We start from the raw sequence: 142,764 nt of genomic DNA, 5'->3' as shown, positions 1-142,764 counted from the left end.
TGACGGCCCAAACCGACCGGATTTATTCATGGGCCCAGGTCAAGGGGTTGCAAACCGGACGGACCTGGGGTCTCATCCTTCCTTCAATTCAATTAGTAAAGTATATCGATTTCACATCCCAGTCAATACATTTGAACATTAATTTGAAGCACTAAGAATTTAGCTTGTACAAGTCAGTTAGCTAGCTAGAGTGGCTTTCCTATAGTAATTGCACTTCAATGGATTCTATATCGATTCTATGAACTAAGCAGCGTACCATGATGCCGTAAGCGAGCCCCTGGATGCCGACGCTGGCGATGGACGCGCCAGCCAACTCAACCTCGCCCAGGTGGCCGGCGAACATCTGAGACACGAAGCTGAGCATGTAATTGAAGACCATGATAACGATGGCCGGAGCAGAGAGCAACCACAGGCTTTTGGACTCCGCCGCCGCCGCTGCACCGAGCTGGCGGCACCGGAGCCGCTTGCGCGACAGGAGGAGCTCGAGGTCCTCTGGTTCGGCATCGTCGGGGAAGGAGAGAAGCAGCGGCTCCTGGGACTCTGCTGTTCCATTGCTCGACATTGTGTCGCTTCCTTGAACTATGCAGTATGGTTTACTGGGGAGGGAAAGAAAGCCGCCATTAATAGAAATCTAGTAACGGTAATGAAGATCCACATCTACTTCAACTACTCAAGCACGTGGACGCGGATACACCGACCCTTCAACCAACCCGTCTTTTGGGGTCGCGAGTCATTTGTGAACCTCTGGTTCGCCCAGGCTGACATTAAAGTATGCATATGGGAGAATTTTATGCGTATCGACCCATGCTGACATTAAAATATGAATACGTGAGAGTTTAAAATATTCCTTATATCAGGGTCCATTGTTCTTGTTAAAGAATAATAAAGGAAAAGTATCGCAGGGAAAGACAGTCTGCCTTCCCTCTGCGAGGGAAGGGGGAGGAGTCGGCCTCCCCCGGACGGCGACCCTTGCCGGTGATAGGCCTGCCTGCTGGCGGGGAGGGCGGGGGAGGCAGATGTGTTCCCTTCCCTAAAGAAATTTAGATGCAAATCTTTTTTAGGGTGAAAATTGTGTAGGGTTCCTCCCGCCGGCGAGAGGTATGTACGGCGGAGAGAGGCTACCGGCAGGAGGCGGCGCACCTCCCCTCCATTACCAAAAAAGGAAAAATTGCATTAGGGGAAGCAGATGTAAGGGTAGGCGATGGACCTACCCTTGTACACGTTGAGAGGTTGAGAGGACTATACAACAAGTTGAGCCAACTTGTACACGACTCAAATTCACTGGAAAAAACTTGTCTTGAGCTCAAATTATTTATAAGCAGGTCGAGTTTGAGTTTAAATTTATACTTCAAAATGTTAAACAAGTTGAGAGTTACAAGAACACAGCTTGTTTAAGTTACGTTTAATTCGACTTAATTCGACTTAAGTAATTAAACTAGTTCTTAATTTAAACGAGCTAACGAGTTAAAACAAGTTGATGAGTTAAAGCGAGTTAAAAGAAACCATGTGCAGCCTTCCATGTGAGTTAAGCGAGTTAAAAGAAACAATGTGCAGCCTTACATGTGAATACTCGATATGCGCCCTTTTTGCATGATCAAAAGCTCCAGGACAAAAGGTTAAAATGCCCCTCACTGAAAGAGCAGAAAACAAAAGGAAGATGCCCTTATACGGACAAAGTAGAAAAACTTTTGAAAGGGCAAAAATACCATGGAAAAGAAATCCAGAGGATTAGTCAGACCCTCGTATGGTATATGTTTGCACGATGGCCGGCGACAAATGGGTTTCCGGCGAGGCGCCATCGCCGGTGACGGCCATGTCCAGGCGCCTCTCAAAGCCCTCTTTTCCCGGCAACCACATTGCCTTGGGCTTCAAACGAGCCGGCGAGGACATCACTCACCGGCCGTTTGTGTCTTTCCTTACAAGCCTCGGCAATGGCCGAGGCTTGTGTTTTTTTGAAACCCTCGGCAATGGCTGAGGGTTATGTCTAGCAATGTCAACCAACTGATCGGATTTGGATCGAATATATCATTAATCATATTCATTTTGGATTTAAATTCGGATTCGAATTTGAATAAAGAAAAGATATATCTGAATTTGAATCCGAAATCCAATTTTACAATCCAAATTTGATCCGAATCTGATTTTTATATTTACATCTGAATCCGAATCCGAATTTTGAACCGGATTTTGCCAATTTTTAAAATTTAATATCATTAGATACATGATATTGGTTTAAAAATGAATCTGATCCGAATCCGTATCCAAATCCGATAGAATATTTATTTGCATAGATATTAAAGAAGCTTGGAGGATTTAAACAAACATGGTCCAAAATCATTAAAACTCCAATAACAACTTGCTGAAACTTCATTTGCCTAAGTCTTCTCATTCATCATTGTGCACCAACGTCATACCCAGCAAATATACGCAGTAACTCAACTATACAACTATAATTATAAAGCCTTCAACACCATGTAGAATTAAACCTTACTTGTGAGTTATGATATTCCTTGGGGGCAATGATTGATTCAGCTTTCCATTTGATTGTAAAATTTTGGTATGAAAATTCTAATTCAATTGTCTTACTTTGAAATTTCATCATGTCATTCATTTGATTTATCTACTCGGCGAGGCCACCATTACGTGCTCATAGCTCATTTTGAGTTGGACTTTGACCCAATACTTAATGAGTTTTTTATGGCTCCCCAAATGTGCGGGCATTCGCTTAAATCCATAGTTTAAATCCATAGTTGGTAAGCCTGTGACTCGGACTCAGATGATTGGGTGGTCAGGGTTGACTGTCAACTCGGTTGGGTCAAGTGATGAATTTTATTGTATTTTTAGAGCACATAATTGAAGTAAAACCTTTGGCTTTCTAAAGGTTTATTTTTTGATGTATTTTTACTACAACGAGTCAAGAGATTTGAGGCGAATAAGGGGGTGATCCTGGTCGAGTCAAGTTTTACCTCACCAAAACCTTGTCCCATTACCGGATTTGTAGGCAATTCAGGCCGCCTCGGGCAATTCCCGAGTCAACCGACGAGTTTGCGAACTATGGGTAAAACATGATGCACTGTCCCTAAAACCATCTTAGCAATTGAACTCTTATTTCATTAATTTTCTCATTTATAACAGTTGACAACATGGTGGAGTCCGAAATTTTTCATAAGGGGGGCCGAATTAAAGTTTCTAAATTTTGATTAGGGTCAAAATATTATTTTTTAAAATTTTTATATAAAACATGTGAAATTTTTTAAAATTTACATGTAAATTTAAAAGAAAAAAATGAAGTCGGGCCAAGGCTCGGTCCGGTTGACAATTGCGTGATCACGAAGAATGATTTTGGCCATGCAAGTAGACAAATTGGAAAGCGTAGGACCGTGTTTTACTATCACAGCTTCAGTTTGTGCATTACGATAATTTGCAATGGATGTTGTGAAACCAAAATCCAAGTGATGCTTGAACAATGTAATGCAAGGGAATAGTAAAAATAGAAACATAAGAATCCCACAATTTTTTTGTTGCAGTTGTCCATATTTTTTTTTAAAGTGATATCTTCTAACATAATCGCATTGGAAACTCAAAAGCCAGGGAACCTTTTCTTGCAAGTGTCACTGAAAACCCAAAGTCGCAGAAGATTCGCAAAGGCGCGGTGTACAAACTACAAAGTGAACTTCAGTAATGAGCGTCACTGAAGATTTAGTAAGACTTCTTCCCCATTGTCCAAAACGCCACTGCAGACCAATTTCGTGGACTAATTGTGTCGGCTTAGGTCTCACGTCAGAAAAAATATACCATGGCCTTTAACAGTAATACAATTTTTGTTTCGCTCTCTTGGCTGAACCATGTCTACTAGCGAACCAGTAATCGAATGTTTTCGAGGCAAGTCACTAGTTCGAAACCTCCAGCAGGGAAGCTATGCTTTTGTACCGTAAAGGTAATGGGTCTTACACGCAAGTTGAAACATTTATAGTTCTCACCATTGAAATTGACAACCCTAAGGCCAAAGGGAAGAACCGAGCTTCGGCTCTCGTTCGAGCTCACCCAAAAATATGGATGAGTTTGACACTTGCAATAACTAAGCCCATTGCCTACAAAGTGGGGATACTATGAAAGAGCAAGATTCAAACTTGTTGAAATTAATTACCCTTAGTTTTTTCATCCATTGGAAGAACCTCTAACTTCAGAGGGGACTTCCTTAAGTTCTGCCATTTCACTTCATAAAATAGGAAATTAAGAAGAAAGCGTCCAAAAGCAAAGCAAGAGAGTAAGAAGCGGCACAACTTGCTGTAGAAACACTTGGAAAAAAATGGCCGTCCATTTCATTGGCTTAACTAGTGCTAGAAAAAAATAAAATGAGTTGACCTCTCTCTCTCTCTCTTGCTTCTGAACTTGGCTTCTCATTACATGATGGGCCATTCATATGAATCAATAAGACTTGGAAAAAACTACATAGCTAGGTGACGATCATGTATGATGTAGCGTGGGTCTTCAATTAATGATGGCTTGGAATCAAGGACTTGCAATGGATTGGCCTGTTTTCTATATAATATGCATATTTACATAAACCAAATTGTCTAAATTTCTTCTACATTTTTATAACCATTGGATACTTACTTTTGTTTGGTAATGGTAAGCAATCATCACTAAGACTTGAGTTGGGTTGAGGGTGCGGCTGGAGGCCAAGTAGTCTCTCTCTCTCTCTCTCTCTCTCTCTCTCTCTCTCTCTCTCTCTATATATATATATATATATATATATATATATATATATATATATATTAGTTCCTTCAATTAGCTAGTCGGGGTCAGGCAGAAGAGCCTGTCCTGTCAGTTGCTCCCAGTCTTAATGCTGTCTCGGTGATGTTTGTTGTGATGCAGCTTGGCGCTTTCTAAAAACATTTCTGTCGTTTTTCACTGATGACTGATGTCAGTACACAGCAACGTGACCTTCAGTGATATTTTTCCTTTGTACAAGCCGCACCAGTAAAATTACCGACATTTTCTTCCTCTTTACTACTTTTTATTTTTGTAGAGAAGTGACCTTTTACTATCGCTTTTCACCTGGCTTTGTGGTATCACCTATGAGGGTACAATGAAAGGTCCAAGATTCGAGCTCTCATAGAGACAAAGAGAACTAAAACCTTCTTCTTATGCCATAAGGATATGATGGGAGCTTTACCAACGTCATCTAAGTTGACAACCATTTTTAAGATCATAATATATCTGCTCATCTTGTTCAACTTTGATCCAAATTAATGCTTGTGCCTCTAAGGGAGAAAATTAATGAGATCGGACCGCTACTTGACTTTCGAGTGAGCGAGGAGTGGTTCATCCCTATTGAACTTGAAAGCCCTGTCATTCCACCTACTTCTAGGAATCTGTGTTTGAGATGATAAACGTGTACTCTTCAACTTGGATGTTGTGCTCCACCATCTATAGTGCCTACTTAAATCGAACTAGAGACTTACCTTCTTACAAGCCCCCTCTGCACTATGCCCTCGAGGCAAAGCGCCAACAAAATTCAGGTAGGGTTTCCTTTTGTTAATTAAAATTTTTCATTCTCGATCTAATCTCCATAGTCAATTCTTCAACTAAGGTCCAAAACAATTAATTTTTTTCTCTCCCTCTCATTAAGTCTTCCTACAATCTCTCTCCAAATACAATCTTTTTACCCTTAGTTAAGAAATTTACATGTCTCCATGTGGGTGGGGGTGTGATATCTTGAAGAAATTGAAGCCCCTCCTTCTTTCTCTCGGCCATTAAGGTCCTGCTTCAGGACTGAGTGCGAGTGTGATACTCATCAACCAACTAAACGTCACACACCCACTGACACAGTTTATAATTCAAAAAAATAACACTCACAAAGACCGAACTCATGACCGGACTTTCATTGTTCCACCAGTCCAACCAACTACAATACGCTACTGCCATAGCTACATATCAAAGGTATATTTTATTTCTTGAAACCAGTCTGGTAGAGCGTACCCTTAAGGCCATGTTTGTTTAGCCTGCCATAGGGATTTGAGATCCCCTTCGACAGAAAACAAACAGAGCCTGAATGTCGCTAAGATTTGGCAACCAAAGAATTCAAAATGCTTTACATAATCGATCATTGGACTCCATGCATGTCTTAGTGCATAGATATTATGAAAGGCACATCTAATGATTTAGCTCCATCCAACAAAAAAAAAGCCCTTCTGCCATTTTTTTCAAGGGCTTGAGTTGAGATCTAAGTTGGCCTGCCATGAGGAACCATTCACTTCTATGATATTGTGGGTACCTTAGTGTGTTTGTGTGCTGTGCATGTGCATTGAACTGAGTTCGAGCCCAGCTGGGCCAGTTCATGCTAAGCTCCAATCACAAAACCCCCAACTTGAGTTAGACTCAAGCTCGAATTGACTAGTTCGAGCTCCACTATGCTCAGGGGCGAAGGGAGGGGGCGCCTAGGCCATGGCCCCACTCTAACTAACTTAAAAAAAAATTTACATTAGAAAAATAAAAATTTGTTAGTTGTGCACTGTATTTTTTTTATTTTGGTTCAGTTTGGCCCTACTCAGGTCCGAAGTTGAACTATTTGGCTCGTCCCGAAACAAAATCCCGGCTCCACTCTGATTCTGCTGGAGCTTAGCAAAGATTTGGTTTGAGCTCAGCTCAAGCTTAGCCGACGAGCTCCAGCAAAGATTTGGTTTGAGCTCAGCTCGAGCTTAGCCAACGAACTCACCTAGACGGCTAAGCTCAAACACCTAATTTTAGCACTAGGCTGCCAAAATGTCCAAAATGTCCATAAACATAAAAAGCAAGGGCACTTCTTACAAAGATAAAAACCTGTTTAAAAAGGTAAAAGTAGTTATTGTTTGAAAAAACAAAATTGCCCCTCATCCACGTCAGTGGTGACTTCTAAAAGGTCCCATGATCGACTCCGAGCACTCACCACGCTAAGTGAAGTCTACGGTTCCTTGACGACTTGGATTGCGACTTAGCAGTATACGGCGGAGGGTTTTGGCATTGGTGAAAGTTCAACAAAACTCTAAGTCACTCTCTCTCTCTCACTCTAGTCGCCAGTTAGCCTTATACGCCACAGAGTTTTTGGCTTTGGCTAATATTCAAAGGAAAATCTCTCTCTCTCTCTCTCTCCACTGTGGGCAACAATACAGAACCATTATTGTTTGAAAACCTTATTCTTAACAGGAAGAAGCTGTAGAATTACAAGACAAAATATATGTGCCCCCACTGAGCTGGTTTTCAACATAAAGAATCATATTTTTTGGATATATAAAATGATTTTTATAAGCTGAACAATTTTTTTTACGATTATTTGCTAAATAAGGCAAAAAATGTTAAAAATGGTTGAATACGGATTAATTCCACCCATTATATATATATATATATATATATAATTGAAACCATATAAGGAAACTGAAAATAAGAGCTTTTCATGGCACTATGAGGGAAAAAGTAAGGATGTACCGTAAATAAGTATAGGGGTATGGACATAGAGATTTTATGCTAAAAACAGTTTTCCTTAAGTAAACATTACAAAAAAAATTGATTTGGATCCTCATTCAGAATCAATACAGTATGCTAAGTTCTTTTTTGGTTCAAATATAAAAATTCATTAAGAAAAAAACTGGATGCTAAAACAAAGAACTACCATACTATGTAAAATCTGGATGACTGGATCCAGTATGGGTCCAACCAGCACACATCAGTTAAGGCCCAATTACTAAAGCCTATATCCGATCCGGTTACCCATTTGAATATTTTTTGGACACACACATGCAGGAGTAGCGTACCGGAGATGTGGAGGCACTAGAACCGGTTCGAGTATAATGAGTCGGTCGTCGTTGAAAACTGAAAAGCGTCGGAGGCCGTTTTTTTCCTTGCCACAGTCTCTTTTCCCTCCTCCGATGGATCCCACTTTTCCTGGTTGCGAATCCATGCATTAAAATCTGTTTCGGCTTTCACCTTGCCTCAACCGATTCGTTTCAAACATCGATTCGTAATCGGGATCGGTTCCGGCTTTTCCAACTTCCACAACGGTTCACCGGAACATTCCTTGGAGGCTTGGACACGGTGTTAACCTGCAATTTTGAGTCTCAAACGGCAACCCATGTGCATGATTTTGACTACCAATGGGAAATCTTTCGAAAGGTCGGCAGTGTCAATCATGGACTTACTCTATAAGGATGGAGTCCTCGTAGCTAAATCCTCGAGTTCAACTCTCTCTACTGGAAGACTGGAGCATCCAGTTGGGCAGACGAAGGATCGCATCAATTTTCTCAGTTCTTTTCCACTTTCTTTTGGTGTGTCTCTTACTCGTTTCCTAGTCTTTTTCATGTGGGTAATGAAAAATTGTTTGAAGGAAATGAAAACCAAAAACTGGGTATTGAACAAAATTGCTATCTCGTTCATTGGTTTTGTTCTATACTCAGTTTTGGTTAATGGGTAGTTCTTTTATCCTTTGTCTGTCCTCTGTGTGTTTCTACTTGTTCATGCTAAGAGAAGTTCGGTTTGTTTGTAAGTGCTTGGTTTCGGATGTAGTAACTATCTGGGCATTAGCTTTGTAGTGTTTCTCTTCTACTCTGTTCAATTTGGTTGTCTAATATGGTTGCTGTTTCTTGCTCCTATTCTAGATTCTCGGCCATTATGGAGAAGATCTGGCGTTTGATTTGTTTGCTGAGCTTTGTGGAGGTTGTAACTTTTAGCCATGCAAGAGTGCCAGGGGAACAGCCTCTCTCTAATATTGCCATTCATAGAAGCACTCTTGCTCTGCACGAGTCTGCCTATATTAAAGCTTCTCCTCTAGTTCTTGGCTTGAAGGTAATTCGTGCAGTCCTGATGATTTGGTCAGCTAGAGAAGACGCGTTATCAATAGGAAAATTTTCCAATGCCGCATCTATTTCAACGTAGCTCACCCAGCTGAATTGATCCTTCTCACTTATAACTGATTCGTGTCCTCTAAGTTGGACGATTTTTTTTTATCGATCGAGTAAATCAATAAACTGCTGTTTCAGAGTACTGTTTCTTTCTTGACTATTATGTTCCAAAGGCTGATGCAAGTGGGAACAGGAGATGGGTCTATATTCCAGAATCATCTAGTGGCTCTTGGTTAAAAGATTTTGTCCTAGTGGTTTACTCATGACCGAAACAGGCTGTTCCACTAGTTGATAAAAATATACCATAGACGTGTCCGATGCCTATCAGATTAACAGATCTTGAATGAATGAAACAGGAGGTGGCCCTTTCAAGAATCCAAAGATTCAGTAAAGATCTTCATCAAGTATGAAGTCATAAATTCTTCATAAATCTTCTAACAAGCAGACAACGAGAGTTAAAATCTGCAAAGGCCAAGACGATATATTTTTATTGCTGAAGCTAGGACTACATACCTGGCACCCTAGGTTCAGGCAACAAATGCGACTGGGGACAGTACAGATGCGACTTCTACAAATTCAATCATTTTTTGGAAACAAATTCGATCAACCAATTACTGTGTCGTTAACCGATTGCAAAATACAGAGCCTTGAAAAAGCTTAATGGAAAAAACGGAAGATCCAGTTTGAAAAACTTGTATGCTTGCTTTCCAGGATTCCTGCTTTCGAAGCATTAAAAAAATGTGGTTCACATGCCTTCAAATTTGTGATAATCTTGCTACTCAAATAATCTGAATATGAAATTGAAATTTTTATGTTGTAGTTTCTTTTGGAAGTTAAAGTTCTGTTTGCACGACCTGCAGATAGAAAGTGTTTTTTTTTTAATAAATGCCTAAATGTGTGGATTTAGTTAATTGCACCTTTTTTATTTTATTTCCTACTAGCTTCCTGGATTCATCGTTTGTCATGTATTAGCATTCCCTCGCTTCTTGCTTCAGATTTTATGAGTTGCTGTTCATCCCAACTTTAGGTGCTAGTCATTAAGGTTTTGTTTCATCTATGCTTATTATACGTGGATTTTCTTTTATTGCTTCAGGGTGAAAACAGTGAATGGGTGACTTTGAAATTTAGTCATCCCAACCCATCCATTGATGATTGGATAGGAGTTTTTTCTCCTTCGAACTTTAGGTACTTATTTGTCTTCTCGGTGTTTTTCTAATTCTCCAATTTCGGGCTGTGTTCAGTTTAGATGGTTTACATTCTAGAATGGATACTTTGAGTACTGTATTTCTTCTTTTGAATAGCTGAATTAAAACGATGATAAATCTTATTAATACTCTGAGATCAAAGCCTTTGTCATTCTTGTTTGTCAGTGCAACAACTTGTGAACCTGAAAATAAAAAAGATGAGCCTCCACTCTTGTGTACTGCCCCTATTAAGGTTTGCTAGAAGCTTCCTTGCACTGACATCTTGCTATACATATTTCCTTATATTCTTTTATACAAGTTGGCCATTTAAACATTTGGTGAGAAACTTATTTTTGTAGTACCAATATGCAAATTACACGAACCCAAGTTACACAAGTACAGGCAATGGGATTTTGAAGCTTCAATTGATCAATCAGAGAGCTGACTTTTCTTTTGCTCTGATTTCTGGTGGAATCTCAAATGTACGTGACTGTTTTTTAGTTTTATGTCAATGTTTAATGATTACTTTTTCTTTCCCTTGTTGGATACTCATGTACCCTTTAGGAACACTCACTTCTCTATTTTATCTAGAGGATCTCCAAAGAACCAACGGTTCCCAATATCTGCTTGTTTGGAAGTACTATGTTTCTGCACAAGCAAGTTTGTTGCTATTATTTATGAACTATGTAATTCATCTTCTCAATTACTAATTGATTGGTTATGGGAAAAGAAAACTCAATCTATTTGTACATGCGATGCTGATGGTGGTTGTAAGAGCACAATTGAGGTTGCTTTCTTGTAAGTTGTATCCACTACTAAATGCTCACCATATTGCAGAATGGGAAATGGAAGCTGTACATCATAAAAGTTAAAACACTTTTTTTATCTCTTTATTTTGCCCTATCAGTGATGCTGCTTTGAGGTGGAAGGTACATGACTATTGCGAATAGTTGTACATTTTTTGTTTCCAAGAAAGGTACAAAATTGACAAGCCGGTGCTTGCAAGGCAAAAACATGAAGACAGACATATTTTTTCTATTTCCCACATGTTGCCAGCATTTTTTTCTTAATCTGCCATTCCTACAGCCCAAAGAACTATAGGCAGCAGGGCATATTTAACAACTCCTTGTCTTTCTAAATTTTCCTGGATATGTTTCTAACCTTTGAACAATGAGGCTAATAGGTTACAATTTCTCTTTGATAGTGGCTGATTCATTCTATCCCTCAGTAAGGGCCTCTAATTTGGTTTCTTTTTATGGTATTCTGTGGGACACATTACTTTTTCATCCTGCCAGAATCTTTTCTTAATCTACCACTGCTACTGCCTGAGGTACCATGGGAAGATGGGCATGCTCAAGAGATGCTTGGCTTTCTAGATTTTCCAAGAAATATTTCTGACTCTTTAAAGAATGAAGCTATTATAACATCATAGATAATACCTATATGTCTATACCTATATGTCTCACTCCAGCAATTTCACACAAAATCACTTTTAACAGATATGAAAAAACTGTGCATAAAGGCGCGAAGAATGAAAAATCAACTTCAAAGATGCATATATTACAAAGATGAACAATAGTTCCTTTCATAGAAGCCATACTAGCTGTTGGAGTCTCCAACAGCTAGAATTCTAGCTACTGGACTAGAATTCTAGCTGTTCGAGCCTCCAATGACTAGAGTGACTGAAAAAAAGTGAATCCTAGAAAAGAAAAAAAAATACATATTTACATAGAAAAACCTACATGCATAAATGGCCAGAAAAACCTACATAATATATTCCAAGAAAAAGGTTTAGGTTAAGTATGCTGAATGATCTCCCTCAGGTTGCTTCCTTTTGGTATTATGTGGGGACAGTTAACTTTGTATTCATTTAGCTTAAGAATACAATATTTTAACAAATTTTTAAGCATAACACAGGAAATGACTAGTAGCATCAAAATTTATGGTACTCAATTTAAGCAAAACATGATCCACCACAGCATCTTTCCTAGGTCAACCCATTGCTCTGACTTTGTGCTTGTGGGTTTCCAAAGTTGGTGTCTATGAAATCAAGGAAAAGCTCTTCTACTGATTTGAGGATACAACGAAATTATATTCCTGCCCTCCTCAGCATTGGGCACCTGAAGCTCCACTTGTGACATCATGGACTTCCAGATGAATTAGTGCTTATTTGTGTAGTTCTCCGCCAAAGTTAATGTTGATAATGGTCTATTGGGAAAGAAACTGAAATTTCAATTTTAATTCCTATTGAATGGATAGACAAAATTAAATCTGGCTGTTCTTTCCATCCTGTTATACTAGATCACTTCTTTGGAAATAGCAAAATCATTTGCTTAATTAACAATAAACATGAAATAATTGAAGAGAAAATGAGTGGAAAGTTGTACAGACCAACAAAGGCAGGAAAATCAGTGAAGCTCAAATGGCACCACTCAATAACATTTCTAGCCACGAGGTGCTAATCTCATCTCTTTTGACAAGAGGTGCTGCACAATTTTCTTTGCAGAAGTAGAAATTTTCTTTGTAAAACTCCTGAAAGGATGCTACAAATTGTTTATTTGCAATGTTTCTATTGTGTGGAGTGTTAAATTCAAGTGAGACATTAGAAAGGAAAGGAGATAAGAATATTGCCTGTTGTTTGCGATTTTACAACATGACAGACATTTTCAAGTTCATCGGAACGGTGTAAATATTATGACAGCATATGATAATACATGTAAAAAGTAGTGCTAAATTTTGAACCCTAATTACAACCGTTTGACAGTTTATCATTCCTGTTATGTATAAACTGATCCTTTTCCAGTGATATAAGCCTCTTGTAGCAGGTCTACTGTGTGAGATAAATAATAGTCTTGGTAACTTTGTGAGCTTTTATCTGTTATATGGCCTGAATTTTTTGTAGTTTCTTGGATGTTTATCTATTTTTTGTACTTGCTTGGATGTCTATCTATTTGCTTTCCCGTTGAACTTGCTATCCTATAAGTGAAACTACATATGTTTTTCTCTAACTGTATATAGATCTGTGGAGCTTTTGATTTTTGTGCTTGACATGGAATTTCTTTTCATCACATACCTTATGTGTACTTATCACTTTCTTTTAGAGATGGAAGGAATACATTCTTGTATCTTTTGATTACCTACCTATTGATTATTTTCAAGGCTAATCTCAATATGTTGAGTAATAATGAACATGTAAATTGGTTATGGTTTTTGTACTGCAGCCAAAGCTGATTGCTGTCTCAAATACAGTAACATTTGCAAACCCGAAAGCTCCTGTTTATCCACGTCTAGCTCAAGGGAAGTCTTGGAATGAAGTATGTCATCTGTATCTTTTGGACTTATATTTTCCAGAATATTGTAGATTTCCTCTATCAGTTAATCATTGATTATATTAAAGTATGCTGTGCAGCTGTAGAATTAAAATTGATCTTGTATATTTTTGTGGAAAAGGTTCTTTTTACGTTGTTGTATTTTGTCTTTTGTTATCTGGTCAATATTTGATTTGATAGAAACCCTTATTATTCCACTGGCATGTAAACAAGGAGACACACGCCCCTCCTCTTCCCATATAGCCTATTGATGCACATACATTTGTCCTTCTCTTCTGCACAAACACACACAGAGTCTTGCATGAAGTTTAGTCAACTGCCTGTGGCACCCGCAGCCCTCCTTTTCAAAAACAGAAGGGTTGCACACATGCAGTCTTGCTGAAAGTTGGTCAAGTTCCCAAGGCATTATGGTGTTCTCCTCTTACTTTGCTTCCTAATGTAAGAAATTATTTTCTGATTTGGAGCTTTTCAATGTTCAGATGACAGTTACTTGGACTAGTGGTTACGATATTATAGAGGCAGTACCTTTTGTTGAGTGGGGCCTGCAAGGAAGGGCTCAGATGCAGTCCCCAGCTGGAACTTTGACGTTCAGTCGTAGCAGCATGTGTGGTATGCCTTTTCCTTCATTATTTGTTAGTCTATGAACATTTTGTGAATGGAATTCAATGATGATGGCATGGATGGTGGACCTGACTAAACCTCCATACTTACAATTGCCTCAAATTTATGGAGAATTATGCTGTTTTAAAATTTCATTGTAAGCCATTTGCATATAGGTCTGATTAAATCTCAAGTGAATAACTAAACATTTAAAAGGAACTTCAATTAAGCAATAGATTCACACCATTAATTCAGGATGCAGATCACAAATATGTTTGATGTCTCCCAGTCACAAAGTGCCACCTAAAAGTCCTATATATCTAACATTTTCAGACATAAACCCATGATAGATCCCCAGAAATAAGAAATCAATGCAAATTTAAGAACTAATATATGAACAAATGAGGTTGTGCTTAACATCTTTACACCATAACTTCTACCATGCACAGCCTATATCTTATCCAGGGATTATGTTTTAGTTGATGTCATTTACTTATAGATAAATTGTTGTGTAAGATGCTCTCTCACTGTAAAATATATAATAACACAACCTTATTACATGGCTTATGTCCATTAGCTCTGGTAGTTAGAATAAGAATTAGCTCAATATATTAGGACTGGTATCCCTATATGGACCTGTATGGAAGACCACTCGATCTCCTGCTGTTGGATTTCATCTTTTAGTTTCCTGGTGTCCAAAATTCTCTCTCTCTCTCTCTCTCTCTCTCTCTCTCTCTCTCTCTCTCTCTCTCTCTCTCTCATTGTCTCTCTCTGTATGCACACACACACTCACATACATATAAAAGACAAACATGCTCACTCTTTTTTATGATAAGATCTGAATTTATCAACCTCAAGGTGCTGCTAATATGTGAGCGTAAAGTATCAAATCATGGTAGTTCATGTGTTAAGAAACTTCTTGCATAAATTTCTGTTGCAGGTTCTCCAGCACGGACTGTGGGATGGCGTGACCCTGGCTTCATCCACACCAGCTTTCTAAAAGAATTATGGCCTAACTCAATGTACTCAATGTTAAACTTTTTATCTGAAACTAATTGTCTGTCCAGATAAGTTTCATAGATTTCCATTAGCCATGGTTCCTTGATTGGGTTCATGCTGTTATTCATATAAATATCCTCTAATACCTATTAATTTGATCATTTTAAACAGTCTTTATCAAGATTTGCAAACTACTTTTTGTAATCTTGGTGCAGGTATACCTACAGACTGGGTCATAGATTATTTAATGGCTCATACATTTGGAGTCAAGTTTATCGTTTTAGAGCATCTCCTTATCCTGGACAAAGCTCCTTGCAGCGAGTTGTTGTTTTTGGTGATATGGGAAAGGTTCAATGTTCTTTAGCCAAGCTTTTAGATAGAGAAATTTTTCTCTGATATCTTAAGTTGATGCAATGGTGAACAATTTAATATATCCAGACACTTTGAAGTGTTTTTTATTTCTCTAAAGTCTAAAGAGTTCATCTTAATCATCTTTGCAGGCAGAGCGTGATGGTTCCAATGAGTATAGTAATCACCAGCCTGGTTCTCTGAATACAACAGATCAACTCATCAAGGACTTGAATAATATAGATATAGTCTTTCATATTGGTGATATCTCTTATGCTAATGGATATCTATCACAGTGGGATCAGTTTACGTCACAGATTGAGCCAATTGCTTCAACTGTACCATATATGCTTGCAAGGTTTGGTCAGCTTCTCTTTCATAGATAATTCTGCTACCTTATTAGCATCTTGAGTTTTTTATTTTTTGTTTTCCTCAAAAGGTGAATTTTCTCATAAGATTATACATGCATTTTTAGTATGGAATTGTTTTAAGTGGTGTTTTGAACTTTTGGTTGTTGATCATTTTCCACTGCTGTTAAAAATTAAGCTCAACAATAGATATGACCATAAATGTATGTACTTGTTCTGTTCGGCATTTGCATGGTATTATTTGTAGATCTAACTTTCATATATGCAGAGTCCCTCTCACACATATACACACACATATAAAAGTGACAAAGCACCTATAACTGCTACTAAAAATCATGGGTGTAGAAAATGTCTTTCCATCAAACTTCATAGATATAATCATCATAATTTTGTTTGCAAGAATCATGGTACAGATCATATTTTATAGATGCAGAAATATGATTTTCAGAGTTGTCAAATTTTGGTACATTGACTGTTACACTTTTAAGGTTGTGAAATACTATTGATGCATAACATTTACATGATATAAGCATTAATTCCTAGTTTTCTACTCAATAATGTATGTAAATCATATCTGTACGCTGTGACGAACAAGAAAATTCAAAAATTATGGCAGACATTTTTTTCTGCAAATGTGGGAGAAGTGCACCTCATATACACACACACACACACATATATAGGATTTGCAGGTTTGGCAAACCATTGTCTTAGATTGTCTGGAACCTTCCAGCCATTTTTTTCCATTCTGGTTTGATAGAAGATCACCACTGGTTCCAAGGTTTGTGGTGCGATGAAAAAGGCCAAAATCTGATGCACAGATTGGATTTTATGACATCCCCAATTCAAATCCTCGTAATATTTGATTCTTGGTACCAAATTCAGCAATAATTTTGTTCATTTAGGTGGTCTGAAATCCTCTATAAAGTTAGATTGGAAAAAATCATCTGTAATCCAGCTCAACAGAGTGCTGGACTTCCATAAAATAATGGTTGGTCTATTTTATATATATATATATATATATATATATATATAAGATCACTAAGGATGTGTTTTTTATCACTGGGGTAATTCTTTTTATAAGAACTTGTGATTTGGTAAAAGCTGAATGGCATGGTAACCGACAAAAAGCTAAATTCAATGTCGTAGGTGATTTGACATAGTGACATCAATTATGTAAAAAAGAGAGAAAATTAAGATCAAACTAATATCTGCTAATTATATTTGATACTGTTTGATGCAGTGGAAATCATGAGCGTGACTGGCCAGGAACAGGTTCCTTTTATGACAACATGGACTCAGGCGGGGAGTGTGGTGTGTTGGCTGAAACCATGTTTTATGTTCCTGCTGAGAACAGGGAGAAATTCTGGTACATGCAACATTTTACCATTTAGCTGCTTGCTTCTGATATTTGCTTCTGATATAGGTGAGGTTCCAGACATGGCCTAGGAAGTGTAAGTGTGGTCAACATGCCTTAAGTTTCCTTAATTTTTTCCAAGTTTGAATTCTATCAAGTTTGACCAAGTATAGTTTTTCCCCAAAATTGAATGTAATTTTCATTTTTAAGCCCATTTTGAATGATTTGTTTATAAAATATAAATTTTTATCTTAGTCGTTGAAGCTTTAGCAGTATGAATGTTCTTTATTACAGGACTTTTTTTTTTGTTTCAACTTTTTGTCCCAGAATGTATTTGTAGTTGTGAACAATGGAGGGCATCATTCAATTTACTGCACTAATGTGTTTCTTTAATTGATGAACAATTACCACAATCAAATAACCATACTTTAATAGTTTAATTGATAAATAGTATGATAATTTATGAGTTTATTGACTATTTGTTGACAATTTTCCTATAAGAATACTTCCATTTAATACACACACACACGATCTTTCTGGAATTACTTCATACCCGTGTCTGCACTCCAATTGAAATCCATGTGATTTGATTCAGAATCTCAGATAACTACATCAATTCTTTCTGCTCAAAATCTTAAATCCCTCTCTGTTTGATTCTCTATTCTTCTCAAATCTATAAATCCAACCATTTATTGCTTTTTCAGGTATTCAACAGACTATGGCATGTTCCGGTTCTGTATAGCTGACTCAGAGCTGGATTGGAGGCCAGGAACTGAGCAATACAAATTTATTGAACACTGCCTAGCAACAGCCGATAGACAGAAGCAGCCGTGGCTGATCTTCATGGCACATCGTGTTTTGGGCTATTCCTCGAGTCCATGGTATGCTGAAGTAGGATCCTTTGGTGAGCCCATGGGTAGGGAGAGCTTACAGAATCTATGGCAGAAGTATAAGGTTGACATTGCACTTTATGGCCATGTACACAGTTATGAGAGGACATGCCCTGTCTATGAGGTATAACACGATTATATTTGCACCAGCATCCTAAGTTATAACTTTATAGACTAGCCACAAAAAACGTGTTTTGTGGAAAAAAAATGTGTTTGAAACGGGAAAATAAGTCAGCGGTTTAAAACTTTAAAGAAACGTCGTTTTTTTTTTAATGCCAAAACAAAAAGACACGTTTTTTCCCCTTTTCATTTTAGGCATTTTTTCGTGTTTTTTAATGACAAACTACTTGTTCTCATTTGCTAAATTTTATTTGTTGCTTATTAACTTAATTTTTGATGTTTGTGTTATTAGTTTTTTACTTATTTTATTTATTCCTAATTTTTAAGATTTTTGAACATATTTTTCTTTTTTTTTCAAGTTAATGCATATAAAATATGAGAAACAAATCAGCTATTTAAAAATTTTAAAAACGTTGTTTTTTAAAAAAAATGTAAAAAATGAAACACTTTTTTCGTGGTTTTTTTTTTATTTTAGGCAATTTTTCATGTTTTTAATGTCAATTTGCTTGTTTTCATTTTCTAAATTTTATTTGTTGCTTATTTACTTTTTTTTTGTTTGCGTTATTAGTTTTTTACCTAATGTTTAGGATTTTTTAACATATTTTTTTTTCAAAGTTTGCCTTATTATATTCAAGAAAAACCTCGCTGTCTAGGACATGAAAACCTTTTTGCTGACCATGCCTTATACCACTAAAATTTATCTACCGAGTTGGCTACTGTTAGGGTAGTTGGCCCAACTGGTCCACTGTAAAGAACATGAACTTTCTTGACTGTACTGCTTTTCTTTTGATCTCATTTAGATAGATGTGTGTAGAAGTTCTGGGATCACTTTTCACCATTCTCATTTGGTTCTGATTTTCATTGTTTAATGGACACTCCTAACACTGGTATTGGTATTGGTACTGCCTTGGACAGTGCTTAAGTTTAGAAATGGTTCTCAGAAAGATTTACCATCGGCAAAAAAGTAGAATCTTTGTTTGAAAAAATGCGTTGAGAAACGGTAGAAGTATAGAGCCTTTTAACGAGAGTATTTTTTCAAATATCTCAAAATGAAATCTGTTTCAAACGTATATTTCATAGTTCCTTATTTCTACAGGGTGCAAATATATAAATTCATCCTTTTAGATGCTTTTCAGACCCATTGCGGATACTAAATGGCAGTCAGAAATTTGTATCATTTTTTTATGATATTATGCATGAATCAGATGCATCATGGTCAATTTTTCAGATTCCATTGTGGGAGATTCTTCATGATGGAATCTGATAAGTGAGATTTTCTGACGGTGCCTCTTAGAATTCAAGTTAAACGACTTTTCTTTTGTTGCAGAACATATGCACGAGCTCGGAGAAGTCTCATTACAGAGGCCCGCTTAATGGCACCATTCATGTAGTTGCAGGTGGTGGAGGTTATAACCTTGCTCAATTTGTCACTCTTCAGACGAACTGGAGTCTGTTTCGAGATAGTGACTTTGGATTTGTAAAACTGACAGCATTTAACCATTCATCCCTGTTGCTTGAGTATAAAAGGAGCAGCAATGGTAAGGTCTATGATTCTTTCACCATCAACAGGGACTACCCAGATATCCTTGCCTGTGCTACTGACAGTTGCAGACCCGTAACAATGGCTTCCTAATTTCCCACTCTGATTCTTCCATGAAAGTAGATTGCTCTGTTAGTGTCTTAAGTGGTAATGGGGGTGAATGAGAAAGTATGAGATGCTTCAGCTGCGGCCTTCGAGCTAGTAGACGTTAAAAAACAAAATCATCGATGAGGCTTCCCTTTGTGTAATCCATGTTATACAGTTGATTTCCATCGGTTTATTAAATAAATGGTGCTGCATGGTTCTCCTTGCGTTTCTTAGTTTATAATACACCATGCTTCATTTCTCATCTTGTTGGAGTTGTAAAGTTTGATTAAAGACTGGTTATGCTTGAGAAAGATGAGTAATTACTTGGCTGCAGTCGATGTCTTGTCTTCTTCGCTGCAATTTCTCATTGGCTAACGCAATTACAAGTAAAATAACTAGGGGCACAAAAACTCCAAGTAGGGATGTCACCGGATTGGATTCAAATGGAATATACTCTCAACTTTATCTGCTTTTTCGGGTATTGACATATTCGGATTTGATTTCGGATTCAAATAAGAACAAAAAAAAGTCATGTCTGAATCTGAATCCTAATCCTAAGTATACTAACTTATGTAAAGCCAATACTTCCTCTAATTTTCTTTGTTATAGCAGAAATTTGGATCTTAATGAAATTCTCGTTTAACTTGATGAACTTCAGCTACTATATCCTTAGTTTTCTTAAAAAAATGGCAAAAGAGTGGTACATTTTGTTTCTTTCTTTAATTATATAATTCTTTGCATAGCAATTGAAAAGTTTAGAGAACATTTGGATGGTACCATCACCTAACCCATTTTTGTGAAAACTTGGTTTTAATGAGTTTTAAAAATTTAATTTGTTTGTTTAGGTGACACCCAAAACCTGGTTTTAAATGAATAAACTAAAGGCATCAAGTTTTTCATTTCCTTTTATAAAACCAGGCTTTTGCAAAACTGGGTGTTCCTCAAACCCAGTTTTGATAGCATCCAAACACTGTAAAAACTTGGTTTTACCTGGTTTTGATGTATCATCCAAATGTCCCCTTTATTTCTATCTAATTGTGTTTGGTTTGATCAAATAAAAAAAAGTTCCTTTCTTTATTTTTAAATCATCAAAACTAACAAGAAGTTCCCAATTGGTTTTACCTGGTTTTGATGTATCATCCAAATGTCCCCTTTATTTCTATCTAATTGTGTTTGGTTTGATCAAATAAAAAAAAAAGTTCCTTTCTTTATTTTTAAATCATCAAAACTAACAAGAAGTTCCCATTTATGTTACTAAGGTAGCGTTTGGACGACTCGTTGGAAAAATGATTTTTCAGAAAACCTGGTTTTGTAAAAATGATTTTCTGAATGAGTTTTGAAAAACATCGTTTTTATGTTTGGGTGGGCAGGCAAAAATTAGTTTTGGGTGAAAATGGTGGTAGTTATGAAGACAGCGTTTTCAGAAAACCTCTTTTTTTCTAAAAACACTGTTTTCATGTCACCCAAACAGATTAAAACAAAAAAAAACAAAAAGAGTTTTAGAGGCAAAACCCCTTTTTGGGCATGCATCCAACCACACCCTAAAAGTTATCGAATTGCGAATATGTCCCAGTTTTTAGAATACATTCATGAGTGTTCTTGTTACTGAATGCCTTCTTAGTTTGCTCATCAATGTGAAGAACAAATTAAGTGATCGCAGAGAAAATCTCCTTGAGGTTTTGTCATTCCTCTTCAGAAATAAGAAGCAAGAAAGAGCCAGCAATTAGGAAGAATGAGAAGCAGACAAGGGGACGACTAGCTGCAGAAAACATTGAGGAAAAGTATGGCCATCCCTTTCATTGACTCCCATAGTCGTGCTAAGAAGTTAAATTATAAACTTCAAAAATTCCTGCTAGGGATCGAAAATGATATAGTTAACTCTCTCTCTCTCTCTGTCTTAATTTGAAAATCTTTATTTGAAAAACTTGGCTACTCACCCAATGGTGGGTCATGTAAGTTTTAGATATGGCTATGCTCCTATAATAGAGTGGGTAATACGTGCAAGTTGAAGTATGTGCAAGTTGAAACATAGATCTCGCCGTCTAATATGACACAACTTTGAATCCAATGGGCAAAGGGACTGAAGGTGGTTTTAGTTTTCGTTTGGACAGTGGAATAACCCTCTCGCTCACCTGAAAAGGGCTTGCAATGGATCGTTAGTTGGCCGACTACAATTTATGTTTTCATAACTGAAAAAATTTAAAATTTTTATGTGTTTGGGCATTTCATGGGGTATTTTTGTTGGTAAAAGTAAAGAGAGAATAATTTCCCATGTTTTTTAGCGCTAGTAACGAATGGAATCCTTACCGATATTTGCTTCGGCCTTGAAGGTGGGAGCTTTAGCATCAGGAACAAAGTTGGCAATCATTTTTAAGATTTGGAACATCTTTGCTCATCTTATTTAACTTCGATCCAAATGCTTCAGCGTCTAGGGAAGAAAAAATGATATATTACAACCTTACAAGAGGCAGATTTGCATTCAGAGACGAACTTTGGATGGGTTTCCTTTGCAGTGAATTGAAATGCTTCTTCCTCTGCTACACTGTCCGCGGCCGAGTCTCCATTAAGGTCAGAAACTGTGATTTCTCTCTCTCTCTTCTTCTGTCTTTCATTCCATCTCTCTGCAAATACAATGTTTTTACCCTTCTGAGTAAGAAGCGAAAACTGCCCACGGGGAGATAGATAGACATCGAAGGCATCTTCTGTTTCCTGATTCCTCTAGATTTAATCATCATGACTCTTTGGTTGTAAATTTCCATCGCCAGCATTGGTCTTTGCAAATGTGAAAACATTGTGCCCATCATGAATGCACATCAAGTTTATCGCCTTTCTGTCCTCATTCAGAAGAATCAACTCATGTTTGGCTCATCAGATTAATGGAGTCACTATTTAACTGGTTTTTCTGATCATGGGCCCATCTGAATCGGACGCATTGACGCCACCATGTGAAGGGGTTAACTTCAAGCAATTGAGCGAAGACTTCGGTTCCTTGACGATTTGGACCATACGAAGAGTTAGGCCTATACGGCAGGGTTTTGGCTTTGGTGAAGATGATTCAAGAAAACGCTGAAACCTCTCTCAAGTACGAGTTAGCCTGATATGGCAGAGAGTTTCGGCTGTAGTGAAGATTCAAGGAAACTCTCTCTCTCTCTCTAGGAAACAGTAGAGCGAGCCATTATTGCTTTTAAAACCCTGTTCTTGTAAGGAAGAAGCGGTAGAGTTACAGAACACTATGTGTGCCCTCCACCGGCTGTTTTTTTTTTTTCATTTTATGTTGCGTCTCTCTTTGAGGGAGAAATTTTTTTAAAAATTTATTACTGAAAAACTGTTACTAAATCAGTGGTAGCTAAAGATTGTAGTGCAGCGACAGTGTATGATGTCTTTAGTGATAATTTATGGTTTTTTTATCGATGAATTTGTATATTTTAACCATCCATTACATGGCAGCATCGAATATATATATATATATATATATATATATATATTATGTGCGTCTCTGTGTGTGTGTGTGACGGTTAAAAAATTCACAATTTGTCATTAAAAAGTTAGCCACATCGCATCGATTCCGGACCGTTATACAAAAAATCTATCGGATATCGGATATGGATCCTATTGTACACCAAATCTGCACAAATGGAAAGTGGTCAAATCGGATCGGAATTATCGGAGCATATCGTCACAGAGCCATTTGAGTCGGAACGCATATCGGATTCAAGGCTTTGTTAATGTTCAAGACCGGCCGGTTAGATTTTCTGTTGGCCACTGCACGAGTTCGAGTATCATATCAAATTCAAGGACCCGACTTTTAAACATCTGATTTGGATCCTCATCCAAATTAGGAACAATACAACATGCCATATTCATTCGTGGTTGCAATATGGAAACAATGAAGAGAAGAACTGGAAAATTAAAGAAAAAAAACAGCCATACCATATAAAGTCTGCATCAAACAGGAGGTTAAGGTCCGGTTACTAAATGCCTGCGTCCGATCCGATTGCCCCAGGAATATCGTACAGGATATGTGTTGGGTGAATTAGATCCGGTTCGGACATAACGACTCGGTCGTGTCTTCCATATTCGTTTTTCCAGTGGTTCATTATGCGGCCATTGTTTTCTGAGTTTCCAGTGTAGCTCGGAGCTTAATGCTAGCAAGTCAGTACTATATTACAAAAATACAGATTAGTTTGGACCAAGAAGAGAGATAGATTATTTATATATTAATGTCTGATAATTTTTTTTAATAAACTCTCAAAGTCACATCCCTATGCTTCTAAGCTTTTGGCTTGTTTCAAAGTTTGAACATATCGTGTGTGCATACTTTAACTCGGGTATCAAATTTACTATCATTTATAATTCAAAGAACTAACATATTAGAACATGATAGTGATCAGAACCTCCCACGATAAAAAAAATGATCTATAATAATAATCGACCTTTGAGCATAAACAGCATTTTAATGCAGAAGAGGTGCTGCCTTTTTTTTTTTCCTGAAAAAACACATTTTCTTGGGGGCTAATGATTTTTTTTGGAAATTTTAACAGAGGCTAAATTAAAATTTATAAAAATATTTAGTAGTAAACCTTTATCTTCCGTATCGGGCTCGGGACATTTAATCTGTTTCGGCGGTTGCGCGCTTCAACAATCGATTCGTGAAGTCCGAATAATCCGAGTCTCTGGGTCCGGCCGCTTCAACTGCCAAAACATCTCGGCGAGGCGAATATTCCCGAGGACAAAACTGTTAAGCTGCAATTTTGAAGCCCAAACGCCAACCCGTCTCCATGATTTTGACTATCTAATATCTATTGGAGGTCGTTCGAAACGTCGGCAATGTCAATCATAGACTTACTCTATAAAGAGGAGTCCTTGTAGCTAAATCCTCGAGTTCAACTCTCTCTACTTGCAGCTCCAGAGCATCCACTAGAGACAGAGTAGGAATCCCATCGATTTTCTCGGTTCTTTTCCACTGTCTTATGGTGCGTCTGTCATTCATTCCATGGTTTTTCCATGTGGGTATTGGATAATTCTTTCAAGGAAAAGAAAACGAAAAGCGGGTATTGAAAAGTATCGCTATCGAGTGCAGTGGTTTTTTTCTAGACTCAGTTTTTGGTTGATGGGTAGTTTTTCTTTTTCCTTCAGCTCTCTTCTCTGTGCGTTTCATGTCTGCAAGATAAGAAATGGTCGTGGAAGCTGAGAATATTAGCGTAAAGTTTGTTTGGTCTGAAAAGTTCTGACAAATACAAAGTTCAATGTTTTGTTTCGGAGTTGGTTTGCATGCCGCTGCTTCATAATTTTTCGGTGTTTTGTGCTTGAAATACGTGCAATTTGAGGAGAAGTTGAAAGTGTGCGTATTGAAGTTGGGGTTGTCTGCAATTGCTTGGTTTCTGATGTTACGGCTTTTGGGCATTAGCTTTGTAGTGCTTCTTTTCTGTTCTTTTCAAATTGCGTCTCTGATACGGTTGTTGTTTCTTGGTCCTATTGTAGATCCTCAAACCATTATGGAGAAGATTTGGCGTTTGATTTGGTTGCTGAGTTTTGCGGAGTTTGTAAGTTTTTGCCAGGCAAGAGTGCCAGGGGAACAGCCTCTCTCTAATATTGCCATTCATAGGACGACTCTTGCTCTGCACGAGTCTGCCTATATTAAAGCCTTTCCTCTTGTTCTTGGCTTGAAGGTAATTCATGCGGTCTTGATGAAATTTGCCAGCTAGAGGGAACACATTATGGATGCATATTGAGGAAAATTTTCCAATTCTCAGGCTTAGCTCACCCTGCTAAATTTAATCCTTCTCATTTAAAGTTACTGATTCAAGTCTTCTAAATTGGATAACTTTTTTGTCGAACAAGTAAATCAGAAAACTGATGTTTCTGGGGACTCTTTCTTTATCCTATGACTGTATCATGTTCTAAGGCTTGATGTAAGTGGTAACAGGAGATGGGTCTACATTCCAGAGTCATCTAACAGCTCTTGGTTAATAGATTCCGTAGTAGTTGTTTACTTATGACTGGAAGACGTTCTTTTTGTAGTTGGTAAAATATATCATAAAGGTGTCTATGGTGCCTTGGCTGGTTAGACCAAGCAGAGTAACAGAACCTGAATCAAGGAAGCAGGAGGTATGCCTAATACAAAGAGGCAAAGATTTAATAAAAATCTTCATCAAGTATGAAGTTATGAATTCTTCATGAATCTGCTAGCAAGCAGACAATAAGAATTTGAGTCTACAAAGGCCAAGATATAGTTCTAGTGCTTGAAGCTACGTATGGATTACCTTCCCTGGATCAGGTAACATATGTGATTGGGTTCTGACGGGACTGCCACCGAGTTAATCAGTTTAAGGTAACATCAAGGAATTACTGTCTTGTTAACCAGATTGTACTCTAAATTTTGCTGGTGATCTCTTCCAGTTAAATCACAAAGCCACAAAAATGCTTAATAGAGAAAACAAAATATTCCAGTTTTAAAAACTTGGATGCTTGCTTCCCAGGATTCCTGTTACAGAAGCACGAAAAATTGTGGTTCACATGCTTTCAAGTTTATGATAATCTTGCAACATAAATCAAGATCTCATTTAAATTTGAGATTGATATTTTTATGTTTTAGTTTGTTTTGGAAGTTAAAGTTCTGTTTGCAAGACCTATGGATTGAAAGTATGTTTTAAATAAAATGCCCAAATGTGTGGATTTAGTTAAAGGCAACCTTTTTTTTAAGTTCTTGTTCTCTTCCACACTCTTCTTACTAGCTTCCTGAATTCATAGTTTTTCATGCATTAGAGCTCCCTAGAGACCTGCTTCTTGCTTCAGATTTGTTGAGTTGCTTGTTGTCCCAACTTCAGGTGATGGTGGTTTTGGTTTTGTTTGATCTGTGCTTATTTGTGGATTTTCATTTATTCCTTCAGGGCGAAAACAGTGGATGGGTGACTTTGAAGTTTAGTCAACCTAACCCATCCAGTGATGATTGGATAGGAGTGTTTTCTCCTTCGAACTTTAGGTATATGTTTGTATTCTCCTTATTATCTATATCCTAAGTTACTGGCTGGCTGTGCTTAATATGGAAAGTTTAGATCCGAGAATGGATATCTTAAACAATGTAGTTTTTTTTCCTTAAATAGTTGAATCAAAGTGATGATAAATTTTATTGATATTCTGACATGACAAAAGTCTCTGTCATTTTTGTTTGTCAGTGCAACAACTTGTGAGCCTGAAAATACGAAAGATAAGCCTCCACTGTTGTGTACTGCACCTATTAAGGTTTGATAGAGGCTACCTTGCACTGGCATCTTGCTATACATATTTGTTGCTTTCTTGCAGTACAAGTTGTCATTTTTCACATTTGATGGGGAATTTATTTTGTAGTACCAATATGCAAATTATTCAAACCCAAGTTACACAAGTACAGGAAATGGGATTTTGAAGCTTCAGTTGATCAATCAGAGGGCTGACTTTTCCTTTGCTCTGTTCTCAGGCGGAATCTCAAATGTATGTTGGTGTTTTTTAGTTTATTATAATTTCTAATGAATCATGAATGTGTTGCCTTTTCTTCTTGCTTTTGTCTAGTTTGACACTCATGTATTCTTCAGAAACACTTACTACTCTCCATTTTATATGAAGGTTAACAAACTGCTCTGAAAAGTCTGCTTCTTTAGAAGTACTGTGTTTCTACACAAGTAAATTTGTTTTATCATTATTTATGAACTATTTAATTCATCTAGTCATAACTAGTTACGAGAAAAGAAGATTTAATGTATTTGTGCACATTATGCTTACGGTGATCGCAGGAGCATTCTTTCGCAATGTCACTTGGGTGCGTTTCCCAGGAGCTCGCACCCGCATCGACGCGTTGCGGGTGCGGGTTCGGGTGCGGGTGCGCTCCAGGTGCGCACCCAATCCGCACCCGATGATGAGGCTTGCACCCAAGCCGCACCCAGGGGAGTTGGATCAAGTTCCGAGTCGAAACCAAATCCAAACCAAGTTCATCTGCGTGTATGGTTTGGATTTGGATCTGATTTCGGGATGAAACCAGATTAAAAATCCACAAAATCAAATCCCCGTCGGCCGTTGCATCTAATTTAATACATCTATAGATATATTATATGTTCTCTTTTCTCTTTCAAAAAAAACGATACAAGACTAAAGAATGGTGGCTTTCATAAAACGATCTGTTTGCCTTTTTTTCAAACATTTCTTTTTTTATTTTTTCTCACTATCATAAAAATGTATAATTTTAATTGTGTTATTCAATTTCTACGAAAAATTAATAATAATAATAATAATAATATTAATATTAATAAAATATCTTCACCGCACCGCCGCACCTAATTTTTTTGAGATGTGCCGCACCGGCACCCACACCCGCACCCCGCATTCAGGTGACATAGTTCTTTCGGTTCATTCTTGTATCATCTATTAATTGCTACGCTCTGTAACAGAATGAAAATGGAGTCTGTACATCATAACTTTTTTTTTATTTTATTTTTTCTCTCTTTAGTTTGGTCAATTAATTCTGCTGCTTTTAGTTGGAAAGTGCATGAATATTTCAAACATTTTTTTATTATTGTTTTCAGGAAAGGTGCAGAATTAATTGGCAGGCACCTGCAAGGCAGGAATATATGTTTTTACAAACAGACATGTTTTCCTATTTCTTTTATGCTGCCAGCACTTTTTCTTAAGTCCATCATTGCTGCAGCGCATAGTAATATATGGAAGATGGACATGTTTATCAATTCCTTGCTTTCTAGATTTTCCGACATATTTCTGACCCTTGAACAATGAAACTAAAAGGTTATTTTTTCTCTCTCCTAGTGGTTTGATTTATTCTAGGAAAAAGGTTTAGATTCAGTAAGCCTGTCAGTCTCCCTCAGTGATGGGCCTCCAATTTGGTTTCTTTTTATGACATTCTGTGGGAGGCATTACCTTTATTGCACCAGCATTTTTTCTTGTTCTATCACTGCTACAACTTAAGGTACCAAAACAAGATGGGCCTATTCAGGAGTTCCTTTTCTTTTGAGATTTCCCCTTGTATATTTCTCACCCTTAAGCATTGTGAGGTTTTATTTTTCTTTGTGGTTGGTTCGTTCCAGGAAAAAGGTTTGATTAAGCAAGCTGAATGATCTCCATGTTGCTTTTTTTGATATTATGTTGGAGGGGTTACCTTTTTGTTTGTTTATCTTAAGAATGTCACAGTATTTTAATTTTAACAAATTGTTATGCATGAAGCTAGAGGAGATAGCCAGTAACATCAAATTTTCTAGCATCAAGTTAAGCACAACATGGTCCTTTCTAAATCATTTCTATGCCAACATCATTTCTCTGCCTTTGTTCCTATCATTTCAGAAATTGGTGTCTATAAACTCAAGCAAATGACCTGCTACTGATTTGAGGGCATAATTAAATGATATTCCTACCCTCCTCAGCAGTGGGCACATGAAGTTCCTCTTGTTGGCCTCATAGTTTTCTAGATGCGTTTGTGCTTGTTTGTGTAATCTCTGCCAAATTAATGTTGGTAAAGGAATCTATCAAGAAAGAAACTGTATTTAAATCTCAACTCATTTTCAATGAATATAAAAAGTGAAATTTTGCTGTTTTTTTGTCCAGCTATCTTAGGATCCCTTTTTTTTTTAAAGAGGAAAAGGCTTTTTCATAGTCGCGATTAATATGCAATTTAAATGAAGAGAAAGTTTGCACTGAGTTGTACTGACCAACAAATACTGACAATTCAGTGAGTTTCAGTGCATACCAGTCAACAACACATTTAGCCACGAGATGCTAATTTTCATCCCTTTTGGCAAGGGTTGCTGCAACAATTTTCACTGCTAAAGTAGAATTCTGCACTGTAAACCTCCTGAAATGATGCTAGAAATTAATTATTTGCAATATTTCTATTGAATGCAGTGTTCAATTCATGTGAGAAATGAGAAGGGAAAGGACATAAGAATATGACATGCTGTTTGTGTTTTTACTACACTACAGGCAATTTCAAGGTCATGGGAAAATGTGAATATTATGAAAGCATATAATAATATTTGTAATAGAGCAGAGATTAAGTTTCAAATGTTAATTACAGCTGTTGGTCCTGTCAGCATTGTATAACCTAATCGTTTTGGTGGTAGAAGCATCTTATAGAAGATCTACCACGTTAAATAAAATTTTTGTGAGCTTTTGATATTTTATATGGCCTTAATTTTTTACAGTTGTTTGGATGTTTATCTATTTGTTGTTCTGATGAACTGTCTTATTAGTGAAGCTGCATATGTTTTCTTTTCCTCTAATTTTGGTCCTTTGGATATACAGATCTGTCGAGCTTTTGATTTGTGTGCATGACAAAATTTCTTTCATCAGATTTGTGATTTACTAATCTTATTATTTTCTTTTAGAGAAGGAACACAGACATGCTTGTATCTTTTGATTACCTACAATAATGATTTTTTTCATTGTTGATCTCAATATGTTCAGTACTAAGTGAAGACATAATTCTGGTTTTAATTTTTGAACTACAGCCGAAGCTGGTTGCTGTCTCGAATACGGTAACATATGCAAATCCAAAAGCCCCTGTCTATCCACGTCTAGCTCAAGGGAAGGCTTGGAATGAAGTAAGTCTCTGTTTTTTTTGGGATGGTCAATTTTCATGAAATTTTAATTATCCTGTATTTTGTCTACAGTATTCATCAAGTCTCTGTTTGTCAGTTAATTCTCATCCATATTTTATGGAAAAAGTAGTTTTTACTTTATTGTGATATTTCTTTTGTTATCTAAGTAAAATTTTATTTGAGATGTGGGCACAAACATCCTTGCACACACACAAGAGATAACATCTTCACATTAACATACAATTTGGTCAAGAAGATCCACTTTGGCATATATCAGAGAGGATGAAAGAAAGCACCTGAGCTTCTCCTTCTCCCAAGAAATCCTCTCTCTCTCACTCTCACTCTCACGTGTGCGATATATATATCTCCGTGTGTGCATGCGTATATATATATATATATATGGATACATATATTTTTGTCTATCTTTTTCACACACATACACAAGAGTCTTGCTTGAAGTTTAGTCAAGTGCCTGTGGCATCTGCCACCTCAAAAAAAAGGGTTTGCACGCATGCAACCTTGTGTGAAGGTTGGTCAAGTGTCCAAGGAAATATGGATTCTTCTTTTACTTTGGTTCCTGATATAAAAATGCATTTTCTGATTCAGAATTCTTTAATGCTCAGATGGCAGTTACCTGGACTAGTGGTTATGATATTATAGAAGCAGTACCTTTGGTTGAGTGGGGCCCAGAAGGAGGGGCTCGGATGCAATCTCCAGCTGGAACTTTGACTTTCAGTCGTAGCAGCATGTGTGGTATGTCTTTTCTTTCACTGTATAGAAAAATTGAAATCAGTCGGTTACCTCTATGGCCGGATGGATATTTTTATATCTCTAAAAATCATTGCAAAGATGTGTTTTGTCACTAAAAACCATAGCCAAGCAACTGGCCCCATTGCAAATGCACCTTTTTCAATGATTTTTAGTGACACAAAATAAAAAAATAACCATCCAGCCATAGAGGTAGCCGACTGATTTCAATTCCTCATATATAGGAAAATTGAAATCGATTAGCTACCTCTATGGCCAGATGGTTATTTTTTATTTTATATCTTTAACAAGTAAAAACCATTGCAAAATGTGTGTTTTGTCACTAAAACCCATGGTCAAGCAACTCACCTCATCGTAAATCCACCTTTTCCAATGGTTTTTACTTTTTAGCGACATAAAATAGAAAAATAATCATCCGGCCATAGAGGTAGCCAGCTGATTTCAATTCCTCATATATAGGAAAATTTTAATCAGTCAGCTATCTCTATGACTGGATCAGGATGCTTATTTATTTTATTTTATTTTATATTTAAAAACTATTGCAAAATGTGTGTTTTATCACTAAAAACCATGGCCACTGCGCAAATGCATCTTTTGCAGTGGTTTTAGCGACACAAAATAGGAAAATAACCATCCAGCCACAGAGGTAGCCGGCTGATTTCAGTTCATATATATATATATATATATATATATATATATATATATATATATATATATATGTTCACTCTCTTTCTCTCTTTTATGATAAGATCTGAGTTTAGTAACGTCAAGATGTTAATATTTGAGTGTAAAGTTAAACTCATCTCAGCTCATGTGATTAAGAAACTTCTTGCTTGAATTTCTTTTGCAGGTTCGCCAGCACGGACGGTGGGATGGCGTGACCCTGGCTTCATTCATACTAGCTTTCTGAAAGAATTATGGCCTAATTCAATGTAATCAATGTTAAACTTTTATCCTAAACCGATTGTTTCTTGAAGTAGAAGTTTCATAAACTTCCATAAGCCAAGGATCCTCCACTGGATCCATGTCATTTCCTAAAAATATCCTCTGATACATGTTGCTCTTACCATTTTATTACACAGACGTTTTTGAAACTTGCAATCTACTTTTTGTAATCTTGATGCAGGTATAGCTACAGAGTGGGTCATAGATTATTTAATGGTTCATACGTTTGGAGTCAAGTTTATCATTTTAGAGCATCTCCGTATCCTGGACAAAACTCCTTGCAGCGCATTGTGATTTTTGGTGATATGGGAAAGGTTTGGTGTTCATTACTCAAGCTTTCAGTAGAAAAATTGTGCTCTGATACCTTAGTTGGTGCGGTGGTAGATCAATTTAATATGGCCAGATACTTTAAAATGTTGTTTTTTCTTTAAAGTCTAAAGACTTTATCTTAATCTGTTTTGCAGGCAGAGCGTGATGGTTCCAATGAGTATAACAATTACCAACCTGGTTCTCTGAATACTACAGACCAGCTAATCAAGGACTTGAATGATATAGATATAGTCTTTCATATTGGTGATATATGTTATGCTAATGGATATATATCTCAGTGGGATCAATTTACTTCACAGGTTGAACCAATTGCTTCCACTGTACCATATATGATTGCAAGGTTGGTTTGGCTTTTCTTCATGGATAATGTCTGCTACCTTATTAGCATCTTGATTAACTTTTGTTTTCCTCAGAAACGGTTCATTCTCCCTTAAATTTATTGATGTATTTTAATATGGAATTGTTCACTGGTATTTTGAACTTTCACACATCGATCAGTTTGGAGTGCTATTATAAATTAATCTTAAACTTTAACATTAGGTAAGCCCATAAATGTACTTGCAGTCTTGCACTGTTTGTTTGTCTTTTTCATGGTATTATTTGTGGTGTAACCACTTACATATGCACAGGCACACACACTCATGCATAAAAGTGACAGAGTCATAATGTGGAATGTTTTTGAAAATGTTTTATTGATGCAGAAATATGATCTTCAAAGTTAAATTTTTGTACATTGAGAGCTATTGGCGTTTTAAGGTTGTAAAATTCCATTGATGCATAACATTTACATGATCTAAATGCTAATTCCCAATTTTCTACTCAATATCTGTACAGTTTATTGAACAAAAAAACTCAACAATTATGGCAAGAAATGTTTTTTGCAAGGTGGCCGGAGGTGCCTTGTCAAAACACATAGTAAGTTTTGTGGATTTGGCCAATCACTGTTTTGGATTGTCTGAAAGAATCCAACCATTTTTTTCCGTTCAGATTTCATGGATGAGCCTGGTTGGCCCAAACACTATAGGTTTAAGAAAAAAGGCCAATATTTGATGCACAAATTGGGTTTCGTCACCTGCCCAATTTTTGATGAATCTAACATTGTTGATTTTAAAACCTTCATAACATTTGATTGGTCGATCAAATTTTAACCTTTTTTTTTTGTATCAAGTTTTCAACCCTATAAATTTGGGTTGTCCGAAGTCCTCATCAGTGAAGTTAGATCAGAAAAATCACTTGGAATCCAGCTGAACTGGATATATATATATATATATATATATATATATATATTATATATATATATATATATATATATATATATATTATATTATATATATATATATATATATATATATATATATTATATATATATATATATATATATATATATATATATATATATATATTATATATATTATATATATATATATTATTATATATACATCCTTGTGATTTTAGTGCAATTTCTCATTTTGGTACAATTTTTTAGATAAATCCTTGTGATTTGGTAAAAGCTGAATAAAACTTGCTTATTGATAAAAGCTAAGTTCGTTGTAGGAGGCAACTATATATATATATATATATATATATATATATATATATATATATATATATATATATATATATATATATATATATATATATATATATATATATATATATATATAGGCTGTCCTTCAGAGGATTATAATAAACCATTGCTGAAGCATCATGAACCATTCTGCACAGCAATCTGTCACTAACGCTCCTGGTGATTACTATTTTTTAGTGACAGATTTTCTAATTTTTAGGCATCCATGTGTGTATGTATTATATTTGTACACATGTATCTATGTGTGTATGTATAAATAGTTAGTGTGGCTTTATCACTGTGGTACTTTTTTAAATAAATCCATGTGCTTTAATAAAGGCTGAATAATTTTTTTTTATTGACAGAAGCTAGGTTTATTGTCATTCATGATTTGATATAACGACAGTCATCATCAGAAAAAAGAGAAACAATATGTAGGTCAAACTAATGTTTGCTAATTATATCTGATTCTGTTTCTTGCAGTGGAAACCATGAGCGCGACTGGCCAGGAACAGGTTCTTTTTACACCAACATGGATTCAGGCGGGGAGTGTGGTGTGTTGGCTGAAACCATGTTTTATGTTCCTGCTGAGAACAGGGAGAAATTCTGGTACATGCAACATTTTACCATTTATTTGCTTCTGACGTTTGCTGATTTTTTTGGCTTGGGTCACAATTTAGAAATTTCTCCCTCTTTGAGATGTAGCCAACTTGTTTCAGCCTGTCTATGTTTTGTGTGTTTTTTCTAGTTTCAGTAACTAACCTATCTGACCAGCCAATTGTTTGGTCAATTTTGTCCAGGTCTAAATTTTTTCCTCGTAGTGGGTGTACTTTTTATTATTAACGCCATTTTAAGTGCCTTTTTATTCTGTAGATATAAATTTGTATCTTAATAATTGAAACTTTAGTGGCATAAATGTTCTTTACTACAGTACTTGTCTTCTATTTCACTTTATTGGCTATAAATATCTTTATACTTGTGAATTGTAAATTTTATACTTGTGAATTGTAAATTTTATACTTGTGAATTGTAAACAATGGAGGGTTTTGCTTCAGTTTGATGCACCAATATGCTACTTTAGTGGACGAATAATTACTAAAAATATATTCATAATTTTTACAATTTGTGAATGGATGGACTATTTGTTGACAGTCGTTTGTAAATTTTACTTCCACGTATGTGTGTGTATGCGAGGGATGTGAGTGTGGGTGCAGTTGCGGCAAGTTTCAAAAAAAATTCGGTGTGGTTGCAGCAAACCGTTCAACTGACATTCTATTGTTTTTTCAGGTATTCAACTGACTATGGCATGTTTAGATTCTGTATAGCTGACACAGAGCAAGATTGGAGGCCAGGAACAGAGCAATACAAATTTATTGAACATTGCCTAGCAACAGCCGATCGACAGAAACAACCATGGTTGATCTTCATGGCACATCGTGTTTTGGGCTATTCCTCTGGTACATGGTATGCTGAAGAAGGGTCCTTTGCAGAGCCCATGGGTAGAGAGAGCTTACAAAGTCTATGGCAAAAGTATAAGGTCGACCTTGCTTTCTATGGCCATGTACACAATTACGAGAGGACATGTCCTGTCTATGAGGTACAACATGATTCTAATTGCACCTGCATCCTCCGGTTTATCTCACTAACATTTATATTGGCTATCGTTAAATTTTCACTTTCATTTTGTTTTCATGCCTAGGAGATCTTGTTGGCCCAATTGGACCGCTTTAGAGAACTTTACACATTTTCTTGTCCATGCTGCATTTTTTACATTGTCATCTAGATAGATATTCCAGGAAATCCATTCCAAGAAGATTCTGATGGTAGAGGGAGCATTTCTGTTTTAGGCTACACTGAGAATCATCTTATTGATTAAATCACTCTTACCTTAACAGTCATTTCATTTATCTGGTTGAGAAAGCACATTCCAAGTTGGTTGACAAAGGATCCACTATATGTCTGTTCAACAGCGTCATATGAGTCAGGCATCTGATTTTGTCATATCTAATTTCATTAATGAAAAAAATTATTTTCTGCTGTAATCTAGATAGGAGCATAATTAAATTTTTCTGGAGTGAAGAATGTGGGTTGTTTATTGACAAATATACTTTGAATAGAAGTTCTGAGATCTCTTCTGACCATTCTCATTTGGGTCTTGCTTCCCCTTGTAACTTCCCAATTGTAAAAGTAGCTTGGGAATAGTCCAATTTTCTAGAAGACTAGTTGGGCATGTACACCTAAGCCTCCTACTGTTTGTATCTCGTTCCTTTTTCCTATTTGGGCGCATACTGGAATCAGCTATGAGATGAGTCGGAACCCTCCATATTAGACACTGCAGTCCATTTAGATCGGGTTATTACACAGTTTTGTTGGCAAGAAGGATTGTGATAGGTCTTGCATTTCATGCAAATCCCCACATTGAGGAAAATTAATTAGTGAAAATTGACCTTGGTTGTTTGTGAAACATTTAAGAAAGTGAGAATAGTGCATGTCCTTGTACCTTGGAGCTTATCTGAGGGTACATCTTTGAAATTTGTCTAATTTTTCTTCTTTTTGCAGAACATATGCATGAGCCAGGAGAAGTCTCATTACACAGGCCCACTTAATGGAACCATTCATGTAGTTGCTGGTGGTGGTGGTGCTGACCTTGCTCAATTCACCTCTCTTCAGACAAGTTGGAGTCTGTTTAGAGATTATGACTTCGGATTTGTAAAACTAACAGCATTTAGCCATTCATCCCTATTGTTCGAGTACAAAAGAAGCAGCAATGGTAAGGTTTATGATTCTTTCACGATCAACAGGGACTACCGAGACATTCTTGCCTGTGCAACTGACAGTTGTCAACCCACAACAATGGCTTCCTAGATTACCATTCTGATCCTTCCACAAAAGTAGATTGCTCTCTGAGTGTTTTAAGTGATAAGAATGGGAGTGAATGAGAGATTATGAGATGCTCCAGATGTTAGAAACAAAATCATTTATCAACTTCCATTTGTAATCCGTGTTACAGTTGAGTAGATTCCCATTTCTTCCTCAAGGAAATGATGTGAGGCTTTTTGCTGTTTCTGAAATAATATCCCATGTTTCATGTGCTATCTTATTGGAGTTGTAATTTTGAGTGAAAACCGGTTATTCTTCAGAAAGATAAGGAAGTCCTTGTTGATGAATCGATAAAAACCATGGTTTGGTGGTGTGGGGACAAAAGTTTATTGCTTGAAAATGAACTTGAAGACTTTTGCTTTAATAGTTGTTTTATTTGCCTTAACCTTAAAGGCGTGCCATAGTTACACGTTATGAACGTTGAATCGTTGATGATAAAAAAGGTAGGTTCTGTGAAGGGCTTTTGCCAAGTTCCCCAATTTTGTCATTACGTCTTATAATGAGCAGTAGATAAGTATTTCATCCTATCTTTAGGCTGAGAGTCAAAACTTCCACCATTTACCTATCTCCTTAGATGTTAGGCTTACTTTTGGTATCTTGAAATGACGTCCTTATTATGGTTTACTTTGCATGTTGGTGTCCTTTCTTTTGCAGTACAAAGTAGGCCCCTATTCTATCTATTGTACGAAACTTTAGTTTTTCTTGTGGTGTAGCTTTCATCGAGATTGATGGACATGGCTCACATCACATGGAGTTTTTTTCTCCTTTTTTAAAATGATTTATTATTTTTTGAAAAAAAATCAAAACATTTATATTCTTAAAATACTTGAATTGATTTAGCAATGGTGTACGGTTTTATGATAGACGGGCTTCAAGAACCAATAGGTGATACTCATGAATTGCATGCAATGCTTCGATATGGTAAGAAATGTTGAACAAAATTACACAATGAACGATTTAGGACTGGGCCCTAGGCTGGGGCTGGGTGATAATTAATTTGATGCTAATGCTTGGCTTCGACTTTTTCATTTTATAAAAGGACAAAAGAATGAGTAGGGTCTTCTCTTGTGTACTGGGGTTATGCAAAGTCACATGAGTTCACTGATGAGTAAAATAACTTAATACAGTTATGTCTAATGAGCTTGTGTATTGTACAAAAGGCAAAACAAATAATAATGTTTTCCCCCCATAATATATTTTCGATTAGGAATAATTATTGATGTCAATAAATCTGATTTAGATTTAATATCGGATTGAACTGCTTCGAAAAGGTTGGATATAGAAAAAAGAAAATTTAACACCTGATTAAGAAATCAAATCGAACTTGAATTTTTAAAAAATGACATATAGGTAGACTTGGATTCGAGTTCAAACTTGACTAAATATCCGATTGGTATAGATTTGGATCAGATCATATTTATTTTTAAACAGATACCTTTGATATTCATGCGTTTTTGAAGTCGGCCCTTAATTATATTGTTGTATTCGATTTAAAAGTCAAATTCAGATTCAAATGTGAAATTGAAATTATCAGATTTGGTTTGTGAATTAGCCGCCAACAGTTATACATGAATGGCTTGTGGTTGATGAAGCACTTTTCCTGCCTCATGCTTTTCTATACAAGTTTACATATTCCTCTGGCATCTCATTGTCTCTCCAATCACTAAAAAGGTGGGTGAAATATTGTCAAAAACTCGTTATTTAAAATATTATTTTTTGGTAACAAAAAATATATATTTCAATATTTTTATTGTTTGTGAATTACTTTACAAAATTAAACTGCCCATTTGTAAATATGTCAGAAGTTGCTTAGAGGGTGTTTGATGAGGCTGGAATTGTGGAATTATAGAATTAAAATTCTTATGTTTTATAAAATGGAAGTTGTGTTCTCAAACAAAGAATTTTGATTATGGGATTCATTCTTAAATTCGGGAATTATGATTCTACCTAGAGGGTATAATTATGATTCCAGAATTTTAGAATTTTTTTCGTCTCTTTTATGTCACATGTTATAATGGTTTTAATTCATCAATTTTAGAATTTTAATTAATGTTTTAACAAGCACGTTATTTTCAATATGAAAGCACAATTCTGGACTATTAACACAAACTAAAACTAGAACAATAATTTGAATTATATAATTAAAATTCAAGGACATCAAACGACCGTTTAGTGATTGATATATATATGTATATATATATATATTTTTATTACATCTTTGTGAATAGTGAATGGTCGAGGAATTCTGAAAATGCAAGTGATCAAGCAAAGGAAACTAAAATGAAAAATATAAGAGGTGTGGGCGGTAGGATTCGAACCTGCGCGGGCAGAGCCCACATGATTGCTGGAACTCAAAAAAACATAATGTTCAGGTTATAGATGTCCATGTGCGTATGCATATTTCTCTCCATATGTGTGTGTGTGTACTGGGGATGCATCACATTCTTCATGACAAGCAGCGTACACTGAAAGGCATTGAATACTTCATTCCCGTACTGGAATTTCTTTCTTTTGCAAGTGTTGAACTTCATCCTTAAGATCACTAATTGTGGCAGCACCTCATTACTATAGCTTAAAAAAGAACTTTAACAGTGACAGAAGTGACACTAATTAAGCTAGTCAGTGGTATTAGGTGATATTATTTAAAATCAAATTGTTTGATTGAGTGGAACCAAGTTATTTTATAAGAAACAACTATTCCATAAAGGCCCGCAGATAGTTGATTGCCATTTGCATCCAAAACCACGACCAAATTGTTAAAGTTGAAGATCTCATGCACCCTATTTCCATGCTTAAATGAATTTGGAAAAGCAAGATCATGTATAGATCACATGGATCAGAACTGGGTTTGGATGTGACAACCTGTAAGTAGATAATCCCTCGTGTGATTGAGAACCCCACTGCCTCTCCTGATTTTCAGAAGTGGGGTTCTGGAAGTAAATCCTCTACCTGTGAGTTAATGATTCTCATGATGAAACCGAAGTCAAATGTTCACTGTTGACACTGATTTACATTACAGCACTTATGAACAGGACAAGAATAATCGGCCCATGGAATTGAACTTCTGGCTTTGGACATTCAATGCATGTGAAAGCAAGCTTGCTCGCTATCCAGAAAAGGTCAGGCTCACAGAGTGGACATTCCATTGATACCACATCACTTTTTTCTTCAGGTCTGCTATTCAATGGCAGCAACTTAAGACTTCTTTTCACTTCATAATTTGCCTTCCCACTTGTGCACAGGAAATGGACTTGGCAGATGGTTGCTGTGTGATTTCTTTGGGTCATTCCTGCAGAAGCCAACAGCCAGCATAAGCCCAGGGGGCGAGGATCCTGGCCTCGAGTTTACGGTCCTGGCGGTTGCACCATGATCTAACGCCTACCATCTAGGCTTCTCTAAATTGCCTTCCCCACAAATAAAAACAAAGAAAAGAAAAAATGTTCATTTAGAGGATCTCAACAACCCACCATTAAGTACTTGCAAAAAAGATGGTGACGTTCATTTTTGTTATATCATAATTTTTTCGATCTTTCAGCATCATTCAAGACAGATCTGTGGTTAAGTGTACAAGTATGTAATATTTTCATGTAAATTGTTTACATTGAAGTATTATGTTGACATCAATTTTAATATATGAAAATATGATCAATATGAATTCTCAGAGGCACCCCTACATAAGTGGGTTATGCATGCATGACTATACAAGTATTGAAGGCATGAGTGTAGGAAATTATTCAAAGAACCTATAAATCCTCAATCTAATGCTGAAGTAACAAAATTCATAAATGCCTACAACTCACAAGATCATTGAGAGTCCACTACCAGCTATTTTGTTGTAGATAAGTCAAAATGTATGTATATCACATTCTTATAAAATATGTTTGTAATATGAAAAAAAACATTAAGCAAAAAATATGAATATGTATTTCTTATATCAAGTTGCTTTTTGTTTCATGAAATCAGTGAAAAAATGCACATGTGCATACTAAACAAAAGTACTTGGCACACAGAGTTTTGCATGTTTCATGAAAAAAGGTAATGTTTTTTTTTTCAAGTTAATATATGACTGCATATATTAAGTGATATATTGTATTAGTTGCAATATATGGTTTGGAAAAAGTTTTGAGTAGCCATCACATGCTAAGCTGTTCATTTGCTACTAGGTCAACCCTGAAACCAATGTTGTGATTGTAAGTCTTATTCAAACAATTACGTTTTTTATTTCAACAACATATATGTCATCATATACTCAAATAATTATATTCTTCATGCTGTAGGATCAATTAAAAGAGCAATTCGAAATGGTGCCTCAAGGGATGATAGATACACTGAGAAGTAATGATGTCCACTCCAAGGTGATGGGACATGGGAGATATGGTAGAGTAAAGATGATGGGGCTTGGTCTTAGTCCTTCTGACGATCGTCCTTTAAATTGAACGAAATATATACTATGCGAGAAGAAAATGCATTACTGAAGGATAAAGTTTCTTCACTTGACTCTTGGTTTCTTCAATTTCAAGCTCAAATTACTCAGCTTATCGCACAACAGCATGGTGATACAAACCTAAGTTACGTAACATTTCTTTTGTTGTAATGAGCTATATTCGTTAACCTTCATTTCTAATAAAACTAGCGTATATCCTTAATGTTCATTGTGGACATGCTGATATGCCTATGATTTCCACCTTAATGATGAGATTACACACTTTCTGTTTATGTTAACATTTAATAAAAACATTTTCATAACTTTGAACTATAATGAATCAGCTGTATTGTAATATAAGTATGAACATTTATTGTACGTATACGTTTGGTTCATGAACATGTAATTGTTTCGTTTGATAAATAGAAAATGTACGCAAATATGTTGTATATTATTTTCGATTTTCGAAAAAATTATGTCATACTCAAATAGAAAAAAAAAACTTAAAAGATTTTCACCCATGCATAAAAACCTTTATCACGGTTAAAGTTTTACCAACGTTCAGAGGTTTGTCAGGTAAAAAAAATTACCGACATCCATGTCCATTGTTGGTATACTTTTTACCAACAGATAATTGATTATTACCGACGTGGTCAAACGTTAGTAATAATCAATATTTACCTACGTGTTTGGTGATTCTACATCGACATGCAAGTCTAGTGTGTTGGTAATGATTTTTAGTGACACTTTTATCGACGATATCACAAAATATTTGTAAAAGCATTACCGACCAGTGCCTTTATTTCACCAACATTTTTTGACCATTGGTAATGCTTAGTTTTTTTGTAGTGGGTGGTTGCATGATTCACTACGAAGTGTTGGCTTCATTAATCAATTGAATGCTTGACAATTGGTTTGGTCCTTGAATTTTGATGACATCTAGTAGTGGCCCAGTGGGCCTCATTTTGGTGGGATTGTTAACAAAACAACAAGCACGTCAAGGAATTGTTCTCTATCAACACTTCATTAACGTCAATAAGTTGAGACTTAGCACAAGAAATAGGACCACCTTTTATGCATAAGCTGCAAAATATAGTGGGTATACAATTCTTGGGGCACAACTAAATCTCTATAAACAAGTTCCGTACAGGATGTTTGATTTCTTGGTCGAAGGATGGCAGGAACAGGATGTCATGCTCCTGAAAAGCATTCCAGGAACAGGAAGAACAAAACGTCGAGCATTCTTCCCACAGGGCATCAAGTTGGCGTCTGCAGAATGTGTGCATTCCATGGACGGCGAATGAGCATCCTCGTTAGTGCCAATAGCCAATGTGCATTCTCTTTAGTGTCAACAACGAACCATGCGATTTTGGCCTGAAAAATCTCCTCACCTTTCACTTTGATGCCCATTAATTCCCCCCTGCAAATCTTGGGACATTCTTCCCTTCATGTGCGAAGGTGAATATGCCAAGTCAACCATTACTGTATCTTGCAAAACATAAGTTGTGATTGAAAACCTTCTATTTGACAAATTGACATTCTAATATATACATTGTAAATAATGTGAACAGGGTAACCAGGAGGAAATCCCGCCCTTCTAGTGAGAGCCAAAGTCTCCCACTTCAACTAAACTTTGAGGGTCTAGGACTGCATCGGTGTACGGGTTCAAGTCTACGTGCTTGTCAAGTAATATAAGCAAAAAAAACTCCAACTTGTTCTTGTTTTCTCAATTTTTTTTCTTTGTCTAATGTTTTTCTAGTAGAGCGTTAATTGACAAGAAAAAATATTCTGTTAGTGTAACACAACTTTCAAATAAACTATAGACTTGTTTTAGAAAACATGGTTCAATTATAAATATTGTTTCTAGTTTTACAATCAAGTATTAGACATATCACACCATGTTTCATTAAGAATAAGAACATGGTATTCTTTGGAACATGTGCCCATATACAACATTTGTCTTATCAAATGCCCTTTTAGAAGCATCATTTACTTAACAAGAACAGTCATGACTTTTCAAGAGATTTAAGCTAAGTCGCTTGCAAAGGCACCAAAATTAGATCGCATGTACATGACCTTGCCTTCTGAGTGGATGTTCAGATACTAAATTGTTTATGGCCTCCACTAAAACTTTAAAAACTTTTAAATTTCCCTTTTTAAAATCGGATCTCACTCATTAGCCCATAGATTTGCTCGCCCCTTCATCGGTTGGTAGTTTCAAGCATACAATGATTAGATACACCAAGAACAGGTTGGCGGGCAGTGGTGTCAAAACGAACAGCTCGTAATAACAGTGGAAAAGCACCCGAAAATTCGGCAAAGTCAGAAAGTGCTACAGTTTTTTAGCCATTGTGAGAAATGGAACATTTTGGTACTTTAATGCCTTGCACAATATGAAATGTTTTTACCGAATAAATGTTTCATGCCATCAAACGCCCTTTAAAATCCGACTCCTGCATGACAATACAAGAATAGCTTTCGTAATAATATGAATAGCCTTCAATAAGAATGAATTCTATTTATTGATCAAAAATTGAAAAACTTCTTGCCCTGTTGTTTATTTAGGAAAAAAATTATTTGAAATTTGAGAATATAACCTGAAAGGCTATTTGGTAAAATAACAAGCTGTTAATCTGTTTAAAAAATGGGGTAGATTCATAAAGTGATTGTTAGATTGTTTTATGAATCTGCTCTGTTTAGTGGTAGGTTCATGAAACAGCAACAGTGTGTAAGTGTTTTCAAATGACCTCTGAGTAACGAGTGTGCTTGTGACATAGGCCACACATTATGGGGATAATTTGTTTCTACGTGCAGCAGGCTGTGGATGCCCTTCTGTCAAAGTACATTTCAACCCAAATCATAAGAAAATACTGTCTTGGATGGAAAGCCCAATAGTTTGATGGATGAAATTTTCTTAACCTCCTTTGAAGAAAGCCCCATTCGAAGATTACACTTTCAAAACACGGTAAAATTTTACTACTGAGAACGCCAGTTCCATCCTTTTCTTCATTTTCGTGTGGAAAAGTGGGGACAATTTTTTTCTTTTTTCTCCCGTCATGAAACACACTCCCCAACAAGAAGCGAAAAAGTTGTGAACTAGAGAAACTAGGAGCCACCTTTCTCTTTCGAAGGCAAATTTAAATTCTGAACTGGCGAGATTATTGTTTATGACAGGCTGTGAAACTTGTTGTTTCTTGATAAATATAGACAGATGGTCTGATGGTGCTTTTACTCGGTGTTTCTTCGTAAGTATAGACAGATGGTGCATTTACTTTGCTTTGGTGGACTCCACTTCAAGCCTTTATTCTTCTTGGTCTGGTCCATCGCACGTCGCAACTTGGCACTTGGCAGTATCCAAATCGCCGGCTCGGCGCCAACCGCGGTTCTCTTTTGCCGCCAAGCCTTAGTGTTCTCCTCGTGTTCTTTTAGTTTTTCTTCCATCCCTCTCTCTGCTCAGGCTTTATTGGAGTGTACCACCTTTGTTCCATGAACCACTTGAATATATAAACGATGGCGACGGCGATGAACAAGGAGAAATAGAAGAAGGGGAGTTGCTGTGTGTGTTTTCTACTTTATTGAGCCTTTTTTCTGGGTTGGTAGTTCAAGAAAGGTCACTGAATCTTGTGGGTCTTCGTTGTTTTTCAATTCTGCTTAGTGGTACTTTGCTTCGCTAGACTGAGACAGAGAGAAAAGTTTCATTGTTGGTTAACTTGTTTGTTGAAAGAAGTGAGAAATTTGGTCATAAAGGAGCTGAGTAAAATTGATTTTGTTGACTGTTTTGGTCTTTGAAGTATCGAATTATGATTGTCTGTGATCCTTGACTCGTCCTTGGACATATTCCAGGTTCCACGTATGGCGCAGAAGTACCTGCGACTGGTGTTATTTATCAGCTTCGTGGGTTTAGTAAGTTTTGGTTGGGCTGCAGCCTCGGGACACCAGCCTCTTGCTAAGATTGCCATTCATAGGACTACTCTTGCGCTACATGAATCTGCCTCCATTAAAGTGTCTCCTGTCATCCTTGGTTTGAAGGTAACCCTCAAAGAACATTGTGGTTTGTACATTTGTCGTCAAGTTCAAAAATGTTATATTCTTGCTGATATCAAACCTAAATCATCTGATTAAGGTGGCTCAAGCCAAATGTATATATGTACGTGTCAGTTACAAAAGCCATGCTAAATTCAGTATATTGCTCTGTCTGCCATTGGTCACTGGCAATCTTTCTTTCTAGGTTAACTCATGCAGATGAATATGGTTCAAGTTCACTTTTTCTAGGTAATCTATTATTAAATAGAAAAAAGATCCTTCGTTGTTGACTTGAATCACTGAGTCTGTCCATGTTTTCCGTTGACATGGCATCCTTCTACTTGCTGAAAATGTAGGCCAGTGATGAAGCATACTTGGGTTCTGTAGTGAAACTACGATCAACAAGGTATAAAATGTGCGAAGTCTGTAAAACTTTAGTTTCATGCCATATGAGAATACAATATGCTGAACTGTACTACCAACCATGTTTTTCCAATTACGGAAGCTTGCTTGGCTTGGTCCAAGATTCAGATCAGTTGACCGATAAAAATCTGCATCTAATTCATTTCTTTTTATTACATGATGTACACAATTCCTTGGTTTTAATCTAATGGTTGTATCTGACGAATTCTATACTGATATCTCTGCTCGACTGCATCAGGGTGAAAAGATCGACTGGGTCCGTTTGAAGTTTAGTTACCCCAATCCAACGGCTGATGATTGGGTGGGGGTATTTTCTCCTGCAAATTTCAGGTTGCGTTTACCGCATTCTCAATAAACCCTAATATTTTCCAATTAATTCCCTGAGTCTGGTGCCTGTGATGTGAGTCCATTTTATTCTCTGCAAAGTAAGATTTGTAATGCTTAACTAATGAAACATATCCATTATCTTGATTACTCATTATACTATTTAAGGTTTTCCAGTGAGAACCTTAGAGTTCATGGACAATGGTAATGTGCCCTTTTTCATCTTCTCTACTGATCACCAATATATAAATTAACACAAAGAAGTGGAATAGTCTCAGATTGATATCGGCAGTGTAATCACTTTTCTTTTTCAGTGCATCAATTTGTAATCCTGAAGTCTTCAGCTGGGAGGATGAAGCTCCATTCTTATGCACTTCACCTATTAAGGTTTGCTAAGGGCTTTCTTGAATCATTTCTTTTGAAAAGGTGCACCAATGGACTTGTATAATCTATTTAGCAGTGATGCCGACATGCTTAACTCTGTAAATCATCTAATGTTTTTCAGTTTCAATATGCTACATACTCAAATCCAAGCTACACGAAGACGGGAACTGGATCGTTGAAACTTCAATTGATCAATCAGAGAGCTGACTTTTCATTTGGTTTATTCACAGGAGGAATCTTAAATGTATGTGTCTCCATTGTGTGTGGCTTCTCTTTATTGTTTCTTTTCTTTTCACTTTTGTATAACAAAAGTGGCTCTGTTTATTTCTTTTCATGTTTAAACTTTAAATGATAATATGGACATCAATATGACAGTGGCATTGTGTTCCACTAACTTCTTGCTGCAGTCAGAGATTTATTTTAACTACAGCATCTGCCAAATCAGAGTTCTATTTTAACCATATAATCAGTTAATTGTGTCTTGCTTGTGGATGTGCAACTTTTAGCCCTAACCTGAAAACCTGCAACCACACATCACATCTGAATGTATCTTGCTTGTGGCTGTACAACTTTTAGTCCGAGCCTCAAACCTACAACCATGTATCACATCTATTGGCAACTGAAAATTATTTTTACATTAAAAATTGGAACTTTGCATCATAATAGGTTCTGAGCACTGTAAATTAGCTCAATATAGAAGAAAATGAGTTAAGAAAACAGCATTCGATCTGAATTACAAAGTTGACCTCTATATTCTGAACTCCAACAAAGAAATGTTGCCTTTCCAAAGCTCTAAAGCTGTATTAAGGCCGTCCTGTGGAGCTTCAGAAACTGCAGCTGGAATTTGGGGATTTTAGTTAGCAGTAATCTTTGCGTGTGTTCCAAGACGAGGCAATCGTGCCACGATTGGCTGCTATGACATTGAAATGTGGATTAAGGCTCATTGTCCTGCATTTGCAAACTGTCTAAGAAGGTCTCAGGAACTCATGATGGCCAGGAGATGGTGCATACATCTGAATGTTGATCTTCATGATGCAGGAAGATGTTGAACTTCCAACCATTTAATGTATCAAAAGAGATAAATGGGAATGTAGATAAATGAAAATGATACCCCCAAAAGGCATGTCTGCTGAGAAGACAGACAGATCCAAGGTACTTTTTGTCTGTTTCATCCTTGCAGAGAGAATTCCTGTTGATCATGTGATACGTCTCTAGGTTGCCAAATCATTTACAAGAGCTTCAGTTCTTGGTGGTAGTTGATGAATTGGCAGTAAACAGGATAAGTGAAGCAAAAACTTGATTCTCTTTAAGAACCTGAACAAAAATCTTAGGCATCTTATACACTTTCCTGAAGGATCAATGTCAGTTGCATTTTCAAGTCTACAATTTTAAGTATGTACTAGTAGGCACTGTAAATTCTGAACAAATGGATCAGAGGACAGCATGGGTATTGGCTAGCTGTCGCTTGGCTTGATCATCCTTCATGATATTTGCATTCTAAAGCATGACCCTGTATGACTTGTGTACAATTTCCTTACAAGACAAACCAACTAGATTTTTCGCATTCTTATGAAGAAGATATCTTAACCTCCTTCTGCAAAGTGGTACACTTGTGCTTTAAAGTGTCACATATTTGTTTCCCTTTTTCCAGCTTTGTTTTTCTTTCTTGAAGTAGCTGACATGCCTGTGGCGCTCATTCTGCACTATTATATCATCTCTTTCTATGTGAAAGTAAAAACTAGAAAACAAATAGACAAGGGAAGTTTCTGTTACTAGTTCCTGTATCCAGGAGCTCCTTTTTTGCCATATGTGAAATATGTTCAGTTTTAACCCCTGCAACTACTGCTTTTTTCACATAATTAGTAGCTGATCAGTCATATCGTTGTGGTTTTGAACAGCCAAAGCTGGTTGCTGTCTCAGATGCTATAACTTTTGCTAATCCAAAGGCTCCTGCTTATCCACGTTTAGCTCAAGGGAGGTCATGGAACGAAGTATGTTTTAGCAGTCTTAATATGAAACTTTTTTATTGCATGTACTGTGTGTTTGTGTTCTATACTTCACTTATTTTGGCAGCTACATGCATCCACAGTTCCACACATACTAAGAAGTAACTTTGAATAAGGCTACAAATAGTTAACAATAAAAGCGTAGGTTTGTTTTTGTAGGAAGAATGTTATCTCAGATCAATGGTGTTGCTCAATGACTGCCCATGTTTGATTATTATTTATCCATCATCATCCATATGAAATTCACGTTGAATCACACAGTGTCCATCTATAAATTGATTCTGCTTTTTGATATCTGCTACCTTAACTGGCAATTACCATTTTCGCTTTTGCTTGGATTGATGGATCCAAGTAATTGCCTAAATTATAACAAACTAGATGGTTTCTATCATTCTGTGCATAGTCACAATTGTTGGCACTGTTTTGAAAACATCATATTTTTATTACCAAAACACAGTAGAAATTTTTAATTGGAAAAAATTCAAGATATTTTTCACAATATTCCTGAAATATATTTCTCGGAATAATATTACAATATTCTCATTTTTTGTAAAACGAATATTTTTAATGTACATTTCCATTTTTTTTTTTTTTTAATTGAGTCTTTGCATGTTTGTGAGGAAGTCAGTGGAAAACTCTTATTTCACTTTTTAATCATTTGAGTTCCCAATGTTTTCCTGAGAAGAACCACTATGCCAGTAAATACCTAAGAAAAACCCCACTTATAGAAACCCAAGAATGCTATGTGTCCATGCTTCAAAGATGACAAAGCATTTTATGTTAAAGAAAGTAGTACTAACAACTCCCATATTTTGGCAAAATATACATTGGAGTAATGCCCCAAAAAGGAGATATTGTTCTTCAATAAATCTTGCGATCCTCAAGTTTTAGGCAAAGCTCTTATAAATTATCTCAAGAAGAAAATATTAAGGATGAAACACACATAACAAAAATAATGAATATGAAAAATATTAAATAATCAAGGCAATGAGTTGAAAAAGCTCTACATCAAATGAAGAGGCATTCCCCCTTTTATATACAAAAAAGGCAAGAGTTAGCTATTTGCTGGTCCAATCGGTAGAAATAGAAGTTTGAACCCACCATCAGCTAGCAACTATGTCACACGGGTCCGGGTACAATATGGGTACGGGTACGGGTACGTGGACACGGCAATTTTCAAAATTTTAGGATATGCGGACACGACAAATATTATATTCTAAAAAATTAAAAATGATAATAAAATAAAAAAAATATTAAATTAATAATTCACTCTTACAATCTCATAAGTCATAAGAAAGAAAATCTCAAACAAAACATTGTTCATCACCAATCGATGGATTAACCATCCAATCTACAAACGAAAACATCCCCAAATCGGCAAGAAAAACCCAAATGAAGCATGAAACCCTAACTTCTAATATCGAAAGGAAAAAAAAAAACACTTACCTGTCTGTCGCTGGACCTCGTCCCCATCGCCCGCCATTGCCGAACTCTGTTGTCGCCAGTTACAAGTCGTCGAGGGTAAAGGTCGACCGGTGAAAGCATAAAAAGAAATCGAGGGTTAAAACTTATGTCGGGTTATGAAAGTGGTTCGGATCAGGTCTGACCCAGACTCGATCCAAAACGTATCTTGCCGTGTCCAAGTGTCGGGATTCGTGTGTCAGAGTGTCGACGCCGTTACGTGACCCAGTTTGCCGTATCTGTGTGTCTTAGGCTAGCAGCAATAGCAATTTTATCATTTGACAATACTTGCATTTAAATAAATAGTACAAGAAATAAGGAATGCATTACATTACAATAAAGAAAAGTGTATTAAACTTTTATGATTTATCAACTCTTTTTTTAAAGTTTAAGTTACGCATAACTGGCTGTTGGAGAACCAAACTTGCTAGGTCATTTTAGCCTTCCTCTTTCTTGTATAAATGTCTTCTCTTTGTAATTATTTTATGCTGTTTCGTTGAGACGTTAATAAGAACTTTTCAATCTTGAGTGTTTCGAGTAGGAGATTCAAGTGTTGTGACTAAGCTTGTTTTTGCTCTAGTCCTTTGTGACTACATTATTTCTTTGATCCCTTGTATTGGTGGCTGCATGTTTACAGAAATAAGCATCTATGTAAACATAGCACACATATATATGTAACCTAAGGCGCATGGGTATGGGTACGGAGATATGGCTTTGTCACATGGGTACTGTTGTAAAGACAGCGTACCCATATCGGTCAAGTACGACACCGGTACTGGTACTATCTTGGGTGTTGGTCAAACAATACTGGATGCGGCCAAAGTACTCAGGACCGCATCCATCCGATTTAGGACTCAGTCAAAGTTGAATGAGTCCTTTCCTATCCAAAATTTAGGATTTCAGTTTGTTCTTTACATCATTTACACTCAGGAAACACATACAGAGTTGCATTTTAATATTTTGTTCAATAGTTTCTTCTTTAGAAACTATAAATTTTGAATCATGAATGTGTTATTTTGTTTGAATTCTTATGTTCTATATATATACACACACACACACAGCCGTACCCAAGTTTTTTGAAAATAGTCCGAACCAGTACCCGTACCCATACCTATGTGACATAGAGATATGGGTACAAATATGGTAACTTTAGAAATGTGGGTGGGGGGGTATGGCAGGATATACGTATGTATATATGCAATATAACACAAAAAAGTCAAAATGGAAGCAACATTGAAATAAACAAGTGATATAAATAAAAAACATTACAAGTTAATGAATAATAACTCTAAAGCAGAATAAAAAATGAGTTGGAAAATTTTAAATCAATTAAAATTAAGCAGTTTAGATCAGTTTCAATCTAAGAAGTACCCAAGTGTGTCCAAGTACCCACTTTGGGTATGGGTACAACGACATAGGTATGTGGACCTTATTGAAGTACCCATGTGTATTTTAACAATTACTACCTTCATTTTGACTAATTCAAGTTGTTATATGCATAAAATTCTGTTCATTTACTTTGGGATATGCATGTGTACACATGTTGTCTTGTTTACAGCAGCACCTTTCCAATCAGGAAGACTGCTGTGTTTACGGCTTTACGCATCAATTGGGGTGAAGGGACATCTGAAGTGCATTTTGCATTCTAATCTTTCTCATATGCATGAGAGCTGATGATTCATACTCTCCAGAACATGGAAGGCATGCTTACCAGCCCAAGTAGTCTATATGAATGCTGAATTTTTCGGTACTTTAATTTCTGATGTAAAGCATCAGCAAAAAGTAATGGCACTTGAATAGCTAACATAGCAATCAATAACTTAGTCAGGTTTATATTATGAAATGAGTCATATCATGGAACACCATTTAGAGAAGTTGAGGTTTCCAACCTTCAATCTTATACTGTTTTCAACCTCTCAACATCAGATAACTGTGACTTGGACTAGTGGTTATGATATCAAGGAGGCAGTTCCTTTTGTTGCTTGGGGAATGGAAGGAGAAACTCAGACAAGATCTCCTGCTGGAACCTTGACATTCACTCGCAATAGCATGTGTGGTATGGAGTTATCTGCTCATGAATTGGATTGTAATAGTCATGTTAAAGTTGATTTAGAATTTTATTGCTAATGCTACCCACCACCGGCCTCTTCCATGTTAAATCCAAAATGTTCGCTACTGCTGTTAAAAAGAGAATTATTTTATGTTTAATGTATGCACAAGGTGACTACATTAAGAATAAGAAGCCCTTTCCAACTTCAGCACAACGCAGAGCACCCTATTTGGCTTGTAAAGTGTAAACTGTAAATGCTTTTTGTCATAGGAGCAGTTTATCCTGGGTCACATGCATCTGTAAAATGTTAAGCTACTAATGATCAAAGAAGTTTGTTCAGAGATGAAAAGGGAGAAAAGACATAATTTTAGCAATCTTTTGGGAGATATTTAGACTGCCAACTTTTAACCTGACTGCTGTAAGGTAATGAGGATTGTTTTTGTGCTTCTCTGAGTTTACTCGTTTCTATGTCTCCATTTTTAGGTCCTCTATGATGAAATTTCGTTGTCCATGTCAAAGTGTACCAGGATGTCCAAGACCATTTCTAAGTCATGCATCTTACTGAAATCATACATTATAGTTAGTTGAGAAAATACTGTAAAAATTATCAATATCAACATGAGGAATTGAAACCTAGACTTGTTTAAGTTGTAGTATAAATCAATTACTTTTGAGCCTTTTTTTCTGTAGCTAGTTATCCTTATTGATTTTGCAGGTTCTCCAGCAAGGACAGTGGGATGGCGTGATCCAGGCTTCATACATACAAGCTTTTTGAAGGACTTGTGGCCTAATCTAGCGTAATTAATTTTTCCTGTCAGCAATCTCATTTTTTCCATACCATTTACAGCTCTGGCTTCTGTCAGCCAAACACTGACACCTTGATTTTTTTTTTTTTGGTGCTCATCAATCTGAAATTGTCATTACTCTATTGGGCACCTATATGAATTGATAGCAGAGTCCTTTCAATCTCATGCAGTTATAAGTACCAACTGGGTCACAAGTTGCTTAATGGATCATACGTTTGGAGCCAAGTTCATCATTTTAAAGCACCTCCTTATCCTGGACAGGACTCCTTACAACGTGTTGTAATTTTTGGGGATATGGGAAAGGTTTGAAGTTTTCTTGATGGAGTGTTTTTGATTAATAGTCCAAAACTTTATTTTTGCAGCAGTGCTGAATATTAGTTTCATAATTTATGCCAACCAATTGTATTGTCAACCATCCTTTTGGTTATGTTAAGGATTTCATCTAACAACCACAACCTTTCATCATCCTTTCAGGCAGAGCGTGATGGTTCCACTAAATATAATGATTTTGAGTATGGATCTTTGAACACTACAGATCAGCTCATTAAGGACTTGCAGAATATTGACATGGTCTTGCATATTGGTGACATAAGCTATGCTGATGGCTACTTATCACAATGGGATCAGTTTACAGCTCAGATTGAACCAATTGCATCCACTGTACCATATATGATTGCAAAGTTGGTTTTTACTTGCATTCAAATATTCAATGGGATATTTTCTGCACTAAGAATTGTTCATTTAAAGATCTGTCATAGTTTTGTCGTGCAGTGGAAATCATGAACGTGATTGGCCAGGGTCCGGCTCATTCTATACTGGAAAAGACTCAGGAGGGGAATGTGGAGTGTTGGCTCAAACTATGTTTTACGTTCCTGCTGAGAACAGGGAAAAGTTTTGGTAGATGTTCCTTTCTTTTAGTCTAATTTCAGTCTTGGTGTTTCTAAAGCGGATAAAAAAAATCCCAGTCGGAGGGTTCATTTTTGCCAAATTAATCGATGCATCTAGTTCCCACTCTGAAGTATCATGTCGACAAGACATGTACTAATACTTCCAACTCAGCCAAATTAATATGGTTCTTCTCTGATGAGCTTGCTTGTTGATTAATAAGTTGCTTTTGAGTCATAACAAGTAAATCTTAATAAATTAACACATGAGGTTCTACTGTTTTACAAATTAATAATTAGCCTGATCTGTGAGTCATCTGCTTATGAGCAATGCAGCTGACAGTTTGATACATTGGGTCTGCTTCTCAGTGTTTCCTCTTTTTTCCTTCTGTGCAACTTGAATCTTGAACTTTCTCTGGCTGTATGATATCAAAATGTTAGAGACATAAAACATTGAAATTGTGATTCTTATCCAGGTATTCAACCGATTACGGCATGTTTCGTTTCTGTATAGCTGACTCCGAGCACGATTGGAGGCCAGGGACTGAGCAATATCGATTTATTGAGCACTGTTTTGCAACTGCCGATAGGCTAAAGCAACCGTGGCTAGTTTTCATTGCACATCGTGTTTTAGGGTATTCATCGTACTTCATATATGCACTAGATGGCTCCTTTGGGGAACCTATGGGAAGAGAGAGCCTGCAAGGACTTTGGCAAAAATATAAGGTTGACCTTGCCATCTTTGGTCATATACACGGCTATGAAAGAACGTGCCCTATCTATGAGGTATTCAGAAAACCGTGATGATTGGATTATTTTTTCCCTTCATATTTGACGGAAAATATATTTGCTTCTACATGCTTCATTACTTTATTACTGAATGACACATTCTTATTCTTCTGTGTTCATCAGTTCAATTTCTACTTGTGCTTTAACTTCTGATGTTAAATCCCATTGTCTCTGAATTGGATTGATGTCATTGAAATGAGGTTTAACATCAGCTGTTATTGTGATTTTGAAAAGTAAAGAACCTTGTACAGTTCAATATATGAAGTTCAGTACTGTATGGCGTATGCTACTATTGACGATTTAAGTATATGTTCTCCCTTTTGGAGTCTTCTGTTGTTAGTCGCCAACTACTACTTCTAATGTCATCATTTTTGATAATTTTGTAATAATTGGATTAATTACCTGATCTGTTAGGAGCTAAACATGGATTGTCACTTAGATTTTGCTTTCCCACGGCTATGAAAATAGGCTTGATAGACTAAGTCACTGTAGTTCATGTGTCAAATCAGTTAGCTAGATAATAATTGTTCTATCCAAGCTTAAGATTTGTTAGCTAGATGGTAGAAGATTTAAAAATGCAATCTTTTGATCCTTGCTTTTGTGATTGTCGCATTCTGTTGGCAGTTATGTCTGATTAGGTGTGGGTACAGAACTGGTGATGAAAATATTCAGGTTAGCGGCTTAGCCAAATAATTTTGGCGACTTGGTCACATCTGATTAAAGTGTTAATGCTTATTTTCTACAAGATTGTGTTAAATGAAATGCATGCACTAAACTATCAAAACTATTAACTATATTTGGAGCTTCATTTGCCTGACCTGATAATCTGAACCTGTCTCTGCATTATTTAGGAGATTTAGGAAAATCCATAATAGAATAGATATTGGCATCACTAAACCTGCCAGATGGATATTCCATCTTCAGTAAAATACAGATGTCGGTGGTTCTATCAACAAAGTTACTTATCGTGTGCCGGGTGTTTCATGGTTTGGATTTGGGTCAGGCATTCACAACCTTAGGTCTGTTTTTATTGTGGAGTATGAACGTTCTTTTTACCTTTAATCACAATGGACTATGTATGGACTTACGAAACTGTTTTGCTTGAATTTTATGGACTGTTGCAAGGATATATGTCTAAACTATGAATTTAATTCACTTCAATTTTTGAGGCTCATGGTTATACACACACACACATATATACTTGTATAGGAAGTTGATAAAAGCAATCAGTGCAATACTTTTAGACATGCTGCTGCAGAGAGGTTAGGTCACTAAAGACTGAAGTACCTTACATAAGATGCCTCGATAATGGATTCATTATGGATCCATGTCCACAAATAAAAATATATATATATTATAAATGTGATGCCTCTCTCAAATTAAGCTGTCCTTGAACCATACTTCACTTGTTCTTAAGGAACCAAAACCTACTTATTGTCAGTTCTCTTGTAGCTCTGTTAGAAATTTGATTTTCTTTGCTATTGTACCTTGCTTTGAATTATTGATCTTCAACTACTATGTATGCTTTGTATAATCATGTATAAAAATCATAGAAAAAGCATATCCTCCTTTGAGGATGACAAGGGCTGGAACCCATACATTTGGATGCAGTGACTCAAATGGTTTAGAAGAAACTTCATATCAATGTGGAAACCGAAGCTTTTGAATTTTTCAGGAACATAATTAATCGTGCATATCCTTTTTGCATTACACTTTTCAAACAAGTGAAAGTTTAGAGACACTGGGATAGCCTAATTTTTATGCCAAAGATTAATATCAATTTTGTTATTACAACATAGTTCTTTCTTTTGCGAATCCAAAAGGTCAAGGCAGTTAAAATTTCCTTCTTTATGGTTGTACCCAGTTGGCCTCTCGAACTGGTGATCTTGCACCAAACAATCATTTGAGAGAAAGAGCTATTACAACCATGATCAGGAACTACTCTAGCTGTTGGGAGGCCTACGACAACTAATGCCCTTGAGACACTGCATTAATTACATCGAACAAAGAAAAAGGAAAGAAGAAAAAAAATTACATCAGGATATATGTGTATGTGTAGCTGTATGTGTGTGTATTAATAAAATGACAATATACACGCACGTATATGTATGTGTGTGTGCACATATATATTTTAATACAGTTTGACTAAAACAGTTGTACTTGGGAAAAGTTTTCAATAGGCAACATTTTGCCAAATGTGCATTGTTTGCCTGAAAAGGCAAAAACCTTTTGTGAAAATGTTACTTGTAAAAATTTCAGAGATAAAAGTTTAGTCTAATGCAAAACTTTTCGACTAATCAAACAGCATTTGCAGTATCTGCAAATTTGTGGCTTTGCTACTTGTTTAGTAAATATGTTTGAGAAAAGGGAGAATTATTATAGAAATATGCAAATAGCATTTGTCATATTGATGTATGCCTTTCGATATTGCAGAATAAATGTATGAGCACAGAAAAGTCTCACTATAAAGGACCATTTAATGGAACCATCAATGTAGTAGCAGGAGGGGGTGGTGCTATCATTTCCAGTTTCAGCACACTCAATACTAGCTGGAGTTTGTTCAAGGATGCGGACTTCGGGTTTCTCAAGTTGACAGCACTTGACCATTCATCTCTGCTTGCTGAGTACAAAAGAAGCAAGGATGGTAGGGTTATTGACTCCTTCACAATCACAAGAGACTACCCAGAGATTCTTTCTTGCACCATAGATAATTGCCCAAGAACAACAATGGCTCAGTAAGTTCAGTCCGCTCTTTCAAGAAAATTTGTTGGATGGTGCTCAAAACCAAAACAATCTCCATCAAAGATTATTTCACAATCTCACACAACTAAAGGCCATCCTATGGTGATACGAGGACACACTTTGACATGCTAAAGTTGCCCTAATATTTTAAATAACATTTAAATAAAAAAACATGGCATATTTGAAAATGAAAGAACTTTGTTTTTGCTGATAAAAAGTTTTGAAAATCCTGTGTCCTCGTATCTTGTTCATTCAGAAAATGAGAAGTGAACTAGCAAGCACCGAAGTTGTGGTGGTGGTTCAATATTCATACTTGTTATCTTGCCAGAGATGAAAAGATAGCTGCAGAATCTTTGTATACCTCAATTTGGGTCAGGTCTAGCAATACTCTTGCAGGTTGCAGTAAACTTGGGATTTTAAGTGCTTATCTTTTTGATATGTTGCCGTTTTGGCAAATACCTTATTTGAGAGAAGACAGTAGATTATATTTTAATATGAGTGATGTGTGTTTTTCTTTTTTTTTTGTCAGATAAGGAAACAATGAAGATCAGGAGCCATATGCAACTCGGATTCACATCACCCTTGGATAAATTGCCTTTTCCTTGTTCTCTATATACTGGTCCTTAGACTCTGGATGTGAGGGTACTAGCTTCAGAGTTCCATGTAGCCTGGAGTGTGGCTAAGTCTCCACTTGAGCCTAGGCATGGTTTTCTCGTGTTGGGGATTGAATAATAATACAACAACAATAATAATGGAGTACGTGAAGCTTGGAGATTGCTTGATTTGACACTGAATCATATTTCATTTCAAATATAAAATACAAAAAATAATATTTTTATATATGTAATTGGGTTAGGATGTTAAACAGATATTTATTAGATTCAGTTTTAAAAAAGGAAAAAAACCTTTGTACCATATTTACAAGCGCCAAGGGAATGAAATGAGTTGCAAGTTGAGGTCAAGTGAGTTCTTTCCTTCTCTTCCAGGAAGCGTATCGTTATTTCCTTTCTATTGGCATATGTTATGGCAGTGTATGTCTCAGTGGAGTTCCGTTTAGATAGAATCTGCCGGTTTCCTTCGCTTCATCGGGGTATCATTCAGATGGGAATTTTCTTATTCATTCAATCAACCATAGTCGTTACAGCCAGTTATTAAATAGAATCAGATTTCAAAAGGACTCGGGGAAGTGTCTGAATAAAGATCAAGTTATTTTTGAATTGGTGAAGATTATTTTCATATTGTGAATTAAAAACCAAAAACCACAAGAAACCAAAAAATATATACACAATGAAAATTTGACCAATAAAAGGAAATATGACGTGTAATATGAAAAATAATGGTATTCATCGGTTCAGTTTAAATCAAACAATTCGTTCTCATTTTGGTGACACCTAGAATTTGAATTCAAATTAATATTGGATTTATGTCCCCGAAGAGGTTGGTGCAATGGGCAAGAGGGGGCTGATAGGTGGTTAATTTTCATTTTGAATCATTAGGGGTGTTAATTTTTTGTATTGTAAAAAGAGGGTCACTGATGAGCAAGTTGAAGCACTGATGAAAGAAGCACCTTGAAGCACCGAAAACAAACTATGTACCCTATGGAGACAATGGATTGGGTAGGGTTTCGACCTTCAACCGAGTGATAGGTCTCCCCTCTTGGAATGTGGAGTCTGATCCATACTGGATAGCCTTCCCTAATTTCTGTTTTGCCCTAATCTCATGTTTATGAGGGCACCGTTGTTAGCTTGTACTTGGTAATTCTTAATTTTGTATCAGTGAAAATTGTTCAGGTTATTGGTCATGGACATAGAAGAACATTGTCTTTGAACCACATAAATCTTTGTGTGTTCTTTCTCTCCTTATTCGGATTTCTATTCTCTTGGCACATTAAGAGAGTGTAAGACAGTTTCAATCATAAAATCCTCTGCTCACCCAAAATTAATATTGGATTTGTATTCAAACATTGTATCTTGGATAATGCCACCAATTTTTGGTGTCTTTTCTTTTGCCATGTTTGCAAATGATGAACTTGTTTTAAAAGTGAAAACAATAAAATGCGGACATTCAAACCCATCTGATTACGAACTTGACAATTACATGTAAATTAGTAATCGACTTAAAACAAATTCCCCCGGTTTCTAATAAAGACACTATTAGATGACAAGTTTAAAAGTTGGAAATGCCTACATACTTGAAACAAGAGTAATGCTAGAATTTGGATGTGCTATGCACAATTAAGAAGCCTTATTTTATATATCATTTTAAAGCTTTTTGTTGAACATGCTTGAATTGGGCAACATATTCAATGTTAGTACACCACATAGAAAATATAGATACACGGCATTAGCTGTGAATGGTGAGGCATTTTGCAGAATTTTGCACCTCAAACCTCAAATGTTCCATACCAAGTGTTTCATTCATTTAGGGGATTTTGGCATCCATAACAGATTGTTATCGTCCAATGATTTCACCCCAAAATATGACGGTTGATAAAACATTATATTATAGGGTTCCATAAATTTGTCTCAATTTTTGAAGTAATTTCATTGAACAGTAAAATTTGTTACTGGTGCCAACTGGCTCTAAGATGTAAAATATTTTAATTGTATGTTTCTGGTTAAAAGCTTCTAACCTATGCAAAACCATTAATTTTATCGTGTTTTTCATAAGCCAACCTATGATCATTTTCTAAAATCTCAACCGAATATGTGAAATCTAGCTTTTCTTTTTCTTCATTAACACATTCATATGTAACAAACAATATTTCATCTATTGGAGCATTTCATGCTATTAAATGCTCTCCTTTAGGAGCATATTTAGTTTCTTTCAGTGAACAATATGGTATAATTAGCTTTAATATTATCTAAACCAGCTATCTTGTTGAGAATTCTTACTTGTGAACGACCACAACATTCAGCTCCCCAACAGCCATCCTTATATCCGATGCAACTTTATAACCATGAGAACTTGCACAATTCACCTGGACACTCTAACATTCAGCATTTGCATCCTTTTTACGTTAATGTTTATTTGAGTCATTATTTAGTTTCAATAACAAATGTAGTTTTTATTTACATTTTTATTATACAGATGAATGAATGATGACATGTAACTATTTTTCTATAAAAACAAAGACAAAAACTGATCGTGTTACATAGAAAGAATACAAAACTGCTTGTTTTAGGTAAGTAATTTATTTTTTTGGTTTTGGAGTTTATAGTTTTATTTGTTTGCTATTTTTTGAGTTGTGCTATTTGTATGTCCATCTTATGTTCATACCTAAGTCACTGTAATAGAAATAGAGCACCTTATCTGTTTATGATAGATTATTGCATTTCACGTTCATGACGTGGACAATTGTATACAACATATGTTCACTTCCACTATCTAAAGTGTGTGAGCATACATATATTATATTATATATATATATAATATTATATATCTGTATATTATATAATATATTATAGTTCGTCCGACCATTTGGCCCCACCAAAAAAAAAAAAAAAATCTTAGCTCCGCCCTTGGGCTTTCCATCCACTATGTTCACCACCGAACGGTTTCACCTCTCACTGGTATTCTTGCTCATCATTTCCACCCATGATTGGGGTACTAAAGGAAGCATTCATGAGCGTCACGCACTGAAGAGAATCAATGTTCAAGGAAGTCCTCTTAGTAGTTGGGGAGTCTTGGGCATCACCAGAAGGCAATGAGGAGTGGATCTTGATGTTGATTGTGGCATTGCCATAATGAAAAAAGTCGCATGCTTCAATCATTGCTTGCCATTTTTTTTATTACTTATTTAATTCTTGAGTTAGAAACATCTTGTGAATAATTAGGGCAACTTTAATATCTTTTGAGGAACAATATCTATGTTCTGTAAATATTTGACAATTTCATGTTTTTTGAGAAATAGCATCTAGGCTTTGTAAATGGTACTTAACCATGTTACGTTTGACAGCTTTCAGTCCTTTGATACTATGAACACATGGCATTTAAAGAAGATTATTGAAAATAGATGCACGTTTTTGTTTGATTTATCTTCAACAAATTTCAAATTTGAAAGTTTGTTTTACGCAGTTTAGGACCTCAGGCGCAGGGAAAATGAAGGGCCTTTGAACTTCTTTTTGGGCAGTAGGGATGAACCTCCTGCCCACCTGAAAACTCTAAAAAATTTAGGTGTGTTTGAATTGTGTGATAAGGATATCAAGTGGCTTGGACTTTCTACTTCCAGTCACACTCTTAGACGGTGTTTAATTGCCTTGGATCACAAATTCGAGGTGATATGAGATTTTGAGATTTAAGATCTTATGATTTCAAATCCACGATTTCTAAATGCATGGAATTCAACATAGTTTTGTAAGTTGTAATCCTTGTAAGCTTATCCATGAATCTCAAAGTAGACATCCCTCTTTGACTTTTCCATACTCTGATTAGAAATCCATGGTTTGAAAAACAATAAGAATCTTTAGTCTGTGGTTTTGAAGTCTACAGTTTGGTTTGGTAGAACCATTCGTTTTAAATATGACCGGATCTTAGATCCAGGATAGTCAAATGCCCCTAGTGGTCAGACGTATTTTCCGTTCATTGTTTGAACAAGAATGTGTTTGGTTGCTCAAATCTAATACCAAGATGATACCAGATTTTGAGATCTTATATTCCAAGTTTTTATATTATTGGCATTTAATAAGGATCTAAAATCTTGTCAGGACGATGCATGAATTCATTATAGCTTCTAATATTTGCCTATTAAAACCCATATATTTCAAGTCAGACCTCTCCCCTGTCGCTTGATCTCCATGATGATGGATATTTGAGAATCTTAAGTTCTCGATTCTCACTTTTATTGTTAGTCAGAACCGTGGATTTAAGAAGTGAAGAACGTCACTTAAGATTAGATCCATAAATCTACGATACTAATAATCAAACTTCTCCTAGCGGGGACAAAGTATGTCAAGACGAGTCTAAAACTCGGAAAGAACTTTGAGAACTTTTCTAACATCTTCGAATAGGACCTTAAAATCTCTTCCCGTAGCTGTGGAGATAATGTTCCCAAGAAGAGTTAGAAAGGGTTAACTACGACCATTTTATTGTAACCAGTTGTTTTGACACCTGCAGATTGTAGCAGAAAATGTTGTCCACCAATTCTCTACTCCAAAGGACTTGTGTTCCAAACCAATTTTTCACATTATTTTAAACATTTAGTCTCTCTCCCTCTCTCTAGCAGAGCAATTGCATGGATTGCTCAATCAAGAAAAAGCGGTCCACCCGTCCCCCCAGTGTTTACTTTGTTGTTTTATGTACATTTCTGTTAAAGAATTAAGCAGCGCACAAATACACACTTTTGAAGGGAGAAAGTGTGAAAAAAGACGGGAGTGAGCGAGAGGGGGAGGCATGGCGGCAACACCATCATCTGCATCTGAACCAGAAGGCACGCCAGTGGTCGAAAAAGACGCGGAGAAAACCATACAGCCGCTGAGGCTGCCCACCCCTGAAGAGATCCGGGGTCAAGACATATGGAACAACTGCGCGGTTCGCACCGCAGTCAGTGGCATCATGGGTACTCTCTCTCTCTCTCTCTCTCTCTCTCTCTCTCTCTTCATTTGGCAGATTCTGAGAGTTGGTGGGTTTCATTTGCAGGAGGTGGTCTTGGGTTGGTCATGGGCTTATTCTTTGGGGCCTTGGACAACCCAATAATGCAGGAAGAGATGACCGCCAGACAGCAGTTCGTGTACACCGCGAAACAGATGGGAAGGAGAAGTTGGAGCTCTGCTAAGACGTTCGCAGTCATGGGTCTCATCTTCTCTGGAGTAGAGTGCGTCGTAGAGAAGGTTTTGAACGATACCTATACTCATCTCTATTTTCATTTACTGTATTCTTCTTTATTAACGCCTTCCTGGATGGACATTTTTTAGGCTAGGGCTAAGCATGACATTACGAATACAGTTGCAGCTGGATGCGTTACTGGGGGAACGCTATCTGCCAAAGGTAAAGTTCTATTTATCGTTCATGATTGTTTGATATGCTCTTGGTTCTACCATTCTATGAGTACGGACTACCTTGATATGCTCATCTCAATTATCTATAATATGCAACTACTTTATCTTTTACAAAGCGTGCTTTTCCTTTATGTCATAAATTACCCATGTATATTGACATGGAATTTGTTGATTATTCCATTAAACGTGCTGATGAAGTATTTGATTATTTGTTGAACTGCTGAAGGTGATTCCTGAAGTTGGTCGCTAATGGGTAGTTTGATCCAAGTATGAACTTCAAAGATGATCCTTTAAAACAGTTCCTATGCAGTATGAGATGTTTTTTTAGAAGGATAATCTTTGAAGCTGATAATCTAATTTAACCAAACACTTTGAAGTGCACAAGAACTGTCAACTTGGTGGTAACAAATGCTTTAGACACAACAATCTCTTCAGATTTGTTTGCATTGTGAATCTTGTGGAGGAAAAACTTTGAAGAACGAACAGTTGCCTCATCAATTTAAATGTGATCCAAATTTCTATGACGTGGTTCATTCCAAGAACAGACTGCTATGCAAAATTCCAGTCAGTGAGCCCAGGACTTGGTTATGAGGGAGATGCATCAAGAATGATGAAGAGAAAGTAACAGGGATAGGTTATGGTCTTATGGGAGCCTTGTGTTCAGAGATGTTGTTGGGCACCGGTTTGAGAGGGGTTCATTGAGACTGCTGAAGAAGTAGAGATACTTGTTTTCACGAATATGTGATAGAAGTAATGATACCCATCGAGTGTTCTGTGCGGTCCAAGTTTCTCTCATCTGTGATAAACAGGAGCTAGTGAACACAATCAGATATCTGTGTTATGGTCTTCAGGGTCCAGTTTAATGAGGTTGAGCGAGTGAATAGATGCATATATTGGCATGATGACAATACAAAGTTTTTATTCATAATAATCAAAATTGGTTATCTTTGTGACTTCAATTTGATTGGATTGGAAATTTTTAGCGTAGGTTGCTTGAACATTTGATATAATTAAAGCATAGCATGGATGCATTCTTCTGTTGAATGCCAGATTGGAAACTGTGACATGTTTTATTTGTTTTCTGAATAATAGAGAAGCAACTTATTAAGTTCCTTTTCAATGATTCAATCTATTAATTCGTCTGATATTAACCTATTACAGTGCAATTCATTATCTTGACAAACACCTAATTAGCTCTCAATAGCTCTTTATTTCTTCTAGCATGACATTCTTTTCAAAATTTTGATAGTAGTTGTGATGCTTGTTACTTGAACAAGGCATAGAGAGAAAAAGGCAATGCAATGTCTAAAACAGACATCACAAATCCATCTTGGAAATATAGCTTTTCCCTGTATTAACTTTTGGCTTGTAACTTGCAGTTTGGCGGAAGTCTCTTACTGACCTTTGAGCCTCTTTTTCTTCTTCCTAATTTGTCATTCATTCCTTTATGTCTTTACCCTTCACCAAGCTTGATTGATCAATTCACAAGTTTGTATGTACCTTGCTGAGCCAATTCATGTATGCCTGTTTGGGCCGTTCGGGAATCTGGTGATCATACCTTTAGGACTGATATAAGGAAAAATTTTGGCATGTGTAGTGATTTTGCATAACCTTGAGTTCCCCTACACGCGTTTCCGTTTAGACTCTGCATGGGTTTGGGTGCAGAACAATTAAAAAAGAAAAAGAAAAAGAGAAAGAGTCACTGTGGGGATTTGGTGTATCAGATCAGCACCAACATCTGATGCAGGTGCAACATGCGGGTCAAGACCTCCTTAAAGAGTCCATGTTACATAGCCTTTAAAAGAGTTCTTCAAGCAGTTGTGTGAGTGGGATAGTTAACTTTTTGGACTTAAGGTCTTGAAGTTAAATATCCAAATCAAACTCAAGAATGGTTGCTTTCAAAGAGATTGATGTCGTTCCAGACCTAACTGGGTTGGCAAGTTTATATGTCTTTTCTTTTGTTTGACAAATCTTTAGAAAATTTTGCCACTTAAAAGGTATACTAAAAGATGTGGGAAACAGAACTGTGTTTTAGTTCCTTTTCTTTACATCATACTTGAAGAAAATATGAGGTTCCTGACTCCAAAAGACCAAATATTGAAGTGATCCTTCTTTCCAATACTTTTGTCCTTTTCAAGTAACTCTTATACATTGGATAGAGGTGAGTTAGAATATCGCCTCTTTCCAACTAGTTTCAGTTCGCTGTTCATAATTAATATGTTACATTCTGTTGGCAACAGTTGGGGATTAATCTAGTTCAGCAGACATTGGGAAATCAATTATGACAACATTCATCTCCATATCCAGACCTGTCTACTGAGCCTTTTGTTGATTACTGTTCACTTGTTTGTGCCCTTTCTCCAATAGGAAATGCATGTCTTCATCTTTTGAGCTTTCTCTTGATTTCCGTTCACTTTTCCTGCCATTTCCATCATGAAAAAGTTCTGCAGATCGGAATAAACTTGGTGAAACCTTGAAAATTTTTGTTCATCTTTTTTGGCGGATAGGATATATTAGGCCAGAGAATCTTCGGCAGATATATGAATTGTGAAGCAAGCTACAAAAATATTTACATTTACATCATCTTTTACCAATTGCTTGGCTCAAAATTTTTTGTTGAGGGGTTTTCTTATTTGTTTCCTTTTTTGACTCTTATTTCCTTCTCAGATGGTGAGATGTGTGTCCATTGAATACTGGCTCTTTGCTCATCCTTGATGACCTTGTTTCTTGGAAGTGCTTCCTTGTTTAAAACAATGTTCTTCCACTTCCAATCTGTTATATTTTCTCTTTGTATGAGTTTTTACTCTTTTGGCCCTCATCCATGTTTCATGTTAGAATCACTTGTTCTTTGGTATTAATTCCTCATCTCTTGACATGTGTAAGTGTGATAATAAAGTACTAGACGTAGCGGTATATCTGTTCTGAAGTTCCGATAGGTAGTATTGTCTATCTTGAGTATATGCTGTAACCTATTGCAACACAAAATTTGCAGATGTGGCAGTTGTCCACTTAGCCTGAACTTTGACAAGTAGATATTGCTTTGTCTGCATGTAATGTTGGAAAGACTAGGTCACTGGCAAAGAAATTGGGCGTTCTACACATCCTGCAGCTAAATAGACTATGTTGCAAATTTTTTTAAAGACAAAGTTTTGTAAAATTATGTGCATATGGTTCTCAAAGGGCTGTGATGGGTTGATCTGATCAGGTTGTTGAGTGAGCTGTAATATATCAATTGCAGCAACCCACAAGGTTTATTATTGCTCCACTTATGTTTTAAGCCATGGTCCCTTTAGTTTATTTTGTTTTCTGAGACCTTTCTATCTGTATTGCAGCTGAAAAAAGATTGTTCTATTTTATTGCACCTAGTTTCTGGTTGGTACTTTTTCTACTGAGCATTGATAAGTTTGAAATTGCAACCTGCAGGTGGTCCTAAGGCAGCGTGTGCAGGTTGTGCAGGTTTTGCTACATTTTCAGTTTTGATCGAGAAATTCTTGGATAGGCACGATTAATATGTAATTGTACCTTTCATTAGAAGATCCATTTTTTTACCCTTGGTTTATTTTTTCATCAAAGTTTTGGGTGTCATCATGGTTTGCCCCAAATGGCCTTCGGCTGTTTTACTTAGAATAAGGTCATTGCTATCTTTCCAGTATTTTGCGGTTGTCATCAAGTTGTTTCTTCAGTAGTTCCTCTACTTGATTCTTGAAGTCATGATACATGACGGAGGAACTTCTTACAATTTTCCAGTAGTGTAACTGTGTAATTATAACAAAGATTTCAGGCAACTGTACTCCAACATGTTTACTGAACAATAGAGAAAGGTTGGACGGATACTTTTCGAACAGCCAACACTTTTAATGTCAGAATAATTTCTTGTCATTGTTATGAGGCAATATAATACATGTTGAAGGGATTATAAGTTTGTGTTCTAGAATACTTGTTGAGATTCAGTTGACGGCCATTTTTTCTTTGTTCCTCACTGAATATCTAGTTCTTTCAAGTATTTGGTTAGATCGCATTTCTCAAAAAAAAAAAAAAAAAACATAGGGATCAGTTGCTGGGCACATTACCTTCCATATTTCAGATCCTTCAGGAGCCGAACGAAACAGGAAGGCTGATTAGAGTTACCTCATCCTTTCTTTCAAGAAACATTTTGAGGACATGGCGTCATTTACAATTTTCTTCTTGAATATATATAGTTTGTAAATAATGTATAAATAAGTCCAACAAACGCCCAATCCAAGCTCCTCAAGGTTACAAGAATTTGGATCACAAGTCCAATTCACTGGGTCTGAGAAAGTTGGAGACTGTCTAGAAAGTTGGACATGAGAGAGAGATGATCTTGTCCATACATTTCAAAGGATATTATTCTCATTTAAACAGTACAACCTTGGCATCAAACTAAAATCGTTTGAAATAGAGAATATTTGATTTTTTCTCTATTTTTGTTGGCAATAAAATATAAGACAAACACAAAAAAAATATTTTGCAAACAAAATCTTAAGATTGATTCTTAAAAAGTTAACCAATAAATGCTTCATCGACCTAACAAAAGGAAAAAAAATGAGAAAAAAGAAAATATAAGTGCCCTATTATACCATTCAAATTTAATTCTTGCTAAGAGAGACGATCCCAACTCCCAAGCTTGGATGATGTCGCCATTCAATCCAAGGCAGGAAGATGACTACTACTTTTCAAAAGCAAATTCTCCAGAGAAAGATAAAATTGAGCAAAAGAAACGAAGATGCCAAGCGCGAAGAAGGTGGTGCTTTCCTCTCTGTCTAGAGTGACGGGACTAGGGCTGTTCACAAGCTGATCTGAGCCGGCTTGAACTTGGCTCAAGTGGCATAGGCCACAACTCGAGCTCAAGTCAACTCGAACTCAAGTTTACTAGCTTTAGCCCACCTCGGCTTGAGCTTAGAGAGCTCAAACTCGGCTCAGCTATGCTCAAGCCAACTTTGGGCTGGAGCTTAGCCAAGCCATATATAAAAAAATATCGTTTACTATAAATAAGATACGTGAGTTGTCACCTTTAAAAAAGACAATTAGGGTAACATTTCACTTATGATAAAAAAGAACGTATTTTTTACATATTCTTTCTCTACAAGCTTAATCGAGTTTAACCGAGTCGAGCTGACTCCTTAAATCAAACAAGTTCATTTTTTTTAATCGAACTCGACCTGTTTATTAAAGAGCCAAGTTCAAGATGCATTGAACAGCCCTTGATGGGACATACCCATTTCCTTGCCAACTTCCCAGTGATATACAAGAGGCCGGTCAAATACGTCAGAGCTACTAAATCATGGGCGGATCAGCCAAGATCCGTTCTGCATTTTCTCTAATCCTCTTAGCTAGTGGCGGAGCTAGAAAAATTTCATGAAGGGGCACTAACCGATCTCTTGCTTCAGAGAATAAATGATTGCAGGGCACTAACTCAGACTTGGTGTGAGCGTCACATGTAGCTGGACCTAGCTGAACTTAGGTTTAGCTTAATCACAATGCAAGATTTCAGGAGCTTGAGTGGCCAGTGGTCCACGCCAATCACAAAATAGCTTTGCTACAGCCCCCAGCTCCAGCAATATCGAAACATTCATATTGGTTCGGGCCGGCCATGTATTTTCATTTCCAAGCTCATTTTTGTCTATGATTAAAGAAAAATCAATTTTTGGAAGTTCATGAAAGAGGCTGAGAGAGCAACTTCCATCTTATGGTATAAGAGATGAGGAAGCGGAAATCAGCCCATCACCTATGAACACGTGCCCCTATGGGCCTCAGTCAAGGCCCCGTTTGAGGGGATTCCACTCCTTAACCTGTTATGACCATTCTCAATGCTTTTCATAAAAACTGTGAAGTAAAAATTAAAAGTGAAGTTTCTTCACTTAAAAAAAAAAAAAAAAAGCGAGAGTTGCAGATAACTATTTTTTATTTTTGTAAATTAACACAAATTCACTTGAAGTCATTCATTATTTGTCACGAAAAATGTGGCCTTTACTTTTAAAAACATGCACAAAGTAATCTCCTTATAATTTTTAAGGGGAAAAATGGTGGTGCTGGAAAATGAAAATTTTCCAGGAATGAGGCGGCAGGTCTTTTATTAAATGAGAAGCAATGCCTCAGAGAAGAGCATGCAAAGATGATGGGGAGTCTGAGGATTTTGTTGAAGAAATCCATAGAAGAGAAGGGATGTTTGCTACAGTGGCCGAGCCAGAAATTTCTAGTTGATGCGCACTTTTAAATTTCAAACTCTAAGGTGAACTAATACCTAAAAAACTGGAAACTAATGAAGGGCCTATATATAAATAAAGTAAATTTTATGGTCTGACTGTTGGTCTGCCAACTGTTTGGTTCCTTCCTTCCACAGTATGCATGAAATTCATAATCATTTGAACACTATTTGGAACACTCCAAAATTTAAGTATTATATTTAAGATTGTGAGAAATCTCAATGCAAACGGGATTTTAAAACGATTGATTGTCCTGATTTCTAATTTTTTTTTGGGTTTAACTAAAGCTTAGAAACAGGTTAAGAATATCTGTCGTGTTTTGTATGCAGAGGTGGGACAGTTGATTCTAAAGGGAAGGGTTAGAGACAATAGATATGATTTTGGTTAGGCTCCTCCAGAGTGAATTCTAAATCATTCCATCCTTAAGTTGTAAAATTTCAATTGTTAAGCTTGTTCTCAGAATATGTTCATCTATTGTTAGGGTTGCACAATGAGTCCAGCACTCGACACGACTCAACGCGAACTCGCTTGTTAAAACTCGACTCATTTGTAAGCTAACTCGAGTTCAAATATATGATTGGAATGTTAAACGAATCAAGTTCGAGTTGTAAGAACTCAACTCGTTTAAACTCGACTCGACTCCACTATACAATGAAGATTGATCTATAATAAAAAATAATTAAACAAGTAGCAACTACACCAGTTAATCGAGTTAAAAGAAACATGACAAGCTAAACATAAACGAGTTAAATGAGTCTAGTACAAGCTTGGCATTGTATCGTCGAGTCAAGCTCAAGCTTGTTATGTCGAGCTCGACTCAAGCTCTGAGTCGAGTTCAAGCTCGAGTTTTTTGAGCTCGAGATGGCACAACTCGCCTCATCTACAACCTTACATATTGTTGATGCCATGAATTAGATTAATTGATACCGGGCACACGTGGTTCACGTGACAACACGAGGATGTAAAAGCATGACATTATTTCAACATGAAAGGTGCTACATTTTTAAGAGATATAGAAAGCACATGCAAAAAAGAAAAAAAGAGATCAAGTTGCATTTCTTAACGTATTTTCAAATGTGACACATATGAGTTAGTTAAAATGGAGGTAAATAGTCTTTGATCTTTTAGCAGTAGAAAAAAATAATGCGGCGCGAAAACATATAGGCAAAATGCTTGAGATAATCATTTTGCTGATATTTTACCTGTAAAGAAAGAACGTACAGTACTCCCAACAGCAACATGCACTATTGGTACAATTCTACTGTGTCGCCAACGTCCAGCAACATCCAGTGCACAATATATATATATATATATACACTATTTTCGCCAACGTCCAGTAACATCCGATATACAATAGATTTGAATTATATATATATATGAATCAGATTGACTAACATATATGGCCAGATGACTTTTTAAAATTTTAAGACATTAAAAATTGGCGCGAACGGTGCATTCAAAAACATTAGTTTCTGATTAAAAATTATAATGTCTCAGCATGTTTCATTTGCAACAGTATTTAACATTGCAAAATTTGAAAATTTATCCGAAAATAGATGTTTTATATATATATATATAAAGGTGTCAGAGGTCATCAGCCAAAATTTAAATTTATCATTAATAAAAAGTCATAAATTATTGATGTATAGTTTACCATGCAACAATGGTTTATGGCAGTTTTAGAGACTGTTTAGGGTCCTTTGAATGATAAATTTTTAAATTTTAGCAATCTAACAAGTATCCCGCATTAGTAAGCCTTGATTTACTCCTTTGGTCATGACCAAAATTGGTTTTAAGTGCGTCTCAGGGGTGGAGTCAGGAGGCTAGCAGGAGCCATGGCGCCCCCTCAAATTTTTTTAAAAATTACATGTAATTTTAAAATTTTTTATCTGGTATATACAAAAAAATTTTGAAACATTATATTTCGGCTCTTGTTGAAATTATGGTTGAAGAAATCCTAACTTCACCCCTAGAGGACTTGTGCAATGAAACTCAATTGGTCAGCCCTCCTTAAGTTCCTTTTAAGGAGGATCTAGCCCATTCCAGTTGTTCATTCCCCCTTTTTTATAGAGCGTCTCGATGTTTGAGTGAAATAAGTGCTAACCCTCTCCATAGGGTATGTGGTGCTGTTCCCATCATAATTGGCAAATAATTGGCAAACTCGTTGAGCTGACTCGGGAGTCACCCGAGTCGAGCCGACCACGAATTAAGGTTTGGGCAAGGTAGGACCTAACTCACCCCTAAGTCGGCCTAACTTGGCAAGGATCACCCTTGACTCGGCTAGCCCGGAATCGGCCCTAACTCATCTGGAATGGCCCGAACTGATTGCAGTAAAAATACATGAAAAATACAGCTATTTATAGAGTTAGAGGCCTTACTTCATTTATATGCTATAAAAATACATTAAAAAATTCATCACTGACCCAGCGGAGTCAACAAGTCAACTCGCTGACCCAGTGACTTAGTCAATTTGAGTCACATGTTTGCCAACTATGGTTCTTTATCCTTCTAAAAAATGATTGCATGGGTTTTTCTTTCTGTTTTTTCCCACCTTTTAGTATTTGTCCCATTGTTTTCACCATTTAAGCACTTAAACATTAGTTCAATGGCTGCATCTGCAGCATTTATGCTCTCTTTTCTCTTCTCTTTCCCTTCTCTCACTCCTCTCATTATCCTTCTCCCTTATCTACAACCACTTCCACTGCCGACTAGTGGTAGGGCAGAAAATAGCAACCTTTGTCAGTGCATGTGGCTGCCGTGAAAGGTATCCTTTAGAGTTTATATGACACACATTTTTCTTTCTCATATCCATTTTATCATAGCCATTTTCATTACCCTTGTTTATATCTAAGGGGGTCGGCTGGTAGGTGTCAATTTAGAGGCACCAACTTCTTATGTTGCAAAAATGAATACTATATACAAGTTGAAGCATAACATGGCATCTTTTGAAAAGCAAATTCTTTAAAGAAAGTTAAAATTGAGCCAAAGAAAATAAGATGCCCCACCTTACTTTCCTCTTTCTAGAGTGATGGGACTAGGGCTGTTCACAAGCCGAGATAAGCCAGCTCGAGCTCGGTTCAAGTGGCATAGGCCACAACTTGAGCTCAAGTTGACTAACTTTAGCTCACCTCGGCTCGAGTTTAGAGAACTCAAACTCAGTTCGGCTAAGCTCAAGCCAAGGTTCAGCTGGAGCTTTGAGCTCAAGTTGACTAGCTTTAGCTCACCTCGGCTCGAGTTTAGAGAACTCAAACTCAGTTCGGCTAAGCTCAAGCCAAGGTTCAGCTGGAGCTTAGCGTAGCCAGGTAAAAAAAATTATCTTTTACTATAACGTGAGATGTGTGGGTTGCCAGCCTCAAAAAAAGGCAATTAGGGTAACCTTTCACTTGTGAGAAAAAATTTTAGGCTCGACTCCTTAAATTAAACGAGTTCTTTCTTTCAATCGAACTCGACTCGTGGCAACATGGTCGTGTTTTATTGGCAAGTGATGAATAAAACTAAAAGGAATGACACAATTGATTTGAGAATCTTATGATGAAAATCTTATGCACGTCTTTTTCCTGTCGATTTATATTATAGCAAAGGTATACTATAAAAAAGTTATTGTAAATAACTAAATATGTTGTATAAAAATATCTATATGACTGGTTAGACCTGAATTTTTCTAACGTGGGGCAGGGTTCATTCAATTCATTATATATATATATATATATATATATATATATATATATATATATGCACTTTTCTTACTCTTGTTTTCATTATTATGGCATCTTGTTGTTCAATAGTCTTACATCAAATGGTTGGGTGATGCGCTTACCTTCCCAAACTATGACTAGTCATAGACCTTTTCCTCCTCTACTTTCTCAATGAAACTTGGCATTAGCCAAAATTAGGATGCACTTAGACATGGTCTTTATGTCCTATACTGATGGAATTCAATGTTTAAGAATGAACCTCACTCAACCAAGTCACTTTTCAATCCATATAAATATTGTCCATAACTATGTGTTTGATGGGCAGTTCCTTTAATAAAATTACCGTTAAAGTAGATGACCAATCAAACACTGGTAAAGTTCCCTAAATTGAAACACTGTTTGGTTAATGAATCTGTCCTAATTTTTTGGGCAGGTACATGGACAGTATGTTATTGTGCCCATTGCCAAACGACTACTACGATTCACAAGAATGAAATTTGTCCAGACCCTTAGTACAATGGATGTGTTTGGGTGCTTATATTTACAAAAATGGCTTTGTCATTTATGAACATGTAAAAAGGAAAATGATGCAGGAAAATATCATACAAGCATACTCTAGAAACTGATGGACACGAACTTGCCAGAAGGAATGTGCACCATTGAAATTATTCTATTCTATCCCCAAATGTGCCCAAAGACAATGCAATTTGCAATTACTCTCCACCAACACCAATAGGTCCAATACCCTCAACGTACGTGAAACACAGGGCTTTTAGTTTTCTTGAGATAAACATCAAACATGTCACTTGTGCTCCATTCGGTGCTGCTTATAGATTATTAGATACCTTTGCTCCACATCCCAACAATAAATGCATATGAAGAACAAGTTTTGTCTCTTCCTTGATCCTTCACTTCTGGCCACAGTGATTATAACAACTGAAGACTTGAGTTCGGCTGGATAATGGGACAAAAGATAGTCGTCTTCACACAAACCATGTTCCATCAACATCATCCTAAAATAGATGCCTTCTGCTTCTTTTGAAACCAGCTCATTGTTGCGCCTTTGCAGAAGTAGATGGCTCTCTGCCACAGACTAGATTATGTTGATGCAATTAAGGAATAAATCATGTCACATTTGCACTGCATTAGAGGTAGATAGGCACCTAACTCCTAGTAATTTAACTAAGTTGAGTACCTATCCTTGCAGCATATACCATCTTAAATCATCTCCTGCTTTTTTTGTTTTCACCTTATGCTGTTGAAACTTGCAAATGGCCCAAGTGGCTTGCTAATTGGCTTTTTCTTTGTTTCAGTTTTCCAAACACGTTCCAGATTCGCAACGTTTGATCTCCTCCAGAGGCACATGCTACTCTGCACCCATCTAGACTCTGAAAAAATTTGGAAACAAAAGAAATCAGGTCAGCAGTAGATCTAAAGGCTTTTCCTTCTGGTATAGTACTAATACGGAACAGTTTCCTACCTGAGCCATGAATGGAGCCATGGAAGTATGACCAACTAGCTCTGCCATCATAACCATCGATGGATATTCCCACAATATCAACTGTCTCTGACTATCACGCTCCATCCAATCAATCTCATGTGAACTGAGAAGTTCCCCTTCGGTTTTACTCCACAAGAGCGCACAGACATGTGAACCATTATCCATGGACTTCAAGCAGGACTCAGTACAAGTATTCCAAAACTTAATGCAATGGTCGGGGTTTGTTGCCGGTTGACTATGTTTCGCCTGGAGTAAAACGTTATATTGCTTGGTCAGCTTAAGTATAGCTCGGGAGGCATGTAGGATTCAATCGGACGCTAAGTCAAGTAGAAAGCAATGCACGTGAAATGTGCAGCACGATGGTACAGCGACGAAGCGTATAAATGCATCAAGGTCTTCGGTCCCTTTGGAAGTGCAAGTCCGTCATTGGGGAATCAGTTGGGTTCCCCACGCGTAGCGTTTGGATGTGCAAGTGGATACGTGTGGGTTAGAGGCAATTCCCCCAGTGGATGCATATGCTGCATCCATAACCGCGTCGAGTCACGCGGGGGCGAGTAAGTGAATGCTCGTCGTCGAGTAGGGCGATGGTCGGCCGCCTTACTTAATGACATATAGTTGTCAACTGGCTTCGGTTTGGAACTTCCTTCCAAGGGAAGTCTATCTCCACCCAGATTTCGTATGGAAGTAGATAGGCACTTGGATGAATGGTGAAGTTCTGACAGGCCTCATGGCCACGGCTTGCCGATGGCCTACTATGAGATAATCCTGAGTGATGGTGTGCCGAGTGCTTTGCACTCCTCGTCTAGTCCACAGCCCCAAAAGATTGATGAATGCTTCCGCTAAACTAAGAGAGATAGGTCGGCTGAAGGCTTTAGGGGAAGACCATCGGCGCCGCACAGGTTGGCAACACAGCTTGGAAAATTGAGACTTAGTGGTCGTCGGAGATGTTCTGGACTTTACTAAGAGAAAGTGCAAACAGTGACAGATGCAAAATCCAACTGTAGAACAGATGCAAAATCTCCTCCGATGCTGTTCATATTGTAACTGGTAAACGCAGCAGTTTGGTATTCTTGTGTGGCCACTTTCAAAAGCTTCAAGTGGAGTGAAGAAGAATGGGCCCATGCAGAAAACTGCCACAGATCTGGTTTGCAAAGCCGTAACGGCCCAAATATCATCACCCTCAGAGACAAGGGAGCCATTTAAGCAATGGCAGTGCAGAGTGGCGCACCTGTCAAATTTATCTCTTGTATCCAGGGAAAGACAGGCTGGCTGAATTGGCTCAGTAAGGTACATACAAACTTGTGAATTGATCAATCATGCTTGGTGAAGGGTAAAGACGTAAAGGAATGAATGACAACGTAGGAAGAAGAAGAAGAAGAGGCTCAAAGGTCGGTAAGAGACTGCCGCCAAACTGCAAGTTACAAGCCAAAAGTTAATACGGGTAAAAGCTATATTTCGAGTTGGATGAACTCAACTCGATTATACTCTCGTTTAATACTAATACTAATACTTCTTTTTACTCTGAATTGCTTGTCGGGACAAAAAGAGCACTTAATTAAGTCGTCTTCTAGATGAAATAAAACCTTTCCAGGAAAAGGCCAAAAGGAATCTTGGACCAGCTGTCCATTTATAAGAATATGGGTTCACGTGATTCCAGAAAAGAAAAATATATCTGAAGTTCGCCTACTTCTGGCTGTTGAAGTCATTGGCTTCTATATACAAAAAAGTTCATAGAAGGATTAAGAAAAAACAAAACAAGACCTTTTTGTGGGTATTTTCTTGTATAGGGGTCATGCTAATCTTCTCTTATATCCTTCCAATTTCGTTTTCTTGATGTCTCAAAAAGACAACGCAGTAAACCTGCAATAAATATATTTTAAACAAATATCCGACACTATCTGGAGCTGGATAGTAAGAAGAAGCACCATCTGGGAATAAAGACAAATCAGAATTTATCAAATGGAGATCGTGATAGAATTTGCCAAATCAAGAAGATAGAAAACCTCCTCCACTGGGTGAGACTGGGTGATCACCAAAATACGGCTTGAAATATTTACAGAAAACCAAAATCATGATCCTTTTTTTTTTAAAAAAAAAGAAAAAATTAAAAAAAGCTGACCACCCAGTGGGACGCACATATATATTTCTAGGTCATGAATTAGTCTAATTGGCTAGACTGACCAACGAGTAACAGCCTGTTGCCATTGTCAAACATCCCTTTAGTGATGTTCAACGCCCATCATGGGTCACTTTTACTTGATGGCAGAAGCACACCAGAATCGATCTTGCAAAAGACATGTACCTAAGTCGTTGATATAAAAATGATTGTAAGGTATGAGTGTTTTGCAAATGTACTCCAAATATTGAATTGATTTGTGAATCTTTAAAACAAATGTTCCATGAATATGCCTTCATATTTGAGGCAGATTTCGTTCCCGGAAGCAAAACAATGTGGAAGAAAAAACAAATGCTTTCACATATATCATTGAGTGATAATTGGCAAACAAAATCAACCCATTCACTGTTTTTAGTACATAATCTCATTGCCAAAATCTCAATAGAACCTCTTCAAGGTCCTCTCCTGGTAATCTCTTTCTTGTTCTTTGGTATCATAGCTAGTCTCTTTCTTCGTACTCTTATTCTTTTTATTGAATTTTTCTAATAGTCCTACTTTCCATATTTTAATGCCCTGCTTTGGTATTTTGTTAATTGGGTCTGGAATCCATCAGCCATATCGAATTTATCAAATGGAGATCGTGATCGAATAAGAAATACCACACCTTCTCTTAATTTTGAAAATTTAATATATTATAATATCATGTACATTGATCAGATATTAAATTGATCGTCATCAATTTAATGGCTTTGTGACCGAGTTTTTTTTACCAAACGAGCAGCGCTCGTCAGTTGATATATCACTATTTCATGAACACGTCCGATGTTTATCAGATCTAACCGAATAGATAGGCAATCAAATCAAAACTATCAAATATCGCCAACTCCACGCCTTATTAATTATAGTATTCGATTCAAGCATACATGTTCATGTGACACAGCCCTTACTGCATTACCCATGCATGAATTATGGGGAGAGAGAATGGAAATTTATATTTATTGGGCCCATTACATTTAGCTTCTTCTTCTCCAGCAACTGCAGAAATAATATGTATAGGTGAGTCTCATCACCTATCGTGACAGCACCAAATGCATTTGTCTTCCAATCTATTGTTAGTCCAGTTGTGTAGTTCCTTACTCGGTCACCAATAGCATTCAATCCTGGGTTAGCTCTGAACTTGTTGAAGTCCCGACAAGAAGCGATGTTCGGATTTCTCACTGTTTTATCAGCGCATGGCATTGAAATCACCTGTAATTGCCCAAGGAAGGTCTGAGTTCAGAGCTATATTGCCCAACTGCGGGATTACAAAGGTCGTTGGGCATGTAGGCCCCTCCCAAGCAGAACTGTTCTGCTCGCTTCTTTCTTTATCAATACAAGATTGAAGAATCCAGTACTGGTGAGTGTGGAGAACCTGAACCGTGAGGCGAGAGGGGTCCCAGGCCCCCACGATGGGCGGGCTGTGCCATTGCCAGAAAGTGAATTAGACAGTGACTACGCATATATTGGGAAAGAAGCAAGCTATCTCCCAACTCTGCTATCGTCAAATTTGCAATCCAAAAGACAGCACACCTCAAGTCTTACGTTCGCCAATTAGAGAGAAACACCGGATGCTTCATACCAGGCACTTAATCGAACAGGATTTGAATGCTGTGAGCCCCTAACATTGCTATCAGGGCCGTCTGGGTGTTCTGAGCAAGGTGGGAGACATGAGCCAAAAACAATTTCCTCGCCTTGGTCTCTGCAGCGACGCTTTCTACGGCACTGTCCGATATATTCTCGAGCTCTCTCAAAGGCGTCCGGGAACCACAACCTCTCAGCGGGCCTAGTAGCCGAACTGGCTCCTTTACACCACCCCTTCCTCATTATTTTACAGTAACAAATTACATTTTTTTAAACAAAACCTGCTTTTTTTGTTTTCACCTTATGCTGTTGAGACTTGCAAATGGCCCAAGTGGATTGCTAATCGGCTTTTTCTTTGTTTCAGGTTTTCCAAACACGTTCCAGATTCGCAACGTTTCATCTCCTCCAGAGGCAGATGCTACTCTGCACCCATCTGGACTCTGAAAATTTTAGGAAACAAAAGAAACCAAGTCAGCAGTAGATCTAAAGGCTTTTCCTTCTGGTATAGTACTAATACGGAACAGTTTCCTACCTGAGCCATGAATGGAGCCGTGGAAGTATGACCAACTAGCTCTGCCACCATACCCATCGATGGATATTCCCACAATATCAACGGTCTCTGACTATCACCCTCCATCCAATCAATCTCATGCGAACTAAGAAGTTCCCCTTCGGTTTTACTCCATAAGAGTGCACAGACATGTGAACCAGTATCCATTGACTTCAAGCAGGACCCAGTACAAGTATTCCAAAACTTAATGCAACGGTCGGGGTTACCACCCCCTGACGCAAGTAGGTTTCTTTGGAATGGACACCAGGCTAATGCTTTCACTGTACCTCTATGATCATCCAGTCTGTATAGCCACTGATTCTGTCTGCCATTTCGCTCTGATGCCATTCTCCGATCCCAGATGTGCAAAAGTTTGTCATCACCTCCACTGGCTAGTTGTTGGCCTGAGCTCGACCACTTTAATCCACAAACTTCTAGTTCATGTCCTTTGTATTCTTCAACCATGTGAGATGGAAGGCGTACATCATTATTAAAAATTAAACCATCCATATCACCAGTTGTAAGAATGTGAGAATTCCAGGCAAGAGAACCAACTTGTGATTGATGACCACCTCGTAGAGCTGTCAGCTGTAAAGTTTCATGAAAGTATTGTTAGTATATCAGAAAGAATGTAGGGTATAAGCTACAAAATTTCAAATTTTTTCCTTTAGGTTCCATAGACCAAATAAACTAGATGCGACGAACAACAAATCCTCAAAACTTTCTTCTAGGTTGTAATCCAACTAAACTACGAAGCATTCTTCTATATGTCAGCAAACCCCAAGAGAGGTTCAAATCATCCTAAAATCAAACAACATTTTAAGGACATAGAGTTTCCACTTCGGCAGACTGAACATAAAGACGCTGGCAAAAGGGAATCTGATAAACAGGTGAGAAGTAGACCTGCTTACTACTTGTTGCATCCCACAACTGAGCCGCTGAATCGCGCAAACCAATGGCTATATGCGTACCATTAGGAGCCCAACTAACGCTTGTAATAGGGCCATTGTCCGCAACTGACATCAGCTTGGAACAAGCACCACCTTCTGATGCATCCCAGAGATAGAGGGAGTGCCCAAGAGCAATTGCCAAAACATTTCTGCTGCTCCAATCAAGCAAATTCAAGTAGGCGTCATCCTTCAGCTCAGGTGCTTCAAGAGTTGTATCTGCAGTCTGAGATATCAAACAAAATGCTCTCACCATTTAAACCACCAAAATTAAGGAGCTAAGAGCTAGGCCTACAGAAGGTAATATGTCTAACCAATATTTTATGGGATGCACCTGAGAAATGTATCTACGAGGCTTAACACTCCAAGAACGTTGTGGCAACCAAGAAATATTTTCAGCAGGTTCCAGAGGTTTGCTTCCAAAAGCAAGGATCCTCGTCCTGTTCTTAAGGCAGACCTCTGTCAGGCGCTCCATATAAGCTTTTTGCGAGGATGTTAGAATTCTTGTTGTATTCTCTTTCTTTGAATCCACCATTAAATATTGAGCAACATCAAAATCCATAGCTGCTCTGTTGGGAATAAACCTGTCGTACTGGAAAGCACAACGTGTTACACTATGTTTGCATGGAGGGAAAGGAAAGAATACTAAAGATTAGAAAGGATAGAAAAACAGGAGGGTCTTAATGATTAGAGGAAAGGGAAGGAGAGAAATTATTATAAAAGCTTATAAAGAAGATAGGAAAGGAATGGAATTGTTAAATATCCCCTAAAACTTGTACTTACTTTCTTTCTCTTTTTTCTACCATAAGTGAGTCGGTTTTAAATTAGAACATGATTGTACATCCCTCTAACTCTCTCTCCCAAATAATTTCCTTCATTAGTTAATTGTAGTAATTTGGTTGTATTGTTTTCTTGATTAAGAAAAAACCATTCAGACCATTGTAATTTTACCCTAATAACAACATGAAAGTGAAACCGCAAGTTGTAAGAAGATGCACACGTCTAATAGCCTCAATAGAGCATAGGATTGTCAAGCTAAAGTAGAGGAGGGCCTTTCAAATTTCAGCAGATCAAATGTCAAGCACGAAGTATTAGATACACTAAGGACACAAACAGCTGAAAAGATGAAAAATCAAGAGTTAAAGTAAGAAAGCAATATGATGGGGTCATCGAGTGTTCGAGGTAAAAAAAAAATATTACAACCTTCCTTTTCCTTAAACACAAAAGATGCACAATGTGCGAAATATAAGTAATAGAGCAATGGTATAAAAAGATATTTTTCACCTAGAAAAGAAACATCTAGGGGGGTATGATACATCCATAAGGATTTCTGGGTGAGATGCTTCTGAAATGCTTTCCTAAGGGTACTGGCCTACTGGGTGAGCTTTGGCCATCGTAAACTTTAAATCAAACAAGTTGAAATGTTTCACTGTTTTTCGGGTTCAGGAAAAATGTTGGAGATGAAAGTTCTGATTTTTCATGAAATATTTTCCTTTCCTTACATAAAGTAATTTTTTTCCAAAAAAAAAGAAATAAGCCCATCAAAAAAAGAATTAAGTTATTTCGATTAGATAATGACTCACACAATCGAAATAATCTAATGATAACTTGCACACGAATCCACTGAAAAACTCTGCTGCCCAGAAGAGAAAAGCAAAGAAAAACACACAATAAAAAAAACTCATTAGTATATTAAAAAAAGCATGCGAATCTCATCGCCAACAATTAACAAAAGCCATTATCATATAAGAAAAAACAGAAAGAAACTAAATTTTCACCACAGTAAACTCAAAAAGGAAGAAACCCGCATAAACCAAAACAGTAGAAAAAGAAAATCCTAACGTCAAAAATATCATCGCAGAAAGAAAGTTGAAAACACTAATAACGATTTGAAGTGATTGCGAGACGCTTACGTGGGTTTTGGAGGGTGCGTTTCTGCGGAGAGTGCGCCCTTGAAGAGGAATGCGTTGGCGACCATTGGCAGGTGAAAGAGGCAATTGGGCTTCCGCACCATCGTCCATCTTTAGCAGATGAACTCCCAAAAAAGCGAAGGAAAAGCATCAACAATAGGTCCGTAACGAGAACGGTGGAAAGGGAAAGTTATATATACATATAACGGAAAAGGAAAGTTACATCAACATATATATAGAAATTGGTGAAGCCCAAACAAGGAAGGGGAAGAAGGAGAGGACCAGAGGGGGAAGGAGGTGGAGGCGGAAGGGGGGAAGAGGGGGAGGAGGTGGAGTAGAGGCGGAAGGGAGGAATGGGGAAGAGGAGGAGGAACGGGAGGTGGAGGAGGAGGGGGACGGAAGGGGGGAAGAGGGGGAGGAGGTGGAGGCGGAAAGGGGGAATGGGGAAGAGGGAGACGAGGTGGAGGCGGAAGGGGGGAATGGGGAAGAGGGGGAGGAGGTGGAGGCGGAAGGGTGACAGGAGGAGGAACGGGAGGAGGAGGATGGGGGACGGGAAGAGGAGGAGGAGGAGGAGGGGGGACGGACGGGAGGAGGGAGGGAGACCGGAGAGGGAGAGCGGAGAGGAGGAGGGAGAGGGAGACGGAGGGGGAGGAGGGCGGAGTCCGGCCGGGCCGGGCCGGGCCGCCGCCGGGCCAGGTTTTTCCGGCCCGGACCCGGGTCCGATCGGGCAGGGCCGGCGAGGCCGCGGCTCAGCCCTACGGCCAGGCTTAAATAAAATGACATTTTAATTTTTTTACTAAAAAATTATTTTAAATAACATATAAACATTCTAATATATTTATAAAAGTTATTTTGATATAAAATATACCAAGCTGTTTTTATGAAAAATATTGATATTTCTGTTATCAAATTGTTGATGTTATGAGAGCCATTTATTTTTGTTTATTATAAAAATGTTTGTAAAACCTAAATAATGATGAACTTAATATATATTTGGCGTCTACCTATCCTCATATTGGTAAAGTTAGATTAAGAATAAACACTTTTAGATATCATAGTTAAAGGTTTTAGCTTTTCTATATATATATATATATATATATATATATATATATATATATATATATATATATATATATCAAATCTATTGTGCATTAGATGTTACTGGACATTGGTAAAATAATACAATTGTATCGACAGTGCATGCTGTTGTTGTGGTACTGTATGTTCTTTCTTTACATGTAAAATGTCAGCAAATGATTATTCATTCCAACATGTCAAATATCTCAACTATTTGCTCAACTGAAAAAACCCAAATGTTCCTATCTTGCTTTCACGGTGCATTATTTTTTCCACTGCTAAATAATCATGACTATTTACCTGTCTTAACACTAACTCATATGTGTCACATTTGGAAATATGTTAAGAAATTCAACTTGATTTTTCTTTTTTCCCTTTTTGTGCTTGTTCATTTCTCTGTACATCTTAAAAGGTGGCATCTTTCATGTTAAAATTTCTCCTTCCTAAGTTCAAACTTTTGAAATAATGTCTTGCTCCTGTTCTTGGAGGATAAATATGGTCTTTGGCTATTGTATGACAATCAATCTGACTTTAATTTCGTGTGGCCATGTGAACCAGGTGTGTGGGGTACCAATTAATCCAATTCATCCCATCAGTGTTTTTACAAAAACAAGCTCAAAAATTTTATAACCTGCTGATTTGTACACATGAGAAAATATTATGAAGGGTGTTATTCTTCTATTGGCCTCTGTGATTCTTGTTGGCAGGAGCTCTAAATAAAAGATCAGCCTACAGTTAGGTGTTAAAAGAGTCTGTTGGTAGACTGATTTTTTTATCACAAATATGCAAGTTTAAAATTAATTTTTTATTGCATGGCTTTTGTAGTTGTTGTCTTTTTTCTTTAATATTGTCTAGTTTCCCATGCAATAATTGTTGTTTTTCTACATGCAGTTGCATATCATTTTGGATGAAATCATTGTTGGGAGCAGGTTCTGGAAACAAGTTTCTCTGAAATTATGAAGGCTGCTGAAGAAATATCCAGGCAAGAGGGTATCTCATATGATGGTAGTATTATAAATATCCTGTCTTATAATGTCAACTAAAACTGCTATTCTCCTGTTCAGGCCCTGCGGAGGATCTTTAAATGCAACTGCCATCTTCTCAAAGTCACATTCCAGTTGGATTGGTAAATATAGATTGACAATATTGATCATCTTTTAGTGGCCAAATCTCTTTTTTCAATCTGGTTTCAGTGCTGAAATTAATTTTAACGATGTTCCTACCAGAGATTTGTGCACCAACAACTGAACAAAAATTGCTTGTTAGAGCAAGTGTGTCTAATTGAAGACGTGAAGTAAAAACAGAGTACATCTAGCTAGATAAGATTAGTTCAAGTTGTTTGATGAGATGGATGATGACTAAATTTGAGATGGTGCTAGTGAGCAGAAGGGTGATCCATTGAGGAGGGATGCAAAGGGGATGTGTATATCTGTAACATGGAATAGTGCGAGCTGTTTATTGCTTGACATGCTGACTAGAATATAAGGCATTTCACAACGTTGATACCTTTGGATGTCGCTTTCTACATTTTAGGTACAAGAATATGGAGATATGCATAATGCTGCTTCCCAATGTCGGTAGGATACAGGAGGTTGTAGAAGGAGAGCTGAAGATACGTTCAGAAAGGCCAATAGGATCCACCCAGAATCAGTAGTGGCAGTGTGAAGGGGATCACAGAGGATATTTACAGAGCAGATTCAGCCCTGCGGAAGAAGCGAGTTGAGTACTACAAATCAGTGTCAAACCAGCTCAAAGAGAAGGAGAGATTTCTTACCGACATTGGAGAGGCTACCTTGGTCATGTTGAGTGTAGTTCGAAATGTGTGTATCATCGTGTCTTAAGTAATCCAATTTTCTTAAAAAAAGCATGCGAATCTCATCGCCAACAAGAGCCATTATCATATAAGAAAAAACAGAAAGAAACTAAATTTTCACCATAGTAAACTCAAAAAGAAAGAAACCCCCATAGACCAAAACAGTAGAAAAAGGAAATCCTAACGTCAAAACTATCATTGCAAAAAGAAAGTTGAAAACACTAATAATGATTTGAAGTGATTGTGAGACGCTTACGTGGGTTTTGGAGGGTGCATTTCTGCGGAGAGTGCGCCCTTCAAGAGGAATGCGTTGGCGACCGTTGGCAGGTGAAAGGGGCAATTGGGCTTCCACATCATCATCCATCTTTAGCAAGTGAACTCCCAAAAAAGCAAGGAGTAGTTTGATGGATTGAAAATCTGGAATTGGAAAAATATTTCTGGAAATAAGTTTTCTGAAATAAAGGAATGAGAAAAATCTTTCTGATTCTCATTTTGATGTGTGTGTGATGACTAAGAAATAAATTTTCAGAAAATTATTTCTGTGTTTGATAATAAAGAAACATATTTCCAGATTTCCAGAAATTTATTTCTTAGTTTGATAATAAAGAAACATATTTCCAGATTTACATAATCTTTAGATATAGTTTCTTAAATCACTAGTCTCGCTCCCTCTCTCTCTATCTCTCTCTTATATATGGGAAATTAGTGAATCCACCACTGGGATCACTGCCGATGAACGTGAGAACAAATGCAAGTAGCATCAAATCAGCACTGCAATTCCAAAAATGTTCCCATATTCGAGAACAAAGCACATATATAGAAGTTCAGGTACAAATATACAATTCCTATCATGTATTTGCCCTAAAAATACGTAGCCATGTAATTTCTGGGCCCCTGTTCTGTTTCATGCTGAAAGACCCCATCCACGTTTGACCAACTATTCAAGTTTCTAACTACCGATCAAGTGACAACCATGGTAGATCAGATTCACCAACAGGGGTTTTGAATTAGTAGGTAAACAGAAGATAGTGCAAGAAGTGTACTGCATACAAGAGCTTGTTTTTCTCAATAGGAACAGCAGTATTCTCAGCACTAAAACAAAGAATCAAAATGGAAAAAATGTCAAAACTAAGTACACTTCTTTGAAATGCTCCAACAAAGCTAAAATGAGGAAAGTTTACTTCTAAACTAAGTATTTAGTACATTATTCGGCTTCAGTATATATAGAGCACAGCAGGAACTCATGAAGGCAAATTGCAGGTCTAGACCCTGGCAATGCTTCTTTACTTCACACTTGTTCAAAACAGGGGAGATCCTAAAATTAGATCTCAGGTTAAAACCTGCTAAGAATGCCATTAAGATTAATGCAGAACTGACTGTATTCTTGTCAGATGAGAAAGCTAGCAATCCAGGCACTGCCCCATCCTAGGTACCGTATAAATGTAGGTAATTGCACCCATACAAAAAATGACAGCAATAGGTTACAACTTATTGGCTCTTTCTGTAAAATGGTTATAATTTTCTAAAACGACAGCAAGAAATACCAATTCATTGGCTATGTAAAATCCTACAAATTGAAAATCAAATGCCAAAAGACCTATGAACTATCTTGAATGCATCTTCGAGCAACCATCAAGGAGTATTTGGATGCCCCCATTGTCTGGGTCCAAAGTTGGATAAGGGAAGCCAGACCATGCCTGATCCTTGATCAGATACAGGTGGTTTCAAATTCTAAAGAAACAGGTGGTTTCAAATTCTAAAGACCCAAACGAACATGTACAGTTTTTCCTGACCGAGTAAGCACAGGCCAAAAATACTTCGTTGTACAACACATACACAACCTTATATATGTGAAGTTCTTGCAGATGGATATGACTTTTGAAGATTCTTGTAAGTCAATGATATGAGAACATTTTCTAAGCAGAACTTCCATAATATGTGTTTTTTCTGTTATTTGCATATCTGAGAAGTATGGTTAATTGTCAAAATAAGGGTGTGACTCTTAATGGGACTGAAATTAGTTCTACTACATCTTCAGTTTTTTAATAATGTTAAGGTTGAAGTTGAACAAAGAGATTGGCCGGAGCAGGAGAGTGAGAGGGCGAGAGAGACGACGAGGTACCTCGCGGCAGCAGGAAACAGGACGCAAATGAGAAAAACATGTTGGTCATATTCAGATTTCCAGTCAGAAAACTCGAAAGAGGAAAGAAAAGAGCAATTTAGGCGGGTTAACCAGGGAAGGCGAGTGGTGGATACCTGGGGAGAGTGAGAGGGTGAGTGGCCGGAGCAGGAGAGTGAGAGGGCGAGAGAGAGGACGAGGACGATGCGGCAGTGGCTGCGTGAGGACCTCGCGGCAGCAGGAAGCACGACGCAAATGAGAAGAGCGTCTTACGCAACCGTGCGCTAATGTCTATTGCACTTGCAGCTTTTCTTGGTTAAAGCTTCACTTGGAAAGCTCAGGTGAAAGTAGTCCTCTCATATTTGAATTAACTCCTACGTTCTTCTTGGAAAGATCTTGCTGAAACACCTCTTGAGCAAAATATTGTCAGGCACTCAAATATATCCTAAGCTTCTGCACTTGATTAGCTTTCATTGGTTATACCATGTTGCTCAAAGTGCTATTAATGATCGACAACCAAGGTAGCAATCTCGTTTGGGCAGCTCTCGTCATCTTTTCCACTTTTCTCGATATATTTGATGGAAACGATGTCTCTACTTTCCTTCTTTAAGATGCTTGCCATTGCCGCTACTTCTATCTTTATCTCTAGTCTCTTAACATTCACTTCCAGAATTTAGTTCTGACTCAATAGTAACTTGAAAGCAGACTTACTATTTAAAACCCGATTATTCAATTCTCCAACCACATGTTCACACTTCCCTATTGCCAATGTGCCAGTGCTCCTAGTGGCTGATTTCTTTCCATCCCTAAAAGCAAACTTCCTGGTTAACGATATGTATTTGCTCATTTCTACGTTTTAATGGGTGCGTCCAATCCGAATGAAATCCGATCCACTATAAAAGTATCATCGGGGTCAGCAACTGTAACATTTCATACAAGAAATGGCAAATGGCTCTCTCCACCGATACACCCTTTTAGTTATTGGTAATTTGATTTGGTGTTTACCAATCTCGAGAGATTGGTAAACACCAAATTACTTGGGCAAGGTAAAAAAACTAGACATCTAAAATTTGTGTTAAAAAGTGTTTCAAACAAAATGTTGACCTTGTTAATATGTTTATAAATACTAATTCATGTTATTTTGGTAAAAAGAAATAATCTTTTCCACAGTCAAATTTTGATGTTATAAGAGTCGTTTGCTTTTTTATTCTTAAAAAACAATTTTTAAAATAAAAAATGACTAGTTAAATATATGTTTCTCATCGAATCACTATCAAGATAATATCTATAAGGTTAAATGGTACCCAAAAAAATACGTTAATAATTAATTTTAATGAGTCTAGCTTGTGTCCCTTATCCAACTGATCGGGTTTTTCTAACCCACGAATGGTTCAGGTGCCGTCCGATTAAAGGTTATCAACAGCGTTTCCTGATCTTTCTAAGTTAGCACCATCTTTTTCAACAGAGATGGTTATGTGCATTTGCTCCTCCTGTCCCCAAGGAGAAAATAAAGACATGGGAAGACAAACCACTCACAGGACAATGAACATCAAAACAGCAAACAAAGAAAGGAACAGTGGGATAATAAGCAGATAGAAGGTTGATAAAAAAAAAAGAAACAAAATTAACTGAGAAAACGTCTGCATATATCACATCTGCTCTGCTTCGGAGGAGCTTTTGCTTATCGATGGTTCCTTAAAGTTAGGGTGTTCAGGATTCACAATTAAGGTGTTTAAGTGTTCACAAATATTATGCTTCTTCTGATGTTGCGAAATGGAGAAACTCAACCTTTGTCCAAATAACTTGTGAGTCTTTTCTTATTCATTGTGTGGGCACATTGCTCCCACAAGAAATTTCTAGTTTTAGATTGATATTTCAGGGGAATTTTCTTCAATTGCATGTTGGTGCCCCTTAAAAATTTTATAACTAATGCCGCTACTAAAAGATTGACTTATAACTAATACCTACCCCAACCCCATATGATAAGCACTAATGAACATATGCAATTTTCATTGGATTTCACTTCGAGCAAAAGCTTCAAGGAATTTAGTTATGAAATTGCATACTATTTTCAGATTTGATTAGATTTTGGATCTGAGTTTGTTTATCAGATCTAACTGAATAGATAGGCAATCAAATCAAAACTATCAAATATCGCCAACTCCACGCCTTATTAATTATAGATGTCCAATCAAATATTCGATTCAAGCATACACGTTCATGTGACACAGCCCTTAGTGCATTAACCATGCATGAATTATGGGGAGAGTGAATGGAAATTCATATTTATTGGGCCCATTACATTTGGCTTCTTCTTCTCCAGTAATAGCAGCAATAATATGTATAGGTGAGTCTCATCACGTATCGTAGGGGCTTAGTGACCGCAGAGCGCATTTACACAAAATAATCAGAAAGTAGTCGATGTGTGCAGTTTGATTATTAGTGTTGGTTTGCAAAATAATGGAAATATTTTGAACAAGATATTCATGAAGGAAAATCATATGCATTGCCAATCTGGACATTCTTGTATGTTGAATGTGGTATGATTGAGTACACCACTTCTTTTTAAATGGTTGGCATTTTCACTTAGTTGCCTCTCCTTCAACATCTGTGACACCCACTGCAGATGTTATTACTGCATTAGCCAATTAGGATGCGGCATCCATTATGTTATGGAAAATTAGTAATTAAAAAAATAGCGCAAGAGCTTGGAACCCACATGGATGTTTATAGCAAAAAAAAAAAAAAAATAAATTAAATTTTTATAATAAAAAAACTTCAATATCGAATAAACATTTAAAGCTGAGACCTGGCGTACGTACGTGCGTCTTTGAATCTGCCACCAAACCGAGTAAAAGGATTTATCCTATAGCTGGAACGGTCAGATGTTTATGACGTTCGAGCCAAATGTAAATTAATATTAGTAAGAACTTGTTTAGAGTTTGATTTCCTTGACGTGGTTTCTATTATTATTATTATTATTATTATAATACTATTGCTTGATTGGCGAAGGTTATGAAGTTGGTAGGGATGGAATCTTAGACTGACGAAATTGATTGCAGTGTTCGTTCCGATCTTGCTCTTGTTGATCATCTCATTGTTTTGGAATTCAATAATTATTAATATTTTAATAGTTTATTGCCCATAAAATAACAGAACCCCAAGTTTATTTTCCATTTGTTAATTTGATGATGACTAATTATGTGAATAATCTGCTTGCATGAATGGGCAAGGCAACCTTTTATCCTAGTTCACACTCCATGGGTAACAGACACGGACGACGTCGTCCTTTCTCCTTTGAAAGAATAGAGTGGACTTCTAATTACAACTTTTCAGTTGTATTTGGATGAGACCCTCCAAAAACCATTTGTTAGTTTTTAAAACTTAGACTGTGTGTTTAGGTGACAAAACCAAAACTAATTATCCGCTAATAACCTGAAAAGGGGACAATTTTATTTGAAATCAAATCAGCCAAGCTGCCGATTCAGCGATTTTGGTTGAACCAGCGAAAACTTTATATTGACAAATTTATTTTTTGAAAGCATAAACTTTAAACTTGTAAAAGGTCATTAAAATAATGATGTTCTTAAAAGATTTTGAAAATAATACATATTAACTTTATCACTTTTGAAGGAATTGAATCGGTTTGCCACCTATTTGTTTCCAATCAATTGAAAGGCCGATCCTGTTAAGGCTGGTTCCAATTCTGAGCCATAATTTGTATCAGGAGTAATAAACCATCAACTTGATACCTTTGTAAGTATCCAAAACTTCTTGAAAACATACAATATCTTTTACCCAAAAGTATAAATTTTATGGCAGATGGTCCCAACAACAAGATAAACGGCCAGTAGTTTCCCGGCAACTTGAGGTTTAGATTTGATCTTCCGGCCACGGATTTCCTTCTGGTAAATTTGTGGTGGTTGCCTTTTTGTGGATCCAGCTTTGGATCTTACCATCCACTCGCAGCAAATATGTAAACAGCAAATATGTAAACAGTTGGAAGTAGGGACGTGAACAATTCGGAATCGGGTCCGATGTTCCACAATTTACTGGATTCGATTCCTAACTTGGGTCCAAACTTGAATTTTTGAAAACAAACCTAAAGGGCTAAAGACCCTTCCCTACAATCAGGCTGGATTCTAGTTTCTCTCGAACTCCACTGACCTGACCTGACTGGTTATAATAAAAAATATATAAATTTAATATAAAAAACATATATTTTTAATAAAAAATATCTATATATTATCTTCTCAGGCTGGCTGACCCCATTTTTCATCTCCCGAGCCTGGCTCGCCGTTGGCCCAGACCAACCTGAGCCAAGTGCCCGAAAGCCCAGCAGGTACATGGCCCGATGCTTAGCTCTAAAAACTATTTTTTACGTTGATCACCTAAATCTTATATTAAATCCATCAGACTAAGATTAATCCTTTAAACGCCTACAGTTTGAGGCGGGGGAAGGGGTCCGATCTGGTAACAGGGTTTGCAATATTAGGACAGGAATAGTTCACGTTTGTATTTAAACAACATCCCAGGAGACGTGTATTGTCGTCGGACTTGATTTTGGTGAGATGTAGTCATAAAATTTAGGTATTCGTAACGAACAAAACGAAAGTGAATGAAGATTTCAATACTCTAAATGTTTCTCTTGGTGTAATCTGACAAGGGTAGATGCAAATAGCTTGAATCAGGTCAACAACATACGAAGATGCCAGGTTCAGCGAAATTTGCTGTGATACAAAAACCATAAACCCTGATTAAGCCATGCCTGAACTATTTTCAACTTGAATCAGGTCAACCACATATGGAACAGGTTCACTAAAATTTTCTATGATACAAAAAAAATTATTGGTATTGGTATTGTAATTAGTCTTGTCAGTATTGGTGTTGAGTGCCTTGTAAGCCTCATTTGGTGTTTCAGCCCGCGGCCGATTAATCCAATAGTGAGCTAAAGAGTGTATTTGGAAACCAAGGGTTGTAAAAATGTTTAAGATATGCCTCCCTTTGATTGCAGGGTCGAACAAACTAAGCATCTAATTAGCTCCGACCTAAAGTTCGTTAATCTCTTTCAAGAAACATTTTTGAGGACATGGCCTTGTTTATAATTTTGTTTTCGAATAGATTTGCTTTGAAAATCAAGTATTAGTAAGTCCAACAAACAACACCTTTGAACTAAAATATGCACTTGGACGCTGACCCTAGGCCCTGCAGGATATGGATATGGATATGGATGTCCCAATGGCAAACTGCTATAGGGTTTATCCAATGTTACAGATTCAGCTGATTTGAATTGAATCAGGTTAAATCAATTTGATTCGGTGGCTGACCCCAGACTGCCATGTGTACATTTTTTAATTAATTTTAAATAGTTTGAAGAATTTTCTTATTTTTAATTATATATATATATATCCATTTATCTTTTATAAGATTTTTTTTTTATTTGCCTCATTCACAAACGAATCAGCTGAACCATTGCATCAGACAATTCTCTGGATCACCAGCTTGACAATTCCTATTCTGCCGATTCTATAGCATCTAACATCTTTTGGTTTTTGTCTGATCACCAATCCAAGCTTCCCAATGTTACAAGAATTAGGATCACAAGTCCAATCCATGGGGCCGAGAACGGAGTCCATCAAACACCGGAAGACAGTATTATACCTACCCAATGACAGTATGGAGCACCAAAACCCAGCTAAAGTTGGAGACCGTCTACAAAGTGGAACATGAGAGAGAGAGAGAGAGAGAGATAATCTTGTCCACACATTTCAAAGGATATTATTCTCATTTAAACGGTACAACCATGGCATCTTTCAAATTAAAAGTCCTGTGAAATTGAGAATATCTGATTTTTCTCTATTTTTGTTGGCAACAAAATATTCCTCTATTTAAAAGGTTCTTTTACAAAGGAAATCTTAATTAAGATTATTGGTTTTTAAAAAGTTGAAAGGAGGTAGGAGTTCAATACCCGAGGTTTCTCTTTGCATGAGCTAGTAATTAGGGGCTACCTACCAAAAGGGAAAAAACGAGAAAAAGGAAAATTATAAGTGTGCTTTTGTACCATTCACATTTAATTCTTGCTAAGAGACTATCCCAAGCTTGGACGATGTTGCCATTCAAGCGAAGGCAGGAAGATGGCTACTGCTTTTCAAAAGCAAATTCTTCAGAGAAAGTTAAAATTGAGCCAAAGAAACGAACATGCCCCATGTTACTAAGGTTGGGCATGGGGCCGGGCCAGCCCGATAGCCCAGGTCTCGGCCCGGCCTGATAGCCCAGGTCTCGGCTCGGCCCATTTGAATTTAAAAATTAATTTTTTAATTACAAAATAATTTTTTAAAATATAAAATATATTTAATAATACTAAATATATATTTTTAAAACAAAAAAATTAAAATATATATATTCTTAATGTAAACGGGCCGGCCCGTTGCCCAGGCCTACATGTTACTTTCCTCTCTTTCTAAGGTGATGGGACTAGCGCTGTTCACAACCCGAACCTAAGCTAGCTCGAACTCGGCTCGAGTGACATAGGCCACAACTTGAGCTTAAGCTTTAGCTCGCCTCGGCTCGAGTTTAAAGAGGTCAAACTCGGTTCGGCTAAGATCAAGCAAGGTTCAGCTGGCGCTTAGCGTAGCCAGGTATAAAAAACTATCCACTGAGATGTGTGGGCTGCCAGCCTCAAAAAAAGGCAATTATGGTAACTTTTCACTTGTAATAAAAAATTTTAGGCTCGACTCCTTAAATTAAACGAGTTCGTTTTTTCAATGGAACTTGACTCGTGGCGACATGGTGGTGTTTTAATGGCAAGTAATGAATAAAACTAAAAGGAATGACACAATTGATTTGAGAATCTTATGATGAAAATCTTATCCATGTCTTTTTCCGGTCGATTTATGTTATAGCTAAGGTATACTATAAAAAAAGTTATTGTAATTAACTAAATATGTTGTATAAAAGTATCTATACGACTGGTTGGACCTGAATTTTTCTAACGTGGGGCAGGGTTCATTCAATCCATGTTATATATATATATACACATCTTGTTGTTCACTAGTCTTAATCAAATGGTTGGGTGATGCGCTTTCCTCCCCAAACTATGACTAGTCAATGACTTTTTCCTCCTCTACTTTCTCATGGAAACTTGGCATTAGCCAAAATTAGGATGCACTTAGACAAGGTCTTTATGTCCTATACTGATAGAATTCAACGTTTAAGAATGAACCTCACACAACCAAGTCACTTTTCAATCCTTATAAAATTACCGTTAAAGTAGATGACCAATCAAACACTGGTAAAGTTCTCTAAATTGAAACTTCGTTTGGTTAATGAATCTGCCCAATTGTGCCCATTGCCAAACGACTACTAAGATTCACAAGAATCAAATTTGTCCAGACCCTTAGTACAATGGATGTGTTTGGGTGCTTAAATTTACGAAAATGGCTTTGTCATTTATGAACATGTAAAAAGGAAATTGGTGCAGGAAAATACCGTGCAAGCATATTCTAGAAACTGATGGATATGAACTTGCCAGAAGGAATGTGCACCATTGAAATTATTCTATTCTATCCCCAAATGTGCCCAAAGACAATGCAATTTGCAATTACTGTCCACCAACACCCTCAACCTATGTGAAACACAGGGCCTTTAGTTTTCTTGAGATAAACATCAAACATGAAACTTCTGCTCCATTTGGTGCTGCTTATAGATTATTAGATACCTTTGCTCCACATCCCAACAATAAATGCATATGAAGAGCAAGTTTTGTCTTTTCCTTGATCCTTCACTTCTGGACACTGTGATTATAACAACTGAAGACCTGAGTTCGTCTGGATAATGGGACAAAAGATAGTCGCGTTCACACAAACCATTATCCATCAACATCATCCTCAAATAGAACGCTTTTTGCTTCTTCTGAAACCATCTCAGTAGATGTCTCTCTGCCACGGACTAGATTATGTTGATGCATTTAAAGAATAAATCATGTCACATTTGCACTGTATTAGAGGTAGATAGGCACCTAACTCCTAGTAATTTAACCAATTTTTTCTTTGTTTCAGGTTTTCCAAACACGTTCCAGATTCGCAATGTTTGATCTCCTCCAAAGGCAGGTGCTACTCTGCACCCATCTGGACTCTGAAAATTTTAGGAAACAAAAGAAACCAGGTTAGCAGTAGATCTAAAGGTTTTTCCATCTGGTACAGTACTAAAACTGAACACTTTCCTACCTGAGCCATGAATGGAGCCGTGGAAGTATGACCAACTAGCTCTGCCATCATAACCATCGACGGATATTTCCACAATATCAACTCTCTCACACTATCACCCTCGATCCAATCAATCTCATGTAAACTGAGAAACTCCCCATCGGTTTTACTCCACAAGAGGGCACAAACTTGTGAACCAGTATCCATGGAGTTCAAGCAACACGCAGTACAAGTATTCCAAAACTTAATGCAACAGTCGAGATTACCACCCCCTGACGCAAGTAGGTTCCTCTGGAATGGACACCAGGCTAATGCTTTCACTGTACCTATATGATCATCCAGCTTGTGTAGCCACTGATGCTGCTTGCCATTTTGCTCTGATGCCATTGTCCGATCCCAAATGTGCAAAAGTTTGTCATCACCTCCACTGGCTAATTGTCGGCCTGAGCTCAACCACTTTAATCCACAAACTTCTAGTTCATGTCCTTTGTATTCTTCAACCATGTGTGATGGAATGCACACATCATTATTAAAAATTAAACCATCCATATCTCCAGTTGTAAGAAAGTGAGAATTTCGCGCAAGAAAACCAACTTGTGATTGATCGCCACCACGCAGAGCTCTCAGCTGTAAAGTTTCATAAAAGTATTGTTAGTATATCAAAAAGAATGTAAACATTATAATAGGACGTGAGAATTTCGCGCAAGAAAACCAACTTGTGATTGATCGCCACCACGCAGAGCTCTCAGCTGTAAAGTTTCATGAAAGTATTGTTAGTATATCAAAAAGCATGTAAACATTATAATAGGACCATTAGGAGCCCAACTAACGCTTGTAACAGGGCTATTGTCCTCAACTGACATGAGCTTGGAACAAGCAGCACCTTCTGATGCATCCCAGAGATAGAGGGAATGCTCGAGAGCAATTTCCAAAACATTTTTGCTGCTCCAGTCAAGCAAATTCAAGTACACCTCATCCATCGGCTCAGGTGCTTCCTGAAGTTGGTTGCTAATGGGTAGTCTGATCTAAGTATGAGCTTCAAAGATGATGCTTTAAAACAATTTCTATGCAGTATGAGATGTCTTTTAGAAGGATAATCTTTGAAGCTCATAATCTAATTTAACCAAACACTTTAAGTGCATAAAAACTGTCAACTTGGTGGTACAAATGCTTTTAGACACAACAATCTCTTCAGATTTGTTTGCATTGTGAAATCTTGTGGAGGAAAAGCTTTGAAGAACAAGCCATTACCACATCAATTTAAATGTGATCCAAATTTCTATGACGTGGTTCATTCCAAGAATTTGCTGCTATGCAAAACTCTAGTCAGTGAGGCCAGGACTTGGTCACAGCCCGGCGGTTGGCCACGGCCAGCTGGCCAATCCACGGCCATGGCCGGCGATAACTGGCCATGCTGGAAGAGGGTTGTTCAAACCGCCAAAACAATAGAAAACATCTGTGGAGGTAGAGGTAAGGCAATCAGAGCGAAGCAATAAGGTAGATCAATCCATTTTCTGAATGGATTTGAAAGACTGATATCCTCTTGTTTTGTTCCTTGTTTTGCTCCATTCATTTTGATCTCTGCATGTTCGACGCACTTATTGTTTGTTTCATTAGTTTTGGTTTGTGCAATAAATTGATTAAACACATGTTGATCTAATCTGGGCTGTTGTGTTGGTTGATGATTCAACTGCACCTATTTTTACATAATGTGGGCCGTTGTCTAAGTTTGTTGGTGCGATAACTTTAATGTTTAATATGTGCGCCCAAGGAGTATGCCTTTTTTTCTTAAAAGGATTACAAGCAAACATTCATCTACTAATTTGAATAAAATGTTATGCATTCGTCGATTTTTTTACTTTGTGGTCTAAGTAGGTGGTGCCTGGTTTTTATGGTGTTGGTGCTAATGACATATTCTTTCTATTGTAGCTTATCGTTACGATAATTCTCATACTCTTAAGGAGTGTTTTATGATTCTATCATGAACCTCAAAGATGATCCTTTAAAACATTTTCTATGCTACTTGAGATGTCTTTTAGAAGGATAATCTTTGAAGCTTATAATATAATTTAACCAAACACTTTAAAATGCATAAAAACTGTCAACTTGTTAGTACAAATGCTTTTAGACACAACAATCTCTTCATATTTGTTTGCATTGTGAATCTTGTGGAGGAAAAGCTTTGAAGAACAAGACATTACCTCATCAAATTAAATCTGATCCAATGTTCTAATGACGTGGTTCATGCCAAGAATTTGCTGCTATCCAAAATTTCAGTCAGTGAGTCCAGGACTTGGTCACGACCCAGTGGTTGGCCAAGGCTAGCTGGCCAATCCACAGCCACGGCCGGTGATAACTGGTCATGCTGGAACAGGGTTGTTCAAACCAAGAGAACACTCGAAATCATTTAGGGAGGTGGAGGTAAGACAATTAGAGTGAAGCAATAAGGTGGATCAATCATTTTCTGAATGGATTTGAAAGACTGATATACTCTTGTGAATTGTTCTCCGTTATACTCCATTCATTTTGATCTCCGCATATCTAACGCACTTTGTTAGTGTGATACCTTTAATGATTAATCTACGTGCCAAAAGAGTAAGCGTTTTTCACTTAAAAGGATTACAAGCAACCATTCGTCTACTAATTTGATTAAAATGTTATGCGTTCGTCGAGTTTTTGACTTTAAGGTCCAAGTAGGTGGTGCCTGGTTTTTATGGGGTTTGTGTTAATGACATATTCTTTCTTCTGTGGCTTATCGTTATGATGATTCTCAAATTCTATAAATTATTATTCATTAATAAATAATGCTCAAATTCTTATTTTACTTTCCGGTTACCAAGATGCATCAGCAAAAGCTATTTATTCTAATGCCTTTGCAGAGAAACAATAGTGGTGCCTAAAATTAAGCAAGAAGTCACAATACACGGCAAACCTTTTTGACGAAAATTTCTAGAATCTTTCTAACAAAACTAAATACAAACACCGAACAGCAAAAGTAATGCATACCACAGGATTGGGAATGTACTGTGCCACATCGCGATAATTCTATCAAAGCAACTTTTGGTGCTTCACCATTAAAAAAAACATGGTAAAGAATAATATCTCAGACCATTCGCTAGAATAGTTGATCTAAATAATGGTTTTTGAGAAGGTCCCTACTACACTGTTTGATAGGTAGGAGTTAAGATGTGTGCCTTTTGTGCGTACTCTTGCAATCTATTTTTGAATACATAGCAATTTGACACACCTGAAATGAATTGTACCTAGATTAAACACAAAGGCCAATCTCCATCCAAGTTGGCATCTTCAAGCAATTAAGGTTCAAAATGGATAAAATAACGAAGTTTCAGTAACATTAAGCCTAAAAAGATGAAAATACGGGGTGGTCGAACTAAAACAATGTTTTCAGATTTTGTGAACGGTCGACAGGTATATAAAGGATTAACATTGTTTTCAAATTTTGTAATAAAATAGTGCACCTAATTATTTCAAAATTTGAACTTAGAGGAAAAATATTTGATTCCGACCAAGGCGAAGAGAGGGGAGGGAGAAAAAAGCATCCCCTGGTCTCCAGGGAGGAAGAAGGAGTGGGTTCGTCGAAGGCAGGAGGAAGAAGAAGAAGAACAGGTAGGGAGAGAGAGAGAGAGAGCGATCGACTTTCCTATTAATTTCAGGCGACTGAATTCTAATGCCGATTTTCCTTTTTTTGTGCAAGACAGAAGAATAGGTAAAGAGAGAGTGTGTGTGTGTGAAGATCGTGTCCTTTTTTATTAGCTTACTTGGCATCATCATGGAAGAGTTTTTGTTTTTTGGTACAAGGAAGAAGAAGAAGAAAAGATAGAAAGAGCTTTTTGTTTTCAATAAGTTGTCGGCGACTATTTTTCTGGCGATTGAATGCTGGCTCATTTTTTTCTTTTTGTTGGATGTAGGTGGACAGATGTTGGAGCCCAGTAATGCTGGCAGTGGTGCTAATAGTGAGAGGTTAGAAGTGCGTGATGAGAACTTGCTGGCAGGAGTAAGAGGAGACTCCTGTCGTTGTCCTATCCATGCATTCCTCTTAATGATATCAGCAACTTAGTGAGGGTAATTCTTTCTATCTCTCTATCTCACAAAATCTGCTCCCTCAGTATTTATGGAGGGTGGAGGGGGCGACTTGAATCAACACTATTTGCAAACTTCAGGAAACTGAGGGGAGGAGGCCTCTAGGAACCAGGACTGTGGGAACAAAGACTGCTGGGATGAGGCCTACGGGAATAGGGACTGAAGGGAGGAGGCTTCCGCTAACCAGGAGTAGGAGGGCTCAGGCCAGAGGTTTTGAGGAGGCAGCTAGAGAGGAGCCGAATGTTTCCCCTCCATCTCCCATGCCTAAACCTGACATTGTTGAATATATGACTTGGGTTGTCCAAACCTCCACAACACCAGAAAACATCTGAGGAGGTGGAGGTAGGGCAATTAGAGTGAATCAATAAGGTGGATCAATCCATTTTCTGAATGGATTTGAAAGACTGGTATACTCTTGTTTTGTACTTTGTTCCACTTCATTCATTTTGACCTCTTCATATCCAACGCACTTGTTGTTTGTTTTATTAGTTTGGGTTTGTGCAACAAACTGATTAAGCACATGTTGATCTAATGTGGGCCAGTTGGTTGATGATTCAACTTTCTATCTTCTACGGCTTATCGTTACGATAATTCACAAATTCTTTAAATTATTATTCATTAATAAAATGCTGAAATTCTTATTTTGCTTTCTGCATACAACAGGATTGGGAATGCACTATGCCACATCGCCATTCTTGAACATGGCGTTGTTGGAGACTTGAATGGGGTTGCTTAAACCGCCACCACACCAGAAAACATCTGAGGAGGTGGAGGAAAGTTGATTAGAGTGAAGCAATAAGGTGGATCAATCCATTTTCTGAATGAATTGAAAGGCTGGTATACTCTTTTTTTCTTCTCTGGACTGTTTCATTCATTTTGATCTCCACATATCTGATGCACTTGTTATATGTTTCACTAGTTTCTGTTTGTGCAACAAATTGATTAAACACCTATTGATCTAATCTTGGCTATTGTGTTGGTTGATTATTCAACTGCACCTATTTTTACCTAATCTTGATTATGCGTTTTTTCTGTTAAAAGGATTTAAAACGAGTTCATGCCTTAAAGTTTCTTCAAGAGGCTAGCTCATTCCAAAAAGGGAGGATTATGGGGGTTTGTATAAGGAGTTTTCGTGTCAAAACTCAAAATTTGATTTCTTTTTTAATTTCACAACATTTTCATGTGAATTGCAAATAATTCTAAAAAAAAATTTTTTTGAAGAATGAGCTTTGGCTAAGTAAGATTGGCCATTAGGACTGCAAATCATCTTTTGAGGTGCAGGCAGGGCTAATGTCTTCCTAAAGACGCTCAAAATCACCCGGTAGGAAGAAGCAGGGTTGGGTTCGTCGAAGACAGGAGGAAGAAGAAGAACAGATAGGGGGAGAGAGCAATCGGCTTTCCTATTAATTTCGGGCGACTGAATTTTGATGTTGATTTTCCTTTTTCTGTGCAAGGCAGAAGAAGAACATGTAAAAAGAGAGAGATGGAGGGATCGTCTGTTTTTTCATTTTCATTCATTACGTGAGCTTGCTTTGCCTCAACATGGAAGGGTTTTCGCTTTTTGGTGCAAGGAAGAAGAATAAGAAAAGGTAGAAAGAGCTTTTTGTTTTCAATAAGTCGTCGGCGACTGTTTTTCCGATGACTGTATGCTGGTTCATTTTTTTCTTTTTGTTGGATGTAGGTGGAGACATGCAAGGGCCCGGTAATGCTGGCGGCGGTGCTAACCCCGAGAGGTCAGAGGTGCATGACGAGGACTTGCTAGAGGGAGTACGGAAGAGTCTCCTATCGTCGTCTTATCCATGCATTCCTTTTAATGATATCAACAACTTAGTGAGGGTAATTATCTCTCTTTCTCTCTCTATCTGCTCTCTCAGTACTTATGAAGGGTGAAAGTAGCAAAAGTTATTTATTCTAATGCTTTTGTAGGGAAACAACAATGGCGCCTCAAATTAAGCAAGAAGTCACAGTACATGGCACACCTTTTTGACGAAAATTTCTAGAATCTTTCTAACAAAACTAAATACAAACACCGAACAACAAAAGTAATGCATACGGCAGGATTGGGAATGCATTGTGTCACATCGCCAGACTTCATTATTTCTAGTAAAGCAACTTTTGTTGCTTTACCATTAAAAAAAACTGAGTAATGAAATATATCTCATACCATTCGCTAGAACAGTTGATTTAAATAATAGTTCATGACAAGGTCCATCCTTTACTATTTCATGGGCAGGAGTTAAGATGTCTGGCTTTTGTGCGTACCCTTGCAATCTATTTTTCAATACATAGCAATTTGACACACCTGAAATTAACAGTACCTAAATTAAGTACAAAGGTCATTCTCCATCCAAGTTGGCAATTTTTAAGCAATTAAGGTTCAAAATTGATAAAATAACGAAGTTTAAGTAACATTAATCCTAAAAAGAAGAAAATATGTGGCGGTCGACAGGTATATAAAAGATTAACGTTGTTTTCAAAATTTATAAGAAAATAGTGCATCTAATTATTTCAAAATTTGAACTTAGAAGAAAAATATTTGATTCTGACCAAGGTGAAGAGAGGGGAGGGAGAAAGAAGAATCCCCGGATCTCCAGGAGAGGAAGAAGGAGTGGGTTCATCGAAGGCATGAGGAAGAAGAAGAAGAAGAACAGGTAGGAGAGAGAGAGAGATCAAAGGACTGAATCCTAATGCCGACTTTTCCTTTTTTGAGCAAGGCCAGGATCAAATAGGTAAAGAGAGAGAGAAGGCATCTTAAATCAAAAGTCTAGCTCATGCCCAAAAGGTAGGATTATGGGGGTTTTTATAGGGAGTTTTCATTTCAAAACTCAAAATTTGATTTTCCTTTCAATTTCACAACATTGTCATGTGAATTTCAAATAATTCAAAAAAAAAAATTTTTTTTGAAGAATGAGCTTTGGCTAAGTGAGATTGGCCATTAGGACTCCAAATCCTCTTTTGATGGACGGATCGTCTGTTTTTTCATTCTCATTCATTACACGAGCTTGCTTGGCATCATCATAGAAGAGTTTTTGCTTGTTGATGCAAGGAAGAAGAAGAAGAAAAGGTAGAAAGAGCTTTTCGTTTTCAATAAGTCGTTGGCGACTGTTTTTCAAGGGACTGGGTCGTTGAAGAGATGCAAGAGCCTGGTAATGCTGGTAGCGGTGCTAACCGTGAGAGGTCGGAGGTGCATGACGAAAACTTGCTGGTAGGAGTATGGAGGAGACTCTTGTCGTCGTCCTATCCATGCATTCCTCTTAATGATATCAGCAAATTAGTGAGGGTAATTCTCTATCTCTGTCTCTTTCTCGCTCTATATGCTCCTCGGTACTTATGGAGAGTGAAAGGGCGACCGGAATCAGCATCTTTTCAAACTAAGGGGAGGCGGCCTATGGGAACCGGCACTGCTGGGATTAGGCCTACAGGAATGGGGACTGAAGGCATGAGGCTTCTGCTAACCAAGAGGAGGAGGGCTCAGGCTAGAGGTTCTGAGGAGGGGACAAGAGAGGAGCCGAATGCTCCGCTTCCATTTCACATGCCTAAACATGGCGTTGTTGAAGACATTAATGGGGTTTCTTAAACTGCCACAACACCAAAAAACATATGAGGACTATGCGTTTTTTTCTTTTAAAAGGATTTAAAATGAGTTCATGCCTTAAAGTTTCTCCAAGAAGCCCAAAAGGGAGGATTATGGGGATTTTTATATAGAGTTTTCATGTCAAAACTCAAAACTTTCATGTGAATTTTAAGTAATTCAAAAAAAAAAAATTTGAAGTATGAGCTTTGGCTAAGTAAGATTGGCCATTAGAAATGCAAATTCTCTTTTGAGGTGTAGGCAGGGCTAATGCCTTCCTAAAGACGTTCAAAATCGCCCTCTCACGGTTGATTTTCGAAAGGAAAATGGGGGTTGCGCCCCGCAATGCGCAAAAACACATTGAGAGCAATTGCCCTCGCGTGGCATGCGTGGTCGCGTGTTGCGACGACGCACGAACGCACACGCGGTCGCACAAAAAAAAATATTTGATATAAAATAAATGGGGGCTGTTTGCAAAGTAATAAAACTATTATTTTGTTATTATTATGATCATTATATATATATATATATATATTCAAACAAATAGTCGACTTTATTTTAAGCGACTTCGAAGTCGTTTTAACTCTGATTTTGTTTTTAGAGTGCTCCAGAACGAAAAAAAAAAAAAAAAATTGGGGATGCAAACGTGGAGGTAAGGTGATTAGAGTGAAGCAATAAGGTGGATCAATCCATTTTCTGAATGGATTTGAAAGACTGGTATGCTCTTGTTTTGTTCTCTGTTCCGCTTCATTCATTTTGACCTCTCCATATCTGACGCACTTGTTATTTATTTCATTTCTTTGGGCTTGTGCAACAAACTGATTAAACACCTATTGATCTAATCTGGGCTGTTGTGTTGGTTGATGATTCAACTGCACCTATTTTTACATAATATAGGCCGTTATTATACTCTATTTGTGCGATACCTTTAATGATTAATCTGCGCCCCAAAGGACTACGTGTTTTTTCTATTAAAAGGATTACAAGCAACCATTTGTCTACTAATTTGATTGAAACGTTATGCGTTTATCGATTTTTTTACTTTGAAGTCTAAGTAGGTGGAGGCCACGGCAGGTACGACCGGCCATGCCCATCCCTGCCCACCCAAGGCACACCCGGCCAATCCACGCCGATCATAACTGGTCATGCCCGGCCTTAACTGGCCATTTCCGGCCAGGCGAAGGCCGGGCATGCCTAGCTAGGGATGGCCAGCCACGACCGTGTTTTATAAATGATTAACACTGTTTCCAAAATTTATAAAAAAATAGTGGGATGCAAAAGTAATTTCTAAAAGAGGACAAGCCATCAATTTGAAAAGTTAATAAAATTCATGGGGTAGACTAAAAATTTTATAAAATGCCATAAAAATTTGACACACCTTAAATTTGTATGCTGATTACGTCGCATGTTGTTGATGGAATAAACTTGTATCCCGCACACGTGGTCTTCCAAAAAGTGACTAAGTGCACCTAATTATTTCAAAATTTGAACTTAAATGAACTTACAACGTAGGGAAGGACAAATATTTGATTCTCACGGAGGTGAAGAGAGGGGACGAAGAAAAGAGCGTCCCATGTCTCCAGAAGACCAAGAAGGAGTGGGTTCATTGAAGGCTGGAGGAAGAAGAAGAAGAACATGTAGAGAGAGAAAGTGAGAGCCGTCGACTTTCCTTTCACTTTCCGACGAATGAATTCTGATGTTGATTTTCGTTTTTTTGTTCAAGAACATGTAAAGTGACACACACACACACACACACAGAGAGGGATGGGGGAGTGATCGTCTTTTTTTCAATTTCATTGGTTACGCGAGTTTGCTTGGCATCATCAATGGAAGAGTTTTTGCTTTGTGGTGCAAGGAACAAGAAGAAGAAGAAAAAAATGTAGAAAGAGATTTTTGTTTTCAATATCTTGTTGGTTACTTTTTTTGGGTGACTAAATGCCAGTTAATTTTTTCTTTTTGTTTGCTTTAGGTGGAGAGATGCATGAGCCTAATAGTGCTGGTCGCGGGGCTAACCCTGAGAGGTCAGAGGTGGGTGACGAGAACTTGTTGGCGGGAGTACAGAGGATGTATCACATCACGCATACCTCTTAATGATATTAGCAACTTAGTGAGGGTAATTCTCTTTCTCCCTCTACCAACTCTCTCGGTACTTATGTAGGAAGAAGTGGACGATCTATTTGGAAGGCGTTTTTGGCCTTCCCCTGTTCTTGTTTGTAACTTGGTTTGGTAAATGAATTAGTGCTATTTTCTAACTTTAGGCAATTGAGTGGAGGAGGCCTCTGGGAACCGAGACTGCTGGAGGAAGGCCTACGGGAATGGAGATTGAATGGACGGGGCTTCTACCAACCAGGAGTTGGAGGGTTCAGACCAGAGGGTCTGAGGAGGGAACAAGAGAAGAGCCTAACGCTTTGCCTCCATCTCCCATGCCTGAGCCTAGATCTCGCATGCCTGAACATGTCATTGTTGAAGACATGAACATGGTTGCACATACCACCACAACACCGGAAAGGTAAGGCGATTAGAGTGAAGCAATAAGGTGGTTCAATCTATTTTCTAAATGGATTTGAAAGACTGGTATACTTTTGTTTTGTTCTTTGTTCTGTTTCATTCATTTTGATCTATACATATCTCACGCACTTGTTGCTTGTTTCATTAGTTTTGGTTTGAGCAACAAATTGTTTATACACCTATTGATCTAATCTGGGCTGTTGTGTTGGTTGTTGATTCAACTGCACCTATTTTTACATAATATAAGCTGTTATTATACCATGTTCGTGCCATACCTTTAATGATTAATCTTTGTGCCCAAGGACTGTGTTTTTTATCTTAAAAGGATTTAAAACGAGTTCATGCCTTAAAGTTTCTCCATGAGGCTAGCTCATGCCCAAGAGGAATGATTATGGAGGTTTTTATAGGGAGTTTTCGTTCCAAAACTTAAAATTTGAATTTTTTTGAATTTCACAACATTTTCATGTGAATTTCAAATACATCAAAAAAAAAATTTTTGAAGAATGGGCTTTGGCTAAGTATGATTGGCCATTAGAACTGCAAATACTCTTTTGAGGTGTAGGGACCGCTAATTCCCTCCTAAAGACGTTCAAAATCGCCTTCTAACGATCGATTTTTGAAGGAAAATGGGGGTTGCGCCTCATCAACGCCCAAAAACGTGCTGAGAGCGATCAGCCTCGCATGGCATGTGCGGTCGCTCAAAAAAAAAATTAATATTTGATATAAAATAAATATGGGCTGTCTGTAAAATAATAAAACTATTACTTTCTTATTATTATGATCATTATCTATAATTGTGTGTGTGGGGGGGGGGGGGGGGGAGGGGGTGGTCGACTTTATTTTAATCGACTTCAAACTCGTTTTAACTTCGATTTATGTTCAATTGATTGTTGACTTGTTTTAGCAAGTGCGGTTGCAAAAAAAAAAAATTGTTTTTAAAAAACAAGTTAATATTTGATGTAAAACAAATAGGGGCTGTTTGTAAAATAATAAAAGTATTATTTTGTTATTATTATGATCATTATATATATATATATATATATATATATATACATATATATATATATATATATATATACATATATATATATATATATATATATATTCCAACAAATGGTCGACTTTATTTTAAGCGACTTCGAACTCGTTTTAACTCTGATTTTGGTTTTCACAGTGCTCCAAAAAGAAAAAAAAAAATTGGGGATGCGAATATGGAGGTAAACCAATTAGAGTGAAGCAATAAGGTGGTTCAATCTATTTTCTAAATGGATTTGAAAGACTGGTATACTCTTGTTTTGTTCTCTGTTCTGTTTCATTCATTTTGATCTCTGCATAGTTTTATTAGTTTTGGTTTGTGCAACAAATTTATTAAACACCTATTGATCTAATCTGGGCTGTTGTGTTGGTTGATGATTCAACTGCACCTGTTGTGTTGGTGGAGAGCACGGCAGCTATGACCGGCCATGCCCATCTCTGCCTGCACAAGGCACACCCGGCCAATCCACGCCGACCACGACTGGCCATGCTCGGCAAATCCACGGCCGGCGATTACTGGCCATTCCCGGCCAAGCCAAGGCCGGACACGCCTAGCTAGGGATGGCCAGCCACAACCAGTCATGCCTGGCCAGATCAGATATGTAACTGACTCATTTAAAAAAAAAACGGATACGAAAAAAAATTAATATCCGATTAATAAATCAGATCAGATTCGGATTTAAGAAATGATATTTTATTGGATTTGAATTCATATACAGATCCAGACATGCATAAATATCCATTTGGATTCAGGTATGAATCCAGTTTGGATTTATTTTTAAACAATTATCCCATATTCAATGCTCTTACATTTTGAAAATAGACAAATTTAGTTTAAAATTCCGATTTGGATTGTGAAATCAGATTTTGGATTGAGATTCAGATATGCCTTTTCATTATTTGAATTTGAATTCAAATATATGCATATCCGAAAAAATAGATATGCCGATTCGAATCTGATCCATTAATATCCCTAATATCATGCAAGTAATACATTGCCCTTATTCTTGTTTTTTGATGGCTGTGTGTGAAATCTAGACTTTATCAAACTTCATCCCAACTCAAAACACCCCATTTAGATCTTCGGTATCAACTATCAAGACTCAATGTCAATATTTAAAGGCATATATAATTTACAATATCCAAACATGAACTTATATTGTACTCAGACTTTTGTGTGGCCAGAGAGAGGATAGTGTTTTGGCCTGTACCTGGATCTTGGGATCTTGTCCGCTACTTTGTTTGATATTTTTTCAGATATTGAACATATCCAATCTTCGACAAGTGAGATGTTCGAGTACCCGTAGAGGTTTTCTCACCATAGAAACAGTTAAATATTGTTTCATGCATAGGCGGACAGACATAAGTTTCATATTTAGCTCATCTAAACCAAATCAGATTTGAGTTCAGAATTCACTTGTTCAAATTTTTTCAGTGTAACCTACATAAAATAAAAAAATAAAAAATTAATATTTTAATTCTTGTTAAAAATTTGTAAATATAATTTGGCCCCTATAATGATTTTTTTTTAGTGCCCCTGTTCATGTGAGCGGGCCTCGAATAAAAGGTTGGTTAAAAGCTTCGGCTCTGTTAGCTCTCTAACCGCGTGAGTCCGCACGGTCCAACCAAAGAATATTCTAAAGAAATGATGTGGACTGATTAAAGAAGAGTTATTGGCCGTTTCCCTTGGCCCAAGAGTTCATGATGGGCAGTGGTCCGTCTATGTATAGAAACTCTCTCGACCGTGAGCTCTCGTTTTCAAGGATGTGAAGACAGCAACTGGCGCGAATTAATGTGACATATAATGTGAGAAAATATGTGTCCATACAATGTACAATGTGCACGTCACACATCCTTCTTTAAAGAAAGGAAATTATTTCAACTTGTTTGTAGTTTTTTTTTTCCATAAAATGAACTGAATGAATATGATTTCATGTTTTAAAAGCTAAGCAAATAATTTCTCTAATTATAGATTAATTCGATTTTGCAAGAATCTAAAAAGTAATAGCTTCGGGTTCTTTGGGGAGAACTTAATGCATCCGTCACATTTTGTAAGAATCTAAAAAATAATCATTCCAGGTTCTCTCTGGAGATCTGAAAGCCTCGAATATATACATAGGTCCCAGATTAATAGGTCACAGACAAAAACCAGAAGGATTGAATAAAACTATTAAAGTGCTTTTTTTGCAATTCAACTTACGGGTATGATCTCAACAATAAATTGATGAAGAAAATATATTAAATTAACTATTTTTTGGATTTAATCATGTCCTTATACTACGTAAAATTGAATGGATCACATAACTTCAAAATTCGGATCATAGACAAATCTCCGTTTTTCAGAAAAACAACCTAAACTAAAGCGTGTTTTTCCTAACACTAGTTTTTATAAACGTATTTTTCCAAGTCTAAGAAGATGCGTGGCTGTAGAGGAACCTTATCATGTGTTTGATTGTTGGTAAAAATATCTAATAAATTTAAGGTTCTCCGGACAATCAAACGTGTCATGAGATCCAGTCACTGAATGGGCTTCTCTGGACCGAACCCAGGTCACTATCGAGAGACTCATTTATTAGTTTCATATCACGCTTTAAAATGCATTAATTGGGCAACCCAAGACAGCTGCAGAGGATTTGCAAAAAAATCTTAAATTATATAAGGGAGCTTCGAGGAGTTTAGGGATGTTGATGTATTCTGTTTTGATCAGGTATAAAACCGAACCGTTCCGAAAAAGTCAGATATTAAAAAAAAAATTAATTCTCATTAAAAAATCAGATCGGGTTTAGATTTAAGAAATGACATCTGATCATATTCGGAAGTATATAAATAGCCAATCAGATTCTGATCAGATTTAGTTTTAAATAAATATTTTATATGTAATGCTCTTACATTTCAAAAATTGGCTAATTCAAAATTTAGATTTGCATTTGGATATGAATGTAAAAATTACATTTAGATCAAATTTAGATTGTGAAATCGGATTTCAGGTTCAGATATGGCTTCTCTAACTTCTTTATTCATATCTGAATTTGGATATGTGAGTATCCAAAAAAGCAGATATGGTTAAAGGTATATTCTAATTTGAATCCTACCCGTTGGCATCACTAGAAGAGATTGACATACTTAGTAAGAAGGGCACAAATTCCTCGCAAAGGGGCACTAGTTATAAAATTTTTTATTTTTGAGAGGCATGAATATATGTTATCACTTCAAATTTTTCCAAAAAATTATACTGCACTCATTCAAACATAATCTCAGTAATTTCAATCATTTTTACGACAATTCAGTAATTTAGTTGCCTTATGACAAAATATGCAAGTAATGTAAGAAATCTAAATGTATGTGATGGCAAGAATGCTTTTATATGAATGTTTATAGTATGAATAAACCATTTATTTTTCAAGCATAAATAATCAATGCATTCATACATTTACATTCACTCATGGAATTCATGAATGATCACAAGGACTACTACTCTCTACTTAAGATCCTAGGAAAACACTAAATTGATTTCAAAAGAAATCTTCAAAATAGCCACATCATTTTTAAAAAAAATTCAAATGATATTTTCAAAGATTTATTGATTTAAAAATCTTTCAAATAAAGATGGATTATTCTCTCAAATGATACTTCAAAATTTTCTCATCCTCAAATTTTCAACATCTTTTACAAGCTTCACACTGCATTTAGAATGTAAAAAAAAAATTAGGCAAAAATGCAATGCATCTAAAATAAGCATAGCCTCTGGTTTAGTTACCTTTTGTAAATGCTCAATCTTTATACCGATTGGAGAATCTCTTTCTCTTTCCGTTCAAAACAAAACCTTACTTTTATGAACCACTCTAAAAAAAAAAAAAAAAAACAACTTTGGGATGCAAACACTAAATTAATAAAATTTTCCCAAACTATCAATATGAAAAATGTGAAATTTTTGTGGATCTGTGTAGGCAACTACCCACACCTACATTCGCCACCCGAAGTAATGTCCATTCTTTCCGATCAAACAAATGGGATCAATGGTTAGCCGGTCTTCCCATTTACCAAGGACAGAGTTAGGTGTGGGCTACTTAAACTTCTTATTTTTATGTTGATATTCCTTAACATTTTTTTTCCTTTATATATTGATCCCCTTAAAAATATAAAATTTTATAGTCACTACTAGGGCCAAAGCTAGGGCGGCCATCCTAGCCAATCTATATTTTCATTGGCTAGGGAGATTGCTAGCCAGAGGGCGAAGACCATGTGCCCAACTTAGTCCATTGCCTGGTAGGAAACTCAAACCCTGCCCTACTCTGCAGTTGGCAATGACCTAGCTGGTCAACAAAGCTCACAACCTGGTCAATACCATGTCATCAAAATCAGTGGCAATGCTATATTGACTTTTTATTACATCTTGACTTGCATTGGCTTATCTTTTGTTTTTTTAGAATGTAAAATGGCTTTAAATATTTTTAAATTGACTTAAAAGTTACAAAAAATAGACTCATATTAGTCATGTCTGTTGTTGCTCCAATCATGTCTCTTGTCTCTTTTTATCTCGACACATGTCGAGCGCATCATTCGTTCGATTCTAGTAGGTACTATTCTCACTCTCTCTCTTTTTCTCAAATTTCAAATGAACATCATTTTTAAGTCCCTTTGAACACTGGAAACGCTACTTACCTACATATCTTACAAAATTATGCGACTAATTTGGTTTTTGAATTCAAAACTAAGACCCAATTGGAGGATTTGTTTACCAAAGTTTGACCCGACTCAAGCGCATGTCAAGTTTTTCTCTTTTCTGATTGGAAGCTGAGAACAATTAGGCCTTTTGATGACGCATGTATTGAATACTTCTTCAACTTGAACATCTTAAAGCTTAATTCTTTAGCCAAGTGGACAAAACGTGAAATGAAATGCATGCAAATCACGGATTTTCAATTAACTGGATTCAGATTACTAATTAGTGGCTATTGTTCCATTTGATGCTTGAGTCCGATTATGATGAAATGCTCGTTAATAATCCCTTTGATTTTAATCGTGGTAGGACCATTCGTGCTACCTACCTTGGCCCTGCCTACTTTTCATATATTTGAAAAAAAGCCATTATGATTTGAACGTGGTTTTTTAAGTGAACGATGGGTTCAGTCGAAATAAAATCTAAACCCTTTATATTCACCCCTCCCTTTCTGTCCACCCATTCGAATGGAATGGTTTAGGCATGTTTTCAGTGTAGTGCTTACATTATACTTCAACTTGCACATTGATGCCTTTTTTTACAATATAAAGAATTTATCTCATAGAAGTTCGAAACAAAGAACCTCTACCTGTTGCTTCAACTTATTTAAGATAATTAAGCATATTAAGGGGAAATGACATTGAGGGTTTATGTCTAAGGCTAATGACAAAGTTTCTCAGCCCGAAATGTTTTTTTCCAAGTTTATAAAAAAGGGGACATGGAAACCTGTCGAATTATTTCAGAATTATTGTTAAACAGTTAGTGAGTGAAGTGAAATATCCAGTAAAATGTGCGACCGTGTCAGAAATTACTCTTGACAAAAAACTAGCACAACCATAAGAATTGCCCTAGATTTTCTTAGGAAATTGACACTCCAATGGCCCTAGATTTTCACAGGAAATAAAATCTCGGTCTCTCTCTCTCAACTGAATCAGACCTTAAAATCTTCAAGGTCCTAAATTTTCTTACGAAATGAATCCCTCTCTCTCCCTCGCGTACGTAAGTGGGCCACTCTGTTTCCGCACGAAGTCAGTAAACAACTGTTTTTGAATTTTCATACACCAAAGAGAAAAGGGGCAAAGGAAAATGAGAAGGCGCCCCCGTCTGGCCTCTGTGTGTCGTTTTCCCTCTGCAATTTCCATCCACGTCTAATCTCTCCTCTCGCTGGCCACCTCTTCTTTTCTGTTTCACTCCTCCTTGGTATGGCCTGCAGATAATACGGCGACGGGCATTCTTCTCCCTCGCCTCCCCATCAAAATCCCCTTGGTCAGAACGACGCGACCCTTCTCCTCATCCTGAGATAAGTGAGCGCAATGCCTCCCGATTGGTTGCGCCTTCTTCGGATGTCTGATGTTCTTCTTCTCTTGTCAAGTTCGTCGTAGTCATCTTGTGGGGCTTTTTCCTCCTTTTGGTGGGTATGTGGAGGTTTTTGGTGATGGGTTTTGTGCTTTTTCGGAGTTTGGTTGAATTTTTTTAATCTTATAAGCATTTGGTCTTTCTGGGTACGATGGTTTTTTATGGGAATGTGGATTGAAGGATGAATTAGCATCTGGGTTTGTTTGGGTGAGTAAAAAATGGATATGTTGGTAGTTGCAGCAGCAGCAGGGGCTGGTTGTCTGGCCAAGTATTGGCAGGATGTGCTCGGCGACAGAGGAATAAGATCTGGAGCTTCCGGCGATGCCTTTGCTCAATCCGGCGGCAATTCAGGCATTAATGGTTCGGGATTCTCGTCGTCAACGAATGAAGGGCACAGTCAGAAGAGGGTGGTTAGTTCTGAAGAGAACTCCCTATTAAGTAGGCGAACTCAGAGACGGTTTGGTGATCCTAGCGGAGAACCAGAATCATTGGCCAGTTTAGACGTCCACCAACATGTAGGGACACTAAGTTGGCTTCCCGATTTAGAGAAAGGAGGCGATTGCAGGAACCGTGTTGGCAGTGGAGATGGTAGTGATCATGTCTCACAAGAGTTCGCATCAACGAGTGGATTGAATATCGAGCCATTGATGACAAGGGTGAGGCGTGAAGGGTATGGCAGCTCTCACTTACCAGGTTCACAGTCAAAGGATGGAGACGGATGTGAAGAACTGAATGATGGCCACAATGCACTCGACAAATCAGGCAGATATGGTCCAGATCTTGATGAGACGGAAAATGTGCTGTCCAACGAGTTCTCACCTAGAATATCTGATGGACGACATAGATTCTGTAGGAATAGAAGTTTACTCCAGAGGAGATGGTCTCATGGATATTCTATGAAGCCAATGACAGCCCTTGAGAGTTGTCTGGTTGCTCAATTGTATAGGGAACCTGTTGAAATGGAAGAATATGTCTTCAGCTCACCACGTTCGCCATCTGCGGGAGTTTTACGACCCTTTATTGTAACCAAGGATAATCAAATTTTCAGTAGCACAGCAGAAAATGATCAGCAGCATCTACGTCTCCCTAGTGGTCTATGTGCAGATCGGTTAGGGTATGGTTCTGAATTGCTGGATAATGGCCATACTTTGACTGGAATTCCGCCTCTTCCGGCTGCAGGGTCAAAGGATTCACAAAGAAAAGAAAAGCAACAGAGGAAGAAGGTTCTCCATGGAGAAGTGAATGCTTCAAGTGCTACGCATTCTAAAAAGGATTTACGTTCACAAGGTGCCATTGCATTTTCACGTTTTAGTTCATCTTACAGTTTTTGGCTTTCTACGAATGCAACTTCGTCTTGCATTGAACTAGAATCATGAAGATTGCCTGAAACCTCTCCTTCCTGAAGGGTTCTTAACTGTATATGATGATAAACAGAATCCCTTTCTTTTTGTTGCCATTTGTGCTCTTTATTTGCACAAAAGGTCTTGACTTTCAGAGTTGACCACACTGTTTCCATGTCCATATTTTTGGTGTTGAAAGAAAGCTAAAGGCTTCATGATATATTCTTTCTTCTGCGGTGTATTGCTAAGATAATTTCTCAAATTCTTAAGGATTGTTGTATCATAGCAGAATAATATTGTATAGGGGAAACTCTTTTTGTTAAGCATTCAGTTTTTTATGTGGATAATTGTTAAGAATGCACAAAGAGAAATTGCATCGAGAAGGTCAAAACATGTCCCATGATGTTTAACTAGGTAACATTAAATTAATAGACCTAATGCAATGAGCATTTATTTTCATTTTGGTTGAATGAGTTCAAAGGGTAACCCAGACCGGAACTCTTCAAACAGCTGTAAAATCTCTCAGATATATCTCCTTGGGTCTTTTGTATGTATTGCTGGACTTTCTTTATATCTGTGTTTAACTTTTCTGGATGTTCTCTCTTTTTGGGTGTGAATAGGCATTTAACTGTTTGATTGTTGATGCATATGAATGAGAATCAAATGAACCAGAGAATAGCTGCACTTCATCTTTGGGATATTGTTTGCAAGCAATAGCAGTTGGAAGGTCAAATCAGAAAATAGTTGAACTTGTTCTCAATTAGGAGGTTTTGTTTTATAGTGAAGGTAAGTTAGACGGATAACCTTACCCCAACATGATTATGCTTTCACAATGCAAACTTCTTAGACATTATACATTGACCTTAAGAGAGGATTCTTAAATCTAAAAAGCCTAGTTCTGGACTTAGTTGTCAAACTCCCAACTAGTCGGCTGACTAGTCTGACTTGCTTGAGTCAGTTATCAACTGACCTGGGTCTGAAACTAAGTACCCATGAACTAAGTCACATGGGTACTTCAACAAGGTCCATGTACCCATGTCGCCATACCCATACCCAAAGTTGGTACTTTGACATATTTGGGTACTTTTTTAGATCGAAACTGATCCAAACTGCTTAATTTTATGTAATCTATTTTTTTCTAACTCAGTTTTCATTGTGCTTTTAGAGTTATTGTTCATTAACCTGTAATATTTATATTTCAAATCATTTGTTTATTTAAATGTTGCTTTCATTTTGATTTTTTTGTGTTATTTTGTGTATATACATATATATATCCTGCTGTACACCTATATCCATATTTTCTAAAGTTGCCATAGCCGTACGATATCTCCACACGCATACCTGAACTGTACCCATACACTGATACACATGTGACTTGGGTCTGAAACCAGCAACTAGTTGGTCAGTCTAGCCAATTAGTTAGGCTAATTGTTGGTCAGCTGATTAATCCCTGACCTAGAAATATATATGTACATTCTTTATATATATGCATATGTTTTTGTATTTGTTTCAATATATATATACATATATTCACACGGATACGGGTACGGGTATCCTATGGATACGGGTACGGGTACGGGGACACGGCATTTTCAAAATTTTAGGATACGCGGATACGGCGAATATTATATTCAAAAAAATTAAAAATGATAATAAAGAAAGTCTCAAACAAAACATTGTTCATCACCAATCTCAAAAGTGATAACTGCTAAGACATAAGCAAGAAAGTCTCAAACAAAGTTACAAAACATTGTTCATCAATCATCACAAAACATTGTTCATCATCATTCTAGTCATCATCAATGCCCAAATCATCGTTCTCTTGAATCTCCTCTTCTTCCACAATAGAAGATGTTGATGGAATACAAGGTTCTTCTAATCTTGAATTAACAACTTCAAGTTCATTCTCTTGTTCTAAGTTAAGGTCCTCAACATTCACGTCCCAATCTTTAGTTTCCCCTTCCCTACAAAACAAAAAAATTGTAATTATTATGATATTATTATCGAATAAGAAGAGAAACATCTAAATCAATAAATCATATACTTAATTTACCTATATTCTGCTTTGTTCCTTGATAGAAGTCGAAGGTTAGAATGCACATAAACCAGATTTTTTGCACGTTTGCTTGTGAGATTATTTCGTTTTATAGTGTGGATTTGTGAATATGTACTCCAATTTCTCTTACAGCATGAAGATGTAGCAGGTTGAGCTAGCAATCTGAAAGCAAGGTATTGAAGAGTAGGATAAGCACATCCATGTTTAATCCACCAAGACATTGATGGCAAATCATCTTTGTCTGCAGTTGCACCTACATCTTCTCTAATTCCAGTACAAAACCTTTCAAACTCATCATTAGCTTGGCGATTTTGATGTGCATCAATGAAAATCCTATTAATACATGCCAATCTGTTTGTTGACAATTCTGGATCCAGATGTGGTGGGGTTCTTTCAAGACCCCCTGCAAGCCACTTTTTTCCATAATATTTAGGACTTAATGTATGTGCCATGCATTGAAGAGGATTGCTACTTTTATCCCATCTTGCAATCAATATTCTATGCACATGATCAAAAAATGCTGAATCTTCAAGTGCAATATTTTTTTTCTCATGCTTAAAAACAACCTCTTGGATTTTTTCAATCATAGTGTCCCACATCTCATACACACAGTGCAACGTTGAATTATCACAATCAAGAACTCTCAACATCTCCCAGATCGGCTCTGTGAATGCAAGAAAATAGAAGATTTGATCACATCACTTGTCTTCAAGAATCAATCTTTTGATTGCTTGAGCTTTGTCATCATCATCAGCACGGTAGAAACTCCAATCATCATCAGTCACCATACTGATCAATGCACTTTTCACCCTTTTTATCCTTTTGACCATAACAATTAGAGATGCAAAACGTGTCTCTGCAACTCTTAATAATTTTAGGTCAGAATGCTTGTTATAAATGGAGAGTGCATGCTGATGATTTACTATGAAATTTATGATGTTCCTCACATCCTTTTCCAAGTCTTCAATCCACGAACATAATTCATAAGCATGAGGATCTTGCTCTTTACTTGGTGGATCGCATATACTCTTTAGAGCCAAATTTAAGCTATGAACTGCATAAGGAGTCCAAAAGATATGAGGGTACTCCTTTTCTATCGCAATACCAGCTGCTCTACATACAGGTGCATTGTCTGTAATTAGTTGAACAACATTTTCTTTCCCCACTTCTTCAATTGTTTCCATAAACAATCCTTTCAAATACTCAGCACTTTTGTATTCACCAGATGCATCTATTGCTTTCAAGAAAATTGGTCCATTTGCTGAAGTTGCAATGAAATTAATAAGAGGGCGTCGTTGCAAATCTATCCAGCCATCAGAAACAATAGACAATCCATGTCGATCCCAAGTGAACTTTTGATACTCTTAACAATTTGTTCACTCGAGTCATCTGTTGTTCTAGTAGTACAGTGCGAAGCCTTTCAGAATTAGGGGGAACATACCCAGCCAAGTTAGAATTTGCAATAGATGTAACTAAGTCTCTCCAATATGGACTTCTAGCTACATTAAATGGTATGCAATTAGCATAAAAAAATGTCGCCACTTTTAGATCTAATTCTTGCCGTCCTTGTAAACTAAATGAATCCATAATTGATTTCTGATGCACATCAACAACTTTTCTTTTTTTGGGAGGATTCTGAATATCATCATGTAAAATTGAAGCAATGTCAATGTAACCAGATTCAGATGATGTGCTTTTCTTATTCTCAAAGGCTTTTTGTTCTTTCTTCAACTGAGCCAAAGTCTCGTTACTGACATCTTTACATGGCTGAATTCCTTTTTGATTGATTTTTAACAGATGTGCTTTCACTCTTGTATATGATCCATTGAACTCTCCCTCACAAAAACTACACTTAAAAAAAGCATTTCCACCACCTCCCGGAGGTTTCCCCATTATTGTCACGTATGACCATAATGGTGGTTGTGCAATAGACGCAGCTGATCCAGAACCTCCAGAACCACAACTTGTAGGTTGAGACTGAGACACTGTTTTTCCTTTCCTCGCCATACTACATTAAACATATAATGAACATAAACATGCAGTCACAAAACATATAATGAACATAAAACGTCTGAAATAAAACAGCCGAGGAAATATGCATACTATCATGTTATAAACTTCTAAAATTAACATTTTATATGTTAATGCCATCTAGATTGCATGCTAGAAGCCAATAGAATCATTAATTTCCCAGCAACAGCCGAGTTCATCTATAATATCTAGCTGCGATCGACTATGTAGCTGAACCTACTACATATCTAGCATCATCAACAACAACGAAGGCTACATATCTAGCATCATCAACAACAACGAAGGCAAAATCCCCAAATCGGCAAAATCCCCAAATCCCAAAATCAAACAAAAAAAGAAAATATCGCACATAGCAGTGAAGAATAGGATCCTTAACCGTCCAATCTTCAAACCAAAACATCCCAAAATCGGCAAGAAATACCCAATCTAAAAAATCCCCAAATGAAAGTTGAAACTCTAACTTCTAATGTCGAAAATAATAGATAAAACACTTACCTGTCTGTCGCTGGCTGCCGCCGGACGCCACCGGATGTCGCCGGAGGTCGTCGCCGTCGCCGTTGCCCGCCATTGCCGAACTGTGCTGCCGCGGAAGTCGTCGAGGTAAGGAAGGTCGACTGTCAGAGGGTAAAGTCGCGTAAAGAGAAAACGAAGGTTTAAAAGAAAATCGGGTTGGTTTGGATCGGGTCTGACCCAGACCCGATCCAAAACGTATCCTGCGGTGTCCTCGTGTCGGCGTGTCGACGCCGGTACTTGACCTTCCCAGCCGTATCCGTGCAATATATATATATATATATATATATATATATATATATATATATATATATATATACATTTCTTTATTTTTAGTTAATCGACTTGGACTGAGTCTAACCGACTAATTCCAACTAGTCCCGATTATTTTCTTAGGGTCTTGGACGACCTGTATCTGGCGCTCAATTTTGACAACTTAGCTTATGAACTTGTCTGTTTCTTACTCTTTTGAGTTTTGAGATGAAGATGCTAAACAAGGATACTATAAATTTCTAAACAAAATGTATGACCATTCAATTTTAATTACCTAGTTGTGAACATGTCCGTTTCTTACTGTGTTGGTATGATCCAACATGGTGAAGATGCTAAACAAGAATATCATAAAACTTCTTAAGAAAAGTCTGTGTGAGAGTGAGGCAGAGTGTTGACCAATCAAAAAGTTCCTCTTGGGGATTCTAGAAGAAAAAAGGGTTTCAATTTATCCTTTGCTCTACAGGGCCTAGCTCAGCAAGGTCATACAGATACACCTGGAAGCATTTACCCATCATTTATGGAGGGTGGTATTATTGGATATCAGACTGTATACCCAGGCTTGCCTTGCACTTTCACCTTTTTCCCAAGCAGAGTATATTATTACACATTCATGTGTTGTATAGACCATATGTTTTGTGTTCACACTGTAAAATCATGTGTTAATCCCCTTATTACCACAGCATAGATTTACAGTTACTAGAAGGATTTGCATCCCTTAAATATGGTTGCCTGCTAAATTGGTTTACTCCCTAAGTCTTAACTAGAAAACATGCACAGCAATGGTTTTTTAGCATCCTAAATTCCTGATTTATTGCAAATTATCTACTGTGTGGATGTAAAGAGATATTTCAAAGAACATGTCTTCTTCAGATGGGTTGGTCTCTGTGTGTTTATAATATATATATCATAGATATTAATAAATACATTCATTTACAAAATGGTAATTGATTATTTTTTTCTTTTTTGTACTTAACAAATTAATGCTTGAGTATTGACATGACGAGGCATCATTATATGTATGATGCTGCCCTGCTTCATCTGCCATGTGATGTTAACATGGATATGTTGTTGCAAGGGTGACATAACCCTTTTGTAGTGTCCATGTTACATGGGTCGAAAATTAGATGTAACCAATTGTTTCCCATAAAAAGGAAGTGCTTTATCTTTCATGTAACGTGTCTTCTGAGTATCCATGAACTCTGTAGGTTTCCTATAATCATGGGAGTTTAGGCAGCCAAGAATATAACGTATGATATCCCATTGTGTATCTTCTGGCCGAACTTTGTAATACAAATTCCCAATCTTATTGCATGCTTACACTGACTTCTTCTGTCAACATTGTCTTATAGGGTCAATTGATGCAGTTCTTCTCTTTTGTTTTGGAATTGGTGTTGGTGTGATGTCAACAATTTTATCAAGCAAGCGTGAAGTGAATAAGCTGAATGAGTTGCTAAAGCAAACAGAAAACTTGGTTCAGGATTTGCAAGAGGAGCTTGAAATGAAAGACTCGTTAACCGTAAAAGAGTTGGCTAGTGAACCATGCATATCCCCTGAAAGAACTTCTCGCAAGTGTAGTATCAAAAAAGCTACAAAGTCTTCCACAAGCAAGGAACCAGATGAATGTTGTGATCACATTGAAGACGAGATAGATATGCCAAAGACGGCTGATTCCGAGTCTATGAGTAAAATTGAGGCAGAACTTGAAGCAGAACTGGAGAGACTTGAACTGAATATGTCAGGTTTTGGTCATAAAAGAAGGCTCTCTGGTCTCAGTGAGGTATGGTATTCTTCCTCTACTTCTGTTTGAAGTATCAGTTTCTGCATGGTTGGCTGTCTGCGCTAAATGATTTCTCCATCATGAAGACTGAATGATTGCCTTCCTCCCCTGCATAAATTAGCCTGATGGTGGAAAAAGATTACATATTACGGCCTTCGTTGCTTGCATAAATTAGCTAATGGTAGAAAAAATTGCATACTGTGGCTTTCCTTGCTTGCATGAATTAGCCCACTGGTGGAAAAATTACATATTGCTTTGTTGAGGTTTCCTCTTTCTTTTTTTAAACTTTCTGACCTCTGTGCTCCTTAAAATTGTCAAATTGCTTCTCTTGAGAAATGCTTTTATGTTTTGAAAGCTGTGTGCTGATTATCGATGGTCATTAACATACAAGCTGCAATAAAGGCCTTTAGGTCTGGTTGGGTATTATTGGTCCCGGGCAACAGTGAGTTCTTACTGGCTAGTAATGGACCGGTGCACCTGCATCAAATCCACAAGAAACAGTGAACCCTTGAAATTCATGGCTAGTCAATTTCTTGATCGTGAGAAACAAACCTTCAGATCAAGTTCTTACATGAAAAACAAAAAGACAATTTTGAGGCACAAGTAACTAGTTTTTATAAAAGAAAGTATGTTGGTCTTCTTTCACTAAAATTATCACAAAACCATCAGGAAAAAAAATCACAAAAAAACCTTGTGTCAAATGAAATTTCTATATGAAAATTAGTTAATAAAATGAAGGCAGAAACTGAAATCAATATTCTCCAAGGCATGGTGATAGATTTGTGTGAACTGTGAAGAAAAAGCATATGAGTGTGATTCGATCAACACCATACTGCAAAATTATAATTGGATGCTTACCATGCAAATTAATTAGTTTGTACTTAATGCTGTCAGGTTTGTTAAAAACTAACAATGTTGTCTACATGAAAACTGAACATTTTCAACAGAAATTGACTTGGAGGCATGTAAATAATCTAAATTTACATTATGATGCAGAAGAGGTGAAGGAGCAAGATCAGAGAGACACACTAAGCAAGAAAGGTTGCGCACTCATATTTCATGAGAAAAGAAAATCAGTGCCCTCAAAATGAAACAAAATTGAACAATTAATTAAATTATGGAAATCTATCACACTGGTATTATCTCATTTCAACCGTTTATTTAAGTGGATTTCTGGAAAATCTACAAATACATCATACCTTTTATGCTGAAGCTCTAAAATATACAACTCATGAAATACTTCAAAGTTCTCAGCTTTAAAAGAGAGTGGCCAGATGCTTGTAGGATTTGATCATTCATTTCTTATAAGATACGACAACGTTACATATGATAAACATGTAAAGGGGCATATTCTCGTGGCCTTCTGGTTTGTTTCACGGGAAACATATTCTCGTGGCCTTCTGGTTTGTTTCACGGGAAAAAGCATCGTTTGTAAAACTTCTATTATGTTCTTGTCAACTCTTCTAGACAATCATCCAAATGGAGCCTTGAGGTAGGTGGTTTACGTAATTGGTTTTTGCTTCTGTGCTAAGGCTCACCATATTTCTTCACCAACACCTTCTGTATGTCGTAATAACAATATCCTTCCTGCCTGTCTATAAACGGAAGCATCCTTCTCACACCGTGATATTTCATATTTTATGTAGCAGCTTGATCCTGATTGCTTATTACAATATCCTACTCGTCTGTAAACGATAGCATCCCTCACACCATGATATCTTATCTAGCAGCTTGATCCAGATTGCATGGTAGATATTGTTCAAGGAGAGCTCCGGGCAGATGTAGTCGCAGGAGAACGTAGCTCAGAGGAGTCAAATCTTGACGCATCAAGCTCGACTTCCACACCCATGCATAGATCTGACTATGCAGTTTCTCCTAGAGAGCTCAGCCTCCGACTTCACCAAGTCATTCAATCAAGACTTGAGGAACGGATCGCAGAACTGGAAACTGCACTGCAACACAGCCAGAAACGGCTAGATGCTGTAGAAAACCAGGAGAGCAGATCTCTACAATTACAGGCAGGGTTCTCAAGCAGTGATATCTCGCCCACGCCTTTCGAGAGCCCCACAATATGGACCTACCAGGCACAAGAGCGGCTGGATTTTGCAGCTTCGAGCACCAAATCGGCGACAGATGAAGAAGACCACAACAGTTCTGTCCGGCCTCTCCGCCTGAATCTGTCCGGAGATGCTCTCGACGCTTATAATGATGCTTTCGATGAATTCATAAAGATGGCAGAATCGGAGAGACAAGGCACACAAATGAGAGATGCTGTCTTGCAGGAAGCCCCAAATCTGAACGGGTTGACAGACCTCCATGAAAGTTGGCCAGACGTGGAAGAACAAGACGAGGAAGATAGCAAGCTGCTAATCAAGCATATATTGGAAAAGAACAAGGGCAAGCTCTCAGCAAAAGAAGCCCGAAAGATGCTCCTCTCATTTGAAGACATGTCATCGGAATAGCAATTTTGTATTAGAAGGGAATGAACAGCAAAGAAAGAGAAAACATTAATGAGAAAGTTCTTGCATCAATTTTTTGTTTAAGAGGAAGTTGACAAAATCAGGTACAAATTTCAACGCTTCTGCATTTCCCGCTATTTGTCAACCATGAGAAACTCAGCTTAATCAAAGCGGCCACCATATAAAAAATTCGCAACCTATAATGACAAATTAAGCCATTAACCATAACAAGGAGCGAATCTTTTTTTTGTCACCATTGATTTGCAAAACCGTTCGTTTGATAACTGTTTCCACTTCACCAGTAGAGAATTTAAACAGAGGAATAACAAAACTAAAACCGGAATAGAAATACGATGAACACAAAGATCATCGTCGACAAGCTTCTCTTAGAGTCTGATGATTGTTCGGCCAATCTTTACACGTACTGATTACTGTTCAGGCAGACCGTTTGTCAGCATAGCCATCAGGTTCATCATCATCATCTCTGTAATTTCCTTCCAATGGCTCTTCGAGGCCTTGATCAGCAGTCGATGGTGGTGGGACGTTGTAGCCTCCATCATCCACACCGTGGCTGGCATAATTTCCACTGCCTCCTGCAACACCGGGGTTACCAGAACCATAGCCGCTGCTGCCACCAGAGCCTCCATAACTCAAACCACCGGTTCCACCATAGCTGCCACCACCACTGTTGTAGTTGTCAGCATTGCCACCAGCACCTCCAGCAACACCATAATTGCCACCTTCACCGTACCCACCTTGATTGCCACCATAGCCACCACCACTACTTCCACCACCATACCCACCTTGATTGCCACCATAGCCACCACCACTACTTCCACCACCATACCCACCTTGATTGCCACCATAGCCACCACCACCATATCCACCACCACCACCATATCCACCGCCACCATACCCACCGCCCCCATAACCTCCACCACCATAGCCACCACCCCCACCTCCATATCCACCACGGAACCCCCCTGACCTGTCTGTCGCATAATTCACACGAATTAACCGCCCATGAAGATCCTACATGGTAAAGTAAACAGTTAATTCTAAGCTTCTGGATGCGGAAAGGTAGAGATACTTTCATGTCTAGTGAGATTCAGACAACAAAGACAATAAAACTAGTATTCCGGTTCTCAAAACCGGCTAAGATGAATAACCAATGGGAACCAACCCTCAACAAATTCACTCGTAAAAATACAAAGTCACAAATGATTATAAATCATAAAAATCATACCTTGCCGTCCATAGCACTAATAGCAGAAGAAGCTTCGTCAGACGATGTAAAGGTTATAAAACCAAAACCTCGAGATCTACCAGTTTCCCGATCCATGATGACCCTCGCTGAAAGCAAAAAAATATGTACTACATGTCAGACGACAAAGATACTACATCAAAAAACATGTCCTTGTTCTGAAAGAGCCAAACTAGAATTAATAAAAGATAACAAGGCATCCACAACTCCCAACATTTTCACAATGAGATCTTTTAGAAAACTCATCAACGCAATATCACGGAATTTTCACCGTAAGATAACATACCTTCAATAACCTCCCCGTAGCTGGAAAATGCATCCCTTAGGCTGGTGTCATCAGTGCCATATGAAAGCCCTGCGTTAAACCATTGAGATGAAAATCTTACGAGGTATGTATCCACATATAGGTGGACAACAGACACAAGATCAACCCTACTAATAGAGTGTCTGATAACTCATTAAACGTGATGCAAGGCCTAACATAAAAGCCATTAAACTCCTGACAACACTATCTCTTATTTACGTCCTCATCACCAACTCACTCACTCTCAGTGCATGTTACACCTATACCAGGCAGAAACTTGCTGCCACGTACGATTGCAGCTACCAGTTAAGTTTTGTTATAATTAGAAGTTAGAACCGATGTTATAAAATGTGTGACATAACCTGGAAATGCAACATAAAAAATTGTTAATTCAAAAATTTTTACAATCAGACAAATTACAAAATATTAAAAAATATAAAAATATAAAAACCATGAATAGCATAAGCATGAAAAACCCAAAAATATGTTGCCTACCAGGAAGAAATCCTTTCATTGGAATTAATCAAAATTGACCACTTAAATTACTCCAATGGCAATAGAATATCAAACTAAACAAGCTTTCCGGTCTCTTTAACTTTCTCTCTTTTTTTAATTTTTGAGAATAAACATAGGATCGTATAAAAAGAAACTCTTATTTTTTATTGCATGAAACCAGCTCAAGTTTTTTTTTTTAACTTTAAATGTGTAAGAATGTCTTCCACATGAAACATAATATTCAACCTTAAGAAATTCATGTAACTTTAAATTTATAAAAAAAAATTGTCACCCAATACATGGGTGCATTGTAACCTTTTCTTTTTCATAGTTACTTTACAAAAGGTATCCCACAATACCCCCCCCCCCCCATGTACAAGACTCGTTAGGATAGATAAGGACAGATACCACAGCTGCTATGGCAATTTCCACACTGCAGAGATCTGTATATCCCTATAAAGAATAAATTTTCTCACTGAAAAGGTGGTCCCTACCGTTGGGCAGAGCAACAATCGGCACCCTAAATAAAAGCAAATAAATCATAGCCATGAAATATTCGAAATCTTTAAAAACTTTAAATTATTCATCAAAAAAAGGAATACCACTAAAAGTCATGCATAAAAACAGAACTAGGCACTGCAAAATGATAAAAGACATTCATAAGTTAACATGCATTACATGAAACAATGAATGGAAAAAAATATGCCCCCTAATGCTCACAATTTCCAAGGCAAAATACCAGGGGTCATTAAGATACCTTGTAGCTTCCTTTTCCATTTACTGTTTCATGTAATGCATGTTAACTGATGAATGTCTTCTATCATTTTGCAAAACCTAGGTTCTGTTTTATGCATCGGTCTGGTGGTATTCATTTTCTTGATGACTAATTTAAAGTTCTTAAAGAAGCAAATATTTCAGGGATATGATTTATTTGTTTATTTCAGGAATATCTTCTATCATTAGTGCCTAGTTTTGCTTCTATGCATGGCTCTAGTGCATTCCTTTTTTTTATGAATAATTTAAAGTTTTTAAAAATGCAGAACATTTTATGGCTATGATTTATTTGCTTATTTCAATTAGAGTGCCGATTGTTGCTCTGCGCACTGGTAGAGACCAACTTTGCTGCTGTATAGAGAACCTTACATTGGGAGAATCAATCCAGTAATTTGGAGCCATTGCCTTAGTTCTTTCTTGACATCATTGTGTTTCTGTCTGCTAGGGATTAAAATGAAATGAAGCTGAAAATAGTAACAGTTCGTATCCAGCCTCCAAAATCTCAAGTACCAGGTGTAGAAAATAATAACTGTTCTTGTCAACTGTAGGCTAAGAGAGTTTGATAATAAGTTAATAACAATGTCTTACCACAATTAAACCTATGCACGTGTTTGCCATACTTGGAACTGTAGGCACAAAAAACACATCTTTTTTGAAAAAACAAGATAAAAAGAACATTCCAAACAATGAAAACGAAAAAAAACTGTTTTCCCCCTTTTTTTGATAGAAATCCACAATAAATCTTTCACTTTTTTTCTCATTATGTTTACATTATTTTTTCTTTAAAATTTGGAACTAAAATTATTTATCTTCATTTATTAAAACATCAATTTTATCATTTTATCAAGTTTTTTTTACATTTTCTTGTTGTTTTTCATATGTTCTACTTTTTCCTAAATTGTCAAAACTTTCCAAAGATCTTCAGCTTTGGCGAAAAATACCCAAGGAAAACCTTGCTGATTAAAGCCCGTTAATGATATTTATGACTATTCTTGGAACTAACAAATTTATAACTTGAGATGGGCTACTTCCCTGTCTAACCAGGTATCCAATAAATGCACACAAAGACCAGTCTATACATATCCACCAACTATTGATGTACGAAAGAAAAAAGAAGGGGAAAATGTGTACCTCCAACAAACAATTTTGAAGATGACATGAAACGTAGAGCCTGAAATAATGATGGATTTGCAGGGGAAGATGTTCCAGATCCAACATGTCTGCTTACAGTTTGTTTCAGTAGATTGCCGATCTTACTAGCAAAAGCCATTCTGAAATCCTGTATTACAGGTGGTTATAATATGAAAGTAGTTAAAACATCCTAATGAAGTTCTGAGACTTGTCACAAATAACTGCACCACCTTGAAGAATGTGAAAAGAAAGAGTCCAAGAATATGGAACAACTGAGACATTTACAAGACAAATACCTCACGAGGAATTTTACAAGCGATAAAGAGTTACAACTTTTTTTTAGTTTCTATAAACTGATAATGCAGACAAGAAGCCTCTTAAAACAGTTTGTGAACCTTTATAACTATAAAAAAGATATGTATCCAACTATCTAAACAGCAACATGCTTCAAATACAGAGTGTTCAAAATATAGTGAAGATGTTAGGACAATTCATCTGTCTGACAATTTTCCAATTGTCTATGTAGAATGAATGGCATTAATAACTATGACTTAGCATGAACTGGTTGAATCATGGAGAAGTAGCCATGAAATATACCTCAGGAAAGTTTTTTATGCCATGGAAACAAATACAAAGAACGTCTAATTCACGGTATTCACCATTAAATGTTGATGGTTACAAGACGCACATCGACAAACATCACACACTCTTCATACATCAGAGTAGAAAGATTAACGAGGAGAAATTTTTGAAAAGGAAAAGAAAATCGCCAGAATCAAAAAGCATTAATAAAGAAATTATCGTGGAACATCCCTCAACACAAATTTCAGAAAATCACTGAACAACAATTCACCTTTTTGAACACGATTCAAACATCTATGCATGCAGCTGATGCCAAGAAGTAAAACTTATACATTGAGAAGCAGCTAAGCAGGAGACAAAGACCACTACAGATGGGTCTAAGGCAACAATAAATAAGTAACATAGTAACATTATGCATTTAAATTTCAACGAAAACAACATAAAACAAAGTCAAGCACGAAGGATATAATCAAAGCATTACAAATGAATATGCAATACAAGCCTAACAATTGACAACAAGAATATAATGCAGGAAAAAAAATACTATGATGCAAGGCACATGAATTCAATCAATATTAGTCGTAAATCGTCACATACTAACCATAAAGGATCCCAGATAATGCCATTAGCCAGACCAACAAAAAGAACGTGATAACAGCCATGAGGTACAAGGCAACAATTCAAAGATTCATGCTTAACATTGATGTAAAAAAAAAACAACAACAACATTGGAACAAGGCGTACGTAAATGTCCAATAGGATAAACAAAAGCAGTAGTTAAACGGAGACACTTTTTGGACGATCAACTGCCTAGCCGACATCAGTACAAAATTTAGAATTTTGGATGATCGACAGTCTCCGAAAACACTAAATCCTAGCATATTGCGCTTTGCATATCCACTTTTAACTTCACCGATTTAGAATCTACGCCTACATTATCTAATAGCTACCCAAACGATTTATCTAAAACCCTAGCATAGTGCCCTTTGAAGGGAAAGAGAAAAAGAAAAACACCGACTTCCTTTTCACCCCAAGATCATCCACTACCAAACCCTAAAATGATTAACCACCTCAGAGGAACATCAGGTAACCAAAAAGAAAACTCAACAATCAAATACAGAACCAAATCATTCGAGACCCCAATAAGGAAAACAGATTCCGATACAGTTAAACGTATCAACAGCAGCACAAACCCAGAGAAACACAAAATGTATTCAGTCACCTTATAACATTAAACTCGGAAGAAGAGAAAGAACGAGAGGGAGATAGGGTACTAGAGAAGAAAGAAACGAGGCGGATTCATGACGAAGTAAGTAGGCGTACCTTCGAAGGGTTTCCCCTTCGCCGAGTGACTTCCTTCCTCTCCTTTGCTTAAACCCCGAGGGTTTTCGGGCGGCGCAGGGAAGTGGGAAGATATTTATAAGATCGTGAGGACAATCTCAGCCGTCCGTGATCACAAGGAGAATCGATGACCGTCCGATGGAGTGGGCGTCCACCGTCGATCGCCGCGGCTCGTACACCGTCTTCCCATTTTCTACTCCTCACTAGTCACTTGCGTATGCGAGAAACCGAAATGGTCACTTGAAATGATGGTGTTCCTAAAAATCAAGTACCCGGCACCCAACGTGTCCAATTTCGGCAACCATCGTTTCAACATGCATAGTTGGCAAGTACCCAGAATTGGACTTGATTTTCGGGTTAACAAAAATTCGAGGAGCCTGATTGAGTAACGTCAGCTTTGAGACTAAAAGCATGGTACTCATCAACCAATGTAGAGCATCTATTGCTTATAAATAGTGCTCATAAAAATCAAACTAACAATCAAATTGTGACACTCGAAATTGAGTTAAGGACTGGCTGGAAACTCGACATTCGAGTTGAGTTTGGCCTGATCAAAATAAAAAAAATAAATGTAAAATGAAAATTTTAAAATATAAAATATATCTTTAATAATATAATATATATCATTATTAAACAAAAATAATATAAAAATAAATATAATTGAATGGGGCCATCGAGCCAACCTGGGTTGTTCTTTTGTGTCAGATCAAGCCAAGTACCGAATATCTGAGCCTGATACCCAAGGTTAAAGATGCACTAGGACTTTTTTTTTTATTTTTAAGGTTTAGAGGAGGTGTTACTTTAGCTGTAGCTAAGAGAATCTGTCACTCACCCAAGCACACAAGAATCTGAAGTTAATATCCTACTCCTAACGCTTATTCATGAAGGAAATTGATGATTACTAGAATCCAACTAGCAACTGGGTTTTAAATAGTTATTAGGCCAACCAACTACGTTAACATCATTGGATCCAGTTAAGCTTATTATAGTTCAAGTCGGAATCTCATAGACATCATGCTCTCGCTCCCAAACTTAAGTGAGATGCTTGTTTCTAGCAGTAGCAAAGCTACATATAAGTTGATGTGGACAGTTGCCTACTTCAGCAACACAATTTTTTTATTTATTTTTACATAATTATAAGCTGATGTGAACAGTTGCAGCAACAAAATTTTTTTATTTATTTTTACATAACTGTTTTATAATTATTTATTCATTTATATATGTTCTACCCTTTCTAAAATTAGAATTTCTATAACAGTGTTTCGTAGCTAAAAATTTCTGGCTCTGCCACTGAGTCATAGTGAGGTTTTTATTAGTTGTTAGCCCATCCAGCTACATTAAACCCCTTAGAGCCCTTTAAACCTACTATAGTTAACCATAATTTATCTATATTTACAATGGGACGGAATCTCATAGACATTACTACCAAACTTAAGTGGATGTTTGTTAGGAAGGGATTCCTGCATGGCATTCCATCGTGATCCTAGGGACAAATGCAAACATGGGACGGACATGAATAGAGAAGAACGGACTCTCCAAACCAACATAAGCCATTCGTAGCCACGTTGAGCATTTTGTTTTTGAGAAAGCTAGAGCAAGATGTTTTCTTGATAGCGTTCCCAATAGAAATAATCAAACCTCCTCTAACTAGATATAGCATTTTAGGCAAATGTAAATTTTACTTTAGGTAGCGTTTGATTGTGTTCCTTATTTTGTTGAGACAAATTTTCTAGAAAAGGTTTCCCTGCATGAGGGAAAGAAAAGGGAAATAACTCGTCACAAAGACTTTTGTTGTTGTCCAGAGTGTGACCAAGTTTCATGTCTATTCAAACGGTATTTAGCAAAAAAAGTTAGCGCATGTTCTTATAATACATGTTTTAAAAACCCTATATAATTTTTTAAAAATATAATGTTTTAGGTCTTGTCTTTTAGAAATGGCCTTCAAAAATGTAATGTTCTTTATGTCAAACACCTTTTAAAGTATAATTCCTTTTGCTAGCAAGGAGAAACAATAAAAGTACTACGCTTTTTTGTTGAAGTACATCACCGTTGTTGGTTTGGACCCAATAATATCGAATACTTTTCAACTGTAAGCTCACTTACGCTCGTGACATTTACAAATAATATTTCAATATTTAAGTCCAAATCGCATAGGATTTGCCTCAATTGAAATAATCAATCACTTTTCAACTAGTTAAACCATAGATGGTTCAGGATTTCGATAAACTTGGACTAAGTCTAATCCATGTCATCATGAGTAGTATGCATCGTATCTATACTTGTATATCAACTAGCACTAGATGGGCATGCTTACAATTTTGAAAACTTGACTCCGTCTAGTAGGAGTCCGCAACTTCCCAGATACCTGACACCAACAAGCTGTCGGGTAACTCGGTCTGGGTGGTGCAACCGATAGGGTTGGAAGACATGTTAGACTGAGTGGGCAACGTCCCAGATACCCGACACCAACAACCTGTCGGTACCCCGGTCTGGGTGGTGCAACCGATAAGGTTGGAAGACATGTTAGACTGAGTGAGAAACGTCCCAGATACCCGACACCAACAAGCTGTCGGGTACCCCGGTCTGGGTGGTTCAACCGATAAGGTTGGAAGACATGTTAGACTGAGTGAGAAACGTCCCAGATACCCGACACCAACAACTTGTCGGTACCCCGGTCTGGGTGGTGCAACCTATAGGGTTGGAAGACATGTTATACTCGTGTTCGTGTTTAGTTTGCATCCTACAAGGTACTATCCTGATGGTATTTGAGGAATATTGATCTTGGAAGTAAAATGCATTTATGAACGCCAAGTGGACCAGTTCTTCCACCCTTCCACGGCACACGAGGTAGGCAGCATGGACTCTAGTAGAGCATTAGATTCATCTCTCTCTCTCTCTCTCTCTCTCTGGGCGACGACATTGCCAAGGTGCTTATTGCTCTGTTATAGATGACCTTTGTGTGCATAGTAATACCCAATTAACTTAAATATGTATAATAGAAATGATAACATAACTACTGGAGGAGAAAGGTGGGGGTGGGTTTGGTTGGTTGTAATCCTCACACTCAGGGTGGAGCTAGAAATTTTTCATGAGGCATGCCGAATTAAAGTTTCTAATTTTTGTCTACGACCGAAATGTTATTTTTCAAAATTTTATATAGAACAAGCAATTTTTTTTTTAAATTTACATGTAAACTCTTTTTAAAAAATGAGGTGGGCCCAAGGCTTATGCGGGCCCTACCTTGACCCCTGCTCACACTCACCTTAGAACAACTAGAACAATCGCCCAGCTTTATTTTCAAGTCTTCCTCTTTATTCACCAAGGCCTGAAAATTTGGTCGATCATTGGACAAGAGTTCATTAATAAGATAAACACAAGAGTAAAAGCCGCAAATAGGGCTGAACATTGGAAGAGAGAGAAATAGCTAGAGACAACAAGATCGAACAGGAACTGCTGTCTGCTGCTTAAGAAGCCGTGTGTGTGTGTGTGTGTGTGAGAGAGAGAGAGAGAGAGAGCGAGCATGGTGTTCCATTATAAGTTTGGTTCTATAACCCTCCTTTCTCTTTTTTTTATTTCCATGTCTTCACACTCCATTCAACAGTTCAGATTTCGCCACAAGTACTTTCCAACTACGCAGCTGAGAATGAAAAGCACTCATATAACAAAAAGACGTGAGAGCCAATTAATTCTCTCTATAGATTTCAAAAAGCAAGAAGTGATAAATTAATTAAATCAAAAGTGATAGCAATGTTCAAAATGCACAGGGTAATGATAATATTTGGTAAGCTGAAATATTTCATCCTACCACCCAGAGGGTTGCATCATTTCTTTCATCTCTTTATGATATAGGATGCCCCCATTATGCTTTAACTTATATATAGTATTCATCTTTGCAGTACAAAAAGTTGGTGTCTCGAAATGGATACTAGCCACCTACCAGCATTCACCTTGACCATCGTGCACAGTGTTTTACATAAACTATAAAGAACACCTTTCACGGCAGCCACATGCACTCACAAAGGTTGCTATTCCATCCCTACCACTAGTCGGCAATGGAAATTGTTGTAGACAAGGGAGAAAGATAATGAGAGGAGTGACATATGGGAAAGAGAAGAGAAAGAGAGGCATAAATACTGGAGATGTAGCCATTGAACTAATGTTTTGGTGCTTAAATGGTGAAAACATCGGGACAAATATGAAAAGGTGGGGAAATGCAAAAATGAAAACCCCAGGCAAACATTTTTAGAAGGATAAGAACCATAGTTGGCAAACATGTGACTCAGACTAGGATTGGTAAATGACTAAGTCACTGTGTCAATGAGTTGACTTGTTTTTTTAATGTATTTTTATAGCATATAAATGAAGTGAGGTCTCTCAATCTATAAAGAACTGCTTTTTTTTAATGTACTTTTACTGCAATCGAGTCAAGCGATTCCAGAAGAGTTGGGGCAATTCTGGGATAGTCGGGCCGAGTCAGGGATGATCCTTGCCAAGTTAGGCCGACTTAGGGGTGAGTTAGCTCCTACCTTGCCCAAACCTTGACTCGTGGTCGGCATGACTGGGGCTATTCTAGAGTCAGCTCAACGAGTTTACCAACTATGATAAGAAACACCACATAAACACATGGACAGGGCTACCACTTATTTCGCTCAAACATCGAGACACTCTATAAAAACGGGGAAAAAACAACTTGAATGGGCTAGATCCTTTTCAAAAGGAACTTAAAGAGGGCTGGCCAATTGAGTTTGACTGCACAAGTCATCAAAGGGCGAAGTTAGGATTTTTTTCCTTAGGGGTTCAACCCATAGTTTCAAAATGTCAACAGAAGTCGAAATATAATGTTTCAAAATTTTTGTATAAACCATATACAAAATTTTTAAATTACATATATGTTTTTTTTAAGTTGGATGGGTGTCATGGCTCCTGCTAGGCCCTGGCTCCGCCTTCGGGACCCTCTTTAAACCTATTTTGGTCATGACCCAGGGAGTAAATCAATGCTTACAAATGCAGGATACTTGTTAGATTGCTAACATTTTAAAATTTATCATTTAAATGACAGTAAACAATCGCTAAAACTGCCATAAACCATTGTTGCATTGTAAACTATACATCAATAATGTTTTACTATTTATTAAGGATCAATTTAAATTTTAGCTGACAACCTCTGACATTATATATATATAGTTTGACAACTCAAATGCCTCTTATCAATGCTCATTGCTAATCATTTAGTAGGAATGATGAAAAGAGTTACCTTGAGTTATCTAAATAGTTGGGGTGTGTGTGTGTATATATATATATATATAGGAAAATATATTATATTGTATGTATCTAGATAAGGTGCACAAAGAGTTGTTATGAACTCTTCTCTCCTAATCTTGGCTTGCAAAATAAGCAAGTCAACCTCAAATGAGACATGTTTAGCAAAGGAGTAGGGCTCACTCAACCCAAGCGCAGGCTGGTTTAACTTGCTTACGCTTACGTGCATCTTTTACAAATCAAGTAACAAAAATTGGAATTAGCATATTAGTGAGTAGTAGCCAGTGGGTTTTAGCACACACTCACTACCAAACCATATTGTAATTTTATGCATTTCTTCAAAAATTTATGTCAGCAGATGAATGTATGATTTCAAAAAGTAAAAAAAAACATGTAAAAATGATGAAAATCCAATGTTTGAAACAATTTTTTGTGGGAGCCCAGAAAGCGAAGCCTGTGATCTTAAAATCCTCATTTTATTAGATGACGTTTTTATAATGTTGGAACTCATATTTTTTTTATATATTTATGTGTCCATATCAATTCTTGGTGTCATAAAAATGGGCATGCAATAGGGCGAATTTACCCATCTGCAGTCCATATTTATGTGCTATTTGGAAGCCCTATGGTAAATATGTGAGCATATAAGCCATGAGTTTTCTTTTTGTATCAAGTTGAGAAATAAATTGGCCTGGGTCTAACTTCTTATGTTAGTTAATCATATGCATAAATCTCCGAAGAAAAGGTGAGTTACGTGCATCCAAATGCACACAAAAAAAACATATACGCCAAGGTATTTTGAAAATTATGAAAAAAAAATGTCTTTTTCAGTCTTTTGACTTTATTGGTTTTTTTTTGGCTCCTATAAAAATTCTTTTTTTTTTTTCTATCAATGGAGGCATTCTAGTTATTAAACATGCTGGCACACAAAAAAAGTGCACCAATATGCGCATATAACCAATTTTTAAAGGTAAAAAAATAAATTTTTCTTATAAAACATCATATCAAGGGTGTTTGAATAGCACCAAAAGCGAGTTTTGCCAAAATCCACTTTTGGCAAAAGCTGCTTGCTTTTGAAAAGGCAGTGAATAACTTGACACCCCCACGTTACTAACACAAAATATGTTTTGGTCTCATAACCCAAACATACAAACTGGTTTTAAAAAACTGATTCAAGAACCAACTTTTTCAAAAAAAAAAAAAAAAATTATAAAACTTTTTTGTTTTAGTGTCATCGAAATCCCATCAGAGTTTTAATATTCTTAGTAATATTTGAACAAAAAAAGGTATCTTATCTAAATGTTAAACAAATTGCCCCAAAAAAAGCTTAACTTTTAAGCAACTAGTTACCTCTCGACCATCAAAAGTTAACAAATAAGCACTCAAATTTTTAGATAAATTCTCAAGGAAAGGTCCATTGACAAAAAAATAATAATAATTTTTGATACAGCCAGACAAAAAAATACCTCTTACAAAGGACCACTCCTCTTTTGGCCGGCAAAAATATATTTTTTCCTTTAGAATGGATACTTTTTATCATTTTCATATATATATAATAAAAAGGCCTGTTTTTCGAGCACCTTTTTATTAACTTTTAAAAGTTGACTCATCTTTTGTTATTTGCTCAAACTTCAGGCTTCTTTTAGTAGTTTTCTCAAATGTCAGACCAACTAGTCCTAATGTTCTATGTCTTCAAAGGATTTTTTAGTGCTCTTCTTTTGTCTTCAGTGCCATTTCCATGTACATCTTTCTGAATGGTTCACCTTGAAAACAAGATCCGGTCCACCTCCACCTGATTTTCCTCCCTGGTGTTGAGGCAACTCCACCTAATCCTCACAAAATGTTTGTTCTTCACTGACCAGTCCTCACTGTATTAAAGGGTAGACATGTCAACTGATATTTCCAGTAATTTATTATTACTACAGTTGTTGTTTTTGCAAAAGCAACCATGAAGATGTGATCTTATGGTGTTATTTTATAGAAAAGAATACTTAGATGGTCCCAGTTTAATGTATATTTGTGTACTTTAAAGGATTCGAAAACCAACAGCCTAAAATCTTAATCTGCAGAATTGATGGTTCTTCCTTCTATCATGAAAGCATGGTTTCAAACTACATTTATAGTGGTAAACGCATGGATGGGGGGACGGATTTGTTAAAAGATGACAGTTTGCATGCTTGATAATCATGCTTCAGTCGCCATAATCTAATTAATATCTATATATGAACATGAGTAAGAGAAGGGAAGAGAATATTCTGAATACGAGCAGGAGAATGAGAAATTCACATACAGACAAACCGGCAGTTAACGAAATCCAAGTGAATCTGCTGCAGCCTTTGAAAGATCAATTCGATTTTCACTAGATGTTGGTAACTCTGTCAAGTTCAGATATTCCACATACTTGATATTTTCTTGACAAAAAAATCTATTATTGCATTGAGAAATATGGACTATGGTAGATCAAAAAATGATTGCACAATGGCAATAAAAACTTTCGTTGTTCAGACAAAGTCGAATCCCAAGTCACCTAACAGAGAGAGAGAGAGGGTCAGACACCAAATCGGGTCATCTAGCTACGGTTCCCAGCTCCCAGTCACAGGTCAAGCCAGAGAGAGAGAGAGAGAGAGAGAGAGAGGGCGCTCTTCATGGAGGTCTCCCCTTCTTCCAGGAGCGTCCTGGACGGCCTCGGCGAAGAAATTATCCGGATAGTTTACCCCGTTTCGATCTGTATGCTCCTCGTCGTGGTCCTGGTATCCGTCCTGAATTCATCGTCACCGCCGTCGTCTTCATCGTCATGGTCGTCCATTGCCACCCTCGTCTACAACGAGACTACCACAGAATCCCTGTGGGACGCCATCAAAGGCGCCATCTTGAACGCCCTGGCCTTTGTTCTTGTCGTCACCATCGCAACCTTCCTCCTCGTCCTCCTCTTCTACTTCAGATGCACCAAACTCCTCAAATTCTACATGGGGTTCTGCGCTTTTATGGTTTTGGGCTTATTGGGTGGTGAAATTTTGATACTCTTAATCGAGCATTTCAATTTCCCCATCGATTGCATCACTTTCTGTATCATCTTATTCAATTTCACCGTTGTTGGTGTCATGTCTGTATTCATGTTTAAGATGCCAATCTTCATCACACAGAGCTATCTGGTTGTTATTGGAATGTTGGTGGCCTACTGGTTCACTATGTTGCCCGAATGGACTACCTGGGCGATGTTGGTAGCCATGTCTCTCTACGACTTGGCTGCTGTTTTGCTCCCTGTTGGGCCTCTCAGGCTGTTGGTAGAGCTTGCAATTGCAAGGGATGAAGACATTCCTGCCTTAGTATATGAAGCTCGGCCGGTTAATGGGGAGGGTTCAGCGGAGTTGTTTATTCGAGGGGATCATCAAGATCACCCCCCTGGAGCAGAGAGGATGGAGCGCAGGAGAGTGTGGAAGCAGAGGGGACATGTCGATAACGGGTCAAGTTCCACAGTTGCCGATTTCTTGTCAGTTGGTGCTACGGAGAATTCCTCGGAGTTGAGTCAGAGTCTGCTTTCTAGTAATGAACCGGATGAGGAGAGGAGACCGGAGACGAGAATAGTTATAGGAGATGCTCGAATTTCTGGTGGTGGTTCTGCAGTTAATTCCTCTCCTCGTAATGAACTTAGGCGAGAAACAGTCGCCAATGATTTGGAGAGTCGAGCTTTGAATGCTTTGCCAGGAGGAGAGGATGAGGGCATTGGGTTGGGTTCTTCGGGGGCTATTAAGTTGGGTCTAGGAGATTTTGTATTCTACAGTGTACTGGTTGGTCGGGCAGCGATGTATGACCTCATGACTGTTTATGCCTGTTACCTTGCTATCATGGCCGGCCTCGGTGTCACTCTGATTCTTTTAGCTTTCTACAAGAAGGCATTACCGGCTCTTCCTGTATCCATATTGCTAGGAATAGCATTCTATTTCTTGACACGTTTCTTGCTAGAAGCTTTTGTATTTGAATGTTCTTCCAACCTAATCTTGTTCTAGGTTGCAAATGCTTGGCACTACGTTGTAAATTATGAAGCGTTACTTCTGCTTTGCATTTTGGAAAATGTAACTTGTTCCTTGGTCGATTCAATTCCGTACAAATTTATTAAATTTCGCCATCAGGCTTGGCAAGTTAGTTTTTTCTTATGGTGTTTGTTCACTTTGGTGTTTCTTCTTTAGTAGTTTCATTCTTTCTTAGTTGATCTGTAGCCAGACAGTCAATTAGCCCACGTGGCAGCTCGAACAGGCAAGGTAGTCTCTTTCCCTCTGCACAGTGATGAGCATTTTGTTGGAGATAGAATATTTGCATCTGTCTTAACTATTGGACGAAGTAAAGCATGTTGTCATTTTCTTATAAACTTTTCAAGATCCTATTCAAGTTATGGAACCAGACAATATTATATGAGTAAGGTCCTTCTGTACGTAGTTCAAAAATTTATTATATGATTGCTGAATTTCATAATATACCATCCTGTATTATCTTAGGATTCTTCATTCACAACTTTCGCATTTCTTCATTCAATCTATTTTCAGGATGCATGTCCTTTGAAGTTACTATTCTAGCAAAAAACGAAAGCCTGATCTTTCATGCTTCCATGCCTTCAGATGATCCATGACAGCACATCTTGTTACTTTATGTGATTAATGACATGATAGTCTAAGTGGACTCTTCTTATTACTATTTACGATATGTTATTGGATTATCTTGGTGTACAAAAGCATTCACATTATAGCAAGTAAGAATATCTGTGGAACAAGACTAAATACCCTGACTAGAGGCTCCTCTTATCCTGAGTTTGGAGCTAGAATACCGAGCATCACCAACTAAATGTCTAACTAAGCTTCACTTAGGTTTGATTTGCCAGTTTTGCCTTGCATTGCGCCTGTGCAAAGCAACTCGCTGCTGATTCTTTCTCTTCTAAGTGGCAACTTATAGTGTGTGTATTTCCTTAATAAACTGAGTATTTTTTTTTGGCACCATAAAGAGTAATAGTGTTGCCCTTGTAGGCTTGTACAGCTGCATCTTTACCTCCTTTTATTATTAAATCAGGAAAATGCCTTTACATATTCAGTGACCATGGTGTAGCATTTACTATTTATGTTTAGCATCTAATATTGATGCTATGTGGTTCTCACTTTGCAAAGGAACAGAGTCACCTACCAAGGCAAAATGGCTATTTCCGTTTGTAGCAAAACACTGAAGAACAACGGAAATAGAAACCTCATCATAACGCTAATTAGCATGTAAGATGCAATACTTGTCATTTTCTTCAGTGACTTCATTGTCTAATAAAAGTTGTATATATGATGAGCCTGAGGTGCCCCAGAATAAGGTGTCTTCTGTCTTCAAGTATAAAAAAGATATTATGCTGGCTTGCAGTAAGTGGACCACAAAAAGCGCATATACTTGATCAGACACAAAAATTTTTGCTATTTGTATATTTGGATAGGATGTCTTGCCCTGTCCAAGAAGTGAGCGGGGAACATAGCCAGCACATTATCAAGTCTTGAAGGCCATACTCATTAGGGTGTGTATGCGATAGAAGCTGGCAGTGAGGAATCCCCCGTACTCTGAGTATATTGAGGATCATACAGAACTCTCTGCACCAGATGCTCCTAGCTTGTGTGTGTGAGTTTGATAGCTAGACTGCAACTTGAAAACATGAGAATGACTGTAATTGGATTTGGAAAACGAGTTGTTCCAAATGTTAGATAATGTGGAAAGCAAGGAGTGACATGGACCACCATTTAGGAAGTGGTGTGAAATCATGTAAAATACTAATAAAGTGATAAAAATAAGTAAAATTTTTAACAACCAAAATTGGAAAGAAGAAATAACAGTGGCCACTTAGAGCCATGAGAGTCAAGAATTAGACTTTGTCTGGGAATGGAGATTCCTAATGTATTATTTGTGTTTCCTGCTTTGAGAAATAAATTCCTACTTATTGTCAGAGGTTCCTGTAATTGGGTTCCTTGGCACAAGGTTGAATAAAGTGAAGGTTAATGACAAAATATGGATAAGAAAAAGTATAATTCTGATAACCTATGTGAGCTTCATGGGAGGTGCATGGGATCATTAAAAATGTACTAATGGTATGATGTGTGTCTGTACCACTGTGAATTTGATTCCTTTTAGAGCTTGTTTTGGAGATGGCAGCATAAACTTGGTGTTTCTTGCTATGTTTAAACTTTAAACCTAAAACCACACTTCTTATTTTTTTTTTTTATATGTTGGTTGAGACAGGAGAGTTTCAAACCCAACGTCCCCTTTTTTCTCTTGTTTTTTCTTCCTTTTTCCTTTCTTTCCTACGTGCTGACCAGGATGACCAGCTCTGTCAAGGAATTACTTAGACCTTTTTTAGGGGGTTCACTTCCTAGGTCTGCATAGTTTTTCTAACTGCAGAAACTCAGGGTGACTGGTTGCAAGAACCGGTCAAACCAAAAACTAGACCCACTTAACATGCATCAAATTTGTTATGTAAAGAAGTGATCACAGGATAAATCTTCTGCTCTTTTTGGATTTCTCTGTGATGCTTTATGTTCCATTTCTATTGTTATTATTCTCTTTCTGTTCGTCTGTTCTTGTTGCCCAATTATACCAGTTTATTGAAGCAGATCAAGGCCAGTTTCTATTTGAGGGTTGAGTGCTCCCTTTCTGGGTCTTGTAAATTACTGATTCACATATTTGGGACACGTAACCCAATGCAAAATTCTTTGAGGTCTTCGCTTGTTTGCACCTCCTCTTTGTGACGATCACTCGCCATTCTAGATAGTTGCTGCATGAGCTTCCTTTACCTCACTATATGTTCATAGTTTGTAAACGTGCAGCATAAAAGAAATCACTTAGTTTATTGTTACTATATTTGCTTTTTTCTTCAGCTTTCATGTCTCTCCCGAAGTGTCACATATGTTGATCAAGATATATGTATTCCATACATATAAATTGCATTGAATTCTATGTAATGAAGATTTCCAGAGTGATTGGAGGAAATCTCCTTTATTGCAGAGACGCGCACCTCTTTGGCTAGCAGGTTGGATATTTCCAGAACCTCGATGGCTATCATCATCAGGCAAAGAAAGATATTGTTTGAAGTCAAGTCTGTAGGTCTCAATTCAGTAAAATCATCAGGCAAAGAAAGATATTGTTTGAAGTCACGTCTGTAGGTCTCAATTCAGTAAAAGTGAGAGATTGAAAGCTACCAGTAAATGCTTTTGGTTTCACAGCCTGCATACTTCCTTTATTTAGGTAGAACAAGTTGAGTTCTTAAGAGCTACCATTTTGTTTCAAGATCCTTTTTCTGTTTGGATGTGCTAATATTTTTTGCTGAAAGAGTGGCTAGAATTAAGGTGGGGTGACACTGAAAGAAAAACAAATTTTCGGGAGTGTGGTAGATATAAAATTAAAATGGTGGCATCTACAAAATTTATTGCTTTCAGACAGTGCAATGTGGAAGTCAAAACTTTCTATGTCCAGGATCAGAGCCCTCAATTCTTTTGTGTCCTCTATGACCATGAACATGGCAAGGCCTTTCGTAAAATATTGACTGTGTGGGCAAAACATAAGGACTGGTTCTGCGCTTGGGGACATCCTTTTGGGGACCTACTTGAGTAGCATCAAAAGACATTTGATTTACAGGACATGTAGCAGTAAGTTTTGGATCTGCTCATATATTCCTGATGGACCTGATCTCATTTACTTCATGTGTATCCGTATGCGCCAAAATCTGTCAGTTCCATTTTGTTGTAAAGCATATGAGCGTAAGATATGGCCAAGATCCCGCGAGTACCTGAAAAGGAAAGAGAGAGAGATTACATACTGGATTTGCACCCTCTTTGTGGATCACTTGAGATATGGATTGAACGAATGAACCACATGTCGACCTTTAATTATTTTTAAAAATATTTTAAATTTTTTTATTTTATTTATTTTGGAAATTTTTCATTTTTTTAAGAATTTTTTTGGCTGATTGACAGCTGATTTGGTTGAAATGGGCCGGTTCACCAGCTCATAAACCGAATTTTGCAACACTAGTTTGAAATTCATTCTTGGTCTTATTACACAAAAAGAGTACCTTCATCGAAAGTAATCGCAAAAAGGACCTGAATGTACAATTGATAATTGTATTGTTCCCAATATTTCTCCTTGAGGAAAGAGAGCAATTTCCAGTTTGCAACGGATCCTTCTCCCTTAGGCGCTGTAATGTAAAAACAGATCAGCTCTTACAAAACAACAAAAGTAAGAAGGATTCTTGACAAGGTCCGGGGACATGGGCACCTAATGTTTCTTGAAGTTGTGCAGGTAGGCCCCTATAGAAGAAAGTCAAAAAAGAATTTTTAATTTTCCTGTGGTAACCCCCGCAATGTAGCAATGTAATAGGGTGACCAATTGTTTCACAGAAACAGAGATAGTAAGGTTTAGCTTAGGGAGAGACAGTTATCCATCTTGATGGTATATATGTAGATATATTTTCCCTATGGCACCAATTCAAGTAATTTAGTCTCCATTTTACGTCAACCTTTTTCTCTTGATGCTTAAAAACTATGAACTGATATCAGTGGTGGTCAACATCAGTTCCCCGGTGTGGTGTGAAATGGAGCCTTCGCCTTCTCTGGCCTGCGCAGCCTCGTCTTCTTCTTTGAAAAGATTTGAGGCATTGAAGGAGTTGATGCGTCAAGTTTGTCCAAGTGTAAAACAAGTAAAACATTATCTAACAATTTCTGTTTCTTTGTTTTCTATCTGCAGTGGACATGTTTGCACTGGGTAGACAATGAACTTGGTTAAGCATTGAAAGATCAGAAACTTGATTACCGCGTTACAGTAAAACAATCCTTTTTATTAGCATCCATTCCAACCTTGTGGCATTGCAAGCAATCCGCACAAGGCTACAGAAGGGTATGCAGGAGGTATTCTTATAATGTGGAGCAGTAAATTTGAATGGATTGGAAGCAGACCGAAGACTGTTCTTCCTTTCTGTAAGGATCCAACTTCAACAAAGTCCAGTAGATAGTAGATACTATCC

General features: G+C 37.2%; 10 protein-coding genes, 1 non-coding gene and 1 pseudogene across 26 annotated transcripts in view; 7 read left to right on the top strand and 5 right to left on the bottom strand.

Annotated features, from left to right (window-relative positions):
• LOC116257787 (protein DETOXIFICATION 41-like) overlaps positions 1-581 on the bottom strand; it is a 7,506-nt gene extending 6,925 nt beyond the window's left edge. For both annotated transcript variants that reach the window (XR_007573962.1, XM_031634774.2), the window contains exon 1: positions 257-581. Coding sequence is in view for 1 of the 2 variants with exons in the window: in XM_031634774.2 (XP_031490634.1) it covers positions 257-562 (306 nt within the window). In the remaining variant the exon portion in view is untranslated. The remainder of the gene's footprint in view (positions 1-256) is intronic.
• Positions 582-8,151: 7,570 nt separating this feature from the next.
• LOC116258175 (probable inactive purple acid phosphatase 1) lies at positions 8,152-19,983 on the top strand. 2 transcript variants are annotated; one of them, XM_031635324.2, is made up of 13 exons: positions 8,152-8,303; positions 8,634-8,820; positions 9,970-10,061; positions 10,247-10,313; positions 10,420-10,542; positions 13,282-13,374; positions 13,869-13,998; positions 14,930-15,011; positions 15,204-15,336; positions 15,489-15,694; positions 16,945-17,070; positions 17,763-18,072; positions 19,396-19,980. In XM_031635324.2, the coding sequence occupies exons 2-13, from the start codon at positions 8,647-8,649 to the stop codon at positions 19,699-19,701; spliced, it is 1,842 nt and encodes a 613-aa protein (XP_031491184.1). In that variant the 5' UTR covers positions 8,152-8,303; positions 8,634-8,646; the 3' UTR covers positions 19,702-19,980. The 2 variants fall into 2 exon arrangements, with proteins under 2 accessions (XP_031491184.1, XP_031491185.1); XM_031635325.2 differs by lacking the exon at positions 8,152-8,303 and adding an exon at positions 8,437-8,517 and having other exon boundaries at positions 19,396-19,983.
• Positions 19,984-24,465: 4,482 nt separating this feature from the next.
• Positions 24,466-36,977, top strand: LOC116257586 (probable inactive purple acid phosphatase 1). Of its 4 annotated transcripts, none has more exons than XM_031634486.2 (13): positions 24,466-24,623; positions 25,177-25,364; positions 26,586-26,677; positions 26,871-26,937; positions 27,043-27,165; positions 30,183-30,275; positions 30,896-31,025; positions 31,891-31,972; positions 32,167-32,299; positions 32,450-32,655; positions 34,366-34,491; positions 35,170-35,479; positions 36,442-36,977. In XM_031634486.2, exons 2-13 carry the CDS (start codon positions 25,191-25,193, stop codon positions 36,745-36,747), a joined length of 1,842 nt encoding a protein of 613 aa, XP_031490346.1. In that variant the 5' UTR covers positions 24,466-24,623; positions 25,177-25,190; the 3' UTR covers positions 36,748-36,977. The 4 variants fall into 4 exon arrangements, with proteins under 4 accessions (XP_031490346.1, XP_031490347.1, XP_031490345.1 ...); XM_031634487.2 differs by having other exon boundaries at positions 24,527-24,668; XM_031634485.2 differs by lacking the exon at positions 24,466-24,623 and adding an exon at positions 24,791-24,809.
• A 7,104-nt stretch (positions 36,978-44,081) lies between these two features.
• On the top strand, positions 44,082-58,039 carry LOC116258094 (probable inactive purple acid phosphatase 1). Of its 10 annotated transcripts, none has more exons than XM_050078873.1 (14): positions 44,082-44,150; positions 45,029-45,214; positions 45,870-45,961; positions 46,270-46,342; positions 46,461-46,583; positions 48,238-48,330; positions 51,733-51,862; positions 52,572-52,653; positions 52,812-52,965; positions 53,137-53,342; positions 53,434-53,559; positions 54,023-54,332; positions 56,769-56,979; positions 57,607-58,039. In XM_050078873.1, the coding sequence occupies exons 1-14, from the start codon at positions 44,085-44,087 to the stop codon at positions 57,702-57,704; spliced, it is 1,950 nt and encodes a 649-aa protein (XP_049934830.1). In that variant the 5' UTR covers positions 44,082-44,084; the 3' UTR covers positions 57,705-58,039. The 10 variants fall into 10 exon arrangements, with proteins under 10 accessions (XP_049934830.1, XP_049934828.1, XP_031491062.1 ...); XM_050078871.1 differs by lacking the exon at positions 44,082-44,150 and adding an exon at positions 44,274-44,430; XM_031635202.2 differs by lacking the exon at positions 44,082-44,150 and adding an exon at positions 44,275-44,430 and having other exon boundaries at positions 52,833-52,965.
• A 4,196-nt stretch (positions 58,040-62,235) lies between these two features.
• LOC116257058 (mitochondrial import inner membrane translocase subunit TIM22-4-like) lies at positions 62,236-66,995 on the top strand. The gene is made up of 4 exons (XM_031633670.2): positions 62,236-62,634; positions 62,715-62,905; positions 62,990-63,062; positions 66,497-66,995. Exons 1-4 carry the CDS (start codon positions 62,469-62,471, stop codon positions 66,580-66,582), a joined length of 516 nt encoding a protein of 171 aa, XP_031489530.1. The 5' UTR covers positions 62,236-62,468; the 3' UTR covers positions 66,583-66,995.
• A 9,244-nt stretch (positions 66,996-76,239) lies between these two features.
• Positions 76,240-76,342, bottom strand: LOC116258219 (U6 spliceosomal RNA). Its single transcript, XR_004173638.1, has one exon. It is a non-coding gene; the product is annotated as a U6 spliceosomal RNA (small nuclear RNA).
• Positions 76,343-77,552: 1,210 nt separating this feature from the next.
• Positions 77,553-86,921, bottom strand: LOC116257075 (cell division cycle 20.2, cofactor of APC complex-like). Of its 2 annotated transcripts, XM_050078565.1 has the most exons (6): positions 86,783-86,921; positions 84,783-84,943; positions 80,061-80,318; positions 79,683-79,952; positions 78,762-79,367; positions 77,553-78,669 (listed from the first exon to the last, which is right to left on the bottom strand). In XM_050078565.1, the coding sequence occupies exons 2-6, from the start codon at positions 84,888-84,890 to the stop codon at positions 78,526-78,528; spliced, it is 1,386 nt and encodes a 461-aa protein (XP_049934522.1). In that variant the 5' UTR covers positions 84,891-84,943; positions 86,783-86,921; the 3' UTR covers positions 77,553-78,525. The 2 variants fall into 2 exon arrangements, with proteins under 2 accessions (XP_049934522.1, XP_031489550.1); XM_031633690.2 differs by lacking the exons at positions 84,783-84,943; positions 86,783-86,921 and adding an exon at positions 81,640-82,390.
• A 7,707-nt stretch (positions 86,922-94,628) lies between these two features.
• On the bottom strand, positions 94,629-96,242 carry LOC116257702 (cell division cycle 20.2, cofactor of APC complex-like; annotated as a pseudogene).
• Positions 96,243-100,727: 4,485 nt separating this feature from the next.
• Positions 100,728-105,034, top strand: LOC126410247 (uncharacterized). Its single transcript, XM_050078840.1, has 4 exons — positions 100,728-100,786; positions 101,997-102,230; positions 104,491-104,634; positions 104,780-105,034. Exons 2-4 carry the CDS (start codon positions 102,084-102,086, stop codon positions 105,032-105,034), a joined length of 546 nt encoding a protein of 181 aa, XP_049934797.1. The 5' UTR covers positions 100,728-100,786; positions 101,997-102,083.
• A 6,769-nt stretch (positions 105,035-111,803) lies between these two features.
• LOC116257424 (uncharacterized) lies at positions 111,804-122,670 on the top strand. Its single transcript, XM_031634155.2, has 3 exons — positions 111,804-113,427; positions 119,700-120,127; positions 121,858-122,670. Exons 1-3 carry the CDS (start codon positions 112,359-112,361, stop codon positions 122,587-122,589), a joined length of 2,229 nt encoding a protein of 742 aa, XP_031490015.1. The 5' UTR covers positions 111,804-112,358; the 3' UTR covers positions 122,590-122,670.
• A 134-nt stretch (positions 122,671-122,804) lies between these two features.
• LOC116257425 (glycine-rich RNA-binding protein 2, mitochondrial) lies at positions 122,805-128,614 on the bottom strand. The gene is made up of 5 exons (XM_031634156.2): positions 128,460-128,614; positions 126,555-126,702; positions 124,137-124,205; positions 123,833-123,939; positions 122,805-123,618 (listed from the first exon to the last, which is right to left on the bottom strand). The coding sequence occupies exons 2-5, from the start codon at positions 126,691-126,693 to the stop codon at positions 123,022-123,024; spliced, it is 912 nt and encodes a 303-aa protein (XP_031490016.1). The 5' UTR covers positions 126,694-126,702; positions 128,460-128,614; the 3' UTR covers positions 122,805-123,021.
• A 7,651-nt stretch (positions 128,615-136,265) lies between these two features.
• LOC116257052 (presenilin-like protein At2g29900) lies at positions 136,266-137,854 on the top strand. Its single transcript, XM_031633667.2, has one exon. The coding sequence runs from the start codon at positions 136,382-136,384 to the stop codon at positions 137,741-137,743; it is 1,362 nt and encodes a 453-aa protein (XP_031489527.1). The 5' UTR covers positions 136,266-136,381; the 3' UTR covers positions 137,744-137,854.
• Positions 137,855-142,764: the final 4,910 nt, after the last annotated feature.

Source organism: Nymphaea colorata, chromosome 7 (assembly GCF_008831285.2).
Source record: "Nymphaea colorata isolate Beijing-Zhang1983 chromosome 7, ASM883128v2, whole genome shotgun sequence".
In the NCBI taxonomy this organism is placed as follows: Eukaryota; Viridiplantae; Streptophyta; class Magnoliopsida; order Nymphaeales; family Nymphaeaceae; genus Nymphaea; species Nymphaea colorata.
This window is presented reverse-complemented; position numbering and strand designations above follow the sequence as displayed.

Excerpts from the sequence above, each read along its gene's own strand:
- LOC116258175 (XM_031635325.2), top strand. The coding sequence starts at position 8,647 with ATGGAGAAGATCTGGCGTTTGATTTGTTTGCTGAGCTTTGTGGAGGTT. Across the intron at positions 15,337-15,488 it reads TTTTTGGTGATATGGGAAAG|GCAGAGCGTGATGGTTCCAA; the intron begins GTTCAATGTTCT and ends TCATCTTTGCAG. Across the intron at positions 15,695-16,944 it reads GTACCATATATGCTTGCAAG|TGGAAATCATGAGCGTGACT; the intron begins GTTTGGTCAGCT and ends TGTTTGATGCAG.
- LOC116257586 (XM_031634485.2), top strand. Across the intron at positions 27,166-30,182 it reads TCTCAGGCGGAATCTCAAAT|CCGAAGCTGGTTGCTGTCTC; the intron begins GTATGTTGGTGT and ends TTTGAACTACAG. Across the intron at positions 30,276-30,895 it reads AAGGGAAGGCTTGGAATGAA|ATGGCAGTTACCTGGACTAG; the intron begins GTAAGTCTCTGT and ends TTTAATGCTCAG.
- LOC116258094 (XM_050078871.1), top strand. The coding sequence starts at position 44,353 with ATGACAGGCTGTGAAACTTGTTGTTTCTTGATAAATATAGACAGATGG. Across the intron at positions 52,654-52,811 it reads GACTTGTGGCCTAATCTAGC|AGTCCTTTCAATCTCATGCA; the intron begins GTAATTAATTTT and ends AATTGATAGCAG. Across the intron at positions 56,980-57,606 it reads GTACAAAAGAAGCAAGGATG|ATAAGGAAACAATGAAGATC; the intron begins GTAGGGTTATTG and ends TTTTTTTGTCAG.
- LOC116257058 (XM_031633670.2), top strand. The coding sequence starts at position 62,469 with ATGGCGGCAACACCATCATCTGCATCTGAACCAGAAGGCACGCCAGTG. Across the intron at positions 62,635-62,714 it reads CGCAGTCAGTGGCATCATGG|GAGGTGGTCTTGGGTTGGTC; the intron begins GTACTCTCTCTC and ends TTTCATTTGCAG. Across the intron at positions 63,063-66,496 it reads GGGAACGCTATCTGCCAAAG|GTGGTCCTAAGGCAGCGTGT; the intron begins GTAAAGTTCTAT and ends TGCAACCTGCAG.
- LOC116257075 (XM_050078565.1), bottom strand. The coding sequence starts at position 84,890 with ATGGATGATGATGTGGAAGCCCAATTGCCCCTTTCACCTGCCAACGGT. Across the intron at positions 80,319-84,782 it reads ATGCACCCTCCAAAACCCAC|TACGACAGGTTTATTCCCAA; the intron begins GTAAGCGTCTCA and ends TGTGCTTTCCAG. Across the intron at positions 79,368-79,682 it reads ATGCAACAAGTAGTAAGCAG|CTGACAGCTCTACGAGGTGG; the intron begins GTCTACTTCTCA and ends GAAACTTTACAG.
- LOC126410247 (XM_050078840.1), top strand. The coding sequence starts at position 102,084 with ATGCAAGAGCCTGGTAATGCTGGTAGCGGTGCTAACCGTGAGAGGTCG. Across the intron at positions 102,231-104,490 it reads ATATCAGCAAATTAGTGAGG|GTGGAGAGATGCATGAGCCT; the intron begins GTAATTCTCTAT and ends TGTTTGCTTTAG. Across the intron at positions 104,635-104,779 it reads ATATTAGCAACTTAGTGAGG|GCAATTGAGTGGAGGAGGCC; the intron begins GTAATTCTCTTT and ends TTCTAACTTTAG.
- LOC116257424 (XM_031634155.2), top strand. The coding sequence starts at position 112,359 with ATGGATATGTTGGTAGTTGCAGCAGCAGCAGGGGCTGGTTGTCTGGCC. Across the intron at positions 113,428-119,699 it reads AAAGGATTTACGTTCACAAG|GGTCAATTGATGCAGTTCTT; the intron begins GTGCCATTGCAT and ends ATTGTCTTATAG. Across the intron at positions 120,128-121,857 it reads GGCTCTCTGGTCTCAGTGAG|CTTGATCCAGATTGCATGGT; the intron begins GTATGGTATTCT and ends CTTATCTAGCAG.
- LOC116257425 (XM_031634156.2), bottom strand. The coding sequence starts at position 126,693 with ATGGCTTTTGCTAGTAAGATCGGCAATCTACTGAAACAAACTGTAAGC. Across the intron at positions 124,206-126,554 it reads TTCAAAATTGTTTGTTGGAG|GGCTTTCATATGGCACTGAT; the intron begins GTACACATTTTC and ends GGTTTAACGCAG. Across the intron at positions 123,619-123,832 it reads TTAGTGCTATGGACGGCAAG|GATCTTCATGGGCGGTTAAT; the intron begins GTATGATTTTTA and ends TTTACCATGTAG.
- LOC116257052 (XM_031633667.2), top strand. The coding sequence starts at position 136,382 with ATGGAGGTCTCCCCTTCTTCCAGGAGCGTCCTGGACGGCCTCGGCGAA.